The sequence below is a fragment of the Mixophyes fleayi genome, chromosome 1 (genome assembly GCF_038048845.1).
Source record: "Mixophyes fleayi isolate aMixFle1 chromosome 1, aMixFle1.hap1, whole genome shotgun sequence".
Lineage (NCBI taxonomy): Eukaryota > Metazoa > Chordata > Amphibia > Anura > Limnodynastidae > Mixophyes > Mixophyes fleayi.
In genome coordinates this window covers 31453451-31577154 of record NC_134402.1, presented here as the reverse complement: position 1 = coordinate 31577154, position 123704 = coordinate 31453451, and the positions used below count along the sequence as shown (strand labels likewise).

At 41.6% G+C, this 123704-nt stretch overlaps 1 protein-coding gene and 1 long non-coding RNA gene across 3 annotated transcripts; one reads left to right on the top strand and one right to left on the bottom strand.

The window, feature by feature from the left end:
• Positions 1 to 8255: 8255 nt before the first annotated feature.
• LETM1 (leucine zipper and EF-hand containing transmembrane protein 1) lies at positions 8256 to 44179 on the top strand. Of its 2 annotated transcripts, none has more exons than XM_075194186.1 (14): positions 8256 to 8479; positions 19828 to 19883; positions 20702 to 21164; positions 25420 to 25563; positions 25972 to 26109; positions 27471 to 27674; positions 28652 to 28771; positions 29412 to 29543; positions 32994 to 33155; positions 33955 to 34074; positions 34585 to 34719; positions 37020 to 37213; positions 39493 to 39631; positions 40996 to 44179. In XM_075194186.1, the coding sequence occupies exons 1-14, from the start codon at positions 8387 to 8389 to the stop codon at positions 41146 to 41148; spliced, it is 2253 nt and encodes a 750-aa protein (XP_075050287.1). In that variant the 5' UTR covers positions 8256 to 8386; the 3' UTR covers positions 41149 to 44179. The 2 variants fall into 2 exon arrangements, with proteins under 2 accessions (XP_075050287.1, XP_075050286.1); XM_075194185.1 differs by having other exon boundaries at positions 39475 to 39631.
• A 12196-nt stretch (positions 44180 to 56375) lies between these two features.
• LOC142104137 (uncharacterized) lies at positions 56376 to 77971 on the bottom strand. The gene is made up of 4 exons (XR_012679517.1): positions 77879 to 77971; positions 77408 to 77463; positions 76021 to 76072; positions 56376 to 57352 (listed from the first exon to the last, which is right to left on the bottom strand). It is a non-coding gene; the product is annotated as an uncharacterized LOC142104137 (long non-coding RNA).
• Between the last annotated feature and the right edge of the window lie 45733 nt (positions 77972 to 123704).

Here is a 123704-nt window from a genome sequence, read left to right as displayed (position 1 = left end):
GCTGCAAATGCTGGATGGAGTCACCTCTTCCCGTACAGTGATGGGAAGGTCAGGGTTCACAACCAACAACACCCTTGGACTCGCCTTGGGGATTTGTGATGTCATCTGTTTAGAAGGCAGAGTTCTTTGCTGTTTTGTTGTTGTTGCTGACAGCATAACTCTCTTAAATTTTTTGTAGGGGGGAGGAGGAGGGCTTAGATCCTTGGGTGAAGCTGGACCACTAGTCATGAACACGGGCCAGGGCCTAAGCCGTTCCTTGCCACTACGTGTCGTAAATGGCATATTGCCAACTTTACGTTTCTCCTCAGATGATTTTAAGTTTCTCTTTTTGCTATTTTTTGAGAACTTGGGCTTTTTAGATTTTACATGCCCTGTACTAGGAGATTGGGCATCGGGCTTGCCAGACGACGTTGATGGCATTTCATCGTCTATGTCATGACTAGTGGCAGCAGCTTCAGCATTAGGAGGAAGTGGGTCTTGATCTTTCCCTACTTTATCCTCCAAATTTTGGTTTTCCATTATATGTAGCACAAGAGAGCGTACCCCTAAGCCACACACACTCGGCAAAGCCTTTAAAAATTATATGCGGCACAGGAGAGTAGCACTGGACTTATACTGCTGAATCAGTGAACTTTGTAATAGCAGTACCACTGGACTTATACACTGCTGAATCAGTGAACCTTGTAATAGCAGTACCACTGGACTTTTACTGCTGAATGTGTGAACTTGGTAATATTGCAGTACCAATGGGCTTATATACTGCTGGATTGGCTTTGCAAATTTGGTTATAAACATTTTTTTATTTTTTATTTTTTTTATTTATTTTTTTATAACTTTTTTTTTATTTTTTAAAAACTTGGGAATAATGGGGAAATAACTATGCCCTTAGAAGCACAGAGCACAGGACACAGCACCACTGGACTGAACAGGACACAGCGCAGGACCCAGCAGCACTACTGAACTCAGCAGGACAGAGCACAGGACACAGCACCACTGGACTGATACTGCAGAATGTGTGAACTTTGTAATATTGCAGAACCACTGGACTTTTACTGCTGAATGTGTGAACTTGGTAATATTGCAGTACCAATGGGCTTATACTGCAGGATTGGTTGTGCAAATTTTGTTGTAATTAAAAAAAAAATTAATTAGTTTTTTGTATTTTTTTTAAATAACTTTTTTTTACTTTTTTAAACACTTTGGAATATTGGGGAAATAACTATGCCCTTAGAAGCACAGAGCACAGGACACAGCACCACTGGACTGAACAGGACACAGCAGCACCACTGACCTCAGAAGGACAGAGCACAGGACACAGCACCACTGGACTGAGCACAGCACAGCACAGCACAGAACTTAACTGAACAGCACGAGATATAGCAGGACAGAGGACCACCTAACACACCCTCCCTCTACCCTGATCAATGCCCGAGTGAAGATGGCGGCGACTAGCGGGGAATTTATAGGATCCGAGTATCGCGAGATCCGACAACGGGATTATGAGTCAGAGCCTCAGTTTCAGATTTGAATTTGGCGCCAATACCCGGATCTGTCTCGGATCCGACTCGGATCGGCAACGTTCGGGTGGGCTCGGATTTCATAAATCCGAGTGCGCTCATCTCTACTTTGAAGCGCTACCAATAAGATCTGGAGTGTGTGAGAGCCTGTCCATAATAGCATTCTTGACTTTACTATATTATCAAGTTATTCCAATGACTCTGCTGGCCATTGTACTGAAGTTAGTGAATATTTTGATGTATATGTTTAGTTATCAATGTTTCTTTTATGCAGTGTGCATAGATTTTCCACAAGAAAATGGTGATGCAAAATTCTGGATCTTCCAATAGAAGGAGTTTGTGCAGAAGGCATGCGCCTAGTTAAGCAGCAACATTAAAAAAAAAATAGGTTTAATTTTGTGGGAGGAGATTATGCAAATGAGAATTAAGCAGGAACATTTTGTCCCTGCAAAATTACTTTTTTTCACACTCACAGAGATGGGGCAAACTATGTGTCGATCTATGGGAAGCATTTCTAGGCGCATTCTGACAAATTGTAAAAATAACTAAATGACAAATTAGTGACACGTCATGTCCCATCACTATCAGGATGAATTTTACACAGATGAGGCTAAACTGAGCATTTTTTTTAATCTAGACACATAAAGGTAGACTTTGTAGTGACATTTTCACTCTTTTCACCTTGTGCATTTCTACATGGGCCGGCAATGCTGTAAAAGTGGGCAGTGACTGAATTTCTGGGGGCAGTTCCCAGAAACGGAATATGGGCATGCACATGTTTACATATTGTCCACTTTCCTAAATCCAGAAACCGACCCATGCCCACAATTGTCATGTGGCCAATATCCTCATGCCCACCAAACGGCACTGTGTTCAGCGTAACATCTATATTCCCACAATATGGAGCCCTGGACCCAGCATAATTGTCTCATACCCACCACATGCTTCTTGTATCCAGCATAGTAATCTCATTCAGGCAGTCCAATGTGCACCATATACTATGGACCTATGCACAATATCAGTTTCATGCTTATACAATATGCTTATGCTCAGCATATACTGCCCTGTGCACAGTATAAAAGTGTCACACTGATCACAGTCATTTATCCTTCTTACACCCAGAAGAACATCCCTCATGCCAAATAAATAATGTCTGTGCCCATCAGTCTTATGTCTACCACAGTCCTATTCCCACCCATGCTCTGCCCTGTTACCAGCATAACTGCCCTAATACCAAGAATATCACCACTGCCCCATACCAGCATAACAGCCTCATACTTTTTTTTTAATTCCCTTCTCTTTATTGGAGGTTAGTGTTCTCTCCACATTAGCAGGTGTATAAACGCCAAAAGCCAATGGATATAAAGCGCTGTGATTTAATCAAATTAACTTGAGTGATTCGGTTCAGTGGAAATCTAAGGTGGTGTCAGCTTTGATTTCAGGCAGTAGATTAACACTGAACTGTGCAGCTTCTACTAGTCAAACAGAAGTTTGAATTAAACCACTAGTTGCTGTGACTTAGAAGAGTACAGAGGAGTGGTCAGCGAGAATGCCTTTGCAAGGGGATGACAACATTGTGGCATTATGAGGACGGCTAGAGGTGGTCTATCGCGCTTCGCAGGTTGCCACCTAGAGAGAGGCACTCTTATGTAAGCAAATTCACTGTAGGGAACTGTTATGCATTGTGATCATGCAACAGTTTGTAAAAGATCTTGAATTAATATCTAGGCATGGTGTGATACCTTTAAGGGTTTAATAGCTTTTGTAATTTGTAAAGTAATCGGGGAATTTTTAAAAGTTTAAATTCTCCTTGCTAACATGTGTAAGACTAATATCTTTCAATAAGTCCTGAATTAAATAAATGGAGGGCTACCTTCTAAACATGCCAGAGAGATATTTTTTCATGTCTAGTGTTCTCCCCAAAAATTGTTGCCAGCCGGGTGGCATTTAAGAAGTAGCCGGATGGGGGCAGTTGTAATACTTCATAATAATATTGAAAATTGCTAGAGGTAAGTGCCCACACCTGTCAGGATTGGTGTTCAGTGGTCTAACACACACTTCGGGCTGTAGTGCTCACATAGTGCCTTTTCTAATAGGAGAAACAATGGTTTATTCTATTATAATAGTACTCTGTTGGGCTTCAGCAGCTAGGTGGAGCACCCGGGAAATAAGTGCTGGGGAGAACACTGATGTCCCTAGGCTTCGGTCTGTATAAAATAAATATATGAAAATAAAGCGGTCCTAGTGCAGATCATTGTTAAATCTTAATATGTAAACTGTAAAAATATATAGAATAGAAAGTGAAGATGTGAAAAATGCCTTCCCTGCAACCTTGCTACCCTAGGCCCGTGTTTATGTCACTTTCCTACAATTTCCGGCCAGCTTATAAAGTGAAAAGTAATGGAATATACGAACAATCTCAGTTAACAGTGAGATGTTATCACACTTAGTCCACAGCAACTGAGCCTAAGGGCTATATTTACTAAACTGCGGGTTTGAATAAGTGGAGATGTTGCCTATAGCAACCAATCAGATTCTAGCTATCATTTATTTAGTAAATTTCACCATCTGATAGCTAGAATCTGATTGGTTGTTATAGACAACATCTCCACTTTTTCAAGCCCACAGTTTAGTAAATATATCCCTAAAAATTAGATTTGGCAAACATTTTGCTTGTAAGTGAAACTGCATGTAAGAGACATCTATAGGTCCATGTGAAAGGGAAAAAAATATACTTTACATTGACTTATATTTTTTCTACAATTTCAGCCTTTAGTAAATAAGGACTTCCATAAGACTTTCTACCAAACATGGTTGTTCTGTGCTATTTATACATATCACGAGTAACATTAGATTTTTCTGGACATTAACAATTGTGTACTAGATTTTGTTGGGCATAATCACTGTAATATTATATTTTGATAAGTTAGCATGTCAGTGTAAATTGCAACAATGTTATAGCACTTTCGAAAGTATTACTAGAAGCATTAAAGCTTTTTAGTCCTTTTGCTGCTAACGGTGATAGGGACATGCTGTCTAGGTGCAGCCCAAAGCTGCAAAGGGATGAGTCGCATTCTATGTAAAATATGCTTATTTGGGAATGAGATCTCACTCATGAAAAGAGAAGAAGCAGGGACACAGTGCCTGAGGTCGCGGGAATCTTAGGATAAGTTCATTATACAATTTGAAGAACAGCAAATCTCTCAACCACAGCATCACTTTGGATGCCATTGCAAAAGGCTGAGGCACGTATTGTCTGGAATGAATAGCCAAGGTTCTGTGGCCACAGAATTTGGTGTTGTCTCTCTTAAACATCATCAAGAAAAAGCAGCAGTTCAAACTCTAAGGGCATTTTCACCATTATTGAATGATCATTCAATGAAGCTCCAGCTGGACAATACTGTAGCAGTCAGTAGTGGGTAGTGTCGAGTAATGGACGTTAAAAACAAAAGACCTTTATTGTCTGTGTACAGGAAACAGCCACAGGTGCAGGATGAACAGGAACACAGCACACAGTGTACAGCAATCCAAATGAGCAGGCTTAGATAGCAGTAATAGAGCTATCAGATTCTCCTGGTGTTCTGAAACTACAAGTCACGGCATTGACTGACAGCCTTTGGTTGTCTATCTATTGGCAAAGAATGTTGAGCTTGTAGTTTCACAACACCTGGAGAGCCACAGGTTGGCCAGGCCAGACATAGGTAGACAGACCTAACACGGAGCTAACTCCTTATAAGTGGTACAAACTCGCCCAGTTAATGGTGGAAGGGCAGAGCTATTGACATTATTTATTAACATTTATTAAATAAGTATAAAGCAAGACAGGGTATTAACAGATAGACAAAGCGGTAAGAGGGTCCTACTCACAAACTTACATCTTATAGAGAAATAAGTGCTGCTTAATGCATATTGGTACCACCAGATAGGGAAAAAAGTGTTTAGTGGGACTATGTGATCCAGACAGGGATCAGAGGAGTTTTGAATGTACATGGAGAATAAATGGAAGTTTATGTGAACTGCGTAGTGTGGTGGTCTATGGAGGTTAAAAGGTTGGCTCATTAATTTGGTAAGCTTGCCTAAATAGATGAGTTTTCAGGGAATGCTTAAAGGTTTGGAGATTGAGTGTCAATGCATTGAGGATAGATTGTAGGTGTGAGAGCCTGGTTAGAGGAAGACCAGTAAGCAGCGTATTGCAATAGTCAATGTGGGAGATAATGAGTGCATGTATTAAAGTTTTGCATTGTAATGTGTAAGATATGTGCGTATTCTGGAATTTTTTCTTACATGTATGCAACAGGATCTAGATACGGACTGGATGTGGGGAACAAAGACAATTCTGAGTAAAGAATGACACCGAAGCAGAGAGCTTGAGAGACATTCAGTAATGCGGGGCAATACATATGGTGAGAGATCCGCAGAGGAGAGACAGATTTGGGTATCATCTGCATAGAGATGATAGTAAAATCGAAAGGGGCTTGTTTTACAAGGGAAGTAGCATAGATAGAGAAGAGTACAGGGCCGAATACAGAGCCTTGTTGTACTCCAGCTGATATAGTGGAGAGAAGGTGCATCCAGAGAAAAAAACACTGAAGGAGTTCTCAATCTGCCACACAGTGCAATACATCAAGAAGGGTGGCATAATTATGCTAAACTATATAGAGATGTGCAGAGAAAATTCATAGACAGAAATGAATGGGCCGTAAGCCCTCATTACTTAAAGCAATAGGACATGCCACAAATAGATCTAATGGCACTGAAATTGATGAACAAAGTTCATTTTTACATCATGGTGCTAGTGCTACAGTGATGGAGGGAGAATGTACCTTCTCAATTTGCTGATGGTTCTAATATATGTGCTACCTTCTATTCTAAACATCTTGAGAGTATCGAAGAAAACACATTGAAAATCAAATCACTGGAGATAATTGCGAATCTACAATACTGACCAATCTGGCCTTGTTGCCCTCTCTTGTGGGCTCTGATAATGTATCCTCCCTGTCCTCTTCCATAATATCAGGATTTTCAAATGCAGGGCACATTCAGATATCAAGGTGATCAGTCTGATGGCATGAAAATTGAGAGTATGTGGCTATTGTAATTATATATTTCCTATTCCATATTAGACAGCCTTTAAAAGAAAGGAGCATGGCTACTAATGTAACATATTGCAGAATGTGGGAAAGATTACTTTCTTGAGTCATTGAACTATTCAAATCCACACACCAGTAGGACTTATGCCTCAGCATAATTACAGTTCAAATACCTGCTCCATTGGCCTTGTCGAAAGTACAATGGTCTCGGAATCCTCTTGTTATTCAGTCTGTGAAAGAAATCTCTAAACCAATAGCCACAATTAGGCTTCTTCACCTAAATAGAACATGGCTTTTGTGCTAAAATAATTGGTATTTCAGCTTTTTGAACCAATCCACATCATATGGTGCTAAAGGCAGTCTTTTTTTTATACATTAGTTAGAAGAGTATCTGAAATACAAACTCTATCTTCACAATAAACCCTATACTAACTACATCCTTTCAGTATAAAGTACCCCTGAGTCTGTTACAGGGCTTTCGTCCTGAAGTAACTTCTCCTTTCTACATTAATCAACAGATTATCGTATCTACCTTTTTTCCTCAACCACAGACATCTCAAGAAGAATTGTGGCACAAGCTAGACTTGGTTAGATGACTAAAGACCTACTTGGATGTTACAGAACAGTGGAGAAAAGCAGAATTTGTCATCCTTTCAGCAGACAAGAAGGGTCAAGCTGCCTCTTCACAGACCATTGCTAACTTGATTCTAAAGGTTATTGATCTGTCCTGCAAGGCCTTAGGAAAAGATCCTCCTTCAGAAATTAAAGACCATGTGACTATGGGAGTCGGTGGCTTTGTGAGCAGCATTTGCAAATGTTTCTCCCATGACAATTTGTAAGGCAGCGCTAGCTGAACTTCTAAGAACACTTTTATCATGCCTTACAAGAAGCTCCAATGGACCCTACTTTTGAGAAATAAATCTGAGAATCATTGTCATGAATAAACACTTTATTTTTGGCTTACCCACTTTTTAACGGTCAGCTAGTTATATGCCCAATATATGCTCCCATGATGAATACCAGGAAAATGGGAACTTGTGAGTAGAATATTGACTGTATATTTTCTTATCCTGGCATAAATAATGTTTATGTACAAATCAAATTATTGATATTAGAAGACAGGTGAAAAATCAAAGGACATTGTGTCATGGGAGAAATTAATCATAAAGGTACTGACAGAAGCCAACACATGATTTTTATAGGGGTGAAAATCAACTTTCCCTTTCACCAAAACAATCTGAATCATATTTTATGTATACACTCTGCTAAATTCTACATTTAGTATCAGAAGAAAGCATTAAAGACAAATCCTCTATAAGGAAGTTAGTGCAACTTCATATTTTGCTCAGTAAATCCTGTCTGGAGGGGAGATCCCAGGCACATATAGCCCCCTCCGTTTACTATGACTGATTGATCTGTAACAAGTATTTGCAAAGTCACAACCTTGCCTCCTGCCCATAATCAAGATGGACATTGACTTACATTACGAGCCCTTACATCACTCGCAGCTGTGCCAGTAAACAAGATGGCCACTGAGGTTGTAACGTATTGGCTTATCACTCGCCTCACAGCCAATAACCGGGAAGGACGCGGCGGTAGTTGTTAAGTCTGTCACGTGTCCTGACGTCATGTGGCCCCGCCCCCTCGCCGGCTGTAGGTTGTGCGCAGTCAGGAGATGAAGGAGGAGTGAGATCTGGCAAGGGACATGGGACAACATCCAGCCAAGATCCACCGCAGGGACTGAACTCTACACTGCGCCGCTCCACCCGTCCTGACAACATGGCTGCCCTGCTGGTGAGAGGCTGTATTCCGCGACCCTCCTGGACGGCCAGGACCCCTCATGTCTGGAGCAGAGGAGAAAGCGTCAAGGGTAAGAAACGGCTGTGTCATCCATACACACCATGTATATACACCATGTATATACACCATGTATATACACCATGTATATACACCATGTATATACACCATGTATATACACCATGTATATACACCATGTATATACACCATGTATATACACCATGTATATACACCTAGACATTACTGTGCAGGCCTGGAGATGCTCTTACAGCTCTCACACAGGCATGGCACTGTCCATGTATAATGTATGACACCCACACACACAGGCCTGGCACTACCCATACATGATATATACATCCACACCACACACACATGCCTGGCACTATCCATACATGATACATACATCCACACCACACACACAGGCCGGGCACTACCCATACATGATACATACATCCACACTACACACACAGGCCTGGCACTACCCATACATGATATATACATCCACACTACACACACAGGCCTGGCACTACCCATACATGATACATACATCCACACCACACACACAGGCCTGGCACTATCCATACATGATATATACATCCATACATCACACACAGAGGCCTGGCACTATCCATACATGATATGTACATACATCACACACAGAGGCCTGGCACTATCCATACATGATATATACATCCATACATCACACACAGAGGCCTGGCACTATCCATACATGATATATACATCCACACCTCCCATACACACCACAGGCCTGGCACCATCCGTACACCCCGCACGCACAGGCCTGGCACCATCCGTACACCCCGCACGCACAGGCCTGGCACCATCCGTACACCCCGCACGCACAGGCCTGGCACCATCCGTACACCCCGCACGCACAGGCCTGGCACCATCCGTACACCCCGCTAGTGTGATGTATGGACCATCCATACATCACATATACATCCATACCGCACACACAGAGCAGGGACTATCTGTACTTCCCATATACCTATTCTGCTAACATACAAGGCCATCATCAAACTTGCACCTACATACATCTCACCCACTTTATGGAATTCCCTCCCTCACATCACAAGACTTTCCTCTAGTCTTCAAACCTTCAAGCTTTCTATGAAAACCCACCTCTTCAGACAAGCTTATAATATTCCTCTACCACCCTCTTAATCTCCCTAGGTTACCCTATTACCACCCTCTACACAGCTAACACAAGACAACAACCCTCTGACCAACAGTTGTGTGACTGATCACACAGCCCACTAAATACTTGTAACCTTTGCATTCTATCAGGACAAATATTCAATATGATGTAGCATTTAACCATGTGGATCAAACCATTGTCTCATATATTGTAAGTTTGCGAGCAGGGCCTTCTTACCTCTACGTTTGCATGTATTACCTAGCATTATTTTATTACTGTTTTGGTCTCAATTGTAAAGCGATATGGAATCTGCTGGCGCTGTATAAATAAATGATGATGATGATACCTCCCGTATACCTCTATACTGCACGCCTGGAGGCTAGCAGGGTCTGTGCCTCGTGGCACGCCTGGAGGCTGATAGTCTACGCTTTGCGGCACGCAGTGGGCCGGGCAGCCTTTGTATGACACATGTAGACAGGGCTTTGAATAATCCAAACACAGCTGTAACAAAGCCAGCACTGCGTCATTTGGTTAAAATATTATTAAATTTATACATTAATAGATTGGATTATCCATACTTGCTAAGTAACAGCTATATAAATGTACTGCATTGATTATATATCCTAGAAAACTCAAAAATTAAAAATCCTCCTTGGTAATGACATTTCTGTAGCTGCTGTAACTTGTTTCAGTGCAAGTTATATAAATATTCCCATTAATTATCTCTTTGGTTCTGCTCCTAAAATTTATACACCTGGGCATATCAACAAGATATCGTGGAAGTAATAGTGCCCTCTCTTGGTAGTACCGTATATACTCGAGTATAAGCCGAGTTTTTCAGCACATTTTTTGTGCTGAAAAAGCCCCCCCTCGGCTTATACTCGAGTGAAGCTCCAGGACAATGAAAAATACCTGCTTGAGGTGGCCGGCGGCAGCAGAGTGAGGTGCCGTACTGAGCGCAATGCAGGCTGCAGCAGAGCGGGCAAGGTGGGTGGTGCATGTGGAGCCTGTGCAGAGTGACCTCTGACATCACGTCACACTGCGCAGAGCCACGTCGGGAACAGCTGAACTCAGACGCTCTCTGTACTACCTCCGTGGATTACCGTCTTCAGCGTGGAATTCGCGCTGTTGTTGGGGATCCCCTTTTCTGTCACCTAGGTTACATCTTAGGAGAACCGCTGGACTTCCCTTCCTCTTTGTGGACTATCAAATTTTATAAGGTTGGTTTGAGGCTGTTCTTACGGGACCTACTACATAGACTTGTTGTTAGCAGCTTTCCCGGGCTCAATCACGGAAGTAGCCATTGGATACATTATGCCATGCACTGGACATTGGTTTCTTTTATATATAAATTTTAACCTTGTGCCTTATTTATGTGGTAGCATTATCACAATTTTATCATAATTCAATTGCCTGTCTCATCTTTTGATTGTATTTATCCTCTTATGTTAAATTAAATGTCTGGTCAATTTTTATACATTTGTTTTTGCTATTTCTCACCAGTATATTAAAAATTGAGCGCTATCATTATTAAGATTCAGATGCAGTCTAATCCCAAAATCCCCTTGATTTATATTATTATTATTTATTTATTTATGAAATAGCAGCCATCTCGCTCTCTCCTTCATTAGTCTAGCAATCTCTCTTCTTTCAAGTAGCCCACATTACACTGTTACATTGTAGTGTGGGGAAGTGATATAGTGTGGGGAGGTAGCACAAGGATATAGGGCATGATTCAGACCTTATCGAGGGGCCAGCATTCAGTTAAGTTATCTATTTTTATTTTTGAAATTTACCAGTAGCTGCTGCATTTCCCACCCTAGGCTTATACTCGAGTCAATAAGTTTTTCCAGTTTTTTGTGGTAAAATTAGGTGCCTCGGCTTATATTCGGGTCGACTTATACTCGAGTATATACGGTATTTATTGAATTAGCTGGAAGAAATTGGACCTATCTATCCTTATCTCAAATAAAATATGCTACTTTAATATTAATATTGTAATCTTATGTAATGCCTAATTTTAATTAGTGTCTGGAAATGTATAATTTCCCTAGGATAAAGACACAGGGAGCTATGGTGTTACACCACAGCAGCCAGACTTTTGCTTTCATTTTTTTAAATTGCAATAGTGCAATGGCAGAATCTGGTTGCTGTGGTCATCACCTCTTAAAGGTACACTGACCTAAAAATGTTTTGTGTTTTAATTGTGCCTAGCACAAGGGATAGTATATATGCTTCACTTAATTTTGTTATTACTGCAGGCTATGAAATAATTTGGGGAGCTGTGTCTGCCACCTCATTGTCTGCTCTCTGCCACATTTTCAGACCTTTCTGTACCTGGTTACGCCTCCAACAACCTCATAAACTGCCTCCACTTATGTCAAACATATTGGGGGGGTATTCAATTGTCAGCGAGTTTTTTTTTTTATTTTTTTGACTGCGTTAATTAATTTTAGCGCTGTTTTTTTTTTAAAATCATTTTCGAGCGGGTTAACTTTACCCATGATTCAATTCCATTTTTCACGCTCATTTTTTTTTTTTTATGAAACAGTCCTCTTGCGCTCCAGTAGGTCTGTTATTAGTATAGGGTGTGAGAGAGGCAGCCGCGTTAAAAGCTATTCAATTGTTGTTTAACGCGGTGGGAAAAACGGGCAAATATGCTGTTTTATCTCGCACCTTTTTGGGGTGTGTTTAAAAATAAAAAAAACCTCTGAAAAGTATTTGAAATCATGTAATAATGTGGAAAAAAAAGTTAAACTTATGTTTATCACTAATGCCTAACTTGTGTAAGTTGATTTTCTTGTGAAAAAATGAAATAAAAAAAAAATCACAAACTAAATTATATTTATATATGTTTTATTGGTACAAATATGAATGTAGTAATGTGTTTTGACATGGTATAGATAATTCTATGGTAAAAAATAGTTCAATTAAAAAATATGCTAAAGAAAGTACTGTAATGTAGATACAATCAATGTGTAAAGCAATCTAATGTATGCAAAACCTTTTTTTGTGTTATACATGACTGCGTTAAAACTCCCCTAAAAACTCGCGAACACAATGTTTAACGCGCTGGGGCAGCGTACCCTCCTTTTCAATTGAATTCGCGCTGCGCTAACTAAAAACGGTCGGTATTGCAGTTAAAAACCCGCGGGAGATTTCTTTCTTTTTTTTTTTACTTTTTTGTTTTTAACCCTGGGGGGGGGGGGGGACCTGCGGACAATTGAATACCCCCCATTGTCTACCATTGGGTCATGCCTCCAAGCAACTAGGTTGTGAGAGGATTATCTCACATGTTGATTGAGGAGATGAAACAGTGAGCTGTGGCTGACTACTGAATGACCGCAAGATACTAGCTCTTCCATAAAAAACAGATAAAGTACTATAGTTACAAAGGTTGCAAAAGAGAGAGGTCCATTGAGTTAGACTGGTCATAAACTCTTAATTGCTTTGACCCAGAGGAAGACAAAACAAAACCCCAGGGTAACAGCTGTCAAATTGTCTTCACAAGGGGGTGGGTCTGGGCTAATTATAGCTACAAGAAAGACATCTAATCCACTCTTTTGTCATCACTGTCACATTGGAATGACCATTACAGTAAAGAAACTGAAAGTGAAACCTGTCTTCTATTCAAAATTGATGACCCCTTGTCCTTGGTACAAAAACTTAGAGAAATCATTGTGTCCCCATTCCCTCACCTCAAAGTAAAGTAGATTTTCTAATCTTTTTTTCCCTTTATTAAAGAACTTGATCATCTCTGAATTCTTCTATATCCTTCATACGCTGAAATTTCCAAAACAGCACTTCATATTCCAGATGTGGTCTGAGCTCGTACATTGTTTGTATCATGTGCGTTTAGTAAGTTTATTTGCCTTTGCAGCCACTGCCTGGCACTGAGTGCTGTTACTCATCTTTCCATCGCTTTTTCTTTCTAAGTGATTTTCCAGATGTTTTTTTTTCCATTTGTATTCCATTTAATGTGTAATTAGCATAGTTCTTACCACAGCCTAGCTACATAACCCTACATTAAGTTTCAGCTACCATGTCGTGGCTGACTACCATTTTTACTAAATCATTTTTAGTTACTATTTTGCTTTGTCACTAACCCTGCATAGCTTGGTGTTATCAGCAAATATAGACTTCTTACGTTCTATAGGCCTTCTACAAGGTCTTTAATAAAGATTTAAAGGGACATGACCCACTTCTGGTCTCTGTGATACACTGCTAATAACTTTAGCCCAGTCTGAATATGTTCCATTTATAACTACCCTTTACCTTCTATCCTTCAACAGTTCTCCACCCATGTACATACTTTTTGCACTAAACCTAGTACTCTCTTATGTACCAGACTGCTATGCAGCACAATACTGAACACTTTAGTAAAATACAAGTAATATATGTTGCACTACCAGCTTACAGTTGTAAATATATCATATTTGTTATGCATGGCTTTCAGAAAGCCTCGCCAACACTGTTATCAAATTGCTTTCTTATTTTTCAAAATTACATCCCTCATAATCCCTTTAAGTAATTTACGGATAATAGAAGTCAGACTCGCAGGTTCATCATTTTTGTTTTATCGTTTTTTGGTTCACCTTTGTATAGATTAGTACAACAGTCTGCTAGTACTGACTCATCCAATTCCTCGGTGAATAGAGACAAAATGCTTAAGATTAGTGTTTTTTTACCTATCTTCACCTATTAGTTATCTTTGCCCACCATTATCTGTTTTATTTTAGCTATCCTTACCAGTCCTTTTTTCAGCTTTATTCTTTGCTAACCTGATTTCAATGTTACATATTGCTACATTTCTTTCCATAATTCATTTTCAGTCTCTTCTAGTTACTTGTTAAGATGTTCCTTCCCTCTTATTACTGCTAATACGTTCTTATTTGATCATATTGGTTGCCTTTGGTTCTTAGAAACAGTGTTGCAATATGATATTTGCTTTCAACATTATTCAAACTATTTAATAAAAATTCCCATTTGGTCTGTGCTCTTATTGAAGAGCGCTCATTCCCTGTCTACAATCTGCGACGCTTCTCTGAGATGATTGAACTTTGCTCTTCTAAAATTCACAGGTTTTATTGAACCGCTACTGTGTTGTGATTGCTGTTCCTTAAATGCCCCCTCATCTGTACATCAGATACATGTGTTCTGTCTGATAGTACCACGTCCAGCAGCGATCTCGTTAGTTGTTCCTTCTCTTGTAGAAGGTAGTTGTCTTTTAAACGTATACTTCCTTTACCAAATCACTAGTTTCATTATCATCCATGAGGACCTCATTTTTCTTTGCTGCCCTTTCAGTTTGTAATGATCATATTTCGGTACAACCATTATTCTAACATACCCCAATCCGTTCTTTATTGGTTCTTTTTCTCAGTGTATATCTACCCATAAGGACTGCATAATTAAAAGTTTCAGGCATGCTTTGGCTGGACAGGTCTTGGTGCCTACATCTTATCTTTCCTATACCTCCTAAACCTGCTCTATCCTTCCACATTCATCGCCCAGTCATGTCACCGTGATACAACTGTATCATATCCTATAACATCATTCATTCTAGTTCACTTATTCTTGTATGGCATTGGTTGCCATATATTTTGATATTTCTATTCCCACTTCCCCATTGAATAAGCCCCGTTCCTTACCTACATTATATTGTTCACTGCTGCTTTCTTCCCCCAGTTCCTATTTTAAAATCTCTTCAAGCCATCTTCTCCCCCAGCACAGCTGCACCCTCCCCATTGAGGTGCAGTGGATCAGGACTAACCTCCTGGACAGTCTTCCCTCTATATATTCTTCTAACCATGACCCAGGATCCGGCTCTCCGTGCCCCTTCTCCCACCCAACCATAATCCATAATAATTGCTTGTGCAACGAAAACCCATATTACATTCAAAATATACTTTTTCTATTCCACACAATTTACTTTTAAGCTGTCATGTAACATCAAATGCCGTTTTCAGACATTACTAGTAAAATGAAGAACCTTGTACAGCTCAGGAACCTCGCTCGTTTTTCCACGTCAGGTGTGGTCTTCGTTAATAGCTAGAAGATTTCTACATACTTAGCCCTAATTATTTACAGCCATATAAGTCTAGAAAATAACTGAATTCTCTGCCATGGTAACACTTAAAATGTCAGAAGTGGAACAATACGTGGTAGAATTCGGGGTTCCAGTCAAAATTAAGGGGTGGAAAAATGGGGGACTTGGTGAAAGAGTTTCTGTACTGTTTTATCCTGTATGGTCTACTGTTTGTATTGTGTACAGCGCTGCGGAAATCTTGTGGAGTCTTATAAATTAAGGATGATGATAATGTGGATGTTTGCCCCGTGTTATCCAGCAGTTAAAGCACTTATAGGTAAAATATAGTAAATTGCATAGTAAAATATGCTCTTTGACATGGGGGAAAAAAAAGTATATGGCTGTATTACTATCCATAGTCCTACTGTTCTGTTATGCACTTTATTCTGAATGCAAGGACTGGGACATAATTTGGATTATTTAAAGAGCTACTTATGATATTTACATGTACGTGGAAGTCTCTGGTGCTTATCAGACATAAAGGTATTTGAGAGTTTATATATGAATTACCCCATGCACAGCAGACTTCCTGCCTATCAGCATCTCTAAATGATTTGATCACAGGGAGTAGACACATGTATCTCTGTTATCGGTATGTCTGAGAACAAACCAATGTAATTCAGATCTGATATTCGTGTTTTTAGGGAAGGGGAGGGGGGGATGTTGACTAGAGGAACCAATCCTTTTCTGACATCACACCGAGCAGTGTTGTACCAGTTTGTTTAAGAAGCTGCTTTGCTGAGTAATGGTAATTTGGTGTAAATACAAAACACCAGCTGAAGGAATGCAGCATTCAGGCAGATTACAGATTTCCTTTCAGATGGCAGCAAATTAGTTCAAATCTTTAACGCTAACAAACTACCAGGTAATCCACACAGATATAACCCCAGCACCACCACCCTAGTCCTCTGTGCTGGGGGGGAGAACAGTACTCCCTCAGAATCACTGGGCTATTACACAATTACATGGAAGCTGGTATAGACAGGTTTTCATTAGATTGTATTTCCATGACCTTGAGTAGGTGACTCACACAGCAACATGTTATTTTGTACTTGGAATAATAGTCAGATTTCTTTTATTTGTTCCTACTACTGAGTAATTGTACTAGGAGTGTTTAAAGTGTACCCACCATTAGTCTATAGGGGATTGATGAGCTGCATTCTCGTGAAAATTGGTTCTTTAAAAAAAAAATGGCAGCCTCCTGTGTGCATACATAACAGCCACACTTTAATACATATTAGTTCACCATCATTTTATTCATAGGTTCCCAATCTAGGTTTGATGCCCATTCATTCACAGACAAGACCCAGGAATATTATTTTTTTCCCCTCCTTTATAGCTAAGTGGGGCAAATAAAAATAACATGTATGTATTTTAGAGTGAACATGTAATGTTAAATTAACATGTAGTTTTTTTTTTCAGTATACCAAACTATACCATCCTAAGCATATGTTACAGAAATGCTCACTTTTAGTTATATTTGAGGTGTAAGTGTTTTAGCTTATTGCCTTCAGTTTATTTTTTTTATTTTTTTTAAAAAGACATGGTTGTGTTGAAGTTCTTCAGTTGATTACAATACGTTTTAATTCTTATTTTTATAAGGTATTTTCTGTAATTCTGTTGCCTTTTTTCCCCCATGAGATTTGAGTATCGCCTCTGCATGTGTCACGTCTGTGTTCTATAGGCAGTGCTTTTATGTATCTTTTAAATGCTAAATATTTTAATGAGTGTTTGGCTGTTTTTTATGTGTTCTTTAATATGATGCCCACATCCCATACCCTCCTCCCCCAATAATAATGTTCTAAAACTTATGTTCTTCTGTAAGCAATTTTACAATGCACTTCCTGTGATTTCTCAAGATGTAGAATAAAGGGATTTTTTTAAAAAATTTTTTGCTAATGCATCAAGGAAGTTTATTGGGATTAATATATCATTTTCATTGATCTTCGTTAGAGTAGTGGTTTTATTTATTCAGCAAGATAGATATATATTTAAAAAAAAAAAAGGTTTAAACTTGAGTAAAATGTTTTGAAAAATAAGTCTTGTATGCTGACATAATATAGTAGCAGGAGATGTTATTACAATGTATGCTGCCAGTTCTGTGACACCAGGAGAGGAAGCTGTGCAGTAGTTTCCTTGTGAGGCGGAACACAATGCAGAGAGAATGGATGGTTCCATTACAGGGAGGTTGAAACGGTTATGACTCCTGAGTTACTGACACTGGCTGTAGTGTAGACTCCAACTGACTTGTCTCTGTCCTACCTAGCGCCCTTTTGGTATTTCCTTTCTGGTGTAAACTGGTTATTGTTTGGTTCTGTGCTGTTATAACATGTACGTGTACTCCTTAAATGATTTTAGCCTCTTGTCTTTTAATCCCTAATGACTGGGAGGAGAGAGGGAGTGGTAAAGCTGCATAGGTCTGGCAGTCTCCTGGATAAGAAATGTTCTGTACAGTCTGCAGGCTCTGCTGAAAGTGATCTCTTCTGCTTCTAGGTTTAGATCTATTATAGCAGCTTTTTAGTAACTGACTGCAACCTCTTATATTATATTTATAATCCTGGTAATTATTTCGGTGTGTGGAGTAAGGAGAAGCTACAACGGATCTGGCAGCTTCCTGTTCCTGCTCACATCCAGTTCCACCAGCATTTTATAATGGCAAACAGTCTCAACTTTTGTGGGTTTTATACTAGAATCAGAGGAGCCTGTAGCATCCATGGCAGCCAGGATTGCTATGGGTAGCTTTTGTGCTATCCTTAGAGTGCATACACACTACGTGATTGGTCAGAAAACATTAAACACTACGACCAACCAAATGAAATGATGATCAGTGCTTTGGGACGACTTTAGATCATTGTGTCACTATACACACTCACACGATATCTGACCAAGCGGTCGGATGTCGGCTGATTAGAGGTTTTTCATGGAATCGGTGTGTTCCTAGCCTTTAGTGTTTGTAGCTCTTTCTTGTGAACAGACCAAATGAAAAAGTTTATTAATGTGAGTAATGTTTAATATTGTCTGTCTCAGTGTTTCCTACATCCGGTCCAGAAACGGCACGAACGGTGCATGTTTTCCAGATCTCCTTGCTAGGACACATTTTAGTGGTACTAATTATCACTTGTCGCTCTGTGCGACCTGGACACCTGCACTGTTAGGGGTCTCTGAGGACTGGATTTTGGGAAACGCTGGTCTAACCTTACCTTCAATGTCAGAACATATTTTCTCTTATCCGTTTTATAACGACAGAATAATATTTATCATCCTCTTTGGTTATTTGTATGGAGTCCCAACACTCCTCACCGACCAGACATTTACAAAGTATGCAAAATACAGACTGCACATAAAATAGGATTATAGATGAGGTTGGTGAAGGAGGTGCAGACGTGAGACAGTGGTACAGTGGGCCCTGCTTGTGAGTGCCTACAATTTAGAGGATGGGTGACATGATACATATCCAAGACATGACAGTATATTATCACATATAGGACTCACCATTTAAAGTACAAGGCCAAGTGCAATTGATAATATATAATAAGACACTGATTGATGCCTTCAGCTTTGAATTTATAAGAAGGAAGAGGGGTGACGGGAAAGGTGAGATTGAGGGTGATAGGTGTAATGGAGCAGAGGGTAGAGTAGGATGGAAGGGGCAGGAGACAACATATAGACTAGCAGGATTAGACATTTCTTGAAGATGCCTGCTCCAGTGGTACGAGAGGGCTCATTAGTTGTGGAGGGATTAATTATGAAATGTAGCTCACTATAACTTCTACGTGCCAGTCCTATAGTTCCTCATCCACTCACCTGTATACAGACCACAATATTCTCACCAGAGCGATCTGACACATTTTAATCTAACTCTCCCAACTGTACTTCCTTGTTGATATTGATATATATAATGACATTGTAAAAAGAGGAGAGAACTTGGTGTGGCTTCATCAGTTTCTACAGTCAGATGTACACACCATTAGTTATTGGCTTAACTGCATATGACTGTACGAATGCTGGTGGGATAATTGGGTGACCTGCGCTTCAGCTCACCATTAGTGTTTGTGCTTCTCTGATATTACAGGTTATAAAATTACTGTTACTTGTTTATAATTATTTTGATGTTTGTTTTCATCTAATCTGAGAATGGCATTAAAAAGCCTTTTGGTATTAACAGATTAGTCTTGTCTTTCTGCAGAACGTGCCTGTCTTGGTTGTACTTCTCTACGGTTGGTGAATCACAGGTAGGAATACTGCTGTCTGTCATGCCCTTAAAAACAGGTTAAACTGTATTATTCAACATGTAACACGTGAGCCCATAGGATGGATTGTGTTTACCAAGTACACCCTAAATTGTCTAGAATTACTCTAAAATTGTTATGAAAGTCTCTCAAATCCCACCCCACAAATTTAATAGGTTACTATTAAATCTGTGATTTCAAAGCCACTGGGGGGTTTCATAGGTAAATGAACACTTGAATAACACATTATAATGAGAACATTATCTGTACTCAATCAAATGGCCTCCTACTGTGTCTCTTACTTTACAATAACAGGCTTTTGAAATGAATGGTTAACATCATCATCTTTTTATATAGCGCCACTAATTCCGCAGCGCTGTACAGAGAACTCACTCACATCAGTCCCTGCCCCATTGGAGCTTACAATCTAAACACACACATACACCGAGAGAAACTAAGGGCAACTTAATAGCGGCCAATTAACCTGTGTTTTTGGAGTGTGGGAGAAACTTGAGCACCCGGAGGAAACCCACGCAAACACTGGGAGAACATACAAACTCCACACAGATAAGGCCATGGTCGGGAATTGAACTCATAACCCCAGTGCTGTGAGGCAGAAGTGCTAACCACTGAGCCACCGTAGAAGGAAGACCATTATTGAATTGGAAATTAGATGGTTTCAAGTTCTCAAGGCGTGTGTGTGTGTATATGTAAATATGTGTGTATATATATATATATATTTAATCATGATATTGCTCTATGCTAAACAGTTATATCTTCATTAATTTTCTAAATGATGTCTTTTTTTATTTTCTAAATAGAAGTTCACATTTTCGAAGTTGCACTGCTGCCCATCCTGTTTACATTTCACTAGGAGACGGGGGTAACGGGTTTTCATGGACTAACAGACCTGAAAGAGCCTATTTTAAAGTCCACAATTCATCGCCAACATGGAGGGTTCTCTCCGGCAGCGGCAGTTTAGGAGCCCAGTGCTTGTCGGTCAGAGGTTTGCACTCTACAAGACCCCTTTTGGACGACTCCGTGGTAGAAAAATCACTGAAATCTTTGAAGGACAAAAATAAAAAGCTTGAAGAGGGAGGTCCTGTTTATAGTCCAAATACAGAGGTGGAGACTGTAAAGAAGTCTATAGGGCAGAGAGTCATGGACGAGTTGAAGCACTATTACCATGGGTTCCGTCTTCTCTGGACCGATACCGTAATAGGAGCAAGAATGCTGTGGCGAATACTCAATGGGGCCGCGTTATCTCGACGGGAAAGGAGACAGGTAAGGGAATAACAGTTTACACCTCTGGGCATGGGGAGAATTGTGCAATTCAGCTACATTTGTAAAATTGATGAGGAAAGTAGTTGTTTGGACCATTTTGCTGATAGAGAACATTTAGAAAAAATTCCCACGTGATGCACTTTTTTTTTTTTGTACTTTTTTTTTATTCCAACAGTGAAAATGGTGAACAAAATGACAGCGTGCGAGAGCAGAACTCTTCATTACACATTGTTCCCAACAGCTGAGATTCCACGATGGAGCTTTATTAAGATATTAGTCGGACTACTAAAAATACTCCATTGAGCTCGCCATGTGATTGCCCCTTCTCGGGATTTTCCCTTTACAACAAGCCTGGACAAATTAATCTGTAAGGAGCCAGGTCCAAAAGATAGGAGCCAGCTATCTTGTAACTGTTTTTAAGCCTTTCAAAAACTTTGTGTCATGTTACACATCAATCTGTTCTCCATTATTATCCTCTCTGGCTCCGCTCGCCTTGGCAGTGCACTCGGGCTGTTTTTAGGTTTTTACTGGTATTAAAGACCCGTGAACATTTCCCTAAAGAGGCTGTATAAAATGATTCCCTGTCCCTCTGAGCATGGTAAGGCGATCATCATCATCAACATTTATTTATATAGCAGCAGCAAATTCCGTAGCGCTTTACAATTGGAATTAAAACACTTCTTCCAGACACCCGCTGCCAAAGTGGGAATCCCTCACTCCCTTGGCCCGCAAAGGTGAGGAGTGTCTGTAGCCAACTGAGGCAACTACACCCACCCCTTCACAATAGGAATAGTGTTTATGGGATGATGTGTAGTGGTAGGCTTTGCCCACTTGGTCTGCAGGGTCTCCCACATGCTTAAGACCTGGGCTTTTGTTGAAGGTTTTGTTGACTGTTTCTCCCATCTCTGACACAAAAGACTAACTCTGTCAGAGTTACCATAGGTCTCTAAGTGGTCTCTCTATGGTATGTCTTTGAAATATCCTTATATCCATCCCCTGGTGCTTTTTAAAACCTTCTTGGATTTGCTTTGAATGTTATTTGATCTTCATGATGAAGCTTGTGTTTGGAAATGCATTACCCAACCACTGTATATCTTTTTAAACCAATTCAAATGTACATAGATCGAGCCCAATTAATTATCTGTGAAGACAGTTGGTATTATGATTGTGATTTGAAGCAATTATTATATATATTTTTTTATTATTATATGTAATTGAGAAAAAGCTTTACAGCTATTGGATAAAATGTGACAAGTGCCAAAACGGATCAGAGTCTTGTGCCCATTACCTTTTTACACCCCCAACACAGATTTGAACAGTTAGGAAAGTTTGTCTTGTTGTTAAGTTGTGTGTATATACCTCCAGTGTTCCAGTGTTTTTCAAGTCATTTTTTATTCTGTACTTGGTTGCATTCAGTAGGGGATGTAACTTGCCGTTGTCTGGGTGATTTCTTGGAAAGAGCCATGTGATGTATTTTTGTTTAATGTGATTTAAAATACATCATATATTTAGATTGAATGCGACAAAATAGCCAAAAACAATTTTATTATTTGTGGTTTAGTCAATTGCTCAGATCCAAGAGCCAAACAGAAGCTTCAACCATTGAGTTCTATAGACAATGTCAAAGTTTACATTGTCACTTTATTTTATTGAACGCACAGTGTAAATAAATCCTTACTATCCCTGAGAAATTACAGTTTGTTTGAATGTATTGTGGCCTTCAAGTATGTAGCTGTGATATAGCTCAACCTGGTCTTAAAATATTATTTGTTTTATAACTTCAGCAAAGGTTTAAAGTCCAGTCTTCACGTAATCTTTCAGAAAGATCACTATTGTTATGGACAAAACATGTTAGTGAACTCTTAAAAACTGTTCCACAAAATAGTTTCACCCCTTATGCATTTGGTTGAAAAATGTTGCACGTTTTGGATGTGTAACCGGTGTCTGTGTAACTAAGCAAGGTGTCCATATATTGATGGGTCATGCACCTTGTGCTGGACAAAGATGTCTGTCTGGATGCTTCCTGTGCTAGTTTACCTGCGTTTTCAAGGCCAGATCTATTCAGTGGTCCAGGTTCACATCAAACCATGCACAAGTAACCTGGAATCTTCTCCATGAAGCTGACAATCTGATGGCCGTAACAGGGGGCGTTTATCAAATCAGTCTTAAAAGGAAATGATTTGTAGCTCTAGCACCTATATGTGCATGCTATTTGTAAGCCCTGAATGCTCATTCCTTGTGCTGCCTTCATCCTCTGAGAAAAAGGAAGTAGATTCATGGTGTCGCTGGAGGTGGGGCTTAGCGCCATGTTCCCTTGTGATTAGATCTGTAGACTTTTTTCTTTTTTTTTTCAATAACTTTATGGCAGCACATATTTTGCACACATTCCTGTGTCCCATTATTTCTTCCTCACACACACACACAAATATGACCATTATTTGGCAGTTTTGAGCACTGTTAACACTAGAATTCTCTGTATCTCTCCTGGTTACTACAGATCATACACATGGCAGGCAGCATTTCAGCTGTATTAGTGCACAGTAATCCGGTTCTATTATTTACATATACTGTCTCTGTCTATAGAGAGACCTCTCCAGAGCGCTCGGTCACAATGACTGTCAGTCATTTGTTGGTTTAAATGTGTGTTCTCTGGGGCAGCATTGTGTAGTTATATCAGCTGGTCCTCTCTGTAGGTGCTTCTACCTAAATGTATGCGTTATATAACGGAAAGCACTATTACTGCATTGTGCCCTACTTGTGGCACAGGCTGTTTGTTTTTATCTTAGAATAAACCTGATATATATATATATATATATATATATATATATATATATATATATATATATATATATATATATATATATTTATTTAGGGAGAGATCTCACTTAATCTGTAAGGCAGGTAATCAGTAAAGGGCCTAAGAGTTAGGATTAGATTACAAGTAATAATTACACTGATCTGACTTAATGTTATCCTGAGCCAAATTGCCTCATTCTTTTCAATTTCTGCAACGTTTTGACTTATAAGCTTCTGTAAACAAGAACATGCCGTACGAACATTGTCTGTTTCTCCTCCTTGATTTCCATGGTTATGGTATAAATATGCACAATAGCAATGTAAGAATGTGTTTACATGCTGGGGCACTGTATAATATAAATGACTTCTCATAGTTCATTATTAAGGGTGCGGATCATTGTCTAATGCTACAGTTTTCCAAACCTCTTAAGAATATTTGGAAGCTTGAAGTATTACAAGTAGTTGCAGAACATGTACATTCAGCGGTTACATTCTCATGAGGTTATTCTGTTATCTCCCCTCACCATGTGGTAGAGTCCTGGCTAATGATGGTGGCTTATAACCATATTATGAAATGGTCACTCCATTCTGTGCACGTAGAATGCAGTTGTGGTCAGTACATTTTCTGTTCAGTCTCGTCACCAACCTCTGATGAAATGGAAACTGTCCAAGCTATGTAGTTCCTGAGCTGGGATCAAGGGCTGCACTAAATGAAAAACAAGTTGTCGATATATCTTAATTAGATAAATTCCCATTCGTTTAGATACATTAATATATTTTGAAAATTTTGAGTCCGTCATTTCTTGAAGTTGACAAAGAAAGTTAATTGTTGGGCTTCTATTTATGCAAAATTCACCAATGTAATCATTGTGATTCTAAAGTCATTTATTCTTTAAGCACTCATAGAAAAGTTGGTGTATTGACATTGAATAAATAACTTTCCACAGTACCAAGTCCTGCAAGTGCTTCCACAGTCACAATTTGTGAACTTGTCCATTATCAGATGCAACCCAGGTGGTTCACGAATGCTCTCCATTTCATCATCATCATTTATTTATATAGCGCCACTAATTCCGCAGCGCTCTCACATCAGTCCCTTCCCCATTGAAGCTTACAGTCTAAATCCCCTAACATACACACAGACACCGACCAAGAAAGACTAAGGTCAATTTAATAGCAGCCAAATAACCTACTAGTATGTTTTTGGAGTGTGGGAGGAAACCGGAGCACCCGGAGGAAACCCACGCAAACATGGGGAGAACATACAAACTCCACACAGATAAGGCCATGGTTTGGAATTGAACTCATGACCCCAGTTGCGGTGAGGCAGAAGTGCTAACCACTAAGCCACCATGCTGCCCACACGAACCAGTTAATGAGTGTCTTCAGGCAGGTTACCTCTCACCAGACCTATGGTGGTCATCCATACCTTCTGGCTAACCCTGCTTGTCTCTTGCAGTTCCTGAGGATATGCGCTGACGTCTTCCGTCTGGTTCCCTTCCTCGTCTTCATCATTGTCCCGTTCATGGAGTTCCTCCTCCCAGTCGCATTGAAGCTGTTTCCAAATATGCTGCCTTCCACATTTGAGACCACTTCAAAGAAGGTGACCATGAGATCTGGGTGACTGTTTGGTCATGATGTACTAATTTATTTGCTTACATATATGTTAGGGCTTATCTTTCTGTATATAACATTGGCAATTTAGCCACTAGGGGCAGTGTTGCAGTACAGTATATTGACAGCATATAAATTAAGTTTTATAGTGTTGTAGCTCCCATTCATCACTGGTGGATCCAGAGGGGGGGGGGAGGGGCAATCCTAGCTCCCTAGCAACAATCTTCATACCTTAAAATTGCTGCTGAGAGGTCTGATCATTTGGAAGGAAGGGGTGGGCCCAACCAATCGGCATGAGAGGGGCGTGGCTTTGTAAAATCATTATTCAATCTCTTTAGCCGTCCATTTTTTTACGGATTTGACATTTATAGTAACCACGTTGTTCTGTAACCACTAGGAGGAGAGGTTGAAGAAAGAGCTGAGAGTAAAACTTGAGTTGGCCAAGTTCCTGCAGGACACCATTGAGGAGTTGGCGTTAAGGAACAAAGCTGCCAAAGGAGACGTGACAACGGAGTTTTCTACATTTTTCCAAAAGGTAAATACTTCCTCCACTGTTTTGTTGCTGGTGTTGACCAGATTCATATAGAGTATCCAATAAATGCGTTAAATCTCTGCTCATAAAGATAACCTTCTTTATTAGGAACATGTTTTAAATGTTGTGAGGTACAAGAAAAGTAAAGGCTAAGACAGTCGTGTATCATTATACACCTTGTAGCATTTACTAAAGTATGTTACAACAGGAACCAATTCTATCCATTCCTACTGCTGTCCTGGTATTGAGGCTCAGAAGGTATCCTCCCAAGGAGCCTGATAGTGGGGTTAATAAAAAAAAAAAAAGTGACAAGTATAAAACCTCATAAATCAGCATACCATATCTGGCTATAAACATATCACAACATGGTAGACAGTAGGTGTCACGGGATACTGGGTGTAAACAAAGTCACGAGATAATTGCAAAATTTGTCTGTAACCGGTAAGCTGATATACAATAAACATGTCCTGCTGCAAAATAGCTATACACACTCTCTATCAGAAATAGACTTTTATTATTTTGTCTTTTTGCTTATTAGAGTGTAGATACCATTCCTATGGCGAAAAGTTCCTTAAGCATGGTACAAATATGTCCACGTAGTGAGTCAATAAAAATAATTCTTGTAAAGTTCGAGAAGTGCCCATACAGAATGATCGCCCTACTTACAGATTAGTTAGTAGGGCGATCATTCTCACCCGCAGATTGTTTGTGTTTTTCCATCCGCCTCTGCTTTTTGTTGGCAATCTCTATGGACGCTTCTCGGACTTTACAAGAATTATTTATATTTTTATTGACTCACTCCGTGGACATATTTGTACCATGCTTAAGGGACTTTTCACCATACTCTCTCAGGAAGCGCAGACACCTTTATCTTTCTTACATTACAGAAGGTATCCTGCTTTGACTTGTAACAGACTCCGATCAGAAGAGTGATCTTTGGAAGACACAGTTTCCTCCTTTATTTATGAAACATCATTTCCAATATTGTTGTTTCTGGCATTTGTTGGTAGAATATTTTTATATACAGCGACTTGTTATTTAGATATTGTGCTTTAACATATGACTAGTGTTGTGTCTGTCATATAGAGATAAAGGGAACGATGTTTTTACAAGCTGTTATTTTTTTATTTATTTTGTCTAATGTTACATTAAAGTGTGACTTGGATTGGTTTACAGTGCAAATTAGACCGTCTCTGCTATTGTCTCAATGTTTCCCTTTCTAGTGAAACTACTAAGCATCCGTCCTGGTGGTATTGAGTCCTAGTTATTTCACCAATTGATCCTATAAAGATAAAATGTGCCAGGACACAGCCACCTATCTCTACAGTGCAGATGTCAGTGATATATATGTTGTTTACTTACAGATCCGTAACTCTGGGGAAAGGCCCAGTAATGAGGAGATTGTCCGCTTCTCCAAGCTGTTTGAGGATGAGCTGACCCTGGACAACCTGACCAGACCTCAGCTGGTGGCTCTGTGTAAGCTCCTGGAACTTCAATCAATTGGGACTAATAACTTCCTTCGCTTTCAACTCACGATGAAGCTCAGGTCCATTAAGGCAGATGACAAAGTAAATAGTCTCTTCCTATATATTATAGTTTTAGTAGACGTATTTCTAGAAAGTGGTTGTAGGAGTAAGGAAACCACTAAGCATTTAGACACTAATCTCATCGCAGGTAGCAGTTTTTTTGTTTTGTTTTTAAACCATTTAACGAACGAGTGGGCGAAATTGGATTCCATTAGGCAGTGATCTGGTTGGTAGAGTGCGATGTGTAGTGAAAACCAAAGAAGGCGCACACTAAACTTTGTCCAAGGCAAGCTTCCTCCTGTCCTCAGAGAGCTGTGACGTGCAGAGGAAACCATCTAGGGAGCGTACAATATACTCCGACAGACTGAATTCACTTGGTTCCCTGGCCAACTTCTTCTGCAGGTCACAACTGTACTGCTTCATGGGCCGGAGGAAGCTTGCCTGGGGGAGAGCATAGCACATAAAGGATATGCTGAATAACATGTTCTCTTCCAGGGCGAACAGAGTACATAGGGCACTATGTAGAAAACAAAAAAAACATAATACGATAAAGATAAATGTGGTCTAAAGGGATGGGAAGAACATACAAACTTCTCACAGATAAGGCCATGGTCGGGAACTCGTGACCCCAGTGCTGTAAGTCAAAAGTGCTAACCACTTAGCCACCTATTCTGTGGTTGCTAATCTAGCTCCTGTTTGTATTTGACATCCCTCGCCCACTGAACATGACTTGTTTTGTATTTTACAAAACCACATATGCAGTGGGCAGAACATTGAATGCAGCTAGGATCATCCTTAATGCTGCACTTATATACAGCTGCTGGCTTCTCACAGACTCGTGGGAGGGGCAGGATTGTGTATATTTTACTACCACAGGCAGTGTATAATTAGACTTATATTATGGGAAGCCCATCAATTATTTTTATGACTGATGTTTGGTAAATCTTTATGCTTTCCGGCTGCATGCTTCTATGTGCACTTGTGGTAATACAGAACACTACTTTCTCTTTGTACAACAGCTGATTTCCGATGAAGGAGTGGATACGTTGAATGTAAAAGAACTGCAAGCGGCATGTCGCGCCAGGGGAATGAGGGCGCTTGGCGTCACTGAGGAACGGTTAAGAGAACAACTGAAACAGGTCAGAAACTTCCCAACCATCTGTCAAAGAACACGTATGATGGTCTTAATAATGGTCAAATGTCTTAGTCTACATTTTCTTGTGATCACTTTGTAGCAGCGAAAGAGGTTGTCAATAAAGCTTTATTGAAGAGGATTTAATAGATTGTAATACCTTGGTGTGAGCTGCATCCTTACAGCAGCAGCAATAATCTGATTGCAAAATGTAACAGGGAGCGTGATCCTGGTTGTACCCCCACATATGACGGGGAGGAGAGTTATTATATTAAGGGGCGTTAGGGGTGTCAAAAATGAACAACCCTTTTCGATTAAGATAACATACCATTGTAATAGGCTTGTGCAACACAGTCGGCCCATGTGATACGATAATTCCCAGCATCCTCTGCCAGCAAGAGGTCTATTGAATCTTGTTTGTATCTGGAGGTACATTTGGGTTAATGTTTTAATAATGGGTTAATATTTTCTCAAAATATGTTAAAGTAAACTGGTTTTAAAGTGTACAATGTAGAAATAGGATTCTCTAACACCAAGTTGTCAATTCATCAGTTTGTGTATATTGTATATTTATCACCAGTTTATGTGTATGTTGAACAAGTTGTTTTTCAGACAAGATAACTTGCGTTCCCCCTTTTCTGTTTCAGTGGCTGGAGCTGCACTTGACTCAGGAAATACCCACATCATTACTGCTGTTGTCCAGAGCGTTGTATCTGCCTGACACTCTGTCACCAGCTGATCAGCTCACAACAACCCTACAGACATTACCTGAGAGCGTGGTATGTATTAATCTGCGTTCCAGCACTTGTGGGATTAGTGTGCTAAAGGAAAGGTCCCTCCGTGTGGAGAACTTGGTATTTTTTTATATTGAAATGTAAAAGACCCCCCGTGGCAGTACATAGGTCCCCATATCCATATCACTCTCCCTCTGAATAAGAATGGAAGAGAATTTTTACTTGGTTCATGTTAAGTGCATTATTTGGAATGAATCTAGTTGTGTTTTTAAATAACATAAATCACTGTGGTAAGCTATAAGAAGAATGTTGGTATTTATCATTTTCCTTGATTTGTTTCTTCAGGCTGCTGTTAATGATTTATAATTCTGCAGTGTCCTGTAACTACCATGGCAACTACAGTCACAGGGCACATCACGTAGTGAGCAGAGAAGCTTTGGAAGGCCTCTCTGAGCTTGGTCTGCACCCTGTACTGTAACATTCTCCCCCCTCTGCCTTCACACAACATGCTGTGAGCCTGTCTCGTTGTAATACTCGGAGTTGGACAAGGATAGACTAGATAGCTCTAAACTTGGTGTTAGTGCTGTCTGCTAATAACTATTACAATTTAATATGACTTAGTTTAGAGGAATGCCTTTTAGATATCTATCTAGTCTATCATTGTCCAACTCCGAGTTAGATTCTGGAAGGTAGTTGGCAATTCACCCTCGTCACTGCAATTAATTTATTTGGCAGGATTTTACAACAGTCCATCATATTCGGGACTGAATGCTAGATACCAGGAATAATAATTGTTTGATATATGGGGATATCTTTCCCCCAAGGGACAATATATAAAGATTAAATAGAAATCTGTTATTGATTTTTTTTTTTGGTTAAAATATGACAATTTAAAATCAGAAATTCACATGGAAATAGCTATCTTGAGTAGTTACTGGAGTACTATATTAAGTAACCTACCAGGTATTCCATTTTAGAAAGTGGGGACATGAATTAATAAACACCCCTATATCTATATAACAGATTAATCACCATACACAGCATTTTTTTATAATCACTTTATTGCACTTTTTCACTTTAAATTTTGCTGCTTTTTTTAAATATTTTATTTATCAATAAGTTATGTTTTAATCAATATTGTGGTTTCATGTATAAAGGAGATATATTCAATGTATAAACCACATAGTGCACTATTAAATCCAGCTCTTTATTCTCTTTCTTCTTGTCTGTGTAACTTGCAGCCATACTTTGTAATCTCCAGAGAAATTTTAAAAAGGAAATAGTGATTTATTAGATATCGAGATGTATGTTTAGAAGGTGTCTAACTTGCTATCTAAAGAAGAAGAAAAAGTGGTATTGCTGCTTTAAATGGCCCTGCTATGAAATTAGCGACAGTATTTAAATCTTTTATTTCTCATAAGACTGAGTGTTTCTTACAGTATTCAACCTTTTAAAAACAGTCTGTTCCCCATTTCTTTAGAAATAAGAATAAACATGTAGAAGTATCTAATATTTTCTGAGTGAACCTTACTTGGTTACCACCAAACCCTACAGGATGGTATAGGTGTGGTACATCCTGCGTTACTTGTACAGTTTTGACACATAGGAGGTGTGAATATCGATTATCACTGTTTATGATGGTTTTATTAGGTGTCATGCTAGTTACGTTATGTACTTATCAGTATGTAAATGGAAGCCGCAGTACATAGGCCGAGCGGCACTCAATTAAGAACTAGTTCTAGTGACTAGAACCATTATTAATTTAGACTGTAAGCCCCAATGGGGCAGGGACAGATGTGAGTGAGTTCTCTGTACAGCGCTGCAGAATCAGTGGCGCTATATAAATAAATGGTGATGATGATTATTAAGACTACACATAGTGTATCCAGACATAGTGGCTGTATCACAGGTATTAAACACCTAAATTAAATGGCTGGAGGTAGTTAAATGTTCTATAACCCGTGTTGCAGATCGTCCTATTGGATCTATATGTAAGATCTGACTCCAGAAGGTGTCAATAATGACATAAATATAATCAAACTTGAGATTTATCACACTATTTCTTGTGGGGTTATTTTTTTTTTCTCCATCATGCTTATCTTATGTAATACTTGTTTTTGTAATATTGGGACATCGATATAGATATATAAATCTGGTTTATAAAACCATATTCAAATTAATTTTTGGTTCTCCACCTTCAAGAGGCTTACATGTGTTCTCTTGCTACATTTACTAAAGACATTGCTTTAGCTATCATCTCTTCAGCAGCAGCTATTTATATAGCACCACTGATTCCGTAGCGCTGTACAGAGACCACACTCATATCAGTCCCTGCCCCATTGGAGCTTACAGTCTAAGTTCCCTAACGCACACACACAGAGACTTGGGTCAATTTGATAGCAGCCGATTAACCTACTACTATCTCTTTCTTCTGTGCTTATTATCCATGGACCTAGTTTATCTCGTCTGGATAGGACACACTGCCCCGCTCCCTACATTGGATACAGTTGTGTCTGGAAAGCAGCCTTGTAGCAATAACACAAATAAACTGATATAAAGCTGATCAGACTGTAGAAATATAAAGCCATTTGTTAAGCACAGAAGAGCATGTATGAGCCACTAAATGTAAAGGTTTCGGACGGTGGGGATCTCTTATAATAGGGAGCAGACTAAGGCTGTGTACACACTGGCGTTAAAATTCAAGTCCACATAAATAGAGGAAAAAATTAAAATACAAATGAAATTAGACCATACCTGATATAACATGTATTGTGCGTTTTTTTTTGTTTTTGTTTTTTCATTTTATTTGCTTTTTGTCCCATTTCAATATGTCTGACTCTGGTCAGTGCAGTTGGAAAGATAAATTGATCTCCATAGGAGTGCACTGACAATACAGCGAGATGTAGTTAATTGTTTACATGTTGCCACGTGCATTTGGCTTAAACTAGAAGGATAGTGTCCTGTTTTGTCAGATGCATAATTAAAACGCATAGATTTAATGCGCTTGTAAACACTTATATATACTCTATCTGGTTTATGTGTTCTAATTTGCGATGAAACAAACCTTGCAAATGCTCACTGCTAAGGGACATAGCAGTGGACAATGGAATATATAAATATTTGCAATGCTTTCTTGCTGAATAAAGCGATTATCTCTGGGACATAGGAGTGCAATGTGTAGAGGTTTCTGATGTTCTTACAGTTGAGGTTTGAGTCTGTTGCACAAACTTCTCCAGTAACTTTAGTGAAACCAAAAAAAGTTATTACTGTCCAAGATGGTATTTATCTGTGAATAAGGAGTTCCTTTGTTTTACTGAACATTTATAGAAAAATATTTAATTACAGTGAAAATAAATCCCAGTGTATCACTTAACTTCATGGGTTAAGTAAATAACATTTTGGCCATGTCAGTGCATGATGCTGGCTATGAAACTGCTCTCTGACAAGCTGACTAACACTGCATGCCTCACATAACTGTGTGATGTGATCTTTCAGGCTAAAGAGGCCCAGGTGAAAGTGGCGGCAGTGGAGGGTGGCAAGGTGGACAATAAAACCAAGCTTGAAGCCACACTCCAGGAGGAGGAAGCGATTAAGAAAGAGAAGGAGATGGACAGGTTGGCTGAGGTTGCCAAGGAAAGCTTACAGACGGCAGCTAAGGTAAAGGCTCCATTGCTTATTGGATTGTGGAAATCTGTTTAACCTTCACAAAAACAGTTGAAATTCTAGTCTTACGTAAGATGCCACATGCAATATACATGCTGGATTGTAGTCAGTGCAAACGCAGGTTTGGCTCATGTTAGTGGAACATATTCTTCAGTTCATAGTTTTGGTCTTATAAAAGGGCCAGTAAACCCACATTAAGTCACTTTCCCAATCATAATATAGCCCTCTTCCCCTTTTCTGCAAGGCCGTACGAGGGTAACTCTGTTAATACATAGCAACAAGAGTTTTCAACCTAGTCATCCATCTGACCAGCTGAACATAGGGCCTATGTAGCAACAGTAGTCTGACTAAAGTCATGTACAAGGAGGGAAAGGGGCAGGGTGGCTATATTATAATATTATAACATGGTGTGGTTGGGAAAAAATGTGAACTGAAATTTCTTCCTTAAATTTACTAGTTTTTTTTGTTTGGTTCAATTAAAAAAAATCAAAAAACAAAGTTAATTTTTTGTAAACTCTCTTTGGAATGTAATACATCACTTTTTGTTAGAGTTGAAGGAACTCAGAAGCCATCTCAGTATTCACGTGATCATTTATATAGTGCCTCCAATATTTACATAGGGCTGCGCATACAATTACACAGTCGTCCGTTCACTGTTCTGTTGGGTTTGTGGAATAACTGGTACGAGTCCAAAGTCCCAAGGGGTTAAGTGAAATGAGAGTAAGACTCCAGCAGGTGTCTGTGCACCGGACACCTGAGCTCGTATTGATTACATGTACTTCTATTCTCATAGGTGGAGGCACAGCCAGTGCCTGATCTGGAAACCTTGTCTGATGCGCAGACAGCTTCTGTGAGCGCCTCTGACCAAGCGGAGATACTGAAAGACACTGCACCAGTCTTGGAGGGCATTAAGGTATGTACATATAACTAACTACAGCACAGCAGGATATCAAATACAGACTATACATGCTTTAAATCTACTGCCTTGTACATTTAAAACCTGGACTATCTATGATAATAGATGCAATTTTCCACAATAAAAGGCTTATTTATATTGAAATGTGGTTTTACTTTTAACCAGCGTTCATGAATAAATCTCTTGAGCATATACTTTGTCTTTAATTGTTTCCAAATAAAAAGTTGTTGAGTACATATGAGCCTCAGTGTTATATAGTATCCAGTTCCGTCCTGTGTATACATTGAATGGGATCTGCATCCTTCACAAACGCTCACTTATCATGCTTCATATTATCCTGTCTAGCGGAGCTTAAACCGCTCACAGCAAGATCCCGATACGTGTACAGAAGATAATTGTTTAGCTGTAGATATTGTGCCTTCCTGATTCTTCAGATAGGATAAATAATTTAGTACGTTATATCCTAAGCCCAGTGCTCTGTGTCACAATATTGTCTTTCATTTTCAGGGTGAAGAAATAACGAAGGAGGAAATTGACATTCTAAGTGACGCTTGTACTCTGCTGAAAGAGCAGAAGAAATTGCTGACAAAGGAAAAGGAGCAACTGTCTGATCTGAAAGATGATGTTCAGGAGTACAGTGAGGTAGGAGGCATTACCATATTATGATGGACAGGGGTACAGTGAGGTAGGAGGCATTACCATATGATGGACAGGGGTACAGTGAGGTAGGAGGTATTACCATATTATGATGGACAGGGGTACAGTGAGGTAGGAGGCATTACCATATTATGATGGACAGGGGTACAGTGAGGTGGGAGGTATTACCATATTATGATGGACAGGGGTACAGTGAGGTAGGAGGCATGTTCCATATGATGGTCAGGAGTATAGTGAAGTAATGAGGTTATGATAGGGGTGCAGTTGGGCGTGTTCCCATGTTATCATGGTGGTCTTAGGTATAGTGGAGTAGAGGCATGTAACACATAATGTTGGTGGTCAGAAGTATAGTGGAGTAGAGGCATGTAACACATAATGTTGGTGGTCATAGGTATAGTGGAGTAGAGGCATGTAACACGTAATGATGGTGGTCAGAGGTATAGTGGAGTAGAGGCATGTAACATGTAATGATGGTGGTCAGAGGTATAGTGGAGTAGAGGCATGTAACATGTAATGATGGTGGTCATGGGTATAGTGGAGTAGAGAGGCATGTAACATGTAATGATGGTGGTCAGAGGTATACTGGAGTAGAAGGCATGTAACATGTCATGCTGGTGGTCATAGGTATAGTGGAGTAGAGGCATGTAACACGTAATGATGGTGGTCAGAGGTATAGTGGAGTAGAGGCATGTAACATGTAATGATGGTGGTCAGAGGTATAGTGGAGTAGAGGCATGTAACATGTAATGATGGTGGTCAGAGGTATAGTGGAGTAGAGAGGCATGTAACATGTAATAATGGTGGTCAGAGGTATACTGGAGTAGAGGCATGTAACATGTAATGATGGTGGTCAGAGGTATACTGGAGTAGAGGCATGTAACATGTAATGATGGTGGTCCTAGGTATAGTGGAGTAGAGGCATGTGACATGTAATGATGGTGGTCCTAGGTATAGTGGAGTAGAGGCATGTGACACGTAATGATGGTGGTCATAGGTATAGTGGAGTAGAGAAGCATGTAACATGTAATGATGGTGGTCATATGTGCAGTGGAGTAGAGGCATGTAACATGTAATGATGGTGGTCATGGGTATAGTGGAGTAGAGAGGCATGTAACATGTAATGACGGTGGTCATATGTGCAGTGGAGTAGAGGCATGTAACATGTAATGATGGTGGTCATGGGTATAGTGGAGTAGAGAGGCATGTAACATGTAATGTTGGTGGTCATAGGTATAGTGGAGTAGAGGCATGTAACATGTAATGTTGGTGGTCATAGGTATAGTGGAGTAGAGACATGTAACACGTAATGTTGGTGGTCATAGGTATAGTGGAGTAGAGGCATGTAACATGTAATGTTGGTGGTCAGAGGTATACTGGAGTAGAGGCATGTAATGATAGTGGTCATATGTACAGTGGAGTAGAGAAGCATGTAACACGTGTTATGATGGTTGTCATAGGTATAGTGGAATAGAGAGGCATGTAATGATGATGGTCAGAGGTATACTGGAGTAGAAGCATGTAACATGTAATGATGGTGGCCATAGATATAGTGGAGTAGAGGCATGTAACATGTAATGATGGTGGTCCTAGGTATAGTGGAGTAGAGGCATGTAACATGTAATGGTGGTCATAGGTATAGTGGAGTAGAGGCATGTAATGATGGTGGTCCTAGGTATAGTGGAGTAGAGGCATGTAACATGTAATGATGGTTGTCCTAGGTATAGTGGAGTAGAGAGCCATGTAACGCATGTTATGATGGTGGTCTGTGGTCTGCAGTGGGGTAGTGTGCCCATATATTTTCATATTGATATCTTCCTGAAATTTGGTAACAGAAGCATTATGGTTCCCACTTTAGATTTACTTAAAACATCATTCTCTTTCATTAAATTTCAGACAGCTGTTTATCTTTTGTGATAACTTGTAGGTAATATCACAATTCTAGTACTCTTTTATTGATTGATTATGTTAGGTTTTTAAGATACAGTAATTTGTATTCTGTTATCTTCTGTGATTTGATGGGATCTGAGATTGCAGTCATTTGAGCTGTTGTGACATCACTATGTATGAATCCACACAGTGGAGTGCTGAGGATCAGGTTTGCAAGCCTGTCAGTCACACTCGCACTGCTTAGAGAAGCACCTCCCTCATTACATGACAACCTGCTGCAAAGGCATGGCAGAGGAGCATACTGGGCATATTTAGCTGCTTTTATTACACTTAATATGTGTAAAATGCAATTGGATGTCAAGTGTGAGGTAGGTAGTTCATGTGTGTCCCTGTTGCAGGATTTGGAGGAAATAAAGAAGGAGCTATCGAAGGCCGGACAAGAGGAGGTTGTAGAGGAGTCCAAGGCGAGCAAGAGGCTAACAAAGAGGGTGAATCGCATGATTGGTCAGATCGACAAAATCATAACCGAGCTGGAGAACGAGGACCAGGTGTTGGATGCACACACGGGAAGTGGCGTTACGCCACCTGTTGGGTAAGTGCAGGACGTTTCTAGGTTGTAAATCTGATCCTTTTCAAAATCATTAAATATGTCTGTTTAGAGTAGACCATCTCTTAACATGTTTCAGTGCTAAGCTTAGAGCCGCACACCCCCCCTCACACAACATAACTGCATTGTGACTGTATCATGTGCTCATTTAGCACCCTATAGCTTTCAATGGGAAATATCGTGTCCTGGTCACACACAAGTGTGTCAGCTCTGAAATAACTGCATGCAAAGATGTATAAAATACAAGTTGCCTCCTAAAAAGTGGCAGCTAACTACGCAAATACTTGTTTATAACTTTCTGAAACCCCATGAGCTTTCTGCTGGATGAATATCTTCCAATCTGTCTTATTAAAGTAATTTCATTGTTTTCCAATAAGCATTGTCTACACCGGCGGTTCCCAAACTGTGCGCCGCGGCTCCCAGGGGTGCCGCGGCGCTGTCACTGGGGTGCCGCGGCGCTGTCACTGGGGTGCCGCGGCGCTGTCACTGGGGTGCCGCGGCGCTGTCACTGGGGTGCCGCGGCGCTGTCACTGGGGTGCCGCGGCGCTGTCACTGGGGTGCCGCGGCGCTGTCACTGGGGTGCCGCGGCGCTGTCACTGGGGTGCCGCGGCGCTGTCACTGGGGTGCCGCGGCGCTGTCACTGGGGTGCCGCGGCGCTGTCACTGGGGTGCCGCGGCGCTGTCACTGGGGTGCCGCGGCGCTGTCACTGGGGTGCCGCGGCGCTGTCACTGGGGTGCCGCGGGCCAGCCATACAAAAAAAAGGGCACATAAACTTACCAATCCCCTGGGCGCCGGGACCCAGCAGCCTCCTCTCTCCCGCAGCTGTCACTGAAAATCGACGTCCGTAACAAGCTGCAGGAGAGAGGAGGCTGCTGGGTCCCGGCGCCCGGCGGATTGGTAAGTTTATGTGCCCTTTTTTTTATGGCTGGGAGAAGCGGAGGGGGACGGCGGGCGGCGGAGGCGGGCGGCAGAGGGCCAGCAGAGGAGGGCAGCGTGACAGAGGGCTGCAGGGTGCCTGGATGCAGAGGAGGGGTACAGCGGGCAGAGGAGGGGTACAGCGTGAAGGAGGGCAGAGGACAACGTGACAGAGGGCAGCATCAGAGGGGGCAGCGTGAGAGGGGGCAGTGTGACTGGATGCAGAGAGGGCAGTGTGTCTGGATGTAGAGGGGGCATTTTTGCATACAACTAAATAAGTATTTCTGTCCTGACCTAAATACTTATTACATTTTTTTGACCCAACTACTTCTAAAACAGGACTGCTCAGTAATTATTTTGGAGGGGTGCCTTGAAAAAATTTGGAGACTCTAAGGGTGCCGTGAACTGCAAAAGTTTGGGAACCACTGGTCTACACTGTACTTATTTATTGAACTGCTAAACTTTTGTTTTTGCTAAATAAATTGCTTGTGCTTTGGAACTACACAAATCTACACTACACGATTTGTGTAGTTCCAAAGCACAAGCAATTTATTTAGCAAAAACAAAAGTTTATCAGTTCAATAAATAAGTACAGTACAGCCGATACATGATACATACGCTGCGCTCCACTGGATCCAGCTTCAGTCCTGAAGACTGTGGCCAGTGTGACTGCCTAGCTGATTCCAGGGAGCAGTATATATACGTTTGGTGTTACAGTAAATACAATACAGGTGACTTGGCAAGTTTCCATAGGATCAGGCTTCAGGAAGGTCCAGTATAATGCAGTCCATAGGTCAGTTCAAACAACCCCCTCCAAGGGTGGGGGGTCAGCTCTCCAAGGGTGGGGGGGTCAGCTCTCCAAGGGTGGGGGGTCAGCTCTCCAGAGGATGAATACTAATCTTCCCGCCAAGAACTAGCTTCAACTGGTCTACAGACTATATCAATCTAATCATTACCAGCACTCTTCTCTTAGGGCCAGCAGTCAATGTAGTTACGCAGTGAATTGGTTTCTTATCATGGGTGCATCTTATAAAGTGTTCAGATAGGATTTTTGACCTTTAATGCTACCAACACCTTGCGAGGTGGCAAGTGTTAGTAATTGGCATCTCCCCAGTTTAGTATTTGTTCATTTTGTCTAGTTTCCTGCACTGTGCTCAGTCTGCGATGATTTGTGTGTGTATCGTTGTGTTGTGATCATACAATCACTTTCAGATCTGTCTTCACCAGCAATCATCAGAGGTTTCCTGGCGTAATTGCCACTAGCCGCTTCCATTTAACCTTGTTGTTCTTGCTCTCTTCTCATTTTAATGACTACTGTTTGCTGTACACAGATTGTATTTCGCCTTTAGGGAAAACCTGGTCAGCATCAACGAGCTCATCAACATCATGAGGCATATTCAGAATATCCCAGAGCAAAAGTTGCTAAGACTTGCTGAGGCCTTGGATGAAAACAGGGATGGGAAGATCGATCTAGATGATGTGGCGAAGGTATGTACCTGAGCGGCCTGTAACAACCACAGGACCATTCTAAATAGTGATACAAGTAATGCAGTGGATTGTTCTCACTGGATTGGTCAGGGAGAGTTTTAAGCCGCTCCCCAAATCAGTATGAAAATAAGTAACTTCTATTCAGTGAACTAGAGTTCTAGGAGATGCCACTTACTTGTCAGGCCATTACACATTGGGGTGTATGCTGTGGTGTGACAGAATCCCACATGTGGAATCTAAATCAGATTGTTCACCCTGTAAGTGTCAGTTTATCAGTTATGAGCTCATCAGCTGGAGAGAATTAAATACACTGCATGGTTTGCGTGTACAATTAGCTCTGCTTTATTAGTTACAAGTCCCTATCTATATAGCAAAAATCACGTATTACAGAAAACTACGCCCCAAAAGGTTTTAACCACTCATGCTCCCTTTACACAGATGTTGCTATATTCTCTCAGGAATACTCCCCAGGGGGGAGTTGTCTTATCTCCTGTGCTGCCATATTCAAGGCCATGAGCACAGTCTCCTGCAAACAATGAATAACTCATACGAGCTAGCAGTATCTAATCTGTCTTTAAGCTATAAGACAGGCCTGTCCAACCTGCGGCCCTCCAGATGTTGTGAAACTACAAGTCCCAGCATGCCCTTCCAGCTATCAACTGCTTGTGTACCGGCAAAGCATGCTGGGGCTTGTAGTTTCACAACATCTGGAGGGCCGCAGGTTGGACAGGCCTGCTATAAGAGAACAAAATGGCTATAAGGCAACGAGATGGCGTCAGTTTAGCAAAATCACATTTCTCACACCTAAAGACTATTTCACCCTTATTGAGGTTTATCAATGCAGGATAGGGATTTTCTAGCATGTGAAGCACTATGTGAAGGAACTAGTGACCGCAATAAGGCACAAAGCCTCTTTTCTATTGCCATTTCTGAGGAAATTCATAGGCTGAATAATGGGTACACGTAAACTAAAAGCTCACTTATCAATCATCATCATCAGCTATTTATATATCGCCACTAATTCCGCAGCGCTGTACAGAGAACTCGCTCGCATCAGTCCCTGCCCCATTGGAGCTTAGTCTAAATCCCCTAACATACACACACAGACAGAGAGAGACTAAGGGCAATTTAATAGCAGCCAATTAACCAGTATGCTTTGGGAGTGTGGGAGGAAACCTGGAGCATCCAGAGGAAACCAACACAAACATAGGGAGAAAATACAAACTCCACACAGATAAGGCCATGGTTGGGAATTGAACTTATGACCCCAGTGCTGTGAGGCAGAAGTGCTAACCACTGAGCCACTGTGCTGCCCAATGAGGACTTGTAAGCATTCCATTAAGTACATGATTTTGTATTCTCAGGTAGTGGAACTGATTGACAAGGAGGACATTGACATCTCCACCAGCCAGGTTGCCGAGATTATGGAACTTCTGCAGAAAGAAGACAAACTGGTCGAGAAGGAGAAAGCAAAGGAAAAAGCAGAGAAGGAACAAGCGGCTGAAGTGCAGAATTAAACCTGAAAGCCAGATGAAAACATCCAATATATATATATATTTTATTGCACATCTTGTAAATTATTCATGACGCTGCTACAGTGTTTCAAATGCTTTTGAGGTGATTTTATTGCCAAGCGAGACTTTAATGTGCACTGTTATATGGGGTGGAATAAAAGCTGCCTTTAGTCATTTACCATCATTCCATGAGTATCCAGCTTATTATTAATCTAGTGAGATTAATTTGTCATCCAAAAAATAATAAACTAAAGCTTCAAGATGAATTATAAGATCACAAAGCACAACATTTCTTATATTTTTAATTTTTTTTTGTATTGAACACATCCCTCCAGTTTGGTTTAGTCTCTGGCTGTGTAGTAGAAGCCGTGTGTAATTTCACTGCTAGTTCTACCAGCCTTTAGGATTTAAAACCTTTAAGTATTACTGTTTTGACATTATTTTGTTGTATATTGGCCTTTTTTTTTTTTAGTATATATCTATATATTTGAATCTTAATTTAAATTCACAAGGCTGCCTTGCCGGCAGAGAGTCACTTACTATGTGGTATTTTGCTTTATTTTTTTACATTTTTTTTCTCCAATTGCCTTCATGCATAGAATCTAAAGATCCACTATTTATTCTGGGAACAGCCCTGTGGTGCTTTTTGAGTTAAACCCCAGGAATGTGTTTTTATGTCTCTACATTATTATATTATAACTCATCACTACTCCACCGTGTACCGCGTCCACTCATTTTATACTATTAGTATATCTGACGTGACTAAAGTTCCCTTTACCATTCCGACCTTATGTAAATAGAGAGAAGCGTCAATGTATTTGACAGGTGAGAACATGAAATGATAAAAATGTATCTGGCTCGCTTTTACGTTTTCACATTTTCTCTTGATTGCTGCTGTAATAAGAATATTGACTGTAAAACACATCCAACTGAATGTACACTTCCTGTAATAGGAGTGGCAACGTATAACTTTATTTTACAGAACTTCCTGAAACAATAATGTACAAGGCAAATGTTTGCTGTATTTGAGTAGGGTCATTTAAAGGACCACTAAATGTCAAATAAAAGTTGGCAACCAAAGACATTCACAGATCGATACATAGTTTTATAAATAAAAGTGAATTTGTATCTTAGACGTTTGGCTTCACATTAAAATAAACCATGTAGAGGTCTCGCTGCCTTTTTACAGCTATGTGAATGTATTACTAAATTGCCGTAGGGGACAAGAGCACCGGGCTTACTTAGTAGGTGGAAAGTAAAATTGCATTTGCAACAAATCACATCTTATTATAAATACCATTACTATTTGTTGTATGGGGCATTCAAAATCTACCTCCACCAAATGGTCCAAGGAACCTTTTCTTTTTTTTTTTTTTTTTAAACATAAAAAGCTTAAATTTGATTATAAGGAAACAAAATGGTTTCTGACAGTATATAGGATGCCTAAACCACCTGACAGGAGATAGGTGCTACCTTGACGGCTTTTTAGTTATGGGGCCTTACCTGGTTGCTCCACCGCATATCATGAACTAAGGGGCATATTTACTAAACTGCGGGTTTGAAAAAGTGGAGATGTTGCCTATAGCAGCCAATCAGATTCTAGTTGTCATTTATTTAGTACGTTCTACAAAATGACAGCTGGAATCTGGTTACTATAGGCAACATCTCCACTTTTTCAAACTCGCAGTTTAGTAACTGGGTCTTCAACGGCAGCTTCTATATCTAAAGACGAACTTAACCTGAATGTTACCTCGGCATGATGAAGAACAAAGTGCATTATTAACATGGGAAGTTCTATAAAATAGGTTTCTGGGGTTTTATTTTAGATTTATGTAATAAATAGCAGCTTTTTATAGAATGTCAGATTGTGTTACATGTTTATGTGCAGCTGAATAAGGATTTTTACTTTCGTTGGCCAGTGCCCTTAACAAGGGGAGCTCAAGGCTCTTCTCAAAGTAATTTATCTCATGTCTGTGTGTATAGATAGAGGATGATGTGGTCTGTACATGGTTCTTCATTCTGGTTTATCTGATTTGTTTATTGTGGGCATGAATAGGTTTATTTCACTCCTTGTCCACAGGTACCTAAAATAGATCTCTAAAGATAAACTGTGCTTGTCCTGTGCATTTAAATCTAGATACCAAAGTTTACTGTCAGTTGTTTTACTGACATTTTTAATTCATTAGAAGCCTGGGGCTCGATTTACTAAGCTGCGGGTTTGAAAAAGTTGCCTGGGGTTGTTGCCTATAGCAACCAATCAGATTCTAGCTGTCTTATTGTAGAAGGTACTAAATAAATGACAGCTAGAATCTGGTTGCTATAGGCAACATCCCCACTTTTTCAAACCCGCAGCTTAGTAATTCTAGCCCCTGGTCTTTGTTTCTTGGCAAGTTTAATAGAAATGTTACGTTTGAGGTACTTTCATCCAAATTTTTTATTTAACTCATGGCTGATTTAATGCAATTTTCCGTCAATTTTCCATGTTGACGGGAAGTGCCGAGTAGATTTATTGACCTTCGATTGATATAAAACAGGACTTGTTACCATGCAGTGCTACATAGTGTATTGTTAGAATAATGCAGTGTGCGCATTTAAATTGAATAATTCCTGTATATTTCTTAAGTAAGCTAAAATAGAGATTTAATGGTCATATCTGAAGAAATCTTGCCAAAAAAATACAAGTGCAGCAAATGTAATAATGCACTTCCATGTACAAAAAAATAATTCATAATGACAGTCAATGGTAAACCTTCCCTCTGAGTTACAGCTTTGTGTTCTGTGGTGAGGAATGACATTGTGAAGTGATGTAAGTGCACAATTCACAATAGCTTAGTAGATTTTTGGGTTCCTGGTGACTGGTGTGAATTGCCCCTTGATATAGACGGTCAATAAACTGCAGAATGATACCTCCACACTCCAGGAATAACACACCCCATAACTTGACACAAATCTTTTTTTAAAAAAAATGTAGATTTAAATGAATTCCAGAAATGTTGTGGTGTTTAATTTAAATAAATTTGTTTCTTTTCATCCAGTTTTTAATTTGTTGTGGTTTTTTTTTTCCCCTGTTTGTTTCTAAATTTCTGTATGATGGTGATTTAAGTCTGATGTCCGTGACATTTGCAATTGGTGGAGGAATTTTACAGCTTGTTTTATATACACTGGAGAAAAGTATTCGGATGCTTGACTTCTACACAAACAGGGACTGTAATGACATTGTAATCAAGTACATATACTTTAATATAGAGTTGGTCCCACTTTTGCAGTGATAACAGCTTCCACTCTCCTTGGAAGGCTTTCCACAAGATGTTGGAGGGTTTCTGTGGGAATTTGTACCCATTCATTCTGTAGAGCATTTATGAGGTCAGGCACTGATGTTGGACGAGAAGGCCTGGCTCGTAATCTCCGTTCCAGTTCATACCAAAGGTGTTCAATGGGCTTGAAGTCAGGGCTCTGTGTGGGTCAAACAAGTTCTTCTACAGCAAACTCATCAAACCATGTCTTTGTAGTCCTTGCTTTGTGCACTGGGGTACAGTCATGTTGGAATAGAAAAGGGCGTTCCCCCAACTGTTGCCACAATGTTGGAAGCATAGCATTATCCAAACTGACTTGGTATGCTGAAGCATTAAGATTGCCCTTCACTGGAGATAAGAGGCCTAGCCCAGACCCTGAAAATCAGCCCCATACCATTATCCCTCCTCCACTAAACTTCACAGTTGGCAAAATATAGTCAGACAGGTAACGTTCTCCCGTCATCCACTAAACCCAGACTCGCCCATCTGACTGCCAAACAGAGAAGCATGATTCGTCACTTCACAGAACACGTTTCCACTGCTCCGCAGTCCAGTGTCTGTTTGCTTTACACTACTCCAGCCGATGCTTGCATTGGTCTTGGTGATGTGAGGCTTGCATGCAGCTGCTCGGCCATGGAAACTCATTCCATTTACCTCCTTCAGCATGGTATTTGTACTTACATTAATACCAGTGGAAGTTCAGAATTCTTCAGTTATGGAATCAGCAGAGCATTGCGACTTTTATGCACCATTCGCCTTAGCAGTCTTTGGACCCCGTTCTGTTACTTTACGTGGTCTTCTGCTTTGTGGCTGAGTTGCTGTTGTTCCTAAACGCTTCCACTTTCTAATAATATCAGTAACAGTTCACCGTGGAATATCCAGCAGGGATAAATTTCACGAACCGCATTATTGCACAGGTGGCATCCTATCACAGTACCATGCTTGAAGTCACTGAGCTCTTCAGAACGACCCATTTTGTATTGCAAATGGAGACTGCATGGCTAGGTGCTTGATGTTATACACCTCTGGCAACGGGTCTGATTGAAACACCAATTAAATAACGAACAGATCTGGCCAAATCCTTTTGTCCTTCTAGTGTATCTGTAAGGCTAATATGTTTGGCATGACTATAGGCCAAACTTTATGGAGCAGGAGATGCCATGTAGACTGTTATGGAAATCTAATAGGTCAGCATAGTCAGAGAACTAATAATCTGAATTATAGTATCCAAATTAGAAAACACACAAAAAACACTTTAAAACAGAACATGATGCTAATCCTTTTGCCTGTATAACTGTTTCTCTAATGGGGGACAGAGCTTTGGTACTACGATCTCAACCTGCTTAGCACTTCCTAATTTGCAGTTCCTGTAAGCAGTCACAATGTACCCCGGAGCATGCTCTGTGCAGGGTGACAGTAGGTGGGTGGGGTTATAGAATCCATTTGAAGCTATTGGAGGTGAGGGAGAAACAGCAGAAGAAATTAAGGGTCTGATGTACATGAAAAAGTTAGTTTAAGCCCTTCAGTTATTTTTTTTTTTTTTTTTTATTTTTTTATATATTATAAATACGCAGATGGAGAAGATGTTAGTTGCTCTGCAGATCCTACCTTTCCTACATGTCAGATGTATATTTGAAAATGCCAATATAACAAGCAAAATACTGGCCCATAATCCTAAAATGACATTTGCTCCATTACTGCTTGAAATTTTACTTTTTAAGTCTTTATGCCATTTATTGTAATGATGTAAAGTACTCGGGGTGCATTATATAGCAATTGTACTTGTTCCTAGCGAACTGAACATTGGGTATGACTTCAAGGTGGCTGCCTTGTCTTGGTATATTAATATATATCATTTTAGAATTGATTAAAGAATGGTATATAAATTATCTGGATGGCATTCTTGTATATTTCTTTTATTATGCTGTAGTATGTCCAGCATGAATAGTTCGGTTGTAAAAGTTTTAGATGTTATTTAAGTTTGCAAACATTATAAGCCTTGAAATGTATAGACTTGAAACGCTTGATATCACCTTGGCAGTCCAGTTAGTAACACCCTCTTAACAGTTTTCCATGGCTTTGTGTATTGGTTACAACTCTCAAAGCCTCTTAATTTTTTTAAAAGAAATATTGGTGTTCCAAACATTCAAATAAAGGATTGCGAGGTCTTGTTTGTAAAACAGGATGGAACACGTCTAGTTCCCTTTTAATCTTTATCCCCAAAATTCCAGAGACGATGCCCGCCTTCATTTTACAGTACTAGTTTGTTGCAGAATTTATCTCCACTCTCTTATTTGCATAATATACCCACATTTATTAGGCAAGATTTGTCATTTGAAAAGTTGGGTCCACAATGGAAAGGAAGATCGATATTGTGGCTGGGTACCCCTCACCTCCCACATGGTCAAGATGACTACTGCAGTATCGAATGGGTTATTACCTGATAGTGCTGTGGATTAACCCATTCGGAACAGCAACAAGGTATTAAAGATGTATTAAAGGGTGTATTTATTAATTTAAATGTAATACCCCATTCATACTGCACCAAAATCCTGGGTTTTTGCCGGGGCGAGCTCAAATGACCCGGGTCTTGGTGCAGTATGAATGGTACAAGTCAAAAATCCCGGGTCTAAAAACCCGGGATTTATTGAGGGGTAATTCCCGGGTCGCCTGCACTATGAATGGTGCAACCCGGGTTTTTCAACCCAGGTTGCACAGAAAACAAGCTGATTGGCTGTCTGCCTGTCTCTGGAGGATGATGTCATCGGTGGGAGCCCGTGGAAGAGGAGTGCAGATCAAGCTGAATCAGAGTTTGTTGGAGAAAATTGCTTTTATTTCACAGAAAAAGTGTGTATTAACAGCAATTATGACACACTGGATGGAGGAAGAGGTGCGTGAGCTGCTGAATGTCAGAGGGGAGGAAGAAATTCGAAGGCAAGTGATTGGGACTGTGAAGGATGCCACCAGACTGGAAAAAAACAGTCACCTTTCAATGACATCACCATTTTTCGGCCAATGAAAACTGCTCTGGTGATGACTCCCACAAATTGCCAGGGCACAGACTTGTGCAGTATTAATGGGGTCAACCCGGGAAATTGCCGGATCCGAGGTGCAGTATGAATGGTGTTTCTTGAGCTGGGACGCTCCGAGCCCCGGCAAAAACCCGGGATATTGCGGGGCGGCAGTATGAAAGCGGTATTAATAATGTATGGAAGCTGTGGTGCTGGTTAATAAAAAAAACAGGGCTGGACTGGCCATCTGGCATTTGCCAGAAGGGCCAATGGCTGTATGGGCCGGACCGGCCCCTGCTCTTCAAGTCCTACAGCTTTTTCTTTTTTTTTTTTTTAAACTTCCGCGCGATGTGACGTCACGCAGCCGCCTAGGAGCCGTCGGTCTGTTGAGAGCGCAGGATGTTGAGGTGAGTTGGTGTGTCCGGGGGATAGTGGAAGGTACTGCAAGGGACGGGGAATGAGTAAAAATAACTGCACGGGAGAAGTGATTGAAATGTCTGCAGGGGGCAGGGGGGGGGTGAGTGACAATGTCTGCAGGGGGATTGGGGGGGAGTGAGTGACAATGTCTGCAGGGGGATTTGGGGGGGGGGGTGAGTGACCATGTATGCAGGGGAAATTGGGGGTGAAAGTGTCTGCATGGGGGGCAATGGCTGTAGGAGGGGGAAAATAAAAAATGGCTAATGTGTGTGGGGGGACAATATATGACTGGAATGTGTGTGGGGGATAGTATATGACTGTAATGTGTGTGGGGGGACAGTATATGACTATAATGTGTGCTATTAAGTGAATGTGGGGCTGTTTGGGGAAAATTAGGTATATTTATTAAATGAAATTATGAATTATTTAATGCCTGAGATAGTTGTGGGAAATGGTTATTTTTATTAAATATAAATGATATTTAATTTCTTGATGGGGTTGTTTGGAGGGAGGGAAAGCAGTTTATTTATTAAATGGGAATACTATTAATTTAATGTTGGGGCTGGTTGTAGGGAAATAGATGTATTTATCAAATGTGAATACTATCATTTCAATGTTAGGGCTGGAGTAAGGCCTAATTTTAAAATGTGGGTGTTATATTGATTTAACACCGCTGCTGGTTGTAGTTTTCTAAATTTCATGTTACCATTTTTTTTCTCCAAATAGGGCCCCCAACATTCTAGGATCCAAACAAGCGGCAACTGATCTAAAGACACGAGCAGCCACAAGTGGAGACAATGACAAGACAGGTAAGAGAGACCAGGACATTCTGCCAACTGTCCTGAATTTGGTGGGTGACTGTCCCGCTTAGTCAGGATTTGGTCTGACTACAAGGACAGTTGGGAGTTATGTCCTGCTTCACATTGTACTGCTTGTGAAGGCAGAACTGTGTGCACCTAATAGTAGTGCTCACAGTATTGCCTGTGTATTTGTTGAAAATGTGTCTAATAACCATATTACATCATAGGAGCCCTCCGTCTTAAGTGCCTAGGGCCCCCCAAGCCTTAATCCAGCTCTGGTTAGCAGGAGGGAGCGGATAGTTACTCCCAGTCCCTGGATAGGACACAGCCTGCAGAGCAAGCCGAGGAGCTCTAAGTCTCATGAGATTTATTAATCTTGTGAGACTAAGAGCTTCCCTGCTCACTCTACAGGAATTTCCCACCCTGATGGATGTCAGCAGCATCAGAAGCAGAGATAAGTGCAGTGGGGTGGGGGGTGGCATGATAGGGAGGGCCTGATAAATGAAATGTTTTATTATAATGTATATATCAATGCCCCATGTGACCACGCCCCCAACATAATGTGGGCACGCCCCTGGCGGCGCCGCGGCACACCGTTTTGTCCTGCTCATCAACAGAGATGGGCCTGTATGCTTGAAATGCCAGGGCTGATTTTTAGTCCCAGTCCGGCCCTGGTCAGAAAGGTCTGACTTCCGGTGCTTGGAGTGTAAATGTATTTTTTTTCATATCGTTCACGTATTGATTTATGAGGTAGTATACCATGTTGGAGCAAGCTTGTTTTTGGAAGAGAGGAACTCCCATGCAAATTGAGTCATTTCATCTGGGCCTTGACCAACATATCTTTAGTCTGAATGCACAGCAGAGTGTCGTTACTTTTCTATCTTGTTTAGTTTTTCATCCTGTGTCTTAGAATCTGTCTGAATAATGGAACAGTAAGTGATTTGGGAAATCAGACTTATGCAAATTTTATTAAGCTTAAATTGTGTTATCTCCAAGTTTAGAGAATAATAATACATGTCGAGGGTGAACATTGATGTAATATCTCAGACTTTGTGGTGCCAGCTAGGATCAGGGTAATCCCTTCTGATTGACGGTTTTCTTTCTAAATTCCTGGAATTGCTGTTTGTGCTTAGTATCACATGGTGTGTATTTTGAGTTACACATACAGTGCCTATAGAATATCATCATACCCTGTCAGAATCATTACCTTTTTTCACCGTACACCATAGAAATTGAAATAAATTAAGTCAACCTTACACCATACTTGCCTACTTTCGCGAAGCTCTTTCCGGGAGAGGGGCGTGACTGGAGGGTGGGAGGGGATGGGGTGTGGCCAAATGTGCCATTTTGGCCCCGCCTCTCGCGACAGAAATGCCATTTTGTAGCGAGGGCGGGGCCAAAATGGCGCAATTCACCGCAAATCGCGGCATTTAGTGGTGTCAGTAGCGGGATGCGGGAGATTTGCCAGCTCTCCTGAGAGTCCGTGAGACTGACCCGAATTTTGGGAGTCTCCCGGACATTCTAGGAGATTTGGCAAGTATGCCTTATACTAGCTGTATTTACACAAAACCCTCAACATCAAAGTGAAAATAACATTTACAAAAAGTCTTAACAATTAATATAATTTAATTACTAAAATACCAGGTTTGAATAAGTGATTGTACCCTTAGAGTAACCATTGTAAACTCAACCAATGGCCTTCCTGATCACACAACAGGCTAATAGGCAACCACCTGACATCAATTGTAATGGTTTTGATTTCTTCAGAATAAAACCTGCTTTAAATCAGGGGTCTGATCACTTTTCCAACCCTGTTGTTTTCGTTTTGTGAATTAATGTTCAGAACTGTTGGTTTGTTTTTTTTTTGCTAGTTGAATGTTCTAAGGTGAAATGTTTAAATAAAGCTGGAAAAGGTTGATTTGATTTATTTCAATTTCCATGGTGTAATGTAACATATTTTGACAGGGTATGATGATTTTATGTAGCCTCTGATACATTAAGATACATCCAACATGAAGTCTAAAGATACAGTCACCTTAAAGAAGCTGCCATCATTCTCGCCAGCACGGATAATTACACTCTGCCTACTGAACCGCTAAAGTTTAAGCTTTCACAGGCAGGATCTTCTCCATAACTCTGTCTGTCTCTCTCTCTTACAGCCGTATTGTCATGTCTTAAGCTGATTTCTCCCCTACCTCATGCTATTATTGCTAGCTCATGGCCATCCATGGAGGTGTTGTTATATATTGTATTCATGTCACTTTTATTATCTGTATCGGTCATTATAATTATTATTCTCATATTTGTCATATCTGTAAGATGATTGTCTGGCAGTACAGAATCTGTGGTGCTTTATAAAGAAACAATGATGATGATGGGGTATGCAAAGATATGTATCCTACATAGCGTATCTTAAGGATACGTGTAAGTAAAAATCGGTCTATGGTGGATTGGCATATCCAAGCCAAGGGTCAAGTGTGACATAAAGGTGTCGTGGCTTAATTTTTCACAATTTAGCATACATTTTAATGATAAAAGACTATGTAATTTTTGTGAATTTTGTTTTATCTGTTAACTGTCATTTTGGCTTAATTAATCTAATTAAGTCCATGTGAACTTCAGAAGGGAACAAAAAAAGCATTTTCATAAAAACAGATCAATGTGATTAAACTATTTTGGTCATTTTGTCACAAAAAAAATGTGCTTTATATTTGGCCATCCTGAAAGATGCACATTCCCCTAGTTCCAGTGGGAGATAAGGTATTAGTGTAGTCACATACTAAAAGTGAATTGGCCATCTTCTATTTTTGTGGCTGCAGAACATCTTGAGCCAAGTATTGAAAGCTTGACACATTTTATTGTCATTTGACACAATCTAACAAGACTGACTCGAAATAGGCGGAACTGCTGTTCTACAATTTTCATTGTGTTTGAGTTGTGAATTGTCAGGGTTCCAGGTATGCAAACTACGGAGAGTTGTTGAAAATGAAAACTGAGTTCTTTATTAAAAGCAAGAATCACACAGATAAATAATTTGATGCAGACAATGGCGATTATAGATCATCATCATCATTTATTTATATAGCGCGACTAATTCCGCAGAGCTGTACAGAGAACTCATTCACATCAGTCCTTGCCCTAGTGGAGCTTATAGTCTAAAATCCTTAAGTCTCTCTCTCTCTCCCCCTCTCTCTCTCCCTCTCTCCCTCCCTCTCAGCAAGGGGAGAACATACAAACTCCACACAGATAAGGCCATGGTTGGGTTGAACTCATGACCCCAGTGCTGTGAGGCGGAAGTGCTAACCACTAAGCCACCATGCTGCCCAAAGATAGCACATGTCCATAGGCTCCACAAGTAACAGAAGTAGAGTTCAAAGAAATCAATAATATAATGTCAGAAAAAGTAAACAATAGGCAGCAGATATTGGTGGCAGTAACATAACAGTGGGAAACTGATAATACATTAAATAAACAGCAAGTACTGAGTGCTGCATGAGAAGCAGCTGTAGTAGACACTGATTATAGAAAAATTCACTGAGGCACAGTCTATAAATGACAAGAGCTGAAGACTTTAATATATGTTGTCTGCAGCAGAAGCTGGTTCCTGGAACTAAATGCATCAGTAGCAGCTATAGCAGAAGCTGGATAATCCACAGGTGATAGCAGGAGAACCAACAGAAGAACTACACAGGAGTATGATCAGCAAGCCAGGGTCAGAAACCAGAAGATCCACAACAGTACCAAGGAGAGGGCAGAAGCAAAGTCAATGAAGCCGAAGTCAGGGTCACATAAAAAGGGGCAAAATGATAAGCCAAGCTGGAATCAGCTATGAGATCAATCAGTTACAGCTAACAGGAGTACTGAGAGTGCAACATGGAAAAGCAATAAATGATGAACTGACACCAGTCTGCTGGAAAAAGCTGACTATAAAGACCAGGCACAGGTGTTCAGAATCCAGGACAAAAATGAGGGCTTAACCCCCTTTCAGGCAGGATCTGGTATAGTCAAAGCAGCATCCAAAGAAGAGATGATATACTGCAGACAGAGGCAGATTATGAAATGAACATAGTTCACTTGTTTCAACATTTTTGTTTGCCATATACAAGTGTATCAGATGTAGTATGTATTGTATATGTGTCACACACTGTGGAGGCAGCCATTTTGTAGGTTGCACCAATATTCACAACTCTCCTCTCAACTGTCCTGATTTAGGCAGTATTGACTCCATTCTGTGTTATTGTCCCGACTGCCAAGATATTAGAAGGTTTGCCCACTGAACACAACTACCACTGATGCATGCAACAATACAGGAGTTTTTAGTGGACAGGAAGGGAGGTGGGGCAGACTATCACTTAAGGAGTGCTAGGCAAGGCCAATTCCCCCACATGATGTGACCATGTCCCTTTTCAGGGCCAGTTTGGACAGTTAAAATGCAAAATTCTGAGGATGCAACATCTCAATTCAATAAGAACCAGACATATAACTTGGGCATGGAGTGCCTAGTGAATTTAATGTCTGCATTCTCATGAATCATGCTTGAGGCCACAAAATGATGGGTACACTTTAATAAAAAGGTCAAGAAGCCAGATTGATTTTGAGTACCTTTTGCCATTTGCTAATTTATACAGTCAAAATTATAGAGAGTTTTGACTAGTGTAATCTTAACCATTAGTCATTAATAGTGTTCACTCACATTGACAATTTACTGTACCTGTAATCACCAACTGCCTGGAGCCAAGAACAAGCGCTATACTTATCACCAATTGCTCAGAGCTAAGAACTAGTGCTGTGCCTGTTATCACCAACTGATCAGAGCCAAGAACTAGTGCTGTGCCTGTTATCACCAACTGCTCAGAGCCAAGAACTAGTGCGGTACCATTAATCGACAACTGCTAAGAGCCAAGAACTAGTGTGGTACAGGTAATCACCAACTGCCTGGAGCCAAGAACAAGCGCTATACTTCTTATCACCAATTGCTCAGAGCTAAGAACTAGTGCTGTTCCTGTTATCACCAACTGCTCAGAGCCAATAACTAGTGCAGTACCGGTAATCGCCAACTTCCAAGAACTAGTGCGGTACCGTTAATCGACAACTGCTAAGAGCCAAGAACTAGTGCTGTACTTGTTATCACTGACTGCCCAGAGCCGGAAACTAGTGCTCTACCTGTTATCATCAACTGCTCAGAGCCAAGAACTAGCCAGGTAATTGCTGTTTTCGTCTTGGCAGCTGCAGTGTTGTTGTCAGCCTGGAGGTGATCACATGAACTCCACTCACCTGCAGCTCAATCTGACACCTGCTCTGATTGGCTACTACTGCTTTAAATACCTGTCAGCTTTACTGAGCCTTTGCTGGTTATAGAGTTGCTTGTCCGTGCTCCTGTTCATGAGAATATTCTGCTCCTGTCTGATACTCGGTTTGACCTCTGTCTGTGACCTGACCACACTTAATTGCTGCCTGGATAGACCTTTTGCTTGTGACCCCGATTACGTATATTGTTGACTGGACCGACCCTTTGCCTGTTGTTTGACTCTGCCTTTCGACTGTGATGCCACCTCCAAGCCGCAGGAACTTGGTGCCCCGCTATCTGCTCCATTGGACTCAATTGTGTCAGCTGTGTTTCACAGTCCAGATTTACAGCTCGATTTTGCTACGTCACCTTCCCTTGCACCTTCCCTTCCCTTCCCTGATCCATTCTCTACTCTACGCTGCCAAACTGTGATACTGGTGGAGGTTGGTACTAGATCCTATTGCAACCCAGTATACTTGCTCAATCTGGTTCAGGTGAATCCTGCATCACTATTGCATACAGATCTCTGCTCAATATCCTGCTACCAAGTCCTCTGTGTGTATCACTACTCAAGATTAAGTCCTGGGGAAAACCGGGTCCCAGCGAACATACCTGTGCCCATGGGAAAGGGGCTTTCTAAAGGTGAAGCACTCAACAGGTTCTGATAACTTAACTCGTAGGGTGATTCGTGACACCCAGGTAAGCGATACACATGCACCCGGCCGTCCCCATGATACAGAAGATTTGTGATTCATCAGAAGAAGCCACCTTTCTCTATTGCTCCAGTTCTGGCGCTCATGTGGCCATTGTAGGTTCTTTTGTCAGTTGACAGGGGTCAGCATGGGCACTCTGACCGGTCTGCGGCTACGTTGCCCCATACACAGCAAGCTGCGATGCACTGTGTGTTTTGACACCTTACTACCATAGCCAGCATTAACTTTACAGCGATTTGTGCTATGGTAGCTCTTCTGTGGGATTGGACCAGAGGGGTTAGCCATCACTCCCCATGCGCATCAATGAGCCTTTGGCCCTTGACCCTTTTGCCGGTTTGCTGGTTGTCATTCCTTGGATCACTTTTGGTAGGTACTAACCACTGTATACTGGGAACACCCCACAAGACCTGCCCATCCTCTGACACAGTCGTCTATCCATCACAATTTGGCTTGGCTACTTACACTTGCCCATTTTTCCTGCTTCCAACAGATCAACTACAAGAACTAACTGTTCACTTGCTGCCTAATATATCCCACCCCTTGAAAGGTGCCGTTGTAACGAGATAATCAATGTTATTTGTTTCACTTGTCATTTTAATGTTGTGGCTGATCGGTGTATTTAAAACTGCTATAACTATTAATAAACGGGAGCCTAAAACTATTTATCTTTTTTACTTGGGAGCTTCAGGAATCTGAATCATGGGAAAATAAGCATTGTCAGTTAAGGATTTCTAGTGGAAAAAAGATGGTCTCTGTCCTGGGAAAACCAGTGGGCATGGAAGCAACACCTGGTCACGTCATCTCATGGATGGATTAAGAGTTATGCAGTTGAAGTTCCTGTCTATAGTTTATGGGAATGTGATAGGAATCAGCATCATTTATTTATATCTTTTCCAGTTTCACCCATTGTAATGTAATTTTTTGCACATTTTCCACCTACTCCTCTGAAGCCCACCCCCCATCACCATTTTGCAATACGTGAGTAGGAAATTGCAAAGTTTATACAACAATGTAAATTAATATTACAATATTTCTAGTAGTGTAAATTCTTCTAATGCGAGGAGGTTTACACAGTTTTAGAATTTCCGAGCAATATGAGAGGTCTTGTAGGAATGAAGACAAGATTACAGCCTGGGGTAGGGTATCGGTAAAGATGTAGGCTTAGATAAGTGTTTGAGTTGCACTAATGTTAAGCATTATCATTGAGTGTCAGGGTAGCACTAGAATTAGGCTAAGGGTGTGAATAACATAAATTCTTGCTGTCCATTTATATGATATAGTGATAAAGTAATGTCTTTTACGGCCTCTATATCTGCCTTAAATTTTTGCATTTGTGCACAAACTGCTGGGCAGTTTTTAGGAGTGTTACACTGTGGTTAGTGTTGTCCACTAAATTTTGTTTTGCGTGTGTTCCTTGTTGCTTATTCTGTTATGATGATGATTTTCATATTCATTTTAATCCATGCATGACTAAGAAAGATAAAACACTAGATGGCGCTCCAAGACTGAAAGAAAAAGAAAACCCTGCAAATAGTACTTTGTCTAGCTGAGGATTATTGCTGGCAATGTAACTTTGCAGATAGTTATAATAATGTAATATCACAACCTTAAATATCTCTATTGATGTATCAGATGCCTTTTAGTATATGTATTATGTATCCTGTGCTAGATGCATACAGTGATATAAAATAGCATAAAATGAAATAAACAACGTTTAGAAAGTTATACTCTCACATATGTTATATCATGACTACAGCAATTATCATTGGTTGTAGAATTATACATACTCTCTGAATTAGAAAACATCAAACCTTCTGCCTTTAAAGTAATATGTTGTTGGTTCGATACCGGACAAGGGCCAATGTGTAGCATTTGTATGTGCTCCCAGGGTTTACATGACTCTTCTCCAGGTGATCCAGTTTTCTCCCACATTCCAAACATATTCTGGTAGGTTAATTGGCTCCTGACAAAATTAACCCTAGTGTGTGGTAGGGAATATAGATTGTGACAAGCCATGGTACAATGACAGGAGGCCAGAAAGGTCCAAATTAAAAATAAATATGTTCAGTATAATGACGTCACAGAAGGCTCCATCTGGGTGGCCTGAGATTGTGTCCACTGACAGCACTGGTGAGTGATGCATTATTTTATTATAAAGATTAGTGAGAAGCTGACTAGGGCTGAGCAGTCCATATTGTAGCTCCTTCTGGAAATGGTAGAGCAGAGACTGTCAATCCAGGCCGGTCTGTAAGCCCTTTAATATAGTAGTGTTAGTAGTACGTCATGTCTATTGATAATCTATATGAGCAGATATCCCGTGTTTCTTTCCACAAGTTCATTGGAGATTACACATTCTTGTTGGGATACTCCTGAATTCCGGGTAGGTCTCCTGGATTCCCGGGAGAGCAGACCATTCTCCCGGGTGGGAGATTTGCGATTGGCAATTTGCGGTGAATCGCACTATTTAGCAAATTTTGCTTTTGCACCCTTGCATCCTGGATTGTGGTCAAATTGACACGATGAGCCGCGCCCTGACCCTTTCCTTCCAGACACTTCACCTTCTCTCCCGGCGGTGAAGAGTGAAGCTTTGATAAGTATGATTGTTTTAATAATGATTACTGTTGCTTGTTCTGTAGCATATTTAGTGCTTCCACATCCAGGAACTATGGAGGGCAACTCTCACTGGCTGATATTTAACAAAAAAAATAAATGAATAATAATTTCATAATAAAATAAATAAAAATGCTATTGAAAACATGATCTTTATAAAACAATATAAAATGCACTCTTATTCTTATTCTTGAAGAAATGAAAAAGTAATTGTTATCTAACCAAAGCAAACCTGCTAAAATTGGTCTACTCACAGAACTTCAAAGTACCCCAGGTTATCGGAAGACTAAATTACAATGAGTAAGTTAATCATCATCATCATTATCATCATTTATTTATATAGCGCCACTGATTCCGCAGCACTGCACAGAGACCTCACTCACATCAGTCCCTGCCCTATTGGAGCTTACAGTCTAAATTCACAGACAGGACAGACAGGACAGACAGGACAGACAGGACAGACAGGACAGACAGGACAGACAGGACAGACAGGACAGACAGGACAGACAGGACAGACAGACTGACTGACTGACTGACTGACTGACTATTTGATAATGTTGTTCTATGTTAATTTAAGTCAGTTCCCAAATCCTAAACAGACTACACTATACATTTGCTCATATATTTTAACTGGTATAAAATAAACCCACATAAATTTCAAATATAAGTGAGTTGATTGTCTTGTCCCAACTGCTGTACACATCTTTATTGCTTTTACTATAAAGGACTCTTTCCATACCGTTAAATAAATAACCTTATTTCTAGTGCTAGTCTAATTTATTTGTTGGCTTGCCTATTGTTTGGGCAGTCACCATATCATATCATGTCACCATTCTCAGAGTTCACAAGACATAGCTATTTATCAAATTTAGGTAATTCAGCTAACAGCACTGGGATACCTTCTTCCAAAAACTTAAATAAACATTTCTTACTAGAATGTGGCAAGATGTTTAAATTAAAAAGTATGTTATTTTCTTGCTTATTTCTTTCTTTCCATCTTGTGCTATTTTGCATAATTACATTTACATTTTGATCATATTTTTATTGTTGACTTTCCAGGCAAGGCAGGCACAGCATTTGTTGACTCATATGGAAAGCCATTTCCTCTGTCGTTTGTAAATCTATTGCCTGTACAGCTAATAAAATAAAAGGAGACTTATTGAAATAGAAACATATGTAAAGAAACATTTTATCAAATATAAATATCACTGGGTAAGCAGAGAATACACAGTAATATTCTGTTTGACTGCAGACGATAAACATAGCTCATTTACTGTTGGGTTGGGCTTGAGGACATTCTGTTTGTAATTCTCAGACTGGATCCTAAACAGTTCCAGTAACACTATAAAAAGAACCATCAAAAGTAAATACTGCAAAACTTTCTCAGACAGAAAAAAAACGCATTACATGAATAACAGCAAACAAATGAACTAAGTGCTCTCTGGCTTCTTGTATAAAAACAAAACAAAAAGACACAACTAAAAGCCCTGTGTAACAACACAGTGAAAAAAGCATCAACATGATGCTGACCGCACACAGGTAATGAGGACAAGAAAGGTGCGACATTGTCAAACCCGTCCTGCCTCGTTCCACAAATGGCGGCACAATTTTGCCCATTTCTCAGGCGGAATTTGGCCTTATTGTTTCCATGCAGAATGCCCCATATCCTATTTGTTCCGCACGGAATTCAAACTACACCACAGAGCAAGATGAATTGATACCGCTATTGCCCCAACTATTTCTAGATATAAATTTTGTGAAATGCGTAATGTGGAATTTTTACATACAATATAAACACTAACCAAGCAAAAATGAAATGCGAAGATTGAATCTCCGTAGATCACACCTCTGCGCAACGTCCTGTTCTGCAGTAAATTTCGATTTGTGCGAAATCCTGCTGCAACTTTTCTCATTTCTACTGAGAATCAAACAACAGGGTCTGTTCGCACATGATCGACTGGATGACGTGATGGCTAATTAGAGCATTGGTAGATGTACACACACAAAAGACGATAGTGGTCATCTACTGGATTTATGAACATGCCAGACAATTAACCAATCAATATAAATAGGATATTTCTCAGAGATGCCAACTGCTTTGGAGCCGCACACATTAAGAAGTCAGTTTGCAGATAGTCTGGGTGATATCAGTATGTATGTAGTATGACAAAGAGGGTTATTTTCCACACCTCTCCTGCATAGGGATAGCTAACACCCAAAAGAGTTTGCAGGTACTGCAAACAGGGTAAAATTCCCACTCAGTCATTCCCACAGCACACAGACACACAGGTGCACGACATTTGTGTGATTGCTGTGGTGTGTTTGTGAATAAGAGGATTGTGGAATCCAACGCTGACTAGCAGCCGGAGAATAGCTAGGACTGGTCGGCTAGCTAGATCAGGAAGCTGTGAAATATTTGATGATTTTGCTACAGAGTTGACGTGATGAAATAAAACATCAACTTGTTAAGAAGACCGGAGTAAGGAGTCACTTATTTGGTAATTCCTACAATAGCTTTCATTAATCTAACTTGTACTAAGCACAAACCTGAAATCTCATAGGAGGATACAGTTTACAGAAGATTTGTAACATTAAAACAATTTATTAAAGCAGTTGTCTACTTCTGAACAACCTTTCTATTTAACTCACCACCCCTATTGTAGCTCTTTGGTAGGTTACCTGTACAGATGCCCTGGTATACCATGTCTGACAGAATGGAGAGGAGAGTGATGCCAGCGCTGATGGACTAGTCCTATCCTAGTCATTCAGCTGACTGATGGGAGTAGCCATGCTGGAAGCAAATTTTTGGGATCAACCCCAGTGGAAGAACCTCTCTTCTCAGTGAAAGATCCTTCTCTTCTCTGCCCAGCGGGAAAAAAAATCTGCATAGCTCCCCCTTGAAGATCTCCCTCCAGACAAGATTCTCATCCCTTCTGCTCCAGGAAAAGAGCCAGGAAGATGGCTCCAGCAGCTCCAGCTCCTTCCTCCTCCTCTGCTCCAGCCCCTAGGAAGAAGGGTGAAAAGACCCCTGCTACCAAGCCTCTCTCTGAGGCTGGAACCTCTGCCTCCACTGCTCCACGACAAGGACAGCCCTGCCAGGTTGTCCCCCAGAGAATTCCCACCCTGGATGAGGCAGACTATCGTCCTCAAACTGAAGGAAGTGGAGGGAAGAATTCCAGACCTAACACCTGAGACCTTTGGTAAGAAGATGGTCCTTGATCAAGGCTTCTCAAAAGCTCAAACCTTCAGCATCCAGAACTACATCAAAGGCATTTTCTAAATCACCTTTGCCTCCATTGAGATCTGCAAAAGATACTGGGAAGCGGTGAAGTCAGGAAGACCGGAATCCCCATTTTCTAGATTTGTGGGTAAGTGTCCCATCCAGATAGAGGAAAGAAGGGTGATGGTCTCCATAAGGAATCCTTATAGCCCTGGCAAGGATATCACTAACTTCTTGAACCAATTTTGCATCGTGATCAAGGACCCCTTCAAGATCCTTGATGCCAATGGTTTCTGGATAGGCAATTGGTCCATAATTGTCAGGCTGAGGAAAACGACACTGCAACAGATGGTCTCCAACACTTGCCATCAAGCTTTGGCTTGGGCGGCTCTGCCGGCCTTCTGCATTACGCTGATCAGCCGAGGAATTGCAGGGAAGCTGACCATATGTGGAGAAGCTGCAAAGTTTCAGCCTGCAGGAATTGCAGAGTGGCAGGGCATGAGACCACAGACTGCTCAAGGAAGACATCCTGCAACCTCTGTGGCATGGCCAGCCACATGTACAGGGTCAGCCCTCAGAGGGCCAAAACCTATGCTGCAATAGCCGGGAAAGGACTGCTGGAAAGTGGACTTGCTCCTGCCCTGCAGCCAAAGACATCCCAGAGGAAGCAACAGAAACCCTTACCGCAGCCATGAGTGGGTAAGAAACATTTGAACCCCCCCTCTTCCCACCCCCCTTCCAACCTCCCTCCCCCCTCCTTCCTCCCCCTCTTCCATTGTGACAGCATCTCCCTCCCTTCCTGCTGTCACAACCGCCCCACCCTCCCCAACCCGGTCCCGTCCTCTGCCCATCCTCACTCTTCCCCCCACCGCAACCCTCCCTGTTCTCTCCCCTACAGTAGCACTAACACCCTCCCACACTACTGCAGCTTCCTCCCTTTCCCTGGAAGATTTCTTCCCTCTTGTAACTGCTGCAAGTAAGGAGAACAAATTGTGGAGGAAGAGGAAAGAGCTTGACAGCCCAGTGGCTGACTCCAAATCTTCCAAGAAGCCTTTCGACCAGCTGGAAGAGAGAGGTTTGCTCCTATCTCAACATGGGGACACAGGCAGACCTGACCAAGACCCACCTGACAAGGATGGTAACGTACTGTACGATGGCAATGCACTGTATGTGCTAACCTTCTTTTTTCTCCCAACTAATGTGAGGAGTGTTATGGATAAGATAGTCAGAAATGTAATGTTTACATGTTGCAGAAATGTTCTTTGCCTTTAGACATCTGGGTAGGCAGTGGCCTCATGGGCCCTCCTATTGGTCTGGGGGGAGTCACCATACTTATCAGGGGAAGCCTCTTCACACTAGATTCCGTTCATGAGTTTGTCTACGTCAGATTGCTTATCATAGATGACTCTTGGGCGTGTGAGCTTATCAGGTTAATCTGTGTGTATGCATCCCCTGGTAAGAATGAGAGTTTGGAACTTTTTCAGACGCTGTGGGCTCAACTAGTGACCACCAGGGTGGAAGTGATGACCGGGGATTTTAATTATCATATAGAGGAAGGGGGACATAATATTAGCAACACTGCTAAGCTAGATGTTACTTCTAGGTTGCTGCAGGAGATTGTAGCCGAAGCATCCTTGCCGAATGCAGTGGGGTCCATGGGGGCTGGCTCTGTAAATTATACTTGGAGCCGCCTCGATAGATCAGTGTGTTCCCAGATTGACTTTGTGTTTACCTTGAGAGCAGTAAGGCAGAATAGGCATGTCATTGTTGTGTTGGAGGAGCTGAGGGATGCCTACATCACGTAGAAGAAAGACAAATGTTATTTTGATTATATGTCTAACTGGTGGGAATATGTTAAGGTGAAAATTCACAGTTCCTTTGAGGCTAAATGTAGACAACAGGCATGTGAGAAGAAAAGAAACTACAGGAGGCTGCACAGACAACTGCGGTCCCTGCTGGATCTCCAATTTTGCAGCTGGGATGTAAAGGATGATCTGGTGAAAAAAAGTGGGCCCGAAAAGGCACTTTGAGGAAGAATCCAGATGCGTCATCTTCCGTTCCAAGGTGGAGAATCTGAAAAAGGGTGAGAAATGTAATTCTTTTTCAGAAAACTCTACTCTGGCCACACACCCCTGACCGAGCTGCGAGATGAGACCAGCATTCCCAGAAAGGGGAAAGAGGGCATCATGGGAGTCATCACAGACTACTACAGCAACCTCTACAACCCTTAGATTACAGACACAGATGTGGCTCATTAATTCCTGTCAGGTATCACTAATACTATTGATCCTGCAGCTAAAGAGGCCATGGATGCTCCCCTGGCTTTGAGGGAACTGCTCTCTGACACTAAATCTTTTAGGCTCTGTAGGACCACGGGCAGTGATGGTCTCCCAGCAGAGCTCTATGTAGCACTATGGGACCTCATTGGCCCGGACCTGCTAAAGCTGTACAAGGAGAAGGTGGTGGAGGGCAGAATGACTCTGAGAGAGGGACTGTTCATGATCATGTATAAGCAAAAAGGGGGAGAGATGTGACCTTACAAACTGGCGTTCCATCTCTCTCCTGAACGTGGACTACAAGATCCTCGCCAAGGTACTAGCCAACAGGCTAAAAGTTGTCATTGGGGAGATTGTTCATTCAGATCAGACTTGCGGAATTCCTGGTCGCAGGATTGCAGATAGCTGAGGGACTGTCACGGTCACACTGAGTCTCGACCCAGAATCTGCCAGTAGTTGACTTTACCCACCAGAGGTGCGGAGTCTAACACAGCGGCTGGTATTTTTCAGGAACTCCCGCAAGGGAGTATGGGTTTAGCGGCTTCCACTGTGCAGGTCGCGGCCCTCTGGAGAGTATGGCAGAATTAGTGGACTACAGCTATAGAGGAAGGTGAACAGATGCTAGCGCAGGCTAGGTTGTAGGAGAAGCTCAGAAGCTATAGGTAATGTCACCGGAGAAGTGAGACTATTCTGCGGTCAGCAGATGATGAGAACAATAACGAGGATGCTCTGTGGATGGCAGGTATTACCACTGACGTGGAGATGATATTTATCAGACCATAGGTGCGGTAGCAGGTAACACTGGAGGTGTACTATGGCAGGTAGGTAAACCCCAGATATGTAGATAAGGTTATCCAGACGGCAGGTCCAGAAGGAGGTAGCTTGAAGAAACACTGCGGCTGACAGGTATTACCACTGGCGTGGAGATGAGATATCAGACAACAGATGCGGTAGCAAGTAACGCTGGAGATTTACTGCGGCTGGTAGGTATTACCACTGACGTGGAGACAAGTTTATCCAGATGGCAGGTATGATGGTAGGTAACGTGGAGATATACTGTGGCTGGAAGGTATTACCACTGGCGTGGAGATGAGATATGAGACGACAGATGCGGTAGCAAGTAACGCTGGAGATGTACTGCAGCTGGCAAGTTTTACCACTGATGTGGAGACAAGGTTATCCAGACGGCAGGTACGATAGCAGGTAACGTGGAGACGTACTGCAGCTGAAAGGTAGCACAAACCTGGAGGTGAAAACCCCTTGGTTACCTCGGCAGAGTGAGGACCAAAAACAGGCAAGGGAAGTAGGTCGAAGGGGCCTTAAATAGGGAGAGGCAATTAGTAAACCAATGAGAAGAGAGAAAAGGTTTTAAACAGTCCTCCGGTCTGCACATGCGCAGAAGAATAGCTAAGATGGTGGACGGCCGCGGCGCTGCACGGGCGCCGGAAGAGCAGTGAGTGAACTAGATCTTGGCCTAGAGGAAACAGAGGTCCGGTGAGTGACAGGGACACAGTCCATTACATCAAAGATTGCCATGCACACATGGCCCATATCAGTCTTGATCAGGAGAAGGCCTTTGACTGTGTTTCTCAAGATCTTATACATATGGTTTTGCAAAGTTTTGGCTTGGGAGAAATGTTCTGTTCAAATGTTAACCTGATGGGCTCAGACAAGGCTGCGCTCTTTCACCTCTCCATTTTGTTTGTTGTATAAAACTCTTCATGATGTGCATCAGACAGAATCTAGAGATAAGAGGCATCACCACACTGCCAGGATGCATTTAAATTGCATTTAAAACCCAAGCTTAAAGAATATCTCACATCCTGATGTTAATCTTTGAATTAAATATTTCAGTCTTTGCGGAGACATCCTGGATAAGGGGGCTGACTTACACCCTGCCAGGATTTGAATCTGTATAAAAAAGAGAGCTGTGTAACCATGTAATGTATTATTGTTCCATCTGACCTTCTGATTACTGGTACCTTAAACTAGTTTAAACTGTCCTTATTAGGACACTTGAGCTAATAAACATAATTTGCTTCAAGAACCTACTTTGACAACTTTTTCCCTGCTATAATTCCTGTGACTTGCAGATTAGACACAAATCTAATCCGTTCACTGGCTGTTCTGAGATTGGGACCCAGCATTCCAGTACCAATGCTCTGCCTGCTACCTGAAGCTCTGGCCAATGTAATAGGCCAGGGGGGAACCATCTGCAGCAACTCTGATCTGAAGACAAGAGATCAGGGGTACCAGTCCAAGTACACCAGCAAGGGGGTACAATAGCAGTGACAGTTACCCAGAAAGACGCGGTGCTGGATGCTGCTTATGCTCCTCCTACCGGGGTTAGAGGGTGCACTTGAGATAAAGAAAATGGAACGGTGGCACAGTAAGCGAGAGCAGGAAAGATCTTCATATTACATGAACCTGGTATAGATAAGGTTAGAAATGAGGCATTGCAGGTTGCATGTATACTACGAGACAAGATGGCCACTTAATCCGGGAGCTCCTATTACCTTGTCCATCAATGGCTTCAGGAAGCTTTAAAAACAAGTTTTTGTCCTAAATTCAAGTATCAGGGAGAACAAGCGAATGACTGGGAACATCAAAAGTTCACTGACTTCAGCTATGATATGAAGGATTTGAGACAGATTACTGTTTCTAGCACTGACTCCAAGCATATAGACAGGGGCGGAATGGGAACTTAAAGTGCACCTGGAAAGTTTTTTGAAAGTGGCCTCATGTAGGCGAGACCAAGCCAACTGTAGGCGGGGCCAACACCAAGTAGATGTGATTAGTACACCATTGGCCATAGCCACAACGATTGTGAGCCAAGACAACGCCTGAGATGGTGATCACAGGACAGGTATTGTGGTAGTATAAGTACAGCCGAGATATTTGTTAAATAGGCTTCCACATGCAAAGATAATCTTACCAACGACAATAGCAGCATTATTCCTGGCAGTAACCCTTTGAAATGAGAAAAAGCCCTATTGATTTATTAAAGTGCTTTTCGGCCATATGCTAAAAAGAACATGCATAGTTTATCAAACCAAGCAGAGATGGGCGACCAGCCCTAACAATGGGTAAACTGTGCGGCCCGGGGGACCGATGCCCCCCTGCTCTCCGGGCCAGCCCGCCCCTGGTGTCAATATATTTGGGCATTTCTTGTTAGCCTGACCAGATGCCATAATAATGATTCACAATGTGCTGTGTTGATTCATCAGCAGTGCGACTCTTAGAAAAGATAAGTTTATTTTGGCAGTAGCATCTTTAGGAGAAGCTGAAGCAGGGGATGTGTCATGTTCAACTTGAGCCAACAGCTTGGTCACAAGTTGTTGTTTGCATTTGTGAGGATTTGTATCAGTTGGAAAAAAAAAAAACATTACATGTGAATTAAACCTAGTTGCTAAACCATGGTTGTTAAAATTTAGTATTGCCAAATTTAAGATGCCAAATTCAAACCCTTGGGTCCTGGCGAAGCATAATTAGCAGAATCGCTTACTTTATTCTCTTCCTTCAGCTTCTCCAGCTGTTTTTACAGTTGTTTGATTAAAGGTATGACATGGCTCAGGCTGGCTGTGTCTGATCTCAATTTATTTGTTACAATTGCAAATGGTATCTTGCATAAAACTGAAAGGCTTCTCCAGTGTGCTGAAGTAATGTGACATATCCCCTATCTCCCTATCTCATGGCTTGATGTGTAGGTCTTGATGGCTTGTTACTCTTCCTTTAGTCGCTGAAGCATATAAAGTGTGAAATTCCACCTTGTTACTAGCTCTTGCTTCAGTTGGTGGCATGGCAGATGATACTTTTTTTTGCGGCTGCTGTAATGTTCTACATGCGGTCGCAGAATGAAAAAAAATTCCCAGAAATTTTATGGGCCACAGACAGCATCATAATGCGCAAGGATGTCTCTTTGGAATCATGGATTGTATTTGGGGAGTCAGTTTTGCACTTGAAAATTGAATGCTGGACTGCGTACTAATAATGAGCAGGTTGATGATGGAGGTGTTGACGGTGCAGATTGCATGAGGTGTCTATCCATACGGCTGCTAGCTGATGCTGGGCTACTTGTTACTATACACGATTTTCCATCTTTTGATAAAGTACTTGAATGAACTCTCTGCAAATGACGTAACAGGGAGAGGTGCCTAGATGGTCAATGTCCCTATCTCTACTTATTGTGGCATCAGAAAGACTCCAGATGCCTGGACAAATGTTGTCTGTAGTGAGATAAAGATATTTCCACACACAGAGGTACTTTTTTGGTCTTACGTCCTGGCGCGACAATGCGTCTATGATGGGCATGAGGTGGTACCACTAGTGGCTGCCTTACTTGGACACAGACATCATCCTCCTCATTATCTTATTCAAGTACAACACATTCATCATTTTCAGATCCACAATTATCCTCCTCATCCTGTTGCACATTAGCAAATTCCAAAGTAGCATCCTCAATTTCTATGTGTAAATCATCATCATTATTACTTATTCAAACATTTGCAAATGGTTGTGAAATTTTGGAAGAAGACTGGACACCCTTAGACACTCCTCAGGATTCTGTGAGCACATAATTTTTTCTTTAGCCACAGTGTGCATTTCATGCACTGATGTGGCTGTTTTGGAGGTGACAGACCTACATTTAGACCGAGAAAGAGGTGCATCGGAAGTTACAGAAAATGCATGAATGTGCTGGGTACAATGGACATTCTAGAAAGTGTAACATCAGAAGTAGGATCACTACAAGCAAAAATATTTTTAGACAAATCACCATATTTATGAGAAGCCTTCCTCTTAATCCGTACATCAAGAGCTGATGTTTTCTATGAGATTGACAAACAGTGTTTGGATTTTGAGCACACTTAATTATACTTTCTTCCCACATGACCTTTTTTTACTAGTAGAGGTTGAAAAAGTACTACTACTGCCAGTACTAGTACTGGGATGCTCCTGCACTGTAGACTGATCCATGATTGACAAGAAGGAGTGAAGCTATTTGAAGTTGGAGCTACTTGTAGCTGTCACCACACCAGGTGAATGGCCAATGGGGAAAGGACTGTTACTTTGCAATTCATCAGACACTGCTCCACAAATTCAAATTTATACTTTTTTTTAAAAAAACCCAAAACATTCTTTGTTTTTTCCTTGAGGTGTGCTGCTCAGAGTCAAAGAGCACCCTGTTTTTTGACCTCTTAGTAGTAGAGATGTCAGTGATACTGCCCCTCACACAATTAGAAACACAGTCAAACACTTGAATTTTAAAATGAAGAAATATATAGCACCCAGTTTTTTGTACTATAACTAGTCCAGATGTTACTGATACTGAGTCTTGCACAACTGCCTTCAGATTGAAACACTTTTTAAAAGCAGCAAAGAATATTTTTTGTTCACTTCTAATTAGTTTACTAATGTACTATAACAACCAGTAGTCAGTGCTTCTCTACACTTCGCTCTCTCTCCCACCCAATTTATCAGCACTAAGCAGTTAAGATTTGTGCAGTAATATTACAGCTATCTGAAAATACATAGCCTCTTTCACCCTGCCCAATGCTCTACGAGCCACTTTATGAGCACAGAAAGCAGCAAACGTCCTACCCACATGCTGTCACTTCCAAAATGACAGCCGAGAACAGGATGAAGGGCTGTATACAGAAGATATTGATCCAAAACAATAGAGATCTGATATTTTACAGGAAATTACATTTTGCCACTTTATCAGATGCGAATTTCGCATGAGAAACCGATCCACGACTCAGTTCGACTTGGTACCCAAAAGTTTGGATCTGTCAGATTTCTCAGAATCCAAACCACTCATCTTTAGTATAAATGAGAGTGTAGAGACAGTGTAAATGAAGAATGCTAGTAGGAAATGCTGAAATTCCATTACCCTGTTTGTACATAATATAATAATGTTATGCAGTGTCATATAAACAAATGAATAAGGTCTTGAATGTTATGATACCAGCAATCCCATGAAAACATAAATAACTGTGGCAGGCTATAAGAAGAATGTTGGTATTTACCATTTTCCTTTGTTGTTTACTTTAAGCTGCTATTAATGATTTATGATTCTGGACTACCATGGTAACCACAGACAGATGATGCAGTGAGAATAGAGGCTATAGAATGCCCCTCTGCGCTCTGTCTGCTCTGTGACATGAGTCCCTTAGTTTGTAAAGAGAAATGTGTTCACAGGAATGATTATACCAAAGTATTTGAAAATATTTTAAAACAGCCAGTGGATGGATTAAGTCATAAGTGCAAACTCTCAGTCAACAAGCTGTGAAAACAGTTCAACCAGGTGAAATGGTGGCAAGGTGCCATATTGGTACTGTAACAAGGTAAGTTAGGGGTTAATTAGGGGGCGGAGGCTGACTGTGGGAGAAGGACAAGAGACTGGACGAGGGCTTCCCATAGGAGTGTGGGGGCTTGGATGAGAGGACAGAAAAAAGAATACTGGGCACATTAATAAGCACTACCAATTGCAATGGTATTTAAAGTTCCTAAACCAAAAAATGTAAATGTAAAATATATTTATATAAAACTAAATGCAAAAAGATGAATTTCTGCAAAAATAGTTGATGGACTTTATCAGTGACTCACCAGATAACACCACAGTGAGCATATAATTATGATAAGGATTGTCGGTAAATACTTTATTTATTACGTAGAGGTACAGGATATTTCTCATCATCATACCATTAATTTCAAGCCCACTCATTATTACAAATTATTTATGATCAATTATTTCAAATGATTTATAACATTGTAATACAAGAAATCTGTCATCCTTTCACTATCTGTGTAGCATACAATATAGTGAAGTGAAAATAGATGGATAATATAGCACCGGAAATATTGCTTCAGATTCTGGCCTGTTCTCTCAGTTTCTTCATTGGGCTGGGGATGCAGTGTAGATGGCAAATTAACATCAATGTTAAGTGCTGAGCAAACACTCTACTAGAATCTTAATTTAAATGGCACACCCTCCCTAAGACCATATCATCAACAAGAAGTTGGCTTCACAGCGCTAGGGTCATGAGTTTGATTCCCAATCCATCAAAATTCATCCCCAGGGCGTATTAAACCTGGTACACGTACAGCAGTTAGCAGAGAGAAACATAATTCTCCATGTCCTCCTCTTCAATGTATTTAGGCCGCGAGAAGAAGTAGAGACCGCAGTTCTTCCGAATCCCCTATTGTTGATCTATTCTTGAATTGTGTAATATTTTCAACACTCTCAGCTTTGCTAATTTTACGCAAAAATGTAGGCATAAATTGCGTCTGAGAAAATAGGCATGTTGTGTAGCTGCCGGTAATTTAAAATAACTGCCAATCTGCATAGTACGTTACGTGTGTATGGTTGAGTAAGGTATGCTTAAAGTGCAGAGAGACGACAGTCGTTATCACCAAATTGATGCTGTATTGCACCAGCTCAACCTGCATTATGGTCACTGTTTCCCTCTTTCTGCATTCACTTGCTGGTCTGAATTGAGCATGCACACACCTGGTCTACTCAATACTTCCTGTTTACTCTTGATTGGCTAATTGTCTGTCAGCTCTGTCTATTTAAAGCACCTGCTTCTCTACCAAGTTGCCAGATCTTCAGGTCTACTCTCCTGTTCAGATGTCCTGTTCCCTGGATCCTGTATGCTACATGTTCTCTGAAGTCTCCAGCACATCTATCCGCAGATCATCAGCCTTTGTGACAACTCCACTACCCTATGGTAACACTCTGCAGATTATTGCTACCTGTTCTCTGAAGTCTCCAGCACATCTATCCGCAGATCATCACAGCCTCTGTGACTATTCCACTACCCTGTGGTAACGCTCTGCAGATTATTGCTACCTGTTCTCTGAATCTACAGCACATCTATCCGCAGATCATCACAGCCTCTGTGAGTATTCCACTACCCTGTGGTAACACTCTGCAGATTCAAGCTACCTGTTCTCTGAGTCTCCAGAACATGAATCCGCAGATCATCACAGTCTCTGTGTCTACTTCACTATCCTCGTGGTAAACACTCTGCCGGTTATTTCTACCATCGCTACCAGCCTCCTGTGTTAATCAGCACACTGCTCTCCTGTCTCCTAATCTCTCAGCCATCCTGGTACTCCTCATGCGAAGCATCTTCAGTTATAGTCCTGGTTCTCTTTACAGTTTCGCTCATCACCTCCTAGGAGAACCGCGACCTGTGGTCAGGGAGCTGCGAAGACCAAGCGCTCTTGCGGGAGCCTCTGATGAAAACCTCCCACTCCATTAGACTCCGCACCTTCTAGGAGGTAGTACCAACGTGAGCAGTCTGTACGGGTACTCCTCTGACCCTACTGGTTATGACAGTAAAATCTGGCCACAAAATGGATCCCGGTCGAGAACCATCCGCAAAGGACATGCTTCAGCACTTGGTGGGAAGAGTTGAGCAGCAAGATGCCGCTAAGGTTCAACTACTTCAATGTCTTCATACTTTAATTGCCTGTGTGGATAACTTGCAAGTCGCTCCTCCGCAAGCTGCGGCTCCCAATCCTGAGGCCCAACCGTCGGCTGCACCCGCTTCTTCTCGGAGTGCCAACTCCTCAAAAGTTTGATGGCGATCCGAAATGTTGTTGAGGGTTCAACCAGTGCTCAATTCACGTTGAGTTACTTCCATAGAACTTTCCCTCGGATCGCAGTAAAGTAGCCTATATAATTTCCCTGTTGTCTGGACAGGTTCTGGCGTGGGCGTCTCCTCTTTGGGAAAAAGGTGACCCCATTCTCCGGGACAGCAAAACCTTTATTTTGGCCTTCCGGAAAATATTTGATGAGCCGGGTCGGGTTTCATCTGCAGCTTCAAGTATCCTCCGACTTCGCCAGGGTTTTCAGTCTGTTGCTCAGTACGTAAGACAATTCCGTATTCTTTCATCTAAACTCCAATGGAACAACGAAGCCCTGGTTGCAGCTTTTGGCAGGGACTCTCCTACCGCATGTCCTAGCCTCCTAGGAATTACAGACCTCTCTTGACACTCTGATTTTGCTCTACCATCGAGTGAACACCTGCTTCCGGGAAAGATCCTCAGAAAAAGACACTGCCCGACGGTCTGTGATCCAACTGGCTCCCAGGTTCCGGCCGCCCTGCCCACCCGGGGAATCTATGCAATTTAGCCACTCCAGACGTTCTCTTGAGGAAAGGCAAAGAAGAATTACCAACAATCTCTGCATTTATTGAGTCCGGTCATTTCATAGTCTCTTGCCCAAAACGTCTGGGAAACGCCAGGCCCTAACCTGCTCTGGAGAGGTCAGACTGGGGACATCAAAATCCTCTGCAGAATTTCAAAAAACTTCTGTATGTTCCATTCCTGTCACCATTTGTGGACCCTCGGTCTTGTTCAACTCCTGTGCCCTTTTGGATTCTGGGACCGCAGGGAATTTCATTTCTTCTACTATAGTAAAAGATCTATCGTTACCTACTGAACTTTTGTCTCAGCCCATTACCATTACCGCTATTGATGATAGTCTTATTGCTAACGTAATCATTTGCCGTCAGTTCAAGCCAATTACTCTTCAAGTTGGTGCCTTACATTATGAGACCATCTCCTTCCTTTTTCTCTCCCTAGTGACTAGTCCAATTATTCAGGGCCTTCCCTGGCTGCAATGGCATTCTCCTCACATTGACTGGTCTTCCTCTCAAATCTTATCTTGGGGCTCTTCCTGCCATTCCCGCTGCCTGGTCGAGCTCAAACGCTTACTGACTTTGTCAACTCAGTCTGCAGATCCTGGTACGCTCCTGCCTCCTCATCTCAAGTCCTTTTCCGATGTCCGTTTAGAGGTCCTGCCTCATCATACTTGGGATTGTCCGACTGACCTCCAACTGGGTAAAACACCGCCCAGAGGTCAGGTGTACCCATTATCCTTACCTGAGACCCAAGCCATGGCCGAATATTTGAAAGAAAATCTTCAGCGCGGTTTCATTCGACCCTCTACCTCTCCAGCAGGCGCAGCCTTTTTCTTTGTGAAAAAGGACGGGACTTTACGACCTTGCATTGATTATAGGGGTTTAAATGCTATCACAGTTAAGAACCGGTACCCTATTCCACTCATGACCGAACTGTTCGATCGTATAAAAGGAGCACAGATTTTCACCAGGCTAGACCTCAGAGGAGACTACAATTTAATCTGCATTCGTAAAGGGGATGAATGGAAGACTGCTTTTAATACGAGGGATGGCCATTATGAATACCTAGTAATACCCTTTGGGCTGTGTAACGCCCCAGCAGTATTTCAGAGCTTCGTGAGCGAGATCTTTAGGGATCTACTTTACTCTTGTGTAGTAGTGTACTTAGACAATATTTTGATCTTCTCCAGTGATCTATCTACTCATCATCTCCGAGTATCTGAGGTACTTACCCATCTGCAAAGAAATCACCTGTTCTGCAAGCTCGAGAAATGTTCTTTTGAGACTTTCCAGACGACCTTCTTGGGAAACATCGTATCGAGCTATGGCTTGCAGATGGACCCAGATAAAGTCCGGGCTTTTCAGGATTGGCCCCTTCCAGTTGGGTTTAAAGCTATTCAGCGTTTCTGGGATTCGCCAACTATTATCGTCAATTCATTCGAGGATATTCCACTCTTGTAGCCCCAATCTTGGCACTCACCCGGAAGGGAGCTGAAACGAAAACTTGGCCTCCAGAAGCTATTGAAGCATTCAAAATCCTTTAAAAGGCTTTCTCTACAGCTCCAATTCTCAGACAACCTATCCTCTCTCTACCCTACTCCAACTCTATGGAGTAGGTGCTGTGCTCTCGCAGTATTTCCCACCAGATAAAAAGTCCCATCCCTGTGCCTTCTTTTCTCAGAAATTTTTACCAGCAGAGAAGAACTACACTATTGGAGATAAAGAGCTCCTAGCTATGAAACTAGTTCTCTCCGAATGGAGATACCTCCTGGAAGGATCACAGTTTCCGGTCAATATTATTACTGATCACAAGAATCTGCTCTATCTCCAAACAGCCCAGGGACGTTGGTCCCTCTTTTTTTCTCGTTTCAACTTGCACATCACTTTTAAACTGAACTCTCAAAATAAGAAGGCTGATGCCCTCTCTCGAGTGTTTTCCCATGAACCCAAACCAGCAGAACTCTTGTTGCGACCTATTCTAAATCCTAACTGTTTGTTGGCCACATCAGTATCCTCTTCGCCTACGCCGTCACCTGGGAAAACTTTTGTTCCTTAGATTCTCAGGAAGAAATTACTCCAATGGTGTCATGCCTCATGTTTCGCTTGTCATGCTGGAATAAAGAGAACAACATTTCCAGAAATTACTGGTGGCCTACCCTTTGTTCTGATACAAAACAGTTCGTAACTGCCCGTAATCTCTGTGTGCAGCATAAGACCTATCGTGTAAGTCCGGCGGAACCTCTAGATCCTTTGCCTCTACCTACCAGGCCTTGGGTATACAGCTCCATGGATTTTATTACAGATTTCCCTACAAGTAAAGGGTTCAACACCATCTGGGTGGACATAGACCGCTTTTCTAAAATGGCTCACTTCGTACCTCTTGTTGGCCTACCCTCGGCTGCCCAGCTGGCCCACATATTTGTGATAGAGATTTTCCGGCTACATGGATGTCCCTTGGAGATTGTATCCGGTCGAGGAGTTCAATTTACGTCCAGATTCTGGAGGTCCTTGTGCAAGCTTCTTAATATCCAACTCAATTTCTCTTCATCCTACCATCCGCAGTCTAAAGGACAAACCAAGAGAGTGAACCAGGAACTGGAGACGTTTATTTGGATCTATTCTACAGCCTCACAAGACAACTGGTCTGATCTCTTGCCTTGGGTAGAATTTGCACACAATAATCTTTACCACGAATCTACCTCATCTCCTCCATTTTTTATTACTCATGGGCAACATCTGAACCTCTCTAGGTTTGCTTCACTGCCACCCACCCAGATGCCTGCAGTTGATAAAACTCATCAGAGTTTTGTCTCCATCTGGGCCCATGCCCTTAAATGTCTCAGGAAATCTTCATCTCGGTACAAACATTTTGCTGATAAGAAACATAGGGCCATCCCTTCTTTAAAAATTGGCGATAAGTCGAGGCTGTCCACTAACAACATTCGACTTAGGGTGCCATGCATGAAGTTTGCGCCCCGATTTATCGGTCAATTCAGGATACTCCAGGTCATCAATCATGCTTCGGTGAAATTGAAGTTGCCCACTGCTCTATGGATTTCCAACACCTTTCATTTGTCCTTACTCAAACCTCTCATCATTAATTGATTTTCCCCCATCAGGACATCTCCAGCACCTCTTCCTGCTACATGATGATGAGGAATTTGAGATAAGTTAAATCCTGGATAGTAAGATTTCTCGTGGTAAGCTTAAGTATCTTGTGGATTGGTAGGGCTTCGGTCCTGAAGAGTGCACATGGATTGACTCTTCTGATGTCCATCCTGGTGAAGGGATTCCATTCTAGAAATCCTAAGAAACCAACACTTAGGTGTCCAGTGTCCACCTTTAAAAGGGGGGATACTGTCACACATTGCACCAGCTAAACCTGCATTATGGTCACTAAGTGATAAAGAATGATAAAAAAAATGACACCCTGACCATTCATCTATGCCAACGTTCCTCTATCACCATTTTTTGACCCTCATTTTGATCTGATGTACACATCTTTATTGAGAAAAACAATCTTCATTGGCTATATAATTTGTCTGTTTATATCCTAAATTGTTTTTACAGCATCCTAAATTGTATTTTACAGTATATGATGTATAACGCAGTTTTGTGTTTATAGATGTGGATGGTATAGGAAGCCTTGTTTCATGTGCATTTGTAAATACACTTTCATATTATTTAAAGAAAAGCCTGGCACATTGTTCAAAATGTATTTAAGGACTTTACCCCTTGAAGAAAAAATAAAAAAATATCCTCAAAGCATCCTGGGATTACATAACTCCTATACATCTTCCTCTGTGTGTAATTAAAAGATGTGCTTTAAATGGCCTTATAGCAGAAATGTCTCAGCTGAATCTGGTATCAAACAGTCTTGGAAAGTTGTCTGCAAGAAATGTCTATATATACAACCATTTATGCCAGGCCTGGCTAACATGTGGCTCTACAAGCCCCAGCATGTACTGCCAGTAGGTAGCCAGCCAATAACTGCCAGGGCATGCTGGGACTTGTAGTTTCACCATACCTAGAAAGCCACAGGTTGGTCAGGCTTGATGTATTCTGTATTATTAATCAATACATCTATTTATGTTACCTGTAGCTCCAGTTTCTGCTGTCGTAAAGTTTGAACATCTATTAGCTTCCCACTGTGGTATGAAATAATAGAGAAAACTATTAAGAACTTTTACTGTTTTGGTTACTAACATGGGTGCATATTTATAGAATAAATATCCGACTTCTGCTAATTGATTGTTGCAAATAAACCTCTCGGAAAGAGCTAGTAAATCTCTTTACCTTGAAAGAATTCTAAAACAGCCATTGTAGCTGAGTAAAAGGTATTCTTCTCTGCTGTCATCAGGTTTTTTTTTGCAAAAGGTGCGTAAACAAGTCTAGGGGCAGTGTCTATTAATGGTATTACTTAGGTCTACATTGTGCAGGAAAATGTTCATAACTTGAATGTGAATACTATTCATAGCTATTTTATATAAGACAACTTGTATTTTAGGTTTACCGGCCTATTAAGGCGTGTAGGGTATATAATGGTCCCATATTAGTGGTGCCAGAGAGATGGAGAGGGGAAGTTCGTAATGGTAACAGGCCCTGTATGTTTAGTTCATATCTGGTTGGAGATGTTGAATAGACCGGTGGTCACTGTTACGAATGTTGAAATCCCGACACTACTTACCCCGGCACGATTACAGCGAAGACCTCATTGCCCACTGAGTGGAAACAGATTGAAGGGACACACTCTCATCCGACCTCTTAAGGTAGCAATTTAAAGAGCCGCCACCTGCACAAGTTTGTTTAATAAGCCATGTATATTATACAGACAGCGCTTCCTTAAATTACTACCTTAAGAGGTCGGATGAGAGTATGTCCCTTTAATTTGACGCCATTGGACGCTGCCGGGATCTTCAGCTCCCGCAGTTTACTATAGTCTCAATTTGAAGCTGTCAGTGTATCCACTCAGTCGGCGATGAGGTCTTCGCTGTAATCGTACCGGGGTAAGTAGTGTGGGGATTTCAACATTCGATGTATAGTATCCAACCCAAATACACAGTGAAAGGATTTTCACACCAGCATAAAACAAAGTATATTTCTCAACCAATAGTTGACTGTTAATTTACTACCATAGCATATTTATTTTCTAGATTAATTTATTCTGGAAATAATGTTAAAGTTATACACTTATTTCCTCTAGGAGAAGGTAATTGATTCACTACCATCCATTAATCTAACCTGAACACAGTTATATCATTTTTGCTGGGAACTTTCCCAGTCACCAAAGTTGCTTATCTTAACTTCCATCATATTGGTGGTACACAGAGTAACTCTGTAATATACATATAACCAAACCCAACAATGCATATATATGATATTATAAGGTTAGACTCTACTTTTCCCACTGAACTAACTAAGACTGTTGACCTAATATACATGGAATTCTGGGTAGACTCATATGAAAGGTGAAGAATACTCACATTTGTTTGTCCAACACTGAATTGGGCCCGTCAGTAGAATGAGAACCAAACACCATCTATAATCAACAAACAAACTACTTCAACAACTTTGACGGTCTAAACCTGCCACCAATTCCAGTGAGATTTTATATTTTTAAATGAAAAGCTTTTCAGTCTACATTTGAAAAGATTTCCCTTGATGGGGTCATGATATTTTGTGATCTGCTAATGTTGCAGCATGGGTCACCGTATATATCTCCTTGGGTAGAACTTAGCTGCCGTGGATGTGATGCGTGGACATCGCGCTGTGCGCATTGCTGGCAATTATGGTAGAAATCTCCGATCATTTGTCCTCGCACCTCTAAAAATGAGTGGAGATTTCTTATAAATCTCTGCCGCATAGTGTCTCACAGACGCTCCGGAGACTCTCCTCCGCTAATTGAATCCCCCCCTGTGTTTGCATTATATCCAGTAGCTAGACATAAAGTTTACCTGATGAAATGTAGAAATTGACGTTTTATCCATATTCGTAGGTGACAGAAATTAAACCGTCAGTAACAGTCGATGTCCTGTGAGACACTGAGAAAGCAGTCTTAGTGCTCAGGATAGGCAGTGTCCCCTGACAGTGGCTCATTGTGATGTCATGATTATGTCAGGCTGGTTATTGTGTCAGGGGAAAATAAAGTATTCTGGTAAGGAAATTTAAAGGGGCAGTACTTCTAATGTTTCTTTTAATCCCAAATGGAGTTGTTTTTAAAAAAAAAAAAAAAAAAGTTTTATTTCTAAACAAGGCCAAAACAAAGTAAAAAACATGTCGTATACACAAATATAGCAATAGAAATTTATAAACTTAAACCCATGTGTGTGTATTTTATAACCTTTAAGTCGATAAACCGACACACAATTTAAAAAAGTGTACAATTTGTGTTACAGTTATTCTCCCAGTGCTTTACATCACTCTCAACAGGCAAGAAACTGCAGAATATTAAAAGTAACTTCCCCTAAACTTGCAGAAACACTAGAGCCATAATAGAAGTGAAAAACATACACTAAAGACATAAAATAAGTAAAAACAACGACAGTGGCTGTTTTGTTGAAGCCAAAGTTCATTAAAACATAGGTAAATTCCCACAAAAATGACTCTTTGGGGTAAATGTATCAAGCTGCAAGTTTCCGGTGGGTTTGAAAAGTGGAGATGTTGCCTATAGCAACCAATCAGATTCTAGTTATCATTTATTTAGTACATAATACAAAATGACAGCTAGAATCTGATTGGTTGTTCTAGGCAACATCTCCACTTTTCAAACCTGCTGGACTCTCCCAGCTTGATAAATTTACCCCCCTTGACTCCAGATAAAGTGTTATAGTTTTTTAATGCAAATGTGTGGTTCCTAGAACCTGTTTCCTCCTAACAAAGAACAGAACTGACCTGAATTGACTGTCTGTGGGGTGGGGGTCTGTAGGCAACTGGAAACCCCTCCTAAGGGCTCCACTGAACAGGATTATGGACAATCTGTCACCATTAAGATGATTAAGCTATATACTAACTAGCCTTCTCATGTCACCTATACAGACTATCGCCTACTACCTTGTACACATTCCCGGCAGGAGACAACGGACTATATCTTGTTGTGGATGAAAATACAAGTTGACAACACATCTGCAATTTTTCTTTTTCTCTTTGTAAAACTGCAAAATGTTTGATTCAATTGTTTTATTGTTGCTTTTTTATTTCTTTATAAATAATGCTCACATTGGAATAAATCTAATTGTTTCCAATTCTCCTGTGATTTATCTTTATTTTGTCTTTATTGTGTTTCAGGGGCATATCCAAGGCAACTTTAATACAGCAATACCAGCCCTGAGAGACACAGGGGATTTGTCCACGGGAGGTTAAAACTGACGTAAAGGTGCAATTAAACTTCATTGTTTTGTTGTAGTCCAGCATTGTGTTTTCAGTCAAAACTTTATATTGCATTTAGTTAAACAATGTGATGATAGGTAGGAAAATCAAGAATAGTTTCACTGAGAGAAAAGTTACAGAGAAGCAGGTGAGTTATTGCCTGTGGTAAGACTACCTTTGCATGTGGAAGCCTTTTAACAAGTATCTCGGCAGTACTTGTACTGCTGCAATACCTATACTGTTATCACCATCTCACCGTCCTGGTCACCACCATTGTGGCTATGGCTATAGGTGTACTTTGTGTTCGCTCCGCCTACAGTTGTTGTGGGCCCGCCTACACAATGTAATAAAATGTAATATGTCTTGCAAACCTCACCTAATTTTCCTCATCATTCGCCTCAACGCCCGCGGATTTTGACTGTTTAAATCACTCCATCGCATCTGTAATTGGTGGATGGGGGTAATTCCTACTGTCGTGCTGAAATTACACACACAACCCTATAGGCCCTATGCTTCATAGCGTTGGTGACCTGTAATCTACCTACAAGGTACATGTCCATGTTGGCCACCAACATGAGAAGCAGTTCTTTGAAGAAGTTACTTGTTTTCCTGTTTGCAACGAACTGAGGACTATCCTAACAACCACCAAGGCAGTGGTTGGCTGAGAAGCGTCACAGAGGTGTTGTGACTGGCAACATTATCCGACTAGTTGCAGACTAGCCACCTCAGAACCATTAGGTCCCTCAGCCAACTTGGCCATTCTACATCTGAGGTGTGGCAACATTCATGCACTAAAGTTTCCAATGGATAAAACCAACTAAGACTGGTTTCGCCCAACACTCACCAAACTCCAAACAATCCATGGGACAAAAAACAGCTGAGATTGGTTTTATTCAGTCCTCTGCAAAAGAAAAAAATGCCATAAATTCGTAGGAAAAATGTGTCTCCTCCATTTTAAAGCTTGCAATCCTGGAGAAAAAAAATGATTGCCAGATTATATTGAGACAGACATTCATCAATTAGTAGAATTGCAAGGAGACAGCCAGCAAGGCCCTAGCTGAAAACCGGGTGTTAAACAGCAGTTAAAAGTCAGTTCAATTTCTTCATCCAGAAACAAATATGGTGGCCACTCTGCCAGCACCAACACCTCTTCACCTGGAGCTTGAAACTAACGTCATTGCAGGCTTCCAGGAAGTTCATTCACCGAAATTGTTTGAAGTCTCCCTTTCAAGCTCTCAGTATTACCACGCTGTCGTGCATGTCACCTTCGGTGTAATCATGTCGGGCTATTCGATTTCGGAATTGTCCGGTTCGTGATAATGACTTCCACCGGCTGGTGCAAACAATCATGACCTGCATTGCTACACAGTACATTAATGGAGTGGGTGGAACGGGCACATATAGACCACCATCAGAATAGCAAGCAGAGATGCAGGTCATTATTTTATCACCAAATTAAGCTGTCACTAGCAGGTTCCTCTCTCTCTTGTCCAGTCCCACCTCGTCCTCCTGTGCGTACTACTATTATGGCTCCTACATGGTCTGTACTGTGCTTTATGTTTTACATGTCCCTTGCCATCCTACAATATTCAAAATTATAACACGCATGGACGTTCTCTCTCACCTGCAGCAAATCATGTATTTAAAACTCAATTCAATTCCCCTAATGTATGTCTACACAGAGCTATGTAAGCAGAGTTGTTATTTTTTAACACGTGTTGTTTGGGAAAATGGTTGACATAAAAATGTCACGAGCCGCGGCGGTACTCACAGCCGCCGCGGCTTGCTTACTGTGCCTTCTGCATCCCGGCCATCACCTTGACGATCGGGACGTCACTTCCGGATCCTGGCCGACCGTTGCCAGGGCAACGGTCGGAAGCCTCTTGTCCTTCGCTGCGTCCCAGCAGCGGAGGAGGCTGGGCGCGCACACGCAGCGGGGTGGAACCTCTGGCTTGATTGGGTAAGCCTTGTACAAGCCTGTGGGCTAATTTATGTGCTGTTACAAATTAATTAGGCAGGCGGCTTTGAGTGATTCAGAGCTAGGCTCTGATTGGTGGGCACTAGTATTTAAGGCAGTGAGGTCTGCAGCCTCACTGCCGAATATAGCTTCTGTTACCAGTCTGCTGACCTGCTCTGCTCCTTGCTCCTGTCCCTTGGATATTGTGTTGGCTTGCCCGTGTAAGACCCCTTGCCTGGATTTGGACCCTGCCTGTGTTTCTTGTGACCCCGACCTCTGGCGTGTTTACCGACCTTCCTGTTTGCTCGTGACCCTTGACCTCGGCTTGTGTATTGGATTCCCTATCTGCTGCTGGCCCTTGACCTTTGCCTGGACTTCACTCCGCTTTCCTGGGTTCTCCCTAGTCGGTACTCACTTCACGACCCTCTACTAGTCTGCGGCCAATCTGTCCCCACCACTAGGGACTCCAGTGAACACCTGACTGGCAGAGTAGACTCCGGGTTGTGCTGTACCGGCTAGAGGGGTTCCTAACAAAAAAAAAGAGGAATAAATGAAGTTTTAGCTGTGTTCACATTTTCTATTATATAAAACACCTGGCCCTTGCTACTGAGGGCACACCTGGTTACAGAAGACGTGTAGGGTACTAATGACATTCTATGTATTATGATTGATTTCTTAATAATATTGCATTTAGGCATCAGGAGCGCTCAGCATTTCGCGCTTTGCTTGTTTGGGTTTTTGTTAGTGTGACTTCTATGTTTTATGCGTTATACTCTTTTACAGTAATGTGTTGTGTTAATGTTGTGTAAGCTTTGTGTGAAACAAAAAAAAATATTTAAAAATTCTCTGAGCCCCCCCCCCATCCACTATCCAGTATGTATTAAGTGTAAAAGTACTTTAACCAGTGTCTCATTTCCATACATGCTGACCAGCAACCCAGTGAAGATGGGTTGGGAATACTCACCCAGGACACGGAGGAGCCACCACCAGTCCCCAGTCCATCACCTCTGCCACAATCTTCCTCACAGCTTCAACAACACTTTGATGAGCTGCAGTAGCAACAAATTGAGTTGCAGTAAAATCAAACAACAGAAGAAGCCACCACTCCTCAGTCCATCATTTCTGCCTCAACTTCCCTCACTGCTTCAACAATGCTTTGATGAGCTGCAGTTTACAGGGCTGCAGCCAGAGATCTTAAGTAGCAGGAGATTGAGCTGCATCAGCAGTTTTAACAAAACACGATATACAGTGATTTGCTCTCGGCCATCAGGTCTACCAATGAAATGATGGCAGCATTGGTCAAACAACTAGGGATACATTTTTCAAGCTGCGACGAGTTTGAAATAGTGGAGATGTTGCCTATAGTAAAAAATGAAATGCTAGTTATTAATTTAGTACATTCTACAAAATGACAGCTAGAATCTGATTGGCTGGTATAGGCAACATCTCCACTTTTTCAAACCTGCAGCCTGATAAATTTACCATCTAGTCTCACAAAGTCAACAAACTAGAGAGCCAGATATTGGCCATAGGGGAACATCCGGCACGTTTGAGCCAGAGGTAAAGGGACCAGAGAAAGCATACAGAGCTCTGCTCCGGCTGCCACTACTGCTCCGATCACCCATAGGCTGCTGCCTCCATAGGAGCCTATTCAAGGGTCTGATAGGGAAGATGGAAACAAAGCCACAATATTTTTTGTTTTACTTTTGTTTTATAAAATGAAAAAAGTCTAAAAAATATTTGCTTCCAATGCTATACAGCCATAACAGCAAATATGTTGGATTTTGCACAAAATGTTGAGCTGCAGGGGGGCAAATGTGTGGTGCCCTTTAAAAGTTGGGAGGGTGGGGTCTTCTAATCTAATGAAACAAATAAGTAGCAAATCACAACTAAGTATTTGTATGCAGCATGTATTACTTGTTTTCATTGCTAACCCTTGCATAGCAGCATATTTATATCATACTTGCCTACTCTCCCGAAATTTCCAGGAGGCTCACAAATTTCGGGGAGTGCTGAAATTCACGGCATTGAATAATGGGGGTGGGGCTTAATCGCATCATTAAGCCCTGTCCTCGCTATTCAATGGCGTGAATTTGGCATTTTATAGTGGGGGCGGAGCAAAGACGTCACCACGCCCTCTCCTACCCCTGTCACTTGACCTGTCTTCTAGGATCTCCCGGAGATTGGCAAGTATGATTTATATCATGGTCTCAGTAGGAAGATATATTTGTTATAAACTGTTAACCACACCCATAATGTATGCAAATTTGTTCCTATGTGATTTACGGTGTTTTTACAACTGAAGTATTATTGGGTAACATGGGTAACCCCTCATCATCTGACTTACTTCTATCGGTGGTTTGTGGAAATCTTTGTTTTACAACATTTTGTGTTTCTTTTTTACTATTCGTTACTATTGTGAAACTACATGTGCCAGTGAGCCCTGGCTATCAGGGAATGCTTGTGCTAGTAGTTCTACAAGAGCCAGCACGCCTAAGTAGTATATGGCTGCCATGGCTTGCTGGAACTTGTAGTTCCACAGAAATAGTTAACGATTGTTTGACTTTCCACTGTTATCCTCCACCCGAGGGGTGCCAGGATTTGCCCCAGTGTTGTCAGTATGGTACTGGTGCACAGAGTGACAGAGTGACACCTCTTAGCAGGTGTATCTGGTCAGTAGGAGGTGTATCCTGATCAGTAGGTCATATTTGCAGATACACCTCCTAAGAGGTGTATCTGGAAATTTCACCTACTCTATATGACTTGTACATCATGATCCGCCTATCTTAGCACAAAGACAAGTTACATGTAACTCTATATTCTGATTTTTTAGCTGCATGTGCAAATAAATTGTATTTTAGTGGCCCGCAGTTGGATTTACGTCCAGGTCTAAATCAGATCTAATATGTTTAATGTGGATAATGAAAATAAGTGTTTTGCAGCGGTAACTCATGTAGCAGCTTTAGATGCTGGGGTAAAAGCACCTATTGTAATAGCTTTTAGATCTATTGTCTGTGTGTAACAATTTTAAGTATATATATAATCAATACATACATACATGTTAAAGAAACCCCTGCTCACTCTCCAGGTCTATGTTTTATAGCCAATTGATGTACAAGTGTTCACGTTTTTAGGCGGGTACGTGATTTTGATGTACAAATTGCGGTAATTACTCCTATCCTGAAAAATAAACTAATTCTGACCTTTCTTCTCTCTCAGATTACTGTTGTATCTCTCAGCTTCCATGCCCCTCCAAGCTTCTTGAGACGCTTGCCTATATCCTCCTCTTATGCTTCCTTTTTCACACAATCTCTTAGACACTCTTCCGTCAGGCTTCCATTGCCAGCACTCCACAGAGACTGCACTCTTACTATAGGGCTAATTCTCTGGATCCACCTCCTCTCCGCTTCCTCTGTCACTTGGAGTACTACAGGCCCTCTACTTTTCTCTATCTAGACCAATTTATCTGGGAAAACAAATAAGCTCTTTTGGATTTCAGTACCATCTCTTCCATTTTGGATGTCATTCTTTCTGTGTTGGTTCGTGTTGCTGAATGATTTTCTGCCATTTCATCTTGGATGTCCACTCGCCACCTCAAACACAGCCTTTCACAATCCGAGCTAATAGTATTGCCACAAAGACCCCGTTCCGCCCATGAAATCTTAAGCTGTCAGAAGTGTCCTTCGAAGATGAATTGGATGTTGCTGCATTCACGTGTCGGCATTTATGTTCCTTAATGAATCAGACCCATTATCTAGCCTCCAACCCTTCAAGTGTCATCTCAAAACTCATTTCTTCAGGCAATTTTATCAGCTTCCTAAACCACCTTCTTAAACCTCCTTAGACTATTGTACTTGATTACCACCACACTACGCAGTTCACTCAGAACTTTCATTTATGCTCCTTCCATACTCAACCAACACTCTGACTCCCTGACCAACATTTCTGTGTGATTGGATCATACCGCTTGACTAAGCACTTATTCTCATTGCTATCCCACTGGACTAATTACGCAATAAGTGCTATTTAGCCTTAAGTATCAAACTCTTATTTTCCTATAGCTTGTAAGATTACAAGTAATCACTCGTACCCCTTTGTCATTGTGTTGAAAACCAGTCTTATTTTATTACTGTGATCTTTCCCAATTGTAAAGTGCTGAGGAGTATGCTGGAATGTGCTATTGGTGCTCCCTTCTCCAGTAAGATATTTAAGGCACACGACCCTGCAGTCAGGTGCCTGTTCTTTGTGTCAAACCCTGACAGTGTATCCCGTGGCTCCCTTTGCTCCTGCTAGTTAAGCTCGATGTTCTAGTGATTCCCTGGTGCTGTTCAGTGTCACCCATCTGCAACTATCACCTCCTCGTGTTCAGCTGCCGTTCCAGTGATTCTCTGGTTGCTGTTCAGTGTCACCCATCTGCAACTATCACCTCCTCGTGTTCAGATGCTGTTCCAGTGATTCCCTGGTTGCTGTTCAGTTCCAGTCATCCACACCTATCACCTCCTCATGTTCAGTTCACCGTTCCAGTAATTTCCTGTCCTGGTTGCTGTTCAGTGCCACTCATCCACACCTATCACCTCCTTGTGTTCAACTAACTACTCCAGTGATTCCTTGGTTGCTGATCAGTGCTACTCGTCCACAGCTATCTTATTCTCAAGTCTACCCCGCTGCTCTGCTGTACCTCTCTGCAGAGTTTCTTCTGTACCTCTACTCTCTATACAGGTCTTGCCTAATACTCTCTCAGAAGGCCACAACCTGCGGGGCAGTGTCTGCAAAGTCCATACCTCCTTACGGGGGTTCCTGGTGAAGACCACCTGTCCCTTAAGACTCCGCGCCTATGGGTAGAGTAATGCTAAGTGAGGCAGATCCAGGGATCCTATATTTCTGTACCTGATCGTAACAGCTCTTCAATGGGTACAATGTTCACCCGTACGTAGCCATATCCTATCATACTTATAACTTCCTTATTTTCGTCCCTGATAAGGTCCTTTGGACATTGACAAAAATATATAAAGACTGACACGTTGCCAGAATTATATTATTTTTAAATCTACCGTCATCATTTTCCTCTAAAATGAATTTTCTTTCATATTTTCTACCCCGATTAATAATATGTCCAGCTGCAATTGCTGCAGTCATAACAATATGCAACTTATACTGTGCAAAAAGAGGAAATAATGAAATACACATTGTATGAGCAACATTGTTTCATCGGAGATTTGATTGCTTTTTTTTTTTCTTTTAAATTTACATTTCAATGCCTTTTTTGTGAAATATCCTGTGGAACCATGTTAGCGCGTTTGAGTTATGACTTATGTAACTAGCGAGAGGTATTTCAGCACTTGGGGTCAAATGTAACACAGAGACGTGATTTATAAGTTACTGCTGGAACCTAGGTACACACTGAGCATTAAATGAGAGGAGCCGGTTATTGCAGTATGAATGAATCCAGCCAGTGTTCTATGCAGGGTCAGGCCGCTTCCATTTACAGGCTGCTCCTGACTAGCTAATAGTACCAATGTTTATATTACACCCTCCTATCACTCATCAGGAGAAAGTCTGCCTCTTAAATCATACTTACATTAATTAAGCCAGTAACGCAGCGTGGCTGGATATATTTTCATACCCAAACCAAACAAGCCCATATGGCGTAACAATCTCCAGCGAGGACGCTTGTCATTAGCCGGCGGAGGGAGCTGAACATGTGTCTTCACTTAAAAGGGACTCCTTAGGATGGAGCAAACAGATGCTTTATAGGCTTAATAAAATACATTTCGTACTTGTCTGCACTGTTCTATTCTGTATTTCAGCTTATCGTTCTCTTATGCGAATAATAATAATATCATGTTCAGCTGTGTGCCCTGGGTGAGCAGTCTGAGGGGCTGTGTATATATAACTGATGATAGGTAGCTCACGAGTGGTTAAAATAGAAGTCTCTCGTATCGAAAAACTCACCACTACTTATTTATTATCTACCATAGGAGGCTGTAAACTCCATACCAGCCTTGAGTACTGGTGCAGCTGTCCTAGGTGAGGTGTCCATCCAAGGCTGTCTCATGTCTGCACTATTCTCAATGGTCTTGTACTGTTCCTACGTATGATTATTTTTGTACAATTTGTTATACAGACTGTCCAGCGCTGCAGATGATGATAATGATTAAAGAAGTCTATCTTGGTCAGGTGACATGCGAGTGATCCCCGCTCGACACAATCACTTCCCCTCAGTGTCACAGGTCAGCGATCGACTGAATCGCTACTCACCTTATCTTGCATCAGTAGATGTTGAGAGTAGAGATGCTCAGGCTCGGTTTTCTGAAAACCGAACCCACCCAAAGTTAAGGAATCCGAGTAGGCTGGCGAGCCGGCTCGGTACTTTTGCGCGTCCTCGGATCTGGATTAAGGCAAAACGACATTGTTATGTTGTCGGATCTAGAGGGTTTTGGATTCCATAAGTACCTCCCTCCCCAGGAGATCCAGCGCCATTGCTCACACAGATACAGGGGTAGCAGTGTTCTTGTCACTCTCCATTCTCTAGTGACATTGCTCAGTGCCATTGCTCACACAGAAACAGAGGTAGCAGTGTTCTTGTCACTCTCCATTCTCCAGTGACATTGCTCAGTGCCATTGCTCACACAGAAACAGGAGGGGTAGAAGTGTTCTTGTCACTCTCCATTCTCCAGTGACATTGCTCAGTGCCATTGCTCACACAGAAACAGGGGTAGCAGTGTTCTTGTCACTCTCCATTCTCCAGTGACATTGCTCAGTGCAGGGGTAGCAGTGTTCTTGTCACTCTCCATTCTCCAGTGACATTGCTCAGTACCATTGCTCACACAGAAACAGGAGGGGTAGAAGTGTTCTTGTCACTCTCCATTCTCCAGTGACATTGCTCAGTGCCATTGCTCACACAGAAACAGGAGGGGTGGAAGTGTTCTTGTCACTTGACAAAAAATGACTGGAAATGACTGGAAATTTATGTTACTGAGGTTAATAATAATGTAGGAACAAAAATAGAGCCAAATTATGTGGTTGTAGCAAAAGAAAATAGAGATTTTAGAAAGAAATAGGGATCCAAAACCAAAACCAAAACACGCGAGGGCGGTTTTGCCAAAACCAAAACACGAAGTTAATCCAGATGCAAAACCAATACACAGGGTCAGTGAACATCTCTAGTTGAGAGAGATGGTGAGAGAGGTAAAGGTAACTCCCAGTACTGCCAGAGTGACAGCTTTCCAATGGTTTGTCTAAAGGCAGCTTCAGAAATCTCATGCTCTGTATTCTAAGGATGTGAAATACCGGGGTGGCGATTTATAATGTGGTGCTTTGTAAAACTGTCTTTTACTTTTTTGCCATTAGTAAATCTGGTGGTTTGAAAACCACCAAAACAAATGCTGAAAAAGTGGCGGTTTTACTATAACGCATTTTAATAAACTTCCCCCTCAGTCTGTGTGTTTCCCACTTGCCTCCTTTCCCCCTCCTCACGCTGTGACGCTGACCCTGTCACACCCAGACCTGTCGCCATGAATATAATTACACCAGTGGTCGGATCATTGCCTGCCGCAAGTTCAGTGCTTTTATCTAATTAAATATTAAGTGCTGCTCTGAGCATTATAATGATCTGATTGGCTACAAGTTGTACTTTCATCCAGTTAAAAAGAACGGATAAAAAAAAAAGAAGTGCTCTGACCCTTTGTCAAACGCATCTTAAAAAGCTAAAGTGAAAAAACAGAAATTGATAGAAGCTGATTTTGCACAAACACACAAAAAAAGAAAAACACGGAGGACAATTATCAGAACAGTGTTTCACTTTATGGCTCGCTGAGTATAGCTTATTTTTCCTGAGAAAGGGGATATTATAAAAAGTGTTATACTTGGCAGGTGGAGATGTCCGGTTGGTATTGGCCACTTTATGAGATATTTGTAGTAATATAAAGTAAACACATTGTGTAGTAGTAATCACCATTAATACACCATTATCGTATAATAAATAACATCATTGCACTTAAACACAATATTAGAGCAATTTTAAAAAACTATATATTTCTGCCATGTCAAATTCCTTGGTAAACCATGTCTTAGAAAAGCAGAATATAAAAGTAATAGATTTGGACAGTATGCGTCTCCTCTGTGAGCAGTCACAGTCCGTCTATTCATAGTCTCTATGTCTTCGGTGATTGTAACAATGACCTCTGCCAACAGAGAAATACCTGAAATAAAATACTAAGATTTGGGAAATGTTTTCTCCATTTTATAGTAAACTGCCAAATTTTTAAACATCTGGCTTGTGTCAGTTTGGTTATTTTACCCTAAATGTTAGCAAAGCATTGGGAATATTTGTGTTCTGCATAATTTGGAGGTTTCAGCAAGTGAGTAGTGTTTGTGATTTTGTGCTACGGTGAGTTTGAATGTACAGCTGCAGAATATTTATGGAATAATGCACTACTGTGAAATACACAGAATGAGGGGTTCATCTGTAATTTGGAGCACCATGCTATAATGGGCTTGTCCACGCTTGGACAAAACACACCCCTTTATCAACTCCCACATCCATTCCCAGGGTCAGATTTGTGACCAAAAGCCTGGAGTGACTGGAAGCCATATTGCATATTCTGTCTTGTAGAGTTGATTAGAGCGCTTCTGTCAAGTTCTATGGGAGAAGAATGGACAGGCTGAGTCCATCCATTCCTCTTACATACAGATGAATAGAGTATTTTTTTCTAACTCTATAGGAGACTGGGTGGTGTAGTACTGCTGAGCCCCCATGAGGCCGAGTCCATTCAGCCCTCACCCATACAGCTGATTAGAGCACTTCTGTTCAACTCTATTAAAGACAAGTGCTCAGGCTGAGATCTCCTGAGTCCCCCTAAGGCTGAGTCCATCCAATCCTTTCACATACAACTGATTAGAACACTTCTATTCATCTCTATAGGATTAGACAGATCAGGGTGAGCCTGTATGTCCTCTGATTAGAACGCTCCTGTTCAACTCTATGTGAGATGATTGATCAAGGTGAGTACTTCTGAGTTCTCATGAGGCTGAGTTTATCTAGTTCTATCACATACAGCTGATTAGAATACTTCTGCTCAACTCTATGGGAGAAAACAGAGGAGGGTGAGCCTTTACAGTCCTCTTCCATACATGTCAGGCGCTGTCCCTCAGTACCTCTCTCAAGACGGTCGCCTGTCTCTGCCCCCACTGTATCTGGTTGCTATGCAACCAGGCGAGGAGCATCCGGCACTGTGGCACATGCGTGCCCCATTGCTAGGCAACAGGATGCTACCTCAGACCCGGCGGCGGCTGGTGACGTCACCGCTGCTGGTAACTAATGCTAGCATGCTTCTATTTAAGGAGGTCTCTGGTACTTGAAGGTCTCTACTCCAGCGTCTCCTGTGATTATCCTTTCGGCTCCTGTTACAGACTTCGGCTTGTTCATGACTACTCCTTTGCTTGACCCTTTGCTGCCCATTTCTCATGGATTCTGACCTTGGCTTGTTTCCTGATGCTTCTTCTGCATAATGATTTGGTACAGCCTAGTCCACATGGATCTGACCCGGATCGCCTGACCATTCTTCCTCTGCTTCGCTAGTAGCTGTAATGGAGAACCGCAACCTATGCCTCCTTAGTAGCTAAATCCATACCTCCTTGCGGGGATCCTTGGTGAAGACCAGGGGCACGTTAGACTCCGTGCCTCCAGTTTCAGCAGCGCAAATACCAGCAGGCAGCACAACTCTTGGGCGGGACAATACAGCTGATTAGTACAATCCTGTTCAACTCTATGTGAGATAATTAATCAAAGCAAGGTGAGTACTTCAAATTTATCCTCTCCTCCTACAGCTCCACCCTCTCCCTCGCCAAACAATCCTTCTTTAAGTCCCTCATTACTTCTCAGTCCTTCAATCCCTGCCGCCTCTTTACTACATTTAACTTTCTCCACTCCCCTCCCCCTTTTCCTATCCCGCTCTCCCTCTCTGCCACCGACTTTGCCTCCTTTTTTTCTCCTCCAAAATTTAAGCTATCAGACTTGATATCTCCTCCTTGGGTCATTCTCCTGCTACGCCTATTGCTCCTCCTTCTTCTAACAACCAACTCTGGTGCTCATTTCGCCTTACTTCGGGTGAAGAAATCCACTCCCTCATTCTTTTGTCTTCCCCCTCTTCTTGCCACCTGGATCCCATCCCCTCTCACCTCCTCCGCTGCCTCTCCCCTACTGCCTGCTCCTATCTTGCTCAACTCTTCAATCTGTCTCTCTCCACTGGCATCGTCCCCTCTTCCTTTAAACATGCCGTTATCTCTCCCATTCTCAAAAAAACCAATATTGACCACACCTCACTTGCTAACTACCGCCCATCTCTCTTCTTCCCTTTGCCTCTAAACTACTCACGAGGATCGTCTGTAACCGCCTCACCAGGTACCTCTTGGAAATCTCCCTCCTTGACCCTCTTCAATTTGGCTTCCGCCTCCTTCACTCCACTGAAACCACTCTGGCCAAAATTACTAATGACGTCATCTTGGCTACATCTAAGGGCCACTTTTTCCTACTCATCCTCCTGGACATCTCAGCAGCCTTCAACACCGTCAACCACCCCCTCTTGCTGCAGATCCTTTTTTCTCTTGGCCTCTCTGACTCTGTCCTTGCTTGGTTCAGCTCTTATTTTGCCAACCGCTCCTTCTCTGTATCCATTTCTGGTTCATCCTCTCCTCCTTCTGCCCTCCCTGTAGGAGTTTCTCAGGGATCGGTTCTTGAACATCTACTCTTTTCACTCTACACTACCACCCTGGGAGATCTAATCACCTCTTTTGGGCTCCAATATCACCTCCATGCTGATGACATTCAACTGTACATCTCTTCTCCTGATCTTTCCTCCCTGCTCCTCTCTTGTGTATCTGACTGCCTTTCTGCCATCTCCTCTTGGATGTCTTCATGTTTTCTCAAAATTAATATTGCCAAAACTGAGCTCATTGTTTTCCCTCCTTCTAGATCTTCTTCCCATCCTGATCTCTCTATCACTGTTACCAATACGACTATCTCATCTGTTCCCCAACTCCGTTGCCTGGGCGTCACCCTTGATGCCTCCCTCTCCTTTGCCCCACACATTCTATCTCTCGCCAAATCCTGTCACCTCCAACTCCGCAATATTGCCTGCTTTCGGCCCTTCCTATCTCAAGATGTCCCTAAAATCATTATCCACGCACTCATCATTTCTCGCCTTGACTACTCTAAGCTTCTTATCACTGGTCTCCCCCTCTCTCACCTTGCCCCCTCAGCTCTATACTTAACGCTGCTGCAAGACTCATCTTCCTTTCCCACCGCTCCTCTTCTGCCTCTCCTCTCTGCCTTGCCCTATACTGACTTTCTTTCCCCTACAGAATCCTATTCAAAATCCTCACCCTCACCTACAAGGCCCTCTCCCACTCCACTGCTCCTTACATCTCCAACCTCCTCTCTACTCACACCCCATCCCGTTCCCTGTGATCGGTCAATGACTGTCGCCTCTCCTCCACTCTGATCACCTCATCCCACTCCAGAATCCAAGATTTTTCCTAGGCTGACCCCCTCCACTTGAACGACCTTTCTTTGCTCCATCCATCTGTCCCCTAATTTGTGCACCTTTAAACAGGCACTTAAAACTCACTTCTTCTTCATAGCCTACCAGCCATCCACCTAACATGCTCTCCATACCAGGTTTCCTCACCTTTCTTTTCCCCTATCCCACTTCTCGCTTCTCTTACGATTGATCCCCACTGACTCCCCATTGTGCCTCCTGTCTGTTTCCTCTCCATTTAGGATGTAAGCTCTCATGAGCAGGGCCCTCATCCCTCCTGTCTCTCTACCTATTCTTCTGCTCCATCTACAATGTGCAAGCTATGTTTGGAGCTTTGAAGTCTGGTATTTTTTATTTATTGTTCTGTATGTTTCTACCCTGTAAGGTCCACTCTCTGTATTTTGTACGGCGATTCAGAAACTTTGTGGCGCCCTATAAAGAATAATAATAATAATACTTCATGAGGCTGAGCTCATCCAGTTCTATCACATGCCTCTGATTAGAACACATCTGTCCAACTCTAGGAGAAAAGACTGATCAGGGTAAGTCTGTACAGTCCTCTTCCATAGAGCTGAATAGAACACTCCTGTTCAACTCTATGCAAGATGATTGATCAAGGTGAGCACATCTGTCCAACACTAGGGAAGAAGACTGATCAGGCTGCATCAAGTACACAGTGCAATATAGCTTCTGGCAGCTCCCAACTTGAGGTAATCAAGTCGACTGAGTCCTCTATTTGCTTCCTGGGGTGTAAACAGTTGAGGTAAGGTGGTAAGGTTTGTGTGGGGGGAGGGGGGGAGTCCCAAACTGGTCTTATAGTTAAATATCCCAATCCATAGTGATGCAATAACAATTTGTCAGTTGTCAGACTTGCAGAGTATTGGTAAAGTTGCTATTGCTCTTTGTATGCTCCCTCCCCACCATTCTGTTCAGCATAAAAACAAAAGAGAAGCGTTCTCATAAAGAAATCACTTTAAACTGTACATCTTTCCCTCCCGCCTGGAACGTAGCTGTCCTGTGCTGTATGCTGTCCTCTTCAGCCAATAGGATTAATGGGAATCTTCAGAAGTGACAGAGAAGAGTGATAGACACACAGGACAGTGCTGTGAGCTTAATACGATAGAAGATATTGAACAGCTGGATATATTTGGTTTATTTTGTCTGCTACCACCCAGGGCTGTCAGTGATCCTGAAATAACTCACCATATAGGAAACAAGAGATATTGTTTTGGTATTCTGCTTTCCTCTTTCTTACCAAAAGTATCACCTTACTGAATAAAGATAGAACTGTCAGACACGAGGTGTTTTAAAGTGACTGAGCGAAAAATTGGACACTGAGATATAGAACCTGAAACTAAAGTTGCTGGCCAAAGCGTTCAACAATATTTTGACATATATGTTCTTAAGAAAGAACAGAATTTGTGATAAAAACAGAAAACCCTCCAACAAAAATCTGTATTACGTGGACGTGGCTATAGGCTGGAATAACCACAGGACAAATTGCAAAAACCTAGGGAAGGATACATTAATGTCCACATATTACTGACACATTTTCACTAGGACAAATTAGTTATGGATCCAGTTAATATGCATGATATCAAGTAGAAGTCACTCTCATGTACTCACTTACTTGATAGACAATCTCTGTTTATAGACGGAACATTCAGGTCAGAGTCATATTGATAGGATAAGTTTATATAAAGTACTGTACTAGGGGCGTTGCTTGGACACCATTTCAGATGGTCCTCACATTAGAGCTCTGTAATAATTTAGCATTTTACACCAAATAAAGGGTTATTATATATGTGCCATCTAATTACAGCAGTGGTTGAACCCACCAGGCACACGTGGAGACTCTTGGAGCCTTGCCATGCGCGTCATAGACTTTGCTCTGACTGCCCAAAGTAGAGTGAGGCCTATATCTGCTACTGGCTCTGAGGCTAGCCCCATTGGTCTTCTTAATAATGACTTACTGACACCCCCCTGACAGAACTGACACAGAGACTCTCCGGGTCTCTTCCACATCATTGTGCCCCCGCGGAACCTGTCTGGCCCCCTGCCCGAACCGTCACTCCTCGTGGGTCCCACAGTGAAATCGGTATCTCACGTCGCCAGGAGACTTCCATCTAGAGAGGCCCCATCTCCTTACCTGGTTTTGGTGACAACTGGCACGCCGACTGCTGCCTTCGTGGTACTCGGCCTACCATCACCTCTACAGCTGTGGTCCCCAGTGCTACTGATGCCCCACCCGTCCCACTGCCTGTCGGCAATTGTGTATCGGACATTATTATTATCATTATTATTATCCTTTATTTGTTAGGCGCCACAAGAGTTCCGCAGCGCCGTAGAGAGCACAAACAGTAGACTAAACAAGGTGAAACATTAAGACTCCAGAGACTCCAGGCAGGCTAATGCAGTAAAGACAGAGCAGAAGAACAGGTATGGAGAACAAAGGGAAGAGGGCCCTGCTCAAATGAGCTTACATCCTAAGGGAGGGTAGACAGAACTCAGGCACACAGGGAGCAAGTTGAAGAAGTGGGGAGAGAACAGGGGGGCTGGGAGGAGAGAGGTGGAGAACAGGCGGAGGAGATGAGATGAGGGGGTTAGGTGGAAGGTTGGTAGGCTTTTAGGAACAGGTAAGTTTTGAGTGCCTTCTTGAAGGAGGACAGATTGGGAGAGAGACGGATGGAGCGAGACATCCTTGACACTCTGCGGGCAGGTATGTCTGAGAGTCCGTGCTCCCATCCAGACGCTCTGATCTCTCTCTTTGCCCACACCACCATTGAATCAGTCGGGCCACCCTGTCCCCAACCTCACATTCTCTCCAGCCACGCTGGAGTCTGAGTCGCCTTAGAGGGAGCCGAGGCTGCTCTGCACTACCTAGACAAGCACTGGGACCTGGTGAGCATAAGTCTGGCTGCTGCTTCATCTCACCCCCTGTAAGAAACTGTACTCCCCACGTAGCTGGTGGTTGCCCTGGGTGCTCCCCATCATTTGAGCTATCTCCAGCATCTAGGGATTGCGTCCTAATCTTCCCCTGTAGACTCATCCCCGAAATATCAGCAACTCATGTGTTTTAGCCTCATAAACAGACTGATTGCACTTCAAACCATGATTGGCTGTATGTGCATATTTCCAGAGCTCTGTTGGCCATAAGCGATACCACACTATTCTCTCTATTGCTTTGGGTCCTTCATACCGCTGGATATATAAGATTGTTTCCTGAGTGAGCTGTTCCCGAAAGCTACTTGTCCATCCATTTGCATTTCACCGTCTGTAGCCACTAACCCTCTCCATGTTCTGAACCACTGTGGGTAAGTGGCCGGCCGCACCTCCCCATATGCAATTTTGCTGACTGACGATGCTGCATTTCAAGTAGCCTACAATCAACAGATCTACTCTTACCCCCATGGGCAAAGACTGCTAGTTCGACTCCAGACCCTCCTCTGGACAATACAACGCCGAAATGCAAATCCAGCGAGAACACTAATCCAACATCCATGGTGACATCTTCAACCCTGGGGACTTACATGAGATTTTCCAACATATCAAATCCTTATCCACCTAACAGGATATCCTAGATTTGGAACACAAAATTCAAGAGACAGTCTCCACTGCGTTCTCAAGCATACATGTTGACAACTCGCACCTGGCAGCTAGACAAGTCCTTGGAGGTAGACGGGGAATCCTCCAATGAATATACTGCTAAACTACAGGACGAGATGTCCCGCCAAGCTTCAGAACTTAAGGACCTTCAGGAGAGAGTGGACAACCTCGATTATCGGGAGTGCCGCAACAACTTGCAGATACGGGGCATTCGGGATATTCCTCCTCAAGGCATTGTGGATGTTCTCACAAAAATATTCACCAAGGTGTTGGGGCTTGATCCGTCTACCCAAATTATTTATGACCGGGCCCACAGAGCTCTGTGCCCAAAAGTCCTTGCTACGGAAAAACCTAGAGACATTATTTGCTAACTGCATTACCATTCTCAACAGGAAGAAATTCTGAGGAATATAAGAGACCTTGATAGTATTGACTTTAATGGGCACAGACTTCAAGTCTTTCAACATCTCTCCTGGCACACTCTACAATAGAGACTCTCCTTGAGAGCTTTGATCAAGGAGCTCCGTAAACACAATGGGGCACAATTATCAATATTAACATAAAGTGAAAAATAGTTTTCAATCCTTATCGCAATGATAAGGATTGAACTATTTCTCACATTTATGTACAACCCAGCACAGAAACAGCAGTTCCGAAAAACTGCTATTTCTGTGATAAAAAAAATCATACTTACCCGCCTCTTCGGAACGCGATGTCCCTGGATCACCTCCTCGTTGTCTTCACTCTTCTTCTTTCAGCAATTGCGCATGTACAGTTCTAAGAACTCCACATGCGCACAAACATCTTGCTGTTTCTCTGCAACTATAGTTGCAGAGAGCGAGCAATGAGTGACAGGGAGGGATCACATGATCCCTCCACACATGCGCTGTTCAGCTCTGCTCTTCGAATCAGAGCTGACAGCACTGAGATTTCTCATTTATGATAATGTACGCCAGCTTTTCTGGAATTGTTAGATTGCGGCCAGAGCAGTCACCATACTGTTGTATGGTGACTGCTCGCAAAAACGATGAGGAGGGCAAAGGGCACCTTTAATAAATTTGCGTAGGAGACATCGTGGCCTAATTTACACGGTAAGTGCACGATAGTGCACTACCGTGATTTCTTAAATATACCCCAATGTGAGGTATCGCAGGGGTTTCCCTTCAGCCTGCACGCCACACACAACGGGAAACAAGCTCCACTGAGAGACCCTTCAGATCTTGAAAATCTTTCCTCCATTCTGGATGTACCTAAGGTACCCCTGCAGGAATGGCAGTGGGGTCCGCCAGACTCAGACCGCCACCCTTTCCGCAACGAAAACAGTGGCAATAGGTTTGAACAGAGATCCTAGGGAAACCCCTGCCCGCAACCTGAAAGACAATACAAAAGAAAAACAACACACACATGCTGTTGATTAAAACGTTAATGAAATAAAACCCCCTCATGCTTTGAGACCCCTTTAATTTTAATGTAATTTCTTGTCTTCATTCTTCCTACCCTCTTCAGCAGCTCTTTATCTTCTGATCTTTTGCTTCTATCCTCAGTGACACTTGGGCAGCACTGAGAGTTTGTCAGAGAAAAGTTTTCTTACAAGGACCCTGCTTGAGCTCTGAATGGACGAAACTTTCCAATAATCAGACAGCAGCATGAATGGAGCGTATCAGTGTGCTTGCATCAGGAACGTAGCATGTGCAGTACTTGCTATAATCAGGCAAATAGTAATTTTAGGGCATAGAATCCTAGGGGTTAGCGATACACATCAGCACTCAAAACACCCATGTGCTATCAGCCCTTATGTCACTGGTGCCATCTGTTGTGTTTCCAGCAGGTGGCACTGTTGTGCTGTTTTGTTGCTTGCAGGAACTGCTTCTTTGCTACTTATCTTATTGTAATTTGCCTTGTCAGTTGTGAAACAATTGTGTTCTTAAGTCATACCTCCCAACAATTAACATTTCTAACACAGGACACTGCTACAACTCTTCGGACAGAGGGCATGGCTGCATCACATAAGGGTTGTATCCATGTCACATTAGGTGTGGTTACAACGCCATGGGCATCTTGCTAGGCCATGCCCAACCCGCTGTAAAACACCCTTGATTTGCTGTGTGCAAGAGAGGACGGCAGGACAGTCTTATCAAATTAGGACTGGGAGGTATGCTGCGCGTCTGTATGCCGCGCGTCTGTATGCCGCGCATCTGTATGCCGCGTGACGTCATTTCCTGCTCCATCCGGTTCTGAAAACTTTAAGGTTGGTTGAATGTCAGTCTAACACTCCTATAGTTAGGTGTTTTTAGAGTGTAGTGCGGATCGTACCTGGGCACCACACTGCAGTGGGACAGAGAGCCCGTGGGTCCCCAATTCAAGTAGGACACTGTAAAAAAAATTCAGTAATGTCAAATGTATTATTCAGGAACAATATATTATTAAAATGTTTTATTTGGGGGGGGGGGGGGGGGGGGGGGCAAATAATGATTAGCCACAAATACCATATAATTGTAATTTTCTAGTTAAAAGCAATGCTACTCACAAATATTTTATCTAAATCAATATTCACTGTCATAGAGTGTTTTGGCAGCAGTGATTGGCTATTTTCCTTTCTCTATGAACAATCAGTAGTCTTTGTAGTAATGAACGTAGCTAGCTAACCATATGGGTGTTAATCACAAGATGGAGGATGTCTCTGAAGTGACAACCACAAGATGCTGAATGTTTCTGAGGCGATAGTTGGTTATAGTTATAATGGAGGTTCTGTGTAACTGTGAGGTACGAGTCTCTGTCACTGGACACACATCACACTTATCTGGTGATTAAACACAACTTTCAGCCAAATGTTCAGTACATGTCTTATAAATTGGGAGGAATAAATAATACTGATATTCTGATGACTATGTTAAACTATTTGTTGTTTTCCTGTCAGAGCAATTGTCACTTGTAAACACTGTCTCATCCTTTTCTGTTATCTCTTTCTATCTCTTTATCAATTTCTCTTTATAATGCTATCTCGCTCACACTTTTTAATGTCTGTGTCAGATCTCTCTCTCACTGTGTCTCACCATCTCTGCTCACTGCTGCTCCTCTGTCCCTCTATCAGTTTTACTGGTCACTGCTGCTGTCACTCCAGTTCGTGAGTTGTCTTTTTTATCTGTTTTCCTCTATTTTCTCTTTTCACAAGAATCCTCAGCCCTCTCTCTGTTACGCTGCTTCCTTGAATCACTGTCTCCACAGTCTCATAATTTCTCCTGTCACACAAAACACAGAACTTTCCAGCAGCTCTCACAGACTTGTCTTTTCTGGGTCTTAAAGTCTCTCCAGTATCATCCTGTGAGACAGTCCTCTTTCACTGGGTCCTAGTTCCCAACAGTTTATGGGTATCACATCAGCAGCAACCAAGTATAGATGTTGTAATATGCAAGCCTGTTTTTTGCAACACATCACACACAATATTCAAGACCAACAGGGAAGATCAACTCCTGAACTGCCTTCTGCATTACATGGTAGAGGTTTATAGGGGCAGTAGAAACATAGACGCATAGAAAGACTAAAAGTATAGTCTAGAGCAGGGAAGGGTCATGATAGAAATGTTCACATACATCAAGGGTTTGAACAAGGTACAGGAGGGAAACATTCTTCAAAGGAAGAGAAATATTAGAACACAAGGACATGCACTGAGACTGGAGGAAAGTAGGTTCAGAGGAAATTTGAGGAAAATTGACTTCACAGAAAGAGTAGTGGATAAGTGGAATATCCTCCCATCAGAGGTGGTAGAGGCTAATACAATAGAGCAATTTAAACATGTTTGTGATAGACATAAGGACAACCTTACTGTCACACGCCAGGGGATCGGGCGGTGAACCCAAACCCCGGCAGACTTACCTTCCTCCACTTGCGGGCCGCTCCGTCCCGGGCTCCACCATCTTGGATTCGGGTCTGTTGCTCCCCTATTGGCCAGATAAATTGGCTCCAAATTTAAAAGGCACCTTCCCTGGACATCCGGTGTCTGTTCTTTGAGTTGCCTTCTGGTGCTAGACGTGGCTTCTTCCCTATGTCCGGCTTGACTGCAGAGCTGACACTTTATCCCCTGTTCCAGTGTGATCACCTATTTGTCCGCAGAGCTGACTCTCTACAGTGGTCCGCAGAGCTGATCCTCTCCACTCCATTCTTGTGTGGTAACTGGCTTGACTGCAGAGCTGATGCTCTATCTCCTGTTCAAGTGTGATCATCTATTTGTCCAGAGAGCTGACTCTCTACAGTTGTCTGCAGAGCTGGTCCTCTCCACTCCATTCCTGTGTGGTAACTGGCTTGACTGCAGAGCTGACGCTCTATCTTCTGTTCCAGTGTGACCATCTATTTGTCCACAGAGCTGACACTCTACAGTTGTCCGCAGAGCTGATCCTCTCCACTCCATTCCTGTGTGGTAACCGGCTTGACTGCAGAGCTGACGCTCTATCCTCTGTTCCAGTGTGATCATCTATTCGTCCACAGAGCTGATTATCCACTCTACCCTTCCTTGCTTGCCATCTCAGCTGACCCTCCCAAAGGGTTTAACTTGGTACTCTTAGTAGGGGCTGCGACCTGCGAGACAGATGCAGCTAAGGCCAAACCGCCTTGCGGTGGTCCCAGGTGAACACCGTCTCCTCGTTAGACTCCCTACTTGAGTAGCACTAAACTGGGCAAACCCTAGGATTCGCATTGTGAAACGGTGACATTATTGTGAAACCATGACACTTACAGAGAACTAAAGCTCAAATAGTGTTTGAGGTTATCATGGGTGTGAAGATACCGGGTTTATCTGGCCCAGTGCTACCCAGTACCTTCTAGGATTCGTATGGTCACTCAGGCAAAATGCAGTTATAAACATACAACAGTATATTTATTGTCATACAAATCACACTACAATATTATGTACACACAGTAAATAAATGCCAGGCTGATTTACCACATCATCTGTCCCTTACCCCAATAACTTAAGGAGATATAGTCACCTGCTGTCCAGACTTCATGACCCATGGATCCCTCTCAGCTGCATATATAGACTTGAGTTAGAAAACGACAATTCAAAACTCCATCTTGCACCTTCCTGAATGAAATCCAAGCATGAACACCCTCCCCCCCTGGAGTTGTTCCTTATATATCACAGGTCTAATTTCCACAGTCTTTCCCCTCCCTGGACAAACCCCTGCATCTATTCTACTTCCCCATTGGCCAGTGCAGGACTAGGGGGTTTGGACAGGGCAGTGGAGATGAGATGTCCTTTCACAGAAGCCCCCTGCTGGGATGCAGACAGAACGTCTGGACTAGTCCTAAGGAGAACAATTGATGCTTAATTGGCTTCCCCTACTTCCAAGGATAAGGTAGCAGTGAGCCCCTCCTAAAATTAACCCCTTACACTACTTTGTGATGTCACAGGGTCCCCAGCTGTTCCATGCTTCCTGTAGAGGAAGGAGGGGGGAGAATGAATGCAGCTCAAGCCCTCTCACCTGTATCCTAGACACCACCTGATCTTTACCCATAACCCTCCTGGCTTCAGTTTAAGGACAATGAATAACATTACTTCAAGTCATCAATATATAATACAAAATATACATATTTAAATTGAATTACAATGTCCCCTTAACCACATGTAATTGGACAATGCAGTTGTAGTCTGATGAGCTGGGGAAACAAAAGAAGGGCTATACAAAGTATTTGCTATAATTCACATATCACCCTCGTTTTGTCACATTCCTCCCCTACTTTTTTAGCCCTTGTTTCCCAGTGGCTCCCTAGCCCCAAGTAATCATTTCTTCCAAGTCCAAAGTTTCTGGCCTGCTGTGGTTTCTCCTGGGTCTGATGGCAAGGTAGACAGCAGTACACAGTTCCTCAATCTCCCACCAGGGTCCCATGGCTGCAGGCATATCTTCCCACTCAGCTGGAGTGGGGGTTTATGCTGCCCTGTGTCATAAGATGAGACAACAATAAAACTGGGCCACTCCTGTGCACACATCCATGGTAGGAGAGTTGTAGTCCAACATCCCTTGTGTGCCTTATCCACCCTTAATTGCCCAACTGCAAATAGTCCCTTGGCCTGTCCTCTGTTTCTGGAGACCATGCTCCCCTCCCCCACATATTCAAGTGAAAACTGCCAAGTGGCAGGCAAACTTTCTGGCTCCTTGTCTGTTTGTTTCTGGCAAAGATCCAATCCCCCCTCCCCCAAACACTCAAGGGACAACTGCCCAGTGGCAGGCAAGCGTGGGGGCTCCATTAATTCTTTGCTTATGGGGAATCCTCTGTCCCCCTCCCAAACCACATGTGGGTGCCCCTGTAAGTATGTTTGTGTGCATCTCCCGTCCCCTGCTACCACATCCAACTGTTGCACTACTTCCCTCGCCTCTGGCGCATCGGGGTAGTGTGAATCCTCATTGGACACAGACTTGTCCTCCTGGCAGCAAAGCAAAGTGGATGGTCCAGTGCAGGCCTCTGGTATTGGGTCCTGGATTCCCAGATTTGGAGCTGGAGTGCGATGCATCAAAGCTGGTGGGGCTGGTGAATCTTGCTGTACTGGTGCCCTCTCAGACACCCACTCAGTCAACATCTCCTCATCTGCCAATTCTGCATATGGGAAGGCATAAGTGTAATTTTCCCAGGGCCCCATGGTAGTGGCCTCTGACATGACAATTCCTTTATCCTCTCCCATTAATTCTGTCCTACAGTCTGTAAACATGATTTCTGCTGAGATCATATGTTGCGCAAGTTTATGATTCTCTTCTGTCACAATTGGGTAAAGCTGTACATCACTTGCCCCGGAGAGCACACATGCGGTATCCTGCGTTACTTCATTAAACAAATTCTTTTCAGGCACAACAGGGATGGATAACTGGTCTTTTCTGTAATTCTGTTCTACCTCAGACACAGTCTCAGGTTCCAATAACACTGGCAAATTATCAGAAGATGCTACTACATGGTACTTACTTGGTAGCTCTTTTCCATCCAAGTCACCAAATGGGAGAATTTCTCCTAATCCTTTCTGAGTAGTCAGAGGTACAACATCCTCACCAAGCAGTTCTTCTCCAGTCTCCCCCAAGATAGTAGCTTGGGCAACTGTATTTAATCCACTGGGATGGACCTCCCCCTGATTAACAGACTGAGCAGCCATCTTTTTAGAGTGTGATAAAAGATATTCCAATTGGCATTTTTCAGTATTCACTCGATAACACTGATCCTGCCACATTTCAGTGTCCGTAAATCCTTGCCGCCATACCTCATCCTCTGCTTCTTCAAAACTCTGTTGCAGACATTGCATTTGTTCCCAGAGAGGTATGTGGGGACCTAAAGTGAGCATCCATTTTCTATAAACACTAAAGGCATTGATGGGATTCTCCTGATCTTTTAACAAACGTTTCAGGATATCCATGTGTGTGCTGTACAGGTAAGGTACACCCCGGATCTGGCATTCCACTATCAGCTCCTCCATACTCATTGTCTCTAGTGGATCTGTAGAATCTGCTAATGGGACAGATTCTATTAATACATTTGCAGGGGATTCATCAGGCATGTCCCTGTGCTGTAATAGTCCATTTACGTCTTGTTTGTACTGCTGATTATTGTTGTATCTGGATTCTCCCTTGGCCAGATTCTGCATAGTACAAATAACTTCATGTGTAAAATCATCCCATGCTGGTTCATCCTGAAAATTACAGGCACTTGCCTCCTCTTTCAACATTAGGAACACATCCAACAGGTTCTCCAATTTCTCCTGTAGACTGGCTCCTTCCCACATAATAATCTTTGGGCACTCCTCATCCCAATAATCCAAAATGTGCTGCATTGTGGTGGGGTGGTGCAACACATCCATATCCCCATCCTGCAGACACTCCCACAGTCCTTCATCCCAGTACACCTTTCTCCTGGTTGTACTGGACTGCTTCATCCCTTCCTTTGGGAACTTTTTCAACACTGGGCTGTGATCTGCTCTCTTGTTCCTAGAGCTCACACCCATTTTAATTCCAGGGATCACCTCGCTGTGATTTCCTCTCTTTGAGACACGGTTCCATCTTCCGCTCTCCTCTGGCGGGGTGCGCTTCCCCTTATCAAATCGGCACTTAGGCGGCATCTTCCCTCGCCTAAAGCCCACAGCGCTTTTCGTGACACTTTCTACCTTAAAGCCTTTAGGAGTAAGTTCAGGATAATGTGGTAACTGGTTTCTAGTGCTAACTGCTTTGCAGAGCCCTGGAATGTATCACGATACAGTTCCCCTGCAGCTCTACCCAGAGAAGACCTGGGACTGAGTGACCCCACTGCTTGCCACCAAAAATGTGAAGATACCGGGTTTATCTGGCCCAGTGCTACCCAGTACCTTCTAGGATTCGTATGGTCACTCAGGCAAAATGCAGTTATAAACATACAACAGTATATTTATTGTCATACAAATCACACTACAATATTATGTACACACAGTAAATAAATGCCAGGCTGATTTACCACATCATCTGTCCCTTACCCCAATAACTTAAGGAGATATAGTCACCTGCTGTCCAGACTTCATGACCCATGGATCCCTCTCAGCTGCATATATAGACTTGAGTTAGAAAACGACAATTCAAAACTCCATCTTGCACCTTCCTGAATGAAATCCAAGCATGAACACCCTCCCCCCCTGGAGTTGTTCCTTATATATCACAGGTCTAATTTCCACAGTCTTTCCCCTCCCTGGACAAACCCCTGCATCTATTCTACTTCCCCATTGGCCAGTGCAGGACTAGGGGGTTTGGACAGGGCAGTGGAGATGAGATGTCCTTTCACAGAAGCCCCCTGCTGGGATGCAGACAGAACGTCTGGACTAGTCCTAAGGAGAACAATTGATGCTTAATTGGCTTCCCCTACTTCCAAGGATAAGGTAGCCGTGAGCCCCTCCTAAAATTAACCCCTTACACTACTTTGTGATGTCACAGGGTCCCCAGCTGTTCCATGCTTCCTGTAGAGGAAGGAGGGGGGAGAATGAATGCAGCTCAAGCCCTCTCACCTGTATCCTAGACACCACCTGATCTTTACCCATAACCCTCCTGGCTTCAGTTTAAGGACAATGAATAACATTACTTCAAGTCATCAATATATAATACAAAATATACATATTTAAATTGAATTACAATGTCCCCTTAACCACATGTAATTGGACAATGCAGTTGTAGTCTGATGAGCTGGGGAAACAAAAGAAGGGCTATACAAAGTATTTGCTATAATTCACATATCACCCTCGTTTTGTCACAATGGGTTACATAATGAGCAGACTAGATGGGCCAAGTGGTTGTTATCTGCCGTCAAATTCTATGTTTGTCAATTAAGGTTTCTACCGCCATTGCTTCCAATGTAAGTCAGGTACATTGTGTAAATTTGAAGCAGTTTTGGTGGAGTCTGCATAACCTGGGATTTTGAAATGTTTTGGCAAAGTTTGCTCATACAGCCCCTTTGTAGCACTTTATTTTTCTCCCTTTTACCCAGCAAATGCTCGACTGTTTATAAGCAACTTTTCCGCAGTTCCGTCAATGCTGCTACAAGTTCTTCCCGCATCCACTGACAGAGCTGGTTTCACAGGACCGTTCTCTGGACATCTGTGGTTTACCTACACTTACCAGTAAATTAATGTTTCATTGTGAATACAAAGTTTGAAAAGAAATATGACGGTGAATGAAAAAAATAATATAGCTGGTAAGGTTCAATTATAGGGTGAGACAAGTTTATGTTTAAATCATACTCACCTAAAATAGGCGCACAAAAATGGTGTATATAAATGTGGATCACTTTTTGTCAGTGTAAGATGTGTTTTTTTTCATTTTGTTTGACACAAAAGAGAAAACAAAACAAAAGTGTTCTCCTTATAGTACCAGTCGTGATTGGTGATTATATTCTGTTCAACCTTGTACGGGTGAGAATGAACCCTTTATATATATATATATATATATATATATATATATATATATATATATATATATATATATATATATATATATATTTATTTCTTTATTATACTTCATTAGAGTTCTGTACAGAGAACTCATTCACATCAGTCCCTGCCCCATTGGAGCTTACAGTCTAAATTCCCTGACACACACACACACACACACAGACACACAGACACAGAGAGAGACTAGGGTCAATTTTGATAGCAGCCAATTAACCTACTAGTATGTTTTTGGAGTGTGGGAGGAAACCGGAGCACCAGGAGGAAACTCACGCAAACACAGGGGGAACATACAAACTCCTCACAGAATATATAGCATTTTTTGGGGTGTTCTGCTGCATGCAAAACCCTCACAAACTGCCTTCTTTAAATATAGATTTCTCTGACTGAACCTTTCAAAATATAAATGTATTGAAAAATAGAAATGATTAGAATATATAGCATATTTTTGGGGGTTGTCCAGCTGCATGCTGACCCTGACAAACAGCCTTCTTTAAAGGTAAATAGTGCCAGCTGCATGGCAATATAAATGCCCATATATGTATACAAAACTAAAGCGCAGATGGTACCATATATACTATGGAATATACTGAGTGCAGACTTATTTCTTGTCTGGTTTTGTTTCAAAATATTGCCTTATGTTGTCTTAGCAGCAGCCCATCAAAGCCTACTTAAGGTTCATTTGGGTGTAGCTCACAAGCCCCTACACCTGGGAGGTGAGTGCAACTGATTTTAACTGCATTTTAATGGTGTTTGAAGCATATAGGTCAGTGTAGGATCTGCTTATAATGAGGTGCCCTTGACGCTGGGATGCAGGCTTAAATGTTTTGATAAAAATATGAACTCATGTTTTCATATTGCTAGATACACACAGATATGCAGTGTTAAGGATATGCACTGACAACAACTGTCTTTTTGTTTTGTATACATATATGGGAATTTATATTTCCATAAACCTGGTACCATTTATGATATGGGATATACCGAATGCGGGCTTAGAGCCATGCAGCTGGTACCATATATAATATGGGATATACCGAACACAGGCTTATTTCTTTTGAGGCTATACTTTTAGTATGTGATTTTTCAAAATGGAACACTTTAGGATCAAACCTAAAACGGCTGTGAAAAGACTTGCACCTTTCACTATCACCCTCCCTTTCTACTCATTTAAGTATCGGGGATGTACATTTACGTTTTGTTCTGCACTATGCCTACAGACTGCCCCAAACCATCAAATATCTATTCCAATTCTGTCCACGTCTGCAAAACCAACATCTTCATGTACAGTTGCCATAGCACAAACCCTGTAGCACTAGCGAAATTCACTGGCGTCAGAAATGGGATATCTCATCTTCACTCCATAAATGACCCCTAACAGGTTAATTTTTTTGTTCATGCATACTCCTCATGCCATTTTACTGGCAAATAAAGCACATCTTCCAAAACTGGGTAACATGGTCTTTTCAGGCGATTTTTCAATTTAAATTCTTTGGAAATGGTCTGATATAATGAACTCTATAAAAACAGGCTCTTGTTATAACGTTAAACAACATTTTTGGTTGAGCTCGCGCAGCCATGAATAGATCCCATTGAATGAGGTTTTGCTTTATGTGAAGAAAAGAAGGTGGTAGAACAGTTTAACATATCAGCACCTTGGACCATCGGTAGGAAAGTAACTGATGAAAATAAGGAGGAAAACACAACATAAAGCTTCTGGCATGGTCACGGGAAGTAGGCATCTTATAACAACCTAAGCAGTAAATCCAATGAAAACACCAATGCAATTTAGTTTGCTTATTTTTCGGGAAAAAATAATCAGAAACTCCGGGATAGATGCCCTGCGAGTTGGACACAAAACAAGATAACAATGTATTGGAGACGTGCTTTTTGTGTAGTTTGTTCATCGCAGATGTGGGATCAAAGCATCATGTTTCTGCGTGAACAGCACATTGACCTGTGTGGAAATTGCAGAAACCTTCTAGGCATGAACTGAAATCAGCTTAGGTCTAGGATCTAAGATATGTAGTAAGTAACTTCATCTACAGAACAAATGACACATTATCCTCTTCTGTGCTTGCGGAGCCTCTAATTGTATGGGAACGAGCACGTTTTCCTCTGGTTATACTAAGATCCCTGGTGTAGTGACATGAGGAGGATTTTGATCCCAGTTCTCATCTAGTAACTTGTTTAAAGCACAGTATCAAGTCCAATCACTTGTCTATAGTAAATAAAAAATTTTTAAATACATCATTTTCATGGGGATGAAGAGTATAAAATACGGCACATTACACATATCTGCAAAGCCATATATGCAAAGCATACTTAGAAATTGTACCTAAACATATGCAACTCATTGCAGCTGTATAGTGTATATAAATCCTACTCTAAAATAGCCTACAGTCAATAGGCATTTGATGAATCAGATGGATCTACACTGCCACCTGCTGGTTATACTTGACAACCCATCTTTATCTGAAAGACTCCACCATATATATACATATATACATTTGCTACTAAAGCATGTTTATTCATTAAGATAAAAAAAACCTTCATGTTTTCTACCTGTTGGTTGTACAGTGACTATATAAAATATTCTCTCCCATTTGCATTTCCACATTTAATTTTCTTACATCAAAGAATCTAAATGATTTTATTTTGGAAATTTTCACCACTTATCAATGGTAAAGTTTTCCATTCTTCTTTTGGTGTTCTTCCTACATTAATTATGTCATAACCTAATCATAACCTAGGGTCTGATTCATTAAGGATCTTAAATGAAGAGGATCCTTATTTCAGTCTCCTGGACAAAACCATGTTACAATGCAAGGGGTGCAAATTAGTATTCTGTTTTGCACATAAGTTAAATACTGACTGTTTTTTCATGTAGCACACAAATATCAACTTTAAATTTCAGTGTACTAATAAGCTATCAATTTGTGTGTTACATGAAAAAACAGTCAGTATTTAACTTATGTGCAAAACAGAATACTAATTTGCACCCCTTGCATTGTAACATGGTTTTGTCCAGGAGACTGAAATAAGAATGCTCTTCATTTAAGATCCTTAATGAATCAGGCCCTTAATGATGAGAGTGAGGGCATATCTGGACTTATTATTATTATAATCTGCCACTTTTGTGTCTTTGAAGGTTTATTTTTCCGTTTGCCTAGATATGACTTATACACTAAAGATGAATTGATACAAAATGCATTCCACTAAAATTATGGAACAAGGCTTGTTTCACACCACCTGTGATCAGGTAGCAAAAATCTATTTATTTTGCAGGTTAGACATATGCATTCCATGCAAATCTAATTTTTCTAGTAAGGTGCAAAACTAGAAGCATTATCGTGCCTAATCGGTATCTCCTCATCTGCTCAGCTCCTCCCATAGCTCCTCCCACTGCCAAGTGCAAAGTGTTGCACACCACAGTTTGGGCTCACATATCAACACTGATTTCTGAAAAATCTAGGGCACTTGCACAAAAGTAGGGGCATGATGTCACAAAAGGGTATAGGTGCTGCAAATTTACAGTTTTGTTAGGCAAGATGATTTAAGAGCCCTTCAAATGTGCCCAAAATCTGTGGAGTCAGATTATTGACAGATTTTGCTCATAAAAACACAGAAACATACATTCCCATTCAGGGCCGGATTTACCACTAGGCAACCTAGGCAATTGCCTAGGGCCCAGAGGGCCCTCCCAGGACCGGCGGTGACACCAACATTTAAAAATGGGCCGCTACTTATGGGCCAGTGCTATGTGCTTGCCCCCCTGGGCTAAAGACTGCCAGCCAGCCCCTGAATAGGGGTATATGTTATGCTAAAAACTATAGTGCTATGGATTTTTTCAGGGAGGGGGCCCCAAACCAGTATCTTGCCTAGGGCCCCATGAGGTCTAAATCTGGCTCTGTTCCCATTAGTCAAAGTACCTTTCCACTACTACAGCACACTTCATTACATCCTCAGACAAGTTCAATCTTGTCGTCCTTGGACTAGCAGTGTTGATCACGATGTGAACTCAAAGGGTCTTATCTAAAAATATAGTGCACTGTGCGTATTGGCAGAACCTTTTGGTGTCTCTAAGGTGTCAGCAGTGTTGGACAGGGATGTTAGTCCACAGTGTTAAACTTTACCTTGTTATTGGTTTATTTGAGAACAGGAACAACAGCAGTGGTGCATGTACATGCAAGGTTAATGGCTGCAGCAGTTGTAACAGTTATAGAATGCAGCTATGGTCATAGGGTCATACAGCTGCAGGATGCTGATGTCATTAATCACTTCCCCCTGCACCAGTTGGCACTAGAGGATCAATAGAGAGAGTGTGATAGAAAGGAAACAGCATACAGAGTGCACTTCTCGCCAACAGTGCCCACCTGTGCCTGTAACCCATAGCAACCAAGTAGATAATGTACTACCTGCAGTATAATTTTATTAATAACAACAAATGTCTGGTTGCTATGGGTTACATCAAATTTGTCCTGTGTGCCTCTATTTATAAATAACCCACTGTATAATGTGATATGGGCAGCACAGTGGCTAAGTGGTTAGCACTGTCTCACTGCGCTTGGGTGAGGAGTTTGATTCCCGAACAGGCTTTTTCTGTGAGGAGTTTGTATGTTCTCCCTGTGTTTGCGTGGGTTTCCTCACACATGCCAAAAACATACTGATAGGTTAATTGGCTGCTATTAAAATTGACCCTAGGCTGTGTGTCTGTGTGTGTATGTTAGGTAATTTAGACTGTTAGCAACTTACATCTAAAAAAGACTAAATAACACAACTAGAGCAAGTAAGGCTACAATTTGACATTAGTATAAAGCAAATGCTTTCTTATTACCATAGTTGCCAACCATTAAAGACTGGCCTCCGGGAGTCACGAAGTAAAGGTGGGTATGAGGGGGCAGGGCTCTGCAAGCGCGTCATTTTAACACTGGGGGGGGAGCCAAAATTATGCAATTCCCTGAGAATCTCATCATGGGCAGATGCAGGAGAATTGCCAGTTCTCCCGGGAGTCTGGGAGACCTACCCGGAATTCGGGAGTTTCCCGGGCATTCCAGGAAATTTGGCAAGTATGCTTATTACTGATCTAAATAATATACCTGAAATAACAGGCTTTGTTTTTTTACTTAACTATGGCCATCTTGATAGGAGTACCTTCATACTGCCTGTAGTGGAGGGGTAGGTCAGTGCCAGCAGAACAGGACAAACATGGTAAATTGAGCTGGTGGGAGCTGTGCTTTCCGGAGCACTCGCCAGCCTGCTCACGCCAAATGTTGGGTTCTTTCCGGTTTCAGAACAGGCGCCTGAGTACGGGGTAGTGGTGCTATGCATGCAGGCATAAATTCTAGCTGTTGGTGCAGGAAATGCCAGCGACAGCCCCGGGGTTGGTAATATACAAACTTTTTTCTTTTCCATTTACCTACCATAGAATATTAGGTTAATGCTGAACAATGCATCTAACCTTCAGGCCTTCTTTGAGAAATATTTGTAATATCATTTATTGGAAATGACGATCACAACACTTTCATTTACTATGGTCTGATAAATGGATATTGAAATATGGAACCCAGAGGGTGTGTAATAATCTACATTCAGCTCAGGTAACACAAATGAGACGCAATGCCAGGGCTGTAAAATTAGAAATGTAAGAAATGTCAAACAGTGTGACAAGCGTGAGTGGTAAAATGAAAAGTAATCTCAGCCAATGATACAATTGCTGTGACAGGGTGGTGAGTGTAACTCACATATTGAACTGGTTAAACAATCCATTAACTGCTCACATTTGTGTCTGGGCTCAGATTGGCTTTCTGACCTTGTGTAAAGAAACACATATATCATTTATCTTCTAAGGAGTATTTTATTCACACATTCCATGTTATGCTCAGTAAATGATAACATAACATACACAACGTATCCAAGGTCTGATAGGTGACTTCAACGGCTGGTGGAAGGGGAGAGGATTTCTCCTCCAGACTGGGACACCTTTAAGAGGTAGATTTACTAAAGCTTCTAAAAAGGAAAAGTGGAGGTGTTGCCCATGGCAACCAATCAACCAATGAATCAGATTCTAGCTATGATCTATCTAGTAGAGTCTATAAAATGATAGTTAGAATCTGATTGGTTGCCATGGGCAACAACTCCACTTTCCCTTTTTAGAAGTTCTAGTAAAGATTCTAAGTTCTAAAGTTCTAAGTTCTAAGATTGTCTCCTTCTTAAAAAATGTGATATCCATGAAATATTGGTGCTTGTATGTAATAGTAAATAAGTAAAATAGAAATTTGCTGACGCTAGCAAGACAATCCTCTGCCTTTTCTCTTAAAATACATTTTAAGTTATTTTTATTTAAAATTTAAATAAATCGCTGTCATTGCCAAATAATGTCAACATATCAATAGTATGGAAATTATATTGCTAGGATGAGAAATATTCTCATTACATTGCCCTGAATCTGTCTCTGTACAGGGGGCTAGAGCAGCAGCCAGCCCATTGTCCATCTTCAATCACAGAAATATGTGGGTGAAAAAAATAAATTGTTTGTTTTGTAAATACATTGATAGCTAAAATAGAATGTGCACTCTATGTATAAACATTGAATTTACACAAATAATTGGTAACATACACATACCTTCCATGTGACCAGGCCGCACGTCTAAAGAAGAAAAATCTATTTTCTTAACAGAGACGTTTATTCACATTCGTTACACCTACAACAAGTAATGGTGCTCGCTCAGACTCCTGTAATCTGCAGACTGAGATATTTACCCAGCTGGCCGTACTGAAAGTACAGTAAGCATTAATGGGCCACTAAATTTAAATACAAGATAATCCGATACTAAAAGACTTCTTGTACCATGCAGAACTCTAGATGTAACAGTTTCCATACCGTGACAGGAGTTAAGGTGTTTAACATTGCAGGTGCTCTAATTAAATAGATGAGTACGAGCATAACTAAAATCTAATGGGCCCCATATCTAAATTTTTAAGGGCCCCCTACTCCACAAAAAACAGGTTCTAGCTCAGTAACTGAAGTCTATTCCACCCACTGAGACATGCTTCTCAAAACAATACAAAAATATAAACTTGTTATACCTTTCAGAGCAGGGCAGTAACTAGGGCTGTGCGACAGTGGCGACTGCCCAGGGCGTAACGCTGAAGGGGGGCGCAATTTAGGAATATTTTAGGTTAATTTGGTTAAAATTGAGGGCTAGGGGGGCGACATTTGTCTTTCTCGCCCCAGGCGCTAGAATTCTAAGTTATGGCTCTGAGTGTCTGAACTGCATGCACATTCTGTTTCTCCTGCGTGGCTGACTAACCTGATCCCAGGGGAGGGCTGGCACATTTTAGCCCGGGTGGGACACTTGGCTCAGCAGCCAATTAGAAACATTTTAAAGGGAAACAAATGAAGGGTGCCCAGTGACCCAGCCAAAAGTTGCCCACTATGGGATCAAATGCCCCCCTGCCACCCAGGCAGCCACTGGCTGATCCTCATGCTTCTCAAACATGCAGTTATATTGGGGCCGTTATCCACAACTTGGCTAAATATTAGCACATGCGTTGCCAAAATATGGTCTTCTTTTCTGGCATGTCCGAAAATTAGTTTGGAAGATGACTTCCGCTGCCCTCTGCATGTGGCCACCTGCCAAACACACTAATAGAAACCAAATTAGATTTGGATGCTCAAACCTCAAAGCCTTTCCAACTTTGGCACCCATGGGCAGATGGAGAGGATGAGCCCATGCACTATACGCAATGTTTTACTGGGTCTAGGGTTCTCTATGCGCCTTGACCTCACAGCTGTTGTAGCAATCGTTATCTTTGCATCCATGATTCTCTCTTTCCAACATTTTTTGGTACCTAGTTCCTCGCTATGTCCTTCAATAAATGTACAGATCTTAGCTTCAGTGCATGGGCCCAGAACATAGGTAGGTGCATTTACCTCCAGTCGAAAGTGCTCCACAATGTATTGAAAAGTTATATTTATTCACCAAATTAACAGGCACCAATCCCCTCACTCCTTTGGAGGTGTTACACAGACCGTTGCTTGAAGTATGGCATCCATATTTGTGGTACAAATGTCTGCAACAGTCCTTTCATCCTAAAATTTATTTAAAAACCTATGACTCGTAGCTACGGATTATCTAGCATTTGAGTAATTTTTATCATGTTACTTTTAGGCTTGTTTAGTACATGAAACATGGCCACTTTTTCAGTGTTTCCCCAAACACCATATTGCCTTAGTGCTTCTTGATTCTAACCTGCCTTCTATTTGTATAAGAGAAATACATGAAATTGATTCAACCCTGTGGCTAGGTCCACAATTGTGTGACACTGAAATAGGAAATCCTATGTAAATTAGCATCTCTCCAGTGCCAGGATCAAGGAGGAGGTGCCACCTTGACAACTGCATTCTTTTTCTGGTAGCTGATCTCCTGTCCTGTGTGAGTGTGGGGTAGAGATAACAGGGAAACTATCCCAATAATGAACCATGCAAATATTTGGGAATTACAATAGTATGTAGTAACCTCTATGCTGAAAAGCTTAACTGTTTGCAATTGGGATGCCTGCCCTCATGTCTGATCAGGAGAAAATTGAGCTGCACATGAGCATTAGGTCTTTGCCCACTGGCCCAGTCAAACCTAGTTCTGGATGGTTGGCTTAGTGCAGTCTACCCACTCTCCCACATTACCCACCCTACTCAATCATTCTCTAGGATTGGGAAGCGCGCTGGCTAAGTGGTTAGCATTTCTGCCTCACAGCACTGGGGTCATGAGTTCAATTCCCGACCATGGCCTTATCTGTGAGGAGTTTTTATGTTCTCCCCATGTTTGCGTGGGTTTCCTCCGGGTGCTCCGGTTTCCTCCCACATACCAAAAACATACTAGGTTAATTGGCTGTTAACAAATTGACCCTAGTCTCTCTATCTGTCTGTCTGTGTGTGTATTTATGATGGGGAATTTAGACTGTAAGCCCCAATGGGGCAGGGACTGATGTGAGTGAGTTTTCTGTGCAGCGCTGCAGAATCAGTGGCGCTATATAAATAAATGATGAGGATAGGATTGGTGCAGTATTTCAAGTCCATATTTGAATTTATGACTGTTTTTCTGTCTATATAAAGAGCACATGTTACTGTATTCTGTGGGTACCAACTTGTACTTCTGGATGAATCATTAGTACCAGATGCTGGTGTGTGACTGCCTTCTTCAGGACTATTTACGAGCAATAAACACCATTCTGCTTACAAGATCCTGTGCAAGGCCTATTATCTGTGACCTACTAAGAAGAGGTAAAACTCCCTTTCTGACCTGTGTTGAACCAAGCACCCTAAACGCTCTGTCTGCTACCTTGCAGTCCTGATTCAAAGTAATCGGTCAGAAGGAACTGGTTACAGTCATCAGCAAAGAGGTGCTGCAGCAACTATACATATATATATATAACACCCAGAATTAAGCCGTCCAAGATGACAGTGAAGGATGCTGGTGGTGGCAGTGATTACTCTCCTATAACTAGTGCGCAGCTGGTACTCACAGTCGTTTAGTGTCTGGTGGCCGAGTAACTCTAGTAGGAGTGATCAGTAACAGCAGGTTACTGATGGTAAAGGGTACCCCAAAACATAGCTACACTGGCGAGATAAAGACAAGGGGCCTGGTTCATTTAGGGACCTTAAATTAAGAAGTTTCTTATTTAAGTCTCCTGGACAAAACCATGTTACAATGCAAGGGGTGAAAATTAGTTTTCTGTTTTGCACATAAGTTAAATACTGACTGTTTTTTCATGTAGCACACAAATACTTGATAGCTTATTTGTACACTGAAATTTAAAGTTGATATTTGTGTGCTACATGAATGACAGATATGAAAAAGTCAGTGTTTAACTTATGTGCAAAACAGAATACTAATTTTCACCCCTTGCAATGTAACATGGTTTTGTCCAGGAGACTTAAATAAGAAACTTCTTAATTTAAGTTCCTTTAATGAATCAGGCCCAAGGTGGAAGAGTAGGCCCATCTTGTCACAAGCCCTAATTTTGCCAATGGTTAGTTGATTATAATTGATAGATAAATTACTATACAGATGTAAACAAATATCTACAATGAACATAGCGCCCTCCGCCTGAAGCCTCGCCACCTGAGGCCTATGTATATATGTACTTTTCACAGATCTGGGCATGTAAAAGAGAGCCTTTTCTTCAGTGCCCAGTTCTATTAATGTATACATGTATCAGTTAATATATATGGCACCACTCACAACACCTTAAACTATACGAGAAGAATAAACTTGGAATAGCCACAAAGGTAAACATGATCGTATTCACAATGAGAATGGGATCACTGCCTGAAGAGCTTACAATCTAATTTCAAATTAAGTGACAAGGGGTCAGGTAATAATGCTAATCTTTGTAAATGCTGATCATCGGTGTAAATATATTTAGTGCAGTTTTATTTGAACAGTTGTGTAGTAAGCATCTATGGTAATAAGCGAATAAGTTTCAAATTAAGTTTTAAGACACAAATCAAAAAGGATAGAATTCCAGAGGTCAGAAGTAATTACAGTGAAAGGTTATAACTGAAAGCTGGAGAAGTGGAAGGTGTAAGTATAGAACGAAGGAAAAGTAGACTTCTTGTGCATATTTAATATATGTATAGTTGAAATATTAGGAGATGTTACTGAGCTCGGCATTTTGTAGGCAATGCTGTGAATAATGGGAAGGAAACTTAGGGAATTGGAGCTTATGAAAGTTTGATAAAAGAAGGGCTTCATAGGTGCACAGATGCTCTAGATCTTGAAAGGAGTATGGAACACTTAAGACGTAACTTTTATTACTGACATATCAGCGAAATATAAAATGAAATGAAAAAAGTTAAAAACGTGATGTGTACTTAAAAGTTCGCTGGATGCTCCACTTAATCCCATTGATCAATAATTACATCCTTATACTGGATCCTATTAGTATATATAACAATGTAAAGTTGCCCGATGGATCAATTATCTCACCACGTCTGGTTTTGATAATATAAGTAAATGATCAAAGGGTATAATCAAAAGTTTCTATAATGAGCCATTGGTTAATAAACTTCCCTCCTGGCTGACTAGATATTACCCTTAGCTGTCTAGCTATCAAAGGATCAATGAGGCACGGTAATCTAGCAGATATTCTTGGCTGATCTATATAAGGTGTATTGCTAGCTACCTAATGTAATCTCCATCTAGCTTAGGGTCTAATAGGAGCGTAAAAAGGATCTCAGGATTTTTAAATAGGTAGTGAAGGGCATCCAGCGAAACGCCGACGCGCGTTTCACTATGTGTGCTTAGTCGTGGCGTGTCGCGCGTCGGCGTTTCGCTGGATGACCTTCACTACCTATTTAAAAATCCTGAGATCCTTTTTACGCTCCTATTAGACCCTAAGCTAGATGGAGATTACATTAGGTAGCTAGCAATACACCTTATATAGATCAGCCAAGAATATCTGCTAGATTACCGTGCCTCATTGATCCTTTGATAGCTAGACAGCTAAGGGTAATATCTAGTCAGCCAGGAGGGAAGTTTATTAACCAATGGCTCATTATAGAAACTTTTGATTATACTCTTTGATCATTTACTTATATTATCAAAACCAGACGTGGTGAGATAATTGATCCATCGGGCAACTTTACATTGTTATATATACTAATAGGATCCAGTATAAGGATGTAATTATTGATCAATGGGATTAAGTGGAGCATCCAGCGAACTTTTAAGTACACATCACGTTTTTAACTTTTTTCATTTCATTTTATATTTCGCTGATATGTCAGTAATAAAAGTTACGTCTTAAGTGTTCCATACTCCTTTCAAGATCTAGAGCATCTGTGCACCTATGAAGCCCTTCTTTTATCAAACTTTCATCTGCCTCTCTAAGGAATGGTAGCACCCCGTACCTAATAAAATATAATAATTTAAACTACACGGGATATGCTCTATCACTAGTGCGACTCATACAGGCCCATCTTTCTCCCCGTCCCTTTACCCTTTGAGGAATTGGAGCTTAGTAACTAAGATAAAGTAGCTGATTCCGATGGTCTGTAGAGAAGAATTAAAAGTAGGAAAAGCAGATTGTGGGCTTTTTCATTGTCTAAGCCGTAAAAGGAAGAGAGTTAAAATTAGGATTTAAATGGTGGTTATATAGGTCAGAACAAAACAATTTTGACAATGCATTTGTAAAAAATGGAAAAAATTAAAGATGAGAATCAAAGGAACGCAAATAACTCCAACATCATCATCCCTATTCCACGAAATGTGATACTAAGGTCAGCTACTGATCTTGAGAAATCAGCGGGTCATCCTTAATTATCATCGTATCCTAAAATAATCCCAGTTCCAGTGATAGTCCTGGGAAAATCGGAAGACATCAAGGGCTAAATTTATCAAGCTGCGAGTTTCCGGCGGGTTTGAAAAGTGGAGGTGTTGCCTATAGCAACCAATTAGACTCTAGCTATCATTTATTGAGTACATTCTACAAAATGATAGCTAGAATCTGATAGGTTGCTATAGGCAACATCTCCACTTTTTCAAACCCGTCGGAAACTCGCAGCTTGATAAATTTACGCCCAGATCTGGGTCATTTCTTATGTCTTAAATATATATAATTGTCAAGTAAAGATACATAATATATAAAACAATATCAAAACCCGCAAGGACCATTAATTTTGACCTGATTTTAAATCATATGCATCCCGCTTGGCGCTTTTTATATTCAGGATGTCCTGTGTTTATCACAAGCATGTTTGACTTCCCTTCAGCTTCCCCCTTATTTGCGTTAGGTATGTTTGTGAAACCTGGCCTCCTGAGCTTCCAATAATGCAACATTTCAATGAATTTACTGTTTGGATGAAATTTAATAAATCCGTAATCTACAATTCAATGATTTCTTGAAATTCTTCTTCCCGTCAGAGGCTACAACGTTCTGTACATAAACTGCTCCATGGCCGAGGTCGGTAGAGATACATAACTGTTTGAGCGCCAGATTTCTCCAGTGGCATTTACAATGTGATAAAGTATTATTACATTTTATATTTAAAAAGTATCAACATAGTCCATAGCTCAGAGCTTAACAATTATCTGTTATACGAGATGACAGGTAAATATAAAAGATGTTTTTGCTATGAGAAATTCACAGAGGAATTCGCATCAATATCTGATTTGATTTATTTGTAAGCTCACTGAATGAATACATAGATAAAAAAATGTAACCATAAAGATAAATATTATAATAATAATAATAATAATAATAATAATAATAGTAATAAAAATGTTTTTCATGCACCTCTTCTCTTGTTGATTTTTGGAAGTTTTCTATTTTTAAGAAATTGAGTTGGCGAGGTATTACACAGGGGCTTATCTGTTGCATTTCCTTGTGTCCTCAGTTTTGGGCGGGTGGGTTTAGAATCTGAAGCCTATCTGATCATCAGAATGTTTACAGCAGCCAGCACAATATATCAGGAGATAAGTGTGATCTTGTGGGAGACGATCATGTGACCACTTGTGGGGAATAGATGCAATCTGGATGTCGCAGACTGATAGTTAGATAGTGGAAAGAGCAGGGTACCCCACAGCGCAGCAATGATAGGAGGCTCCTGTCAAACTAACACTGGGGGCTAGATTTACTAAGCTGCGGGTTTGAAAAAGTGGGGATGTTGCCTATAGCAATCAATCAGATTCTAGCTTTCATTTATTTAGTACCTTCTACAAAATGATAGCTAGAATCTGATTGGTTGCTATAGGCAACATCCCCACTTTTTCAAACCTGCAGCTTATTAAATCTAGCCCTGGGTGTTTGTATCTCTACATGAAGTGAAATTCATATATCCAACGTGTTTATGAACTGGGAAATATTCTGGATTTGTTCATTGTACCTCACTACCTCAATGTCTTTGGTCCTACCCAGTACTACTTGGTTCTTATGTTATGAAGTATAAGAGATAACTCCATCTAAATAGTAACAAATCCAATCTCTACTTTTTCATACAACTCATCATTCTGCTTATTAGCATAGCGCAGTGGCTACATGCATACAATAGTTACTTAGCTTCCAACAGGAGCCACTTCAACTAGATAATACTTACTTTAATACACGAGATTCCAGAAGGGAGGTCTAAGGTGCAAGTACAGCGGGGATTATAATGACGCAATTCATGTCATCGTGGCCACCACTGTGCGGGAAAATCCACTGGGGTACGAGGGGGGGGGGGGGGGGTCTCTGAAATTTAGGAGTCTCTAGGACATTCTGGGAAATATGATCAGACAGAGAATCACATCCTCCATACAAGTTACAGTGCATACAGAAATAGTGATGCTGACAATTACATGAAACATACAAAACAAGAGACTTTTAACTGTGCAGTTTTATACTAATAAAATACATATTTTCACATTTGCTCTAGAGATATTCACTGACCCCCGTGTTTTGGTTTTGGATCTGGATTAGCTTCGTGTTTTGGTTTTGGTTTTGGCAAAACTGCTCTCACGTGTTTTGGTTTTGGATCCCTATTTTTTTCTAAAATCACATAATTTGGCTCTTTTTTTTATCCCTACATTATTATTAACCTCAATAACATTAATTTCCAATAATTTCCAGTCAATTTTTGTCAAGTGACAAGAACACTGCTACCCCTCCTGTTTCTCTATGAGCAATGGCACTGAGCAATGGCACTGGAGACTGGAGAGTGACAAGAACACTTCTATCTCTCCTGTTTCTGTGTGAGCAATGGCACTGAGCAATGTCACTGGAGAATGGAGAGTGACAAGAACACTGCTACCCCTGTTTCCGTGTGCGCAATGGCACTGAGCAATGTCACTGGAGAATGGAGAGTGACAAGAACACTGCTACCCCTGCTTCTGTGTGAGCAATGGCACTGAGCAATGTCACTGGAGACTGGAGAGTGATAAGAACACTGCTACCCCTCCTGTTTCTGTATGAGCAATGGCACTGAGCAATGTCACTGGAGAATGGAGAGTGACAAGAACACTGCTACCCCTCCTGTTTCTGTGTGACCAATGGCACTGAGCAATGTCACTGGAGAATGGAGAGTGACAAGAACACTGCTACCCCTCCTGTTTCTGTGTGACCAATGGCACTGAGCAATGTCACTGGAGAATGGGGAGTGACAAGAACACTGCTACCCCTGTTTCTGTGTGACCAATGGCACTGAGCAATGTCACTGGAGACTGGAGAGTGACAAGAACACTGCTACCCCTGTTTCTGTGTGAGCAATGGCACTGAGCAATGTCACTGGAGACTGGAGAGTGACAAGAACACTGCTACCCCTGTTTCAGTGTGAGCAATGGCGCTGGATATCCTGGGTAGGGTGGTACTATGGAATCCAAAACCAGCGAGAACCGACAATGTAATGATGATGTTTTGCCTCGATTCAGATCTGAGGAAAGTAACGAGCCGACTCGGATCCCCTAAGTTCGGGTGGGTTTGGTTTTCAGAAAACCGAGCCTGAGCATCTCTAATTTGCAGACTTTTACAAGGTATGCAGTGCTGTTGGTACAGTGTTATCAATAAATCTCCACAATTAAATCTTTACAACTGTTATAAAACCAGAACACTGGACTTAAAGAAAACTTGTCACATGTGGGTTTATTCTTTGTTTACATAGTGCCTGGTGCACTATCTATGTGTACAAGACATCAGAGTATTCTATGCTCCTTGGAAAAATAAATATTCCAACCACTTGTAAAACTTTGAAAATATTTTGCTCAGAATCTTTACTATAGCTATCTCGTTTCATTTTATGGGGCTGCAAGTTGAAGTGGTGAATGGTGTCTCCTAATGTTTTCCACTATGTGCCGTTCACAGATGTCTGAAGATCATGTTATAAATCACCGGACAATTCTGGATGAAAACTGTGGCTTTTAAAACATGCATTTCAAATGTGTTACAGCTGACTGTGGTCACGTCCTGTGCTGTATTAGTGAATGGCATTTTACAGGGAATTTATTGTAGATCAATATGCGCATCTCTGGGAAGTAGGAAATGAGAATGTCTAATGCTATTATGTAGGCGAACAAAAACATCTTTTTCATTGTGTGGCATTAGTAATAAGAATCTATTACTAATATAAGAGGATGAGCACAAATCACAATGGAAGTGACTAATTTTGTTTTAAAGATAACTTGTCTTATGCCCATATCTCAGTACAGTGTGTCATCTTGCCTACCCTCCAGGCATTCCTTATTTTTGAAAGCTGTAAGGTAAATTAACAGTGTAAAACAGAAACACAATCCTGTGCAAAGTGTCAAAGTCGTATAATTTGATGAAAGAAAGTATATTGATTAATATTGTTTTACCGTGCGGTTTCGATCAGTACGCCACGTATCATGGCGCAATCACATGATAAATAACGCACGCATACACTCGCACTTACACATTCACTTGTATATAGTTCATTTTTATAATAGTTCCAATCCACAGTCGTTTCTGAACAAATGTTATTTAGTTTATAGTTAAATATTGTAATGTTATGTGCACTTTAGTGATATTTAAAGTTCAGGTCACAGGAAGCATGTCATGTTTGGTATCATTCTAATCCCCTATTTATCCGCAGACGTCCGGTTTATTCGCCTAAGAGATCGCACATTCCGTATGCTAGTTATGAATGATAGGGAATAAATGATTAGAATGATATTTTCTGTGTAATGCTAATAGACCAGTTTAAACTAGTCCTTGGCGGGAAAATTAGTATTTATCCTTTGGAGAGCTGACCCCCACCCTTGGAAAGTAAGCCCCCACCCTTGGAGGGTGTCGTTTGAACTAACCTATAGACTGCATTACACTGAACCCTCTTGAAGCCTGAACCTATGGAAACATGGCAAATCATCTGTATTGTTTTCACTGTATCACTGAGTGTATATAACAGGGGCTCTGGGACCAGCAGGCAGTCATATAGACCACAGACTTCAGGACTGAATGACTGTATGCTGGACCCAGCATTGCGCAGCACTGCGCAGCGTATGTATCGGCTGTACTGTACTTATTCCTTGAGCTGTAATACTTTTGCTTTTGCTAAATAAATTGCTTGTGCTTTGGAACCACACAAATCGCATAGACAATGCTTATTGGAAAATGATGAAATTACTTTAACAAAAGCAATCAAAACCTTGCTTCTAACAGGGTAACACTCACTATCTGAACAATTTCCATAGTACACAAGAGCTGCCATCTTTGTATATGTATGTACTTGCAGATTACTGTACAACTTTAGGTTCAACAAAAAGATCTTAGTCCTTTAACTTTGGTTCTCGTATGACACAGGATAAATCTCTCAAGGAAATAGAAGTAACTCATTCATCTCCCTGATTATATCCAGAGAATGCAATAGAAGACAAATCTATCTATCTCAG

What these genes read in the sequence shown, in the direction of transcription:
- LETM1 (XM_075194185.1), top strand. Translation starts at nt 8,387, where the DNA reads ATGGCTGCCCTGCTGGTGAGAGGCTGTATTCCGCGACCCTCCTGGACG. An exon ending in TAAGAGAACAACTGAAACAG is followed by an intron (nt 28,772 to 29,411) that starts GTCAGAAACTTC and finishes TTTCTGTTTCAG; the next exon opens with TGGCTGGAGCTGCACTTGAC. An exon ending in GCTTACAGACGGCAGCTAAG is followed by an intron (nt 33,156 to 33,954) that starts GTAAAGGCTCCA and finishes CTATTCTCATAG; the next exon opens with GTGGAGGCACAGCCAGTGCC.